The sequence below is a fragment of the Cnephaeus nilssonii genome (genome assembly GCF_951640355.1).
Source record: "Cnephaeus nilssonii genome assembly, chromosome: 2".
Classification (NCBI taxonomy): Eukaryota; Metazoa; Chordata; class Mammalia; order Chiroptera; family Vespertilionidae; genus Cnephaeus; species Cnephaeus nilssonii.
Genome location: NC_137073.1, coordinates 34,126,404 through 34,270,205, shown reverse-complemented (window position 1 = coordinate 34,270,205; position 143,802 = coordinate 34,126,404). Strand labels below are relative to the sequence as shown.

The 143,802-nt window shown below is 46.2% G+C and overlaps 3 protein-coding genes across 3 annotated transcripts in view; 2 read left to right on the top strand and 1 right to left on the bottom strand.

Annotated features, from left to right (window-relative positions):
• The window catches only part of STYXL1 (serine/threonine/tyrosine interacting like 1), a 52,936-nt gene extending 6,301 nt beyond the window's left edge, over window positions 1–46,635 (top strand). The window contains exons 2-9 of the mRNA XM_079792491.1: window positions 4,633–4,736; window positions 10,870–10,931; window positions 15,000–15,135; window positions 20,364–20,512; window positions 30,384–30,529; window positions 38,176–38,273; window positions 39,842–39,954; window positions 46,401–46,635. Coding sequence (XP_079648617.1) covers window positions 4,634–4,736; window positions 10,870–10,931; window positions 15,000–15,135; window positions 20,364–20,512; window positions 30,384–30,529; window positions 38,176–38,273; window positions 39,842–39,954; window positions 46,401–46,532 — 939 coding nt within the window. The 5' untranslated portion in view covers window position 4,633 and the 3' untranslated portion in view covers window positions 46,533–46,635. The remainder of the gene's footprint in view (window positions 1–4,632; window positions 4,737–10,869; window positions 10,932–14,999; window positions 15,136–20,363; window positions 20,513–30,383; window positions 30,530–38,175; window positions 38,274–39,841; window positions 39,955–46,400) is intronic.
• A 1,352-nt stretch (window positions 46,636–47,987) lies between these two features.
• On the top strand, window positions 47,988–55,690 carry TMEM120A (transmembrane protein 120A). The gene is made up of 12 exons (XM_079791654.1): window positions 47,988–48,164; window positions 49,814–49,932; window positions 50,148–50,264; window positions 53,716–53,775; window positions 54,006–54,101; window positions 54,175–54,264; window positions 54,486–54,551; window positions 54,665–54,726; window positions 54,829–54,921; window positions 55,060–55,124; window positions 55,221–55,289; window positions 55,364–55,690. The coding sequence occupies exons 1-12, from the start codon at window positions 48,084–48,086 to the stop codon at window positions 55,475–55,477; spliced, it is 1,032 nt and encodes a 343-aa protein (XP_079647780.1). The 5' UTR covers window positions 47,988–48,083; the 3' UTR covers window positions 55,478–55,690.
• A 143-nt stretch (window positions 55,691–55,833) lies between these two features.
• Window positions 55,834–116,900, bottom strand: POR (cytochrome p450 oxidoreductase). The gene is made up of 16 exons (XM_079791647.1): window positions 116,802–116,900; window positions 88,031–88,222; window positions 68,776–68,824; window positions 64,586–64,714; window positions 62,917–63,066; window positions 62,227–62,351; window positions 61,734–61,823; window positions 61,085–61,183; window positions 59,946–60,062; window positions 59,720–59,838; window positions 57,723–57,904; window positions 57,424–57,573; window positions 56,821–57,091; window positions 56,583–56,728; window positions 56,417–56,502; window positions 55,834–56,323 (listed from the first exon to the last, which is right to left on the bottom strand). The coding sequence occupies exons 2-16, from the start codon at window positions 88,207–88,209 to the stop codon at window positions 56,179–56,181; spliced, it is 2,037 nt and encodes a 678-aa protein (XP_079647773.1). The 5' UTR covers window positions 88,210–88,222; window positions 116,802–116,900; the 3' UTR covers window positions 55,834–56,178.
• Between the last annotated feature and the right edge of the window lie 26,902 nt (window positions 116,901–143,802).

The following is a 143,802-nucleotide window of genomic DNA, read 5'->3' as shown; positions in this document are numbered from 1 at the left end:
GCCACCCAGAAAGTTGTGTGGATTTCCCTGATGGGTCAATTAATAGAAGCTCAGTCTCTCATTCCATCAAACCAGATCTGCAGAAGGTGCTCCCTCAGACCACCCTTCCCACCTGCATGCTTCATCAACCCAGCAAGAACTATCTCCCTAAACTCCCTGAAAGTCTCTTAAGAAGAGCAATGCTGTGCTGAAAGAGTCCAAAGGGGGATGTCTTAAACTTGCCATTTTGACTCCACTGTTGAAAACGACTTTGTAGAAATAATCAGTACAAATGAAATTCACAGTAGCAGAAATCATACTCAGTAAAATCTGTTTGAGGAATCAAATCTTTAATGTAAATTCACATGGAAAAAAGGCATGATTATGGAAAAAATAATCTTGACTAAACAAAATGGAAAGTGAAAAAAATTAGAATTAGTTAGCTGAAATATAGAAAATCAATTAAGGAATAAATCAATGGAATCCATTAAGGAAAATACTTTTGGCAAAATCTCAAAAATAGTTTGATAGTTTTATGTAAAAGTGCAATATCAAAATATTCTTAGAGCTCAAATGGTGGAGCCAGAACATCTTAAACCCTGTAGATTTCAGTGTAGCGTTCAAAGGGATGTTAGCTCTTAGTCCTCCACCCACCCAGGCTAGTGGATCTTCAGCTCATGGGGTTGTGTCATCTCTCAGAACCTGTTGTGAGGTTCAGAAACTGCTCTCATCCCTCCTGCACTTGAGGGGCAGTTCTTGCCTGACCAGGGAGAGTGCTGTCTTTGGGAAGGAGATAAGTCTGAAGAAGATCCCTGTGGCTGAGTGTTTACCTGGATGCCAAGAGACAACCCCTTGAGCTAGTGAATAAAGAGATAGAGGTTGTAATGGGGAAATATACAGTAGGTGGGAGCTTAAGGATGGGGTGTGAGCGATAGACCAGATAGGTTGGAGCCAGTTTTTAGATTGGCTTAACGAAGTGGTTGGACTAGTCCCAAAGCCTGTCCTCTCTCCCCTGTACTCACCACCTCCAGAATGGCCTGCAGACAGGGCTTTCAGAAGCTGAGGACCTGACCCGAGGTGTGGGTGGGGAGGTCCTTCAGAACCTACACATGGAATCCTACAGGTGGAATCTATATGTATGACATCATGTCAAGAAGGCCCCATTGGTGACCACAGTAGTGAACAAGAAGGACAAGGTCCCTGTCCTAACAAGCCATACATTTCAGTGGGAGGAGACTGCTGATAAAGCCAACAAACAATGAGTGATAATGTCAGGTAATGACAAGTGAGGTGAAGACAAACTTATATTTTGAAAAAGATCACCCTGACTGCCATGTGAAGATTAGACTGTAGGGAGAAAGCAAGAAGTCCAATTGGCAAGTATTGTATCATCAGGAGAGGGATAATAATATCTTGGTCTAGAATTTTAACCCCGGAGATGGAAAGAAGTAGATGGATTTGGAATATATTTAGGTAGTAGAGCTAATAGACTAGATGTGAGGGGTGGAGGGAAATAGGAATTAGTGATTTGGACTTATGTAACTAGGTGGATAATGGTGCTATTTATTGAGACTGAGAAGACTAAAAGATAAACATGCATTAGAGGTGTGGGCATGTGTGAATTAAAAGCCCAATATTGGTTATGTTACATTTGATATGCTAATGAGGCATCCAAGTGGAGTCAAGCTCAGTGGAGAAGTCAAGCAGGGATACAGTTTGGGACTCATTGGTATATAGGGGTGAGATGAATCAGCTAGACTCTAGATTTTAGAGTGGTGGTTCTCAACTAGCATTTTTAAAATTAAGCAATAATTTTCAGTTTACTAAATGAAACAGACCTACAACATAGTCTGCATGAATACAAAAGCCATCTATAGCAAGTGACAAGGAAACTGGGTAAAAGGGGGGAAAGCATTGGAAAAAAAGATTCTCTTGAAATAAAAAAAATCAAACCATTATTATAAAGGATGCTACCAAGAACTGTTTATATTTTCCCCATCTCATTGATGGAAGTCGACAAGAACATCTAGCACTTTGTGTTCACATCAAATGTCAGATCAGAGCATCCTAACAAACAAAAAAGAAGCCCTTAATCTCCAAACCATATAACAGTATATCAATAACTAACTCCAGAGTTCAAATTCAAAAGAGGAGAAAATGGCAATTGAAAAGGTGATGTGGCAGTAATCCTGTGAATGGGTTTTTGATATCTCTTCTTCCTGGGGGACATTTGGCAACTCCTGTACTTTTTTGGTTGTTACAGCTGGATTGGGGGAGGTTTGCTACTGGCAACCACTGGGTGGAGTCCAGGGATGCTGCTAAACATCCTATGATGTACAGGTCAGCCCCCACAACAGAAGATTGGCCTCAAATATCAGTACTGCTGAGGTTGAGAAGCCCTTTCCTAGAATGAAAGTATAGATAGAGAAGAAAGGTGACTATGACCAAGGGCATTCTTACGTGAAGATAGAGCCTCCCATAAAGAAGACAGCAGGAACAGAGGTAGGAGGGAAGCCTGGAGAGTATGTGTGTGTGTGTGTGTGGACTTCTGGAAGTGGAGAGTACTGGGGAAGGAGGAATGCTCAAATGGGTTAAACGCAGCTAAGAAACTCCCATCATTTCAGCACATGGAGAAGTGACTAATGGATTAGGTGAGATGGACATTGTGATGACCTTGATAAGAACAGTTTCTGTGGTTTGATAGGGTTAGAAACTCCAGGGAAAAGCTTGTGCCAATAGCCAACACTTACTGAGCATTTATTTCTTCCCTGCTCAGAATACCTTATGTGTATTTTCATTAACCCACACACTACAAATAGGTACTATTATGCTCATTTTATAGAACTATTATGCTAATATTATAATAGTATTATAATATTAGTATTTTATAATATCATTTTACAGAGATGCAAACTGAGTCACACAGAGGCTAATTACCGTAAGGTAGCTCATAATAAATGGCATAGCTAGGATTAGGGGAAAAGCTTGTGCCAATAGCCAACACTTACTGAGCATTTATTTCCTCCCTGCTCAGAATACCTTATGTGTAATTTCATTAACCCACACACTACAAATAGGTACTATTATGCTCATTTTATAGAACTATTATGCTAATATTATAATAGTATTATAATAGTATTTTATAATATCATTTTACAGAGATGCAAACTGAGGCACACAGAGGCTAATTACCGTAAGGTAGCTCATAATAAATGGCATAGCTAGGATTAGGATGTAGAGAGTTTGGAGGTGAGGAAGTGGAGACAGTGATTCAACACCTCCCTTTTGAGAAGTCTTGCTGTAAAGAAGACAAAGATGGGTACAGATGATGTTTTGTGTTAATAGGAATGATCCATGTAGAGGTTGAAATTGATGGAGGGGAGGCTGAGAACAGAAGTTCTTGAGGAGGTGTCAAGGGTTTGGCTCTCCCTGAGCATCATACTATAACTGAAGTGGACCCTAACTGTTTTGATCAAGATTACCTACCTCTGGATTCAACTTCTCAATCAGTTCCTACTGGTGCTGGGCAGCTCCTTGCAGCCTCCACCCCTTGCTAAAAGGAGGCTTCCCTGCAGGGAGCTGCTGCACAGGCCCAGCCCTTCCCCTCCAGTCCTTGGAGCACCAGTCATGCTCAGGAACCAGTATCTTAGCCCTGTAGTCAGGAGCCAGGGCCCAAGTTGGCCAGGCGATTTTGTCAGTACACATCAGCAATTCTCCACCCAACGCTGACCTTCATGATCCTTATCAAAAGGCTCCTCAGGGTCTTCACTCATTACTCTCGCCCTGCTGTTGCCATACCAGTCTCCTTAAACTCTCTCAGGTACTGAATGTTCTTGCCTTCTTTTCCACCCTCTCTTCTTCTGGCTAAGTCTTGCCTAGCCTCCTGTCTCAGCTTAGCAGTCACATCTCAGACAGCCTTTCTCTGATTCCCGCAATTAGGTTAGGTTCTCTCATTAGCTCCTCCTCCAACATGGGACACTGACAGTATAGTGCTTTTCTTACTTGTGTTTTGTATCCAATGTCTGCATTCCATGCTAGAATGTAACCTTCATGAAGGTAGGTCTAGTTTGCCACAGTTATTTTCAGTGCCTGGCATGTAGTAGGTGCTCAGTAATTATACGCTAAAAAACAAATGAACTGTTGACTATTTTATAGCTTGCTTGTTATTCACATAGTTCATATGTTATTATATAGTTCAATATTTTATTCTCTACACACATTTCACTACAAAATTTATTCTTATTTTTATCAGTCTTTACCTGAGGATATTTTTTTCATTGATTATAGAGAGAGGGGAATGGAGAGAGGGGGAGAGGAAAAGGGAGAGAGAGGAGGAGAAGGGAAGAGAGGGAGAGGAGGGGAGAGAGAGAGGTGAGAGGTGAGAGAAAAACATTGATCAGCTGCCTCATGCATGAGCCCTGACTGGATCAAACCCACAACGTTTCAATGTATGGGACCATGCTCGAAACCATGGAGCCACAGCAGCCAGGGCTCACTACAGAATTTTGAGGCTTTCCTGATTATGTTCATGGTTACTTTAATCTTTGCCTGAAGATGCATTAAGAAAGAGTTTAATTCAATATCTTACTTTTTGAATACTCATTTAAAATAGAAAGAGGTAATAAGCTTTACGTTATTGTTTCTTCCCTATAGGATGACTGATTTGGTTCTATGTGAACCAATAGAGCTTTATAACATCTTGAATCAGGTCACAAAACTATCCAGATTGACTGAACCCAACTATCTCTGTTTATTGGGTAAGTACTTAAAAATATTTTGTGGATAGCACTCTTCAAACATTATTTTTGATGAACCAAAAAACTTTTGGGGATAGAGGAATAAATGACTAGAAATCAGACTTATTAGGCATAGTGTAACATGCTGCTACTCATTCACATGACTTGGAAATCATTCCAGATTAAATCTAGATGTTCCTGAGTCCTCTTGTTTTAGTGAAATATAGCAAACATCTAACAGATATATAGCAACAGTGATAAACACCCATGTACTCAGATTTAACATAAATTAAATGTTACAGACACAGATGTACTCCTCTTCTGTTTCCCATCCTGAACCCACTTCTTTCCCTCCCCAAAGATAACTGCTTCTATATTTTTACACTTTTACTGCATATGCAGGCATCCCAAAATAATGTGTTTAAATATTTACACAAATAGTATCATAATGTACAATCATTATGCAACTTACTTTATTTGGCTTAAATTATATTTTTAAGATCCCCCATGTCTAAATGTGAAGATCTAATTTATTTTTATTTTATTTTTATTTTTAAATATATTTTATTGATTTTTTACAGAGAGGAAGAGAGAGGGATAGAGAGTTAGAAACATCGATGAGAGAGAAACATCGATCAGCTGCCTCCTGCACACCCCCTACTGGGGATGTGCCCGCAACCAAGGTACATGCCCTTGACCGGAATCGAACCTGGGACCTTTCAGTCCGCAGGCCGACGCTCTATCCACTGAGCCAAACCGGTTTCAGCCAAGATCTAATTTATTTACTTTGACTGTTAGTTATGATATGGATCTATTCCTAATTGATTGCAATGTGTTGCTTGCATTGTGTGCCTCTAATGGATAGTGCTGCAATGAACAACTTTGTGCATCCCTCCTTATTCATGTGCAGCAGTTTACCTACCTATGGTATAGGCTTAAAGTAAGTCAGTGAACAGGGAAACAAGTAACATAATATTCCTGGGTCCCCATGATCTCCATGTTTACAGGTGACTGTTATACATGCTCAAGTTTGGAACCATGATAAGAGGGAATACTCTGTCTTTACTCTCAAAAGTTGAAATTTGACTTTTAAAGTTACTTTCTTCCATAGAAAATATATTATTCTGAAATAGTTTAATAACATCTCTACCTACCACAAATATTTATTTTTTATTGTGGTAATTTATACATATAAAATTTATCATTTTAAAGTGTACAGTTCAGTGACATTAAAGTACATTCACATTGTTGTGCAACTGTTGCCACTGTCTGGCTCCAGAACTTTTTCATCATCCCAAGTTGAAATTCTGTGTCCATTATTTCATTTTTAAACAAGAATGATTTTCATGGTTAAAGTCATGGCTCCTACCCTCAGTATCTTCTCTTGCTTTCCTACCCAGCTAACTTTAATTTCACTCGTTTCTATTTATTTATATTGTTTAAAATCTTTATTGTTGAGACTATTAAAGATGCCTCTCCCTCCCCCCCCCCCCCCGTTATCCCCTTCACCAGGATCCGGTCCCACCCAGGCCTTCACCACCCTATTGTCTGTATCCATGTTTATTGCATGTAATATTATATTTAAGATCATTTTTTCTTGAATAATTGCATGTAACATTATTATATTTAAGATCATTTTTCTTGAAATGTTAACGTTTATTGCATGTAACATTTTTATATTTAAAATCGTTTTTCTTGAAAAAAATAAATTTTCACTTCTAAAAAAAAGTAGTAGGTACAGATTTTAATCAGTAATATACTCTTGCAATAGGGAGTTTGCAGAGTTTACTGGTGTTTTATTATTTTTAATATTTTTATTGATTTCAGAGAGTAAGGGAGAGGGAGAGAGAGAGAGATAGAAACATCAATGATGAGAATCATTGATTGGCTGCCTCCTGCATGCCCCCCACTGGGGATTGAGCCCACAACCTGGGCATATGCCCTGACTGGGAATCGAATCTGTGACCTCTTGGTTCCTGGGTCAGTGCTCAACTGCTGAGCAACACCCGGCTGGGCGTGACTGGTGTTTTAAAGGGAGAATGAGGGAGTACGGTGTGGGGCAAATAGGGGCTCCATAGAGTCAGGGAAGTAAAAAATCACAAAAAGGGCATGGGGGCCAAAACCGGTTTGGCTCAGTGGATAGAGTGTCGGCCTGCGGACTCAAGGGTCCCAGGTTCGATTCCGGTCAAGGGCATGTACCTTGGTTGCGGGCACATCCCCAGTAGGGGGTGTGCAAGAGGCAGCTGATCTATGTTTCTCTCTCATCGATATTTCTAACTCTCTATCCCTCTCTCTTCCTCTCTGTAAGAAATCAATAAAAAATATATTTAAAAAAAAGGGGGGGGAGATGGGGACTAGTCCAAGTGAAATCCATCTAGGTTTGCTAACTAGCACTCATCAAAGTAAGGCTTCTATCTCCCCAGAGTCTGGGAGACAGGGCCCCTATCTTCAGGTGTTGGGGGAAACAACCAATTAAGTTTTGTGGGAGTCTTGAATTTTCTTAGTCAGATAGTTTAAGGGGGACAGGGGTTATTCTAGGGATGTGACCTTGAGCTGTTTTTAAAGATGTCTTAAAATAGCCCTAGCCGGTTTGGCTCAGTGGATAGAGAATCCGCCTGTGGACTGAAGGGTCCCAGGTTTGATTCCAGTCAAGGACATGAACCTTGGTTGTGGGCACATCCCCAGTAGGAGGCATGCAGGAGGCAGCTGATCGATGTTTCTCATCGATGTTTCTAACTCTCTATCCCTCTCCCTTCCTCTCTGCAAAAAAAATCAATTAAAAAAATGTCTTAAAATAAAGATATCTTCAGATGTCTGAAGTTTTTTTCTCCTCCATTGGTTTATGAGTTCTTTATAATTCTGGGTACAGGTCTTCTGTTAGTTATTTGTGTTACAGATACTTTCTTTATTCTGTGGCTTGCCCTTTTACCTTCTGAATATTGTATTTTGATGAAAAGAGATAGAAGTTCTTAATTTGAAGGATTAAATTTGTCAATATTTTATGGTTAATGCTTTCTTATGTTTTAAAAATAGACTTTGTTTTTTTAGGTTTTATGTTCAGTTTTAGCACAGCAAATTTGAAAAGAAAGTACAGAGAGTTTCTATATATTTCCTGCCCCCAGATAGCCTCCCCAGCTATCAACATCCAGTACCATGACAGTATATATAATTGATGAAGCTACTTTGACCCGTCATTATCATCCAAAGTCCATAGTTTACATTAGGGTTCACTCTTAGTGTTATACATTCTGTGGGGTTGGACAAATATATAATAACATGTATCCATCATTACAGCATTATACAGAAGTGTTTCACTGCTCTTACTAGTACAATTCTCTCTTCCCACTAACCCCTGGAAACCACTGATCATTTTACTGTCTCCACAGTTTTGCCTTTTCAGGAATGTCATATAGTCAGAATCATACAATATGTAGCCTTTTCAGATTGGCTTCTTTCACTTATATATGCATTTAACTTTCCTCTGTCTTTTTATGGCTTGGTAGCAGTTTTCTTTTTAGCATTGCATAATATTTCATTGTCTGGATCTATCATAGTTTATCTACTAGAAGCCTGGTGCACGAAATTCATGCATGGAGGCGGGGGGGGGCGTTCCCTCAGCTCAGCCTGCACCCTCTCCAACTGGGGACCCCTTGGGCCTAAACCAACAGTTGGACATCCCTCTTGCAATCTGGGACAGCTGCCTCCTAACTGCTCACCTGCCTGCCTGCCTGATTGCCCCTAACTGCCTCTGCCTGCCAGCCTGATTGCCCCTAACTGCCCTCCCCTGCTGTCCTGGTTGCCCCCAACTGCCCTCCCTTGCCGGCCTTATTTCACCCCCAATGGCCCTCCCCTGCCAGCCTGATCTCGCCCCCAACTGCCCTCCCCTGCAGGCCTGATCTTGCCCCCAACTGCCCTCCTCTGCTGGCCAAATTGGTTCTGATTGGTCGGTTTCTATGCCAGCGTCAAAAGCTCCACCTCCTTGCCGAAACCGGTTTGGCTCAGTGCATAGAGCGTCGGCCTGCGGACTCAAGGGTCCCAGGTTCGATTCCGGTCAAGGGCATGTACCTTGGTTGCGGGCACATCCCCAGTAGGGGGTGTGCAAGAGGCAGCTGATCGATGTTTCTCTCTCATCGATGTTTCTAACTCTCTATCCCTCTCTCTTCCTCTCTGTAAAAAATCAATAAAATATATTTAAAAAAAAAAAAAAGCTCCACCTCCTAGGCAGCCATTGACTCCCCACAGCACCCAGATTTGGTTCTGATTGGTCGGTGTCTATGCCAGTCAGCGTCAGAACTCTGCCTTCTAGTCAGCCATTGGTTCTCCACAGCACCCACATTTAGTTCTGATTGGTCAGTTCCTATGCTAGTCAGCATCTCGGGCCTATCTCTGGGCCTGATCAGAGAGGTGGGGCTTAATAGCAGGCTCCCCCCCCCCACCCCCCAGAAGCTGAGAGAGAAAGAAAAGCCCAGCTGCTGGTAAAGCTCAGAAAGAGGGAGAGAAAGAGAGAGGAAAGTACTGATCAACAACTGCCACTGAGGCTGCAGATCAGACCCTGCCTTTCTCTCTGGGTCTCAGCCCCCTGGGCAGTCAGTGCTGGGTCACCCCGGCAACCCAGCACTGACTGAAGGACTTACGGTTGGTCAGCCTTCGGTTGTGATTGGTGGTTACAGCCCTTGCCTTTTATATATTAGATATATATTAAGCACATCTTGATTGCATCTAAGTTTTGGCAATTCTGAATAAAACTGCTATAAACATCTATGTGTAGGCTTTTGTGTGAAGAAATACAGGGGTAAAATAAAAGGAATATGATTGCTGATAAGAATATGTTAAGTTTTGCCGAAACCGGTTTGGCTCAATGGATAGAGTGTCGGTCTGCGGACTGAAAGGTCCCAGGTTCGATTCCGGCCAAGGGCATGTACATTGGCTGCGGGCACATCCCTGGTAGGGGGTGTGCAGGAGGCAGCTGGTCGATAATTCTCTCTCATCGATGTTTCTAGCTCTCTATCCCTCTCCCTTCTTCTCTGTAAAAAATCAATAAAATATATTTTAAAAAAAAAAGAATATGTTAAGTTTTGCTAGAAACTGCCAAACTGTCTGCCAAAATGGTCGTTCCATTTTGCCATCCCATCAGCAATGAATGAGAGTATCTGTTGTTCCACATCCTCACCAGCCTTGGGTGTTGTCCATGTTTTGGATTTTTGACATTCTAATAAGTGTGAAGTGGTATTTCAGTGTTGTTTTAATTTTCCATTCCCTTCTGACATATGACATTTAACATCTTTTCATATGCTTATTTGCCATCTGTATAGCTTCTTTGGAAAGATGTCTGTTCATATCTTTTGCCCATTTTTTTTATTGAGGTATTATATGTGTACATATCTTACCATTCCCCCCCACCCCACACCCATACATGCCCAGAGTTTTGCGTCCATTGTTTATGCTTATATGCATGCATACAAGTCCTTCGTTTGATTTCTTATCCCCCCCCACCTCTCCCTAACTTTCCCCCTGTAATTTGAAAGTCTGTTTGTTGCTTTACTGTCTCTGTATCTATCTTTTTGTTCATCAGTTTATAATGTTCTTTATTATCCATAAATGAGTGAGATCATGTGGTATTTTTCTTTCATTGACTGTCTTTTGCCCATTTTTTAATTAGGTTGTTTGTTTTCTTATTGTTGAACATTAGGAACTCTGTATTTTGGATAACAGTCATATGTAGCATTTATGCATAAGGCTTAATTTCTGTTCCATGTTCCCCCAACTTTGAGGAGCATCAATAATGCACCTTGCAGGAGCATTAGAACCTTAGCTCCTAGGTTCTAGGGTCTAAAATCCCATGGGGGCATTTAGAATGCACTCACTCTGGCTTTGATTTCTCCGCTCCTCATTTCTTGGGGGCCTCAGAGAAAACTGCCCCTAAATCAAGATACAGAGTCTCACTACCCCTTAAGGGGATGTGTGGTTGTGATGGGGCAGGTGAGTCTTGGTGTGGGCAGCTCAGAATAGTGGAACAACACCTTGAGTTTTAAGCTGACAGTAGCTATAACTTATCGGCCAAAAAAAAATATGATGATGATGTGAATTTTCTAAGTAGTTTGGTCATGTGCTCTTTTACAAATACAGTTATTAGTTAAATACTCTTCCTTTTCAGATGTGCGTTCCAAACAGGAGTATGATGAAAGCCATGTGATTACAGCCCGTCGAGTGAAGAAGGTATCCTGATATCATCAGAATCTGGGGCAGGCTGGCTGTCTTACAGAAGATGGGAAGAGTGGGAAGTTTTATCGTAGATCCAGGAAGTGGCATCTACTGTTGGACACTTTGGGCAGCAGGGGCAGGACCACCCTTGTGCATCCAACATGAGGGTCTCCCACACTTCTCACGTACTCTCTAGGGTGTCCCTCCCACCACCATGGTCAACAGCTTCATTAAACAAATATTGATTTACTTCCTTTATGTGCCAGGCACTGTTCCAAACCCTGGCGATAGAACAAAATACAAGATGCCCTTAATCCATTGTCTCTACCCTCTTCGAACTTTTGTTCTACTTAGGGAACAGACCATAGGTGAGCCTGTTCCATATACATTTGTCCAATATGGTTTATTCTACTTAAGGAATAAACCATATGTTTACTGTAACTCAAAGATTGAAACCGCTCCCTCCTATTCCATCAGATCCCTTCCCATCTTCCTTTCTCCATCCAGCTATTTAAAAAGACAAAGCCCTTCTTTAGCAGTCACCATGCCTGACTCTGGGAGTGAGGCCCTTTTCTCTAGCTCCACTGGGTATCTTCTTTCTCAAGACTTTGTCATGCCTGGCAGCCTTCACTCAGGATCCATCTCTGATCTCTGCAGTCCTGACCACATTCTCTGACCTTGACTTCTAGGTTCTTTCTTGCCTCCCTGGTTCCTTCTCTGTCTCTTTGGTTCAGCTTCATTTTCTCCTTCTGCTTCATATAAAGAAAACCACTGTGCTATCTTTGGTCTCCTTCAGATCTATTAGTATACTTTCTTGCTCAAAGATCTTACCCAAGCTCCCAGCTTCAAATATGCACGTAGTTGAGCTATCCTGTCAATTTTACTTCTAAAAGTTTATCTCATAAAATTCCCACGGCCACTTTGGGTATTCTAACTCTAGCTCTTTCCCAGATATAACTCGACAGGGAGCATGGGCTCTGGCTCATGTATTTTTCCAGGATAAGCTTGCTGCCTAACATCCTTTCCCAAACCCAATCCATCAATCCATCTTTATCTGTGTGTGTGTGTGTGTGTGTGTGTGTGTGTGTGTGTGGTTTTTTTGTTTGTTTTGTTTTGTTTTGGTGTGTGTGTGTGTGTGTGTGTGTGTGTGTGTGTGTTTCTGTTGTTTTGTTTGTTTGTTTGTTTGCCCTTGGATTTTCAACTCTCTGGCTCCATTCCTCTAGCTCTAAATCCCCTGCGTTTCCTTCTTTGCTTTTTGTAGCCTATTCAGAGCCCCTTCATGATGCATGGCCTTCAGTTTTCAACTCAGCTCTCAAGTCTGCATATCCCTTTGATTCTGGCAGCACCCCCAACTCTGGAAATGAGCCATTCTCTCTGGCTCAGCCCTTCAGAACCCTTAGACAGACTGACACCTCTTGCCTCCCTTCACCAATGTTTTTGCCAGCAGATTGCAGCCTTTAGTGAACTCCCAGCCCCAGCAGGACACAGAGCCTCTCAACCTGATGCACCTCCCTCTCCAGCCTTATCTCCAGCATACTTCTTTCACCTAACATCTCAATAGCATTGCCCTGTTGCGTTTCTTTGGTTCTAAGATGCCCATACCACTAGCCCCTCATATTTTCACATTTCTTAAATTAGAATGTATCCTACAATTGATTTGCCTCAAAAACACATCTATTATTTTCTGCCTGGCACTCCCTCCCTCCCTGCCCCTTTTTGAGGGGGGACTTATTCTCTCCCTGCTCAAACCAGGGGGGGTCTAGTGGTGCTCAGTACAATAGTATCCAAACCCTGGCCACAAATCAGTCAAGGATAAAAACTGAACAGCTTAGAATTAGAATTAAAGAAGGCAGCTCTTTCTATTTTGGTAGTGAAGTTTGGAGGATGGGAGTCTGAGCATCGCTATCGCTGGTGGCCATGACTTGGGCCTCAGGAAAAGTTGTCTGAGAAGGTGAAGTCAGGGTGCAAGAGAAGCAGAGGAGGAGAGTCTGAGAGGGAGGTCTGGGCTTTATAGCCCTGGTTCAGGTTTTACTCGGGACCAGTTGTTCCCTGCCCTACCTGAAGTATTGTTGTATGCCAATAAATCTCTCTTTTTATGTACATTCCTGATTGCAACTGTTCTTAAATTGGTGGTGCATCTTACAACCAATGGTCTCTTAAGATCTAGGAAATAGAATCTATGCGGATTCTGAACATACCACTCTCTCTGAGCACAGAGTAGGGGTATGCTTTGCTCATTATTACATCCTGGATGCTCTCTCTGGTTCCTGACATCAGGTTGGTACTCCATAGCTATTTGTTGACTAAAGGTAATGACTAGAAGCTGTTCCTTCTGCCTCAAACACCCCTCCAGTCCTTGTCCATCTGGCAAATTTCCACTTGCCTCTGCAGCCTCATCTTAAATGCCTCCTACCCTGTGCGCCTTTCTGAGTCCTCCAGACCAACTCAGGCAATTTCCTTAAAAAATTTTTTTTTATGAAACCATGAACCAAGAGGTCACTGGTTCAGTTCCAGGTCAAAGCACATGCCTGGGTTGTAGGCTCAATCTCCAGTAGGGGCATGCAGAAGGTAGCCAATCAATGTTTCTCTCTCATCAATGTTTCTATCTCTCTCCCTCTTCCTTCCTCTCTCTCTAAAAAAATCAATGAAAACATATTTTTAAAGAAATCTCTGTATTCCAGCCTTGACCAGTTTGGCTCAGTGGATAGAGTGCTGACCTGCAGACTGAGGGGTCCCAGGTTCAATTCCAGTCAAGGGCATGTGCCTTGGTTGTGGGCACATCCCCAGTGGGAGGTGTGCAGGAGGCAGCTGATCAATGTTTCTCTCTCATCGATGTTTCTACCTCTCTATCCATCTCCCTTCCTCTCTGTAAAAAATCAAAATATATATTTTTAAAAATCTCTGTATTCCAGAACCTACAGTGTAAGTGCAAAGTAGGTCCTGAACAAATGTTTATTGAATAACTGAATGAATGTCCCGCCACACCTCTCCCTGCTCTCCCATTTGCTCCACTTTTCCCTTTGCTTATGCTTTTTTCCACACCCAGAACCCCCCTTTTCTCATTATCACCTGAATAAATCCTGCTCATAATCTGAGCACCAACGGTCTGATAATTCCTGTAGACAAATATGATTTCTCCCCTTCAAGTTCCAGAGAACTTCCCTGGTCTGTACCTGTCCGGGCCTTATCTCTCTGTCTTGTAGAGTAGATGTGTGCTTGTCCTAGCCCACATGCAGGTCTTCTGTCAGGGCCTATATGTCAACCAGACAGGTCCCAAGGGACAGAGTAAGACTCAGGTTCCCCTGAGTTAGGGGGGACTTTCGGGAAGCATTGAGAACAAATGAGGACTAACCTCCAGGCCGGTGCCTTGCCAGGTCTCTGGAGCTCTGGAATACCCTTTAGGATCTTAGGCAAGTCTTGTTCTGCGAGCTCATTTCCTTGTGGGCAGAAGGCAACCCTTGTTCTTGCCCTTGTGTCCACCATGATAGTGACTCAACCACTTCCTGACTATTCTGCATGACCTCATGGACCTGTTTGCCCATTCCTCATGACCTCATGACCTTCATGACCTCATGACCTCATGGACCTGTTTGCTCATTCCTTCCTTTAACCAAGCCTAATGTGCCAGGCATTGTTTTAGAAATCCAGGATACATCAGTGTTCCTGCTCTCACAAAGCTTATATTTGAGCTTACAGTTGGCCTCATTTTATCTGCTTGCTCATGACTTCTGCTTATTTAAATCTGCTTATGAGGGATTTTGGCTTTGGCCCCTATCAACAACCACTTGCCCCCAGAGACAGGATATGTTAGTTCACTTGGTGAGTCAGTAGGCAAACTGTTCTTTGGCCAGGCACTTATTTCTGGTCCAGTCAGCTGTGGTCAGCTTTTCATAGCAGGGGATGTGGGTGTGGAAGCTCCTTGGAATTTAGTAGACTCTCCAGTCAACGCTCAGTGCTCTGTGCCCTTGTACAGTCAGGAAAACAGGCACAGTCCTACCTCCTGCTCCTCCTGGTGCTGGTGTGCAGGGAATATTTGCTTATCTGAACCCACCTGTCAACAGGCTTCTCTTGTGGTTTCTTTAGAAGGGAGATGAATATCTTATCCCGGAGTCTGTGGATCTAGAGTGTGTGAAGTACTGTGTGGTGTATGATAACAATTCCAGCTGCCTGGACCTAATCCTAAAAGATGACAGTGACAACTCTGGCAGTAGTAAAAACGGTAGGTTTTACACTAGCCATAAGAATAAGTTAACAGTTATTGAATACTTTTGACACATGCCAGGAACCATGTCAGGTGCTCTCCCTGGGTCACCTCATGCAGTCTGCAGTACATCCCCATGAGGATGGCAGTATGAAGAACTGGGAAGAGCTCTGAACCTGCCACCGTTTCAGAGATGCTGGCTGAAGACACGAGGCTCCTGGGTCAAAGACAAAGTCAGAGCAATAGAAGTAACCAGAATGTCTTCATTTTCCTGCACTGGTGCCCAAGTCCCAGTTCTCACAGGGTGACATGAAGACAGCCAGGTACACTTATTCACGTAGTACATTGTATTTTAGAAGAACTCTGAGCTTAGGAGGCCTGAATCTTTTATAATGGGCAGAAGCCTACCCATCATTGGCTCCAGAGGAAAAACAGTCTATCTTCTAAAGCTGTTGGTTATATAAATATCCTTGAAAAGCCACTGCCTTGTTTAAAGGACATGTCAAGATGTGAGAGAACATGGATAATTGTCTCCTAATAGGTAACATCCCCATTTTATAGATGGGGAAATTAGGGCCCAGAAAGGCAAAGTAACTTGCCCAAGATCTCACACCTAGAGAGTTATCTATTGCCATATAGCAAACTACCTCCAAACTCAGTAGCTTGATATATCAAACAGTAATTATCTCATAGTTTCTGTGAGTCCAGAATTCAGGAGCAGCTTAGCTGGCAGGTTCTGGTACAGTGTCAGTCCTGAGGTTTTAGTCAAGGTGTCAGCCAAGTTTGCTGTCGTTGGAAGGTCTGACTAGGCCAGGATGATCTCCATCTGAGATTACTCTCTCACATAACTATAGCCAGGAGGCCTCAGTTTCATTCTGGCTGTTGGTAGGAGACTTTAGTTCCTCACCCCATATACCTCTCCATAGGACTGCTTGCATGGCCTCGTGACATGGCAGCTGGTAAACCTCCCCGCCCCAGAGTGAGTGATCAGAGAGAGAGAGAGAGAGAGAGAGAGAGAGAGAGAGAGAGAGAGAGAGAGAGAAAGGGAAAGCCACATGCCTTTTATGACCTAGTCTTGGGGCTTATACACAGTCGCTTCCACCACATTCTATTCATTAGAGGGAAGTCACTGAGTATAGTCTACCGTCAAGGGGAAGGGAATTAGACTCACCTTTTAAAGGGAGGCATTTGAAAGAATTTGTGGACTTTAAAAAAAACCACACAACACACCTAGTAAGTGGTGGGATCAGGATTCAAACCTAGGTACTTTGGCTCTGTCCAGTCTTTTAAGGCCTGGGTAGTGATGTTGGAAAACAGTGTAAAGTCACTCAAGCCCTGAGCTGGAGCATTAAAATGTGATTCATTCTAATGTGCTTTACTGATGTTCCACAGCAATCTCCATTCAGCCACTGCTTTGGGCTGACCACCCCTGGCCGTTGACATGGGCTCTGCTGTTTGTGGCTCAGTCACTAATATGTGTAGGTGGGTCTATGAGCTGGGGCATTCACACAAATGGTCACTGGGTGGCACTAGGTTTCCACCTTTAATAAAGCCAGTCTTCCCAGGAGGTCCTTAGCCAGGAAATTATCTTCCCCAAACTCTCACAGTCTGCAGTACATTCCTATGAGGGTGGGTCTGGTCTGCTAATCCTAGGATGTAGGCTGGACCCTGAAACCCTAGGGAGCAGTGATCAATAAAAATAACCCTCTCTACATTCTATAACTGACCTCACTGTGCTATGCAGCTCTGTTCTCACTGAGTAGGTAACTACAATCACAAAACAACAGCAAAACAATAAAAACCAAAACCACTCATGCACACACCTTGCCCACTCAAGACAACTTTTCTCCTTTAAAGTGGAATCTTTCAGGTAAATTCAGTCTTTGGGGTAAAAGACCATATCAAGGTTTCTCTCACCACCCCTTTCTCCTTTCCACTGTTAAGCACCCACCTCCCTGACCCTCAAGAAATTCTGGGAAAGATTTCCTTGAGGGGGAACCTTCATCACATCCTTGAAGCAGGTGTTGATCTCTATGTAGTCCTTTTCTGCTGGCCTCTGGAAGAGGTGCAGCTCAGCCTATGGGGCCTTTGGCCATGGGCTGTGCCCAAAATGTCCACGTCTAGCGTAAGTCATGAGTGGTTCCCTCCACCTTGTTAGTGCATGGCGCTGGCTCCTGGGGGACTCAGCCTTGTGCCCTCCTATCCAGGCTTTCCCTGGCCTTCCACACGTGCTCCTCATCCCTGGGCCTGCTGCAGCTTCCAATGTTATGTTAACCACTCCCCACCTCTGCTGTGGGAGTCTCAGAATCCTAGTGGGAAATGGGACACAGCTGGTTTTAGCCCTCTTACCCCCTCCCCCCAGCCAGTATATTTGTACCCCCTCAGCTGAGTGTCTTCTTAGGAATCCAGGAAGTATTTTCCCTTGTCTTAGTCTCTAGGATGCTCTCTCTAAGATCTTTTTAGCATGCAAGGGGCAGCCCCCTTCTTATATGAGCAACATTTTCCTTATGTTAAATCATCCTTCCTTGCACACATGGATTATAGACACCCACAATGGGCTCATGATATGTGTGGGTGGAGCTCCCTGGACCAGGACATTTACACCAACTGTGAAGAGAAGCTTTGGGAATTTTTGGATTTTTTTCTCCTCCCTCAGCAAAGTCTGACTTTCAAAACAATTGTTTGGCTAAGGACCTCAAATAATGTAACTTAAAGGTCAGGCTGAGTGATGACTCCCTTGTACCAGGTGGTTGCCCTCCTCCCCTTGAAGCAGTGGGTGACCCAGTTCAAGATGTGAGAAACCTCATGTCCATGGAGAAGTCAAGATTAATGGGAATAGAAATGAACAAATTAAAAAAAAATTTTTTTGTTAATCCTCACTGGAAGATATTTTTTCCATTGGTTTTTTTTTTTTTTTTTGAAAGAGAATGGAAGGGAGTGGGAGAGAGACACAGAGAGAAACATTAATGTGTGAGAGAGAAACATTAAGGTGAGAGAGACACATCAATTGGTTGCCTCGGGCACATGCCCGACTTACTAGGCTGGAGACTGAGCCTACAACTGAGGTATGTATCCTTGACCCTTCAGTCCACAGGCTGATGCTCCAACCACTGAGCTAAACCAGCTAGGGCAAAATGAAAAACTTTAATGTTTCAAAAACATTAACCCCATTACATCTTTGCTGGATAACCTGGGCCCTGGCTTTCCATCTGAGTCTCTAATTATCCCCTGGAAACTGACCTTCCTCCATCTCTGACCCCATCGTCCCTGTATGTGAATACTCCAGCTGGTTGTGTGATATTAGCAGGGGAGTAGCTGTCTGGTTTAAAGGCAGTAGTGGCTTGGAACTCTCTCCCTAACTCGCCTGGACCCTCTGACCTACCCCATCCTTACTCAGTCTCTTACTCAAGAGGGAGATGGGGCTGTGAGACCCTGGGAGATCCAGGGCTCTCTGGCTTCCAAGTCAGGCCCTCAGGGGTGGGCTTTGACTCCTGTTTTGCCAGCTACAGGTTTTCTCCTGGCCTTGCTATTGTCTGCAGGTTCTTTCCCCAAAAACAGTTTCTCCAGATGGGTCTCAAGCGGCTTTTTTCCTCAGCAGCCCCTGCTGGAATTGGCCTCCTTTCCCTGGACAAAGGATCATTATAGCTGTCAGAGTCCATGCCCATCCCTTTCTCCTTTAGCTAGCTTTCCAGAGTCTACTGCACAGTATTTCTCTTTAGGGGTCAGATCCTGGCCTTGGGATATCTTGGCTTAGTCTTAATTATACAAACTTCCTGTCACATATCTAATTTGCACATAGTCTAATAGTCTACAGATCAATTAAAGCATTTTAGATTAAATTGATGTCAAAACCACAATGAGGCCCTGACCAGTTTGGCTGAGTGGATAGAGTGTCGGCCTGTGGGCTGAAGGGTCCTGGATTTGATTCCAGCTAGGGCACATGCCCCGGTTGCGGGCTCAATCCCCAGTGTGGGGCTTGCAGGAGACAGCTAATCAATGATTCTCTCTCATCATTAATGTTTCTATCTCTCCCTCTCATTTCCTCTCTGAAGTCAATAAAAATATATTTAAAAAAAACAACAAATCACAATGAGATAACACTTCACACCCACTAGGCTGGCTATAATAAAAAAGAATTGTTGTAGAAAATAGGATGTAGAAAAATTTCAACACTCATACACTGCTGATTGGAATGTAAAATGTTGCAGTCACTATGGAAAGTTTGGCACTTTCCTCAAAAGTTAGGTGTAGGGTTATTACATGGTCCAGCAATTTCACTCCTAGATATGTACCTAAGAGAAATGAAAACATGTGCACACAAAAACTTGCTCATGGATGTTCATAGCAGCATTATTTCTAATTTCCAAAAAGTGGAAACAACCTAAACATCCACCAATATTTATTCAAGAATGGATAATGAATAATATTTTGTGTGGTAGAACCACACAATATAATAATATTCAGCTGTAAAAAGGAATGAAGCCGAAACCGGTTTGGCTCAGTGGATAGAGCGTTGGCCTGTGGACTGAAGGGTCCCAGGTTCGATTCCGGTCAAGGGCATGTACCTTGGTTGCAGGCACATCCCCTGTGGGGTGTGTGCAGGAGGCAGCTGATCGATGTTTCTCTCTCATTGATGTTTCTAGCTCTCTATCCCTCTCCTTTCCTCTCTGTAAAAAATCAATAAAACATATTTTTTTTAAAAAAAGGAATGAAGTGCTGACATGTGCCGCAACATAGATGAACTTTGAAAACATTACGCCAAGTGAAAGAAGTCAGACATAATGTATGATTCCATTTATATGAAATGTCCAGAGTAGGTAAATCCATAAAAAAGTTAGATTAGCAGTTGTCTAGAGCTGAGTCTTTGGAGGGAAATGAGGAGTGAACCCCTCTAACTGGTACAGGGTTTCTTGGGTGATGAAAATGTTATAAAATTGTGGTGATGATTATACAACTCTGTGACTAAACTAAAAACCATTGAATTGTACACTAGTTGTACCATGTACAAATAGGTGACCTGTATGGTACACAAAATGCAGCATACAATATATGATACTATATATATTTACAGAAAAAGATTAACTTTCTTGGTGGTAAGTTGCTTTCACATTTAATTGTAACACCCATTTCTATATTTGCTTCAGCCTCCTAGATAATTGCTTTTCAGAATAAAGTGGCCATTGTTGAAGCTTTAGACAAATGGGCAACATGCAGGAGACATTCATTTCTTTGGTCTCCACTCTTAGAACTGTTGGCCAGAGGAGCTGCCATTGCATGTGGCAAAGCCATAGCCCACCTCACCCGCCACCCCGTTCAGATCCTGAGAGGGGGCTATGAGTCCTTCTCAGCCATGTACCACTTCTTCCGGACACAGAAGATCATCTGGATGCCACAGGTAAGGCAGGGTGCTGAGCACAGGCAGGCTCACATGGGAGCATGGCCTTCCCTTGAGGACCATGGGTTGGGGAACAGGGTAGGAGAAAGAGAGACAGACAACATGGAAAAGATGAAAGAAATATTGAATGCTGGGCTTAAGAAATGAACTTGGGGTAGCCAAGCAATCCAGTCCAAGATTATGAATTTATAATTGTCACATTTGGGAAAGAGCCAACGTGGAGTTTAAAAGATGGGGCCTATTCAGAAGGCAGGGAATTCTGGATTGTGGGTTATAGTCAAAGTCAGAAAGGCAGGGATAGGTGTCATGATTCAAGCTGCCTCAACTTTCTTAACTTTGGGGCCCAGAGGATACAAAAGGGTGAGAAAGCAGTCCCTGCCTTTGAGAAGTTCTTATCTAGTAGGGGAGACAAGGGGCACACCAGGTGTATGGAGCCCAGAGGAGAGGCACTACCTTCTGGAGCCAAATGTAGAGGAAGAGGAGCTTGTAAGGAAGAGGGGTGAGGGCATATAAAGCAAGCATTGGATAGCCATGATTGGCAGGCAGGAATCCATCCCTAGGGGGCATTGTTCAGTATCTGGTTATTGAGGAGTCTGACTGCAGTGGAATGCAAACATCTAAGGCTTTCATTCTTTTCAGTAATTGCCTTTAGCTGTGCTCTCATTTTTGCCCTTAGTAACATCTTGGGGAGATTCCATACTTTCTGGCCACTTTCAATTATGAAAAATTACATTTAGTCATAAAACGATTTGAGAAATGTGTATATTAACTGGGTATTTGATGATAGTAAGGAATTATTATTATACAGCGTAGGACAAAAGTAGGTTTACAAGATGCAAATCAAAACAACAATGAGGTACCACCTCACACCTGTCAGAATGGCTATCATTAACAAATCAACAAATGACAAGTGCTAGAGAGGATGTGGAGAAAAATGAACCCTCCTTCATTGTTGGTGGGAATGCAGATCAGTGCAGCCATTGTGGAAAACAGTATAGAGTTTTCTCAAAAATTTAAAAATGGAACTGCCATTTGACCCAGTAATACCACTTTTAGGAGTATATCCTAAGAAAACAGAAAAACCAATCAGAAAGGATATATGCACCCATATGTTCATAGCAGCACAATTGACAATAGCTAAGATTTGGAAACAGCCTAAATGCCCATCAGCAGATGAGTGGATTAGAAAAATATGATACATCTACACAATGGAATACTTTGCTGCTATAAAAAAAGAAGGAATTCTTACCATTTGCAGCAGCATGGATGGAACTAGAGAGCATTATGCTAAGTGAAATAAGCCAGTCAGTGAAAGAAAAATACCATATGATCTCACTCATTTATGGATAATAAAATAACCTGATGAACAAAAAGGTAGATACAGAGGCAGAGAAACATTGAACAGACTGTCAAATTACAGCGGGAAGCCTGGGGGGTGGGTAAGAGATCAACCGAAGGACTTGTATGCATGCATATAAGCATAATCATTGGACGCAAGACACTGGGGGTGCGGTGGGGTGAGGGCATGTGTAGGGGGGTAGGAGAGGCTGGGGGAAGGTCAATGGAAAAAAAGGAGACATATGTACTACTATTTGTAATACTTTAAACAATAATTTAAAAAAAAACAGTAAATACAAGCCAAATTGCACAAACTGAAAAAAAAAAGGTTTACAGTTGTTTGTATGGAAAATAATATTATCCCATCTAATAAAAGAGTAATATGCAAATTAACCACCACTCCGATACACCCACAAGCCCCTGCCCACCAGCCAATCAGGAGTGAGTATGCAAATTAACCCAACCAAGATGGCTGCGGCCACAGAGAGAGCAGGAAGGAGGCTTGGGTTTCCCGGTGATGGAGGAAGCCAAGCTTTCCGCACACCCTGGCCAGCCCAGGCCTCCGCTTAAAGCTACAAAGTTTCAATTATAGAAGATACATAAATCCCAACAGAAATGGCTGCCACCACGGAGCAAGCAGAAGGCTTGGCTCCGCTCCAGGCTACAAAGTTTCAATTGTAGAAGATAAATAAATCCCAGATTCCAGGGCCTCTGCTTGGGTCGCCGGGGGGCGTGGCTGGCCTACAAACCACCACAGGCCCCTCACCCAGGCCACCCCACACCCCAAGGGAACCCCCACCCTGATCTGGAACACCCTTCAGGGCAAACCAGCTGGTCCCCACCCATGCACCAGGCCTCTATCCTATCTAATAAAAGAGTAATATGCAGATTGACCATCACTCCAACACACAAGATGGCTGCCCCCATGTGGTCAAAGATCCTGCCCCCATGTGGACACAAGATGGCCACCACAAGATGGCCAGCAGGGGAGGGCAGTTGGGGGGGACCAGGCCTGCAAGGGAGGGCAGTTGGGAGCTATCAAGCCTGCAGGGCAGGGTAGTTAGGGGTGGTCAGGATGGCAGAGGAGGGAAGTTGGGGGCAAACAGGCTGGCAGGGGAGCGTTTAGACATCAATCAGGTTGGCAGGGGAGCGGTTAGGGGGTGATGAGGCCGATAGGCAGAAGCAGTTAGGGGCAATCAGGAAGGCAGGCAGGTGAGCAGTTGGGAGCCAGCAGTCCTGGATTGTGAGAGGGATGTCCGACTGCCAGTAGGATCGGGCCTAAACGGGCAGTCGGACATCCCTCAAGGGGTCCCAGATTGGAGAGGGTGCAGGCTGGGCTGAGGGACACCCCCCCCCCGTGCACGAATTTCATGCACCAGGCCTCTAGTCCTATCTAATAAAGAGGGAATATGCTAATTGACTCTCACAATATCACAAAGATGGCGGTGACCACAGCCAATAAGGAGGGAATATGCTAATTGACTGTCACACCCTCAAAGATGGCGGCGCCCACAGCCACAAGATGGTGGCACCCAGTCCCCTCAGCCCCGCCGGGGTGCCTGCCTCTAGAGTCCCCCAGTTCCCTCAGCCCCCCAGCTGCCCAGGGCCAGCCTGAGGCACAGGCAAGCCTCAGATGGCGGCTGCCCAGCCGCCCAGGGCTGCCAGAGGTTCAAGTAACCAGGGCCGGCCGAGGCTTGCACTGCTGTCAGTGGCAGCAGCAGAGGTGTAATGGGGCGTCACCTTCCCCTGATTGCTGGGTTGCATCCTGCCCCTGAGGGCTCCTGGACTGTGAGAGGGGGCAGGCCGGGCTGAGGGACACCCCCTCCAATGCATGAATTTTCATGCACTGGGCCTCTAGTAATCAATAAATAATAATACAAGAATAAACTCTTGTTTTGTATACTTACAACTGTAAACTTTTGCCCCACCCTATATTTCTTTAGGTTGTGATGACATTATTATGGTTATATTTTTTAAAATATGAGTTGGTATCTTTTAGACATAATTAAATATTTATGGGTAAAAGAATATGATATCTGAGATTTCCTTCAAAATAATCTGGGATTGGTTGGAAGTCAGTATAGATGAAACAAAATTGGCCATTAGTTGATAATGTTTGCAGAGGGGTGATAGATCTAGGGGATTATTACACTGTTCTTTCTATTTCTGTGTATTTTTGAAATAATTTTTTAAAGGGAATAAGGAAAATCAGTCTAGTACAAGCTAGGCTGGTTTAACATTCCAATCTCAAACCAAATCTCATCTCTTCCCATTCCCAGAACTGGGCAGCCTTGGGTTTGCTGGGGGCTTAGAGTGGGGTTGGCTTCAAGGACATCTCCTCTCTTCCAACCTTCAGGGCCTGGCCCCATTGGTGTTGAGGATCCAGTGTGTGACTGACTGCTGTCGGTGAAGGGAGGTGCCTTCTCACTCTGACTTCACCTGGTTCTATGTGTTGCTGGGGCCTTTGTTGCTGGTTTCCTTGGAGTTTGTTGGGGTCGGGGGCTGTTTATTATTGAAGATTCCTCAGAGAGAGAGCCAGCTGAGATTTTAAGCCAGAAATACCCTTAATTCCCAACCTTTTCCTTCCTTTGGTAGCCCATGACCCCCCGACTGTATCCATCCATACTCCTTCACCCGAATTCCCGAATGAGCCACAGGGACTGTGATCACTACAGCCTCGCCTTGCTGACTTGGCAGTTCCAACCAGCCTGTGCAAAAGGTGGGAACCCATCTCTGAGGTCATACCTGTTCCCAAATCTAGCTCTCCAAAGGACTATCTTCTGTACTTTCTTTTTTTTAAAATTTCTTTATTGATTAAGGTATCACATATTTGTCCTATCTTCTGTACTTTCATGAAGGTAACCACACTACGATTTTCAGCTCAATAGGTGTATAGCCAATTGCCCCATCCTACAGACGCTCCTCCTCACTACTAGAGGAGCACTGCTTACTGGCTTTACAGTGTTCAAAGGCAGTATTTCTCTACAAACAGGACACTGCTGATAACTCATTGCCCCTCCGCTTTTAAAGTTTTATTAAGGTACTAGCGTTCCCGTTGCAGGAAAAATCCTGCAATAGGGTTTCCTGCTGCACTCTACCCCGCCCTGCCTACTCTCCTCTCTTCTCCCCTGCCCCGCCTTCTCTGCCAGCCAGCCTGCTTTTCCCTTCTCCCCTGGCCCCGCCTGGGCTCCTCCCTTCTCCCCTACCCCGCCTTTTCCGCCAGCCCACCTGCTCTCCTTCCTTCTCCCCAGGCCCCGCCTCCGCTCCTCCCTTCTCCCCCGGCCCCGCCTCCACTCCTCCCTTCTCCTCCCCCCCCCCCCGGCTTGCTTGCTTCTCTGCAGCTTTGCTCCCTTCAGCAGCTCTTGGCTTCTTTCTACACTGTCTTGATATGCAAATTAGCCGCCATCTTGGTTGGGGTAATTTGCACACTCATCCTGATTGGTTGGTGGGCGTGGTTTGGCTGGTGGGTGTGGCTTGGGTGTGGCGAAGGTGCAGTCAATTTGCATATTTGTCTATTATTAGGTAGGATAATTGACATAGGAAAAACGGCACATGTTTAAAATGTACAATGTGGTGAGTTTTGACATGTATGTACATCTGTGACCTGCCTTGTATAAACTGAGAAGAGTGGTGGGGTGGTGGCTGATGGTAGCTATCAGGGCCTGGTGTGGAGTTCTACCCTAATTGTTTGTGGTCTACTCTAGAATGTAGGTGCCTACTACTTGTCTCTTCTTGCTCAGTTACTAATTCAGGAGCAAGAGTGAAAGCCCCATCCACTTCCTGCTATTGTTCTGATACACTGTAAAGCAGGGGTGTCCTTAACTGCTCCCAAGGAACTCCTTCTATGAATGGAGATGGAGACACCAAATTTAGGCTCTGAGACTGCCCCTCTACCTTAGACAGAGTGACCTATAATTTCCTGTTTTACATTTGGCGTCCCTTACGTAAGATTTCACCTTGAGTAAAAGAGATCTGTGACTAAAAGGAGTGTGCAGGCCACACTAGAGAGATGATGGTAAGTTACTGAATGTTTTACATTGAGGGGAGGCATGGTCAGACTGTACTTAGATCAACTCTGATTGCAGTGCAGAGAGCATATCAGTGGGAACAGAGTAGATTTGGAGAGACCTTGTAAGAGGTAGGGATGAAGAGTAGAGAATAGATTCAAGAAATACTTAAGAAGTGGCATTAATTAATTTGGAGTCGGGTCGGGGGGGCAGCTGGCATGGCTCAGTGGTTGAGGGTAGACCTATGAACCAGGAGGTTACAGTTTGATTCCCGGGTTGCGGGCTCTATCCCCAGTGGGAGCCATGTAGGGGGCAGCCATTCATGATTATCTCTCATCATTGATGTTTCTCTCCCTTTCCCTTCCTCTCTGAAATCAACAAATATATATTTTAAAAAATATGGAGGGGGGGACGGGAGAGGAGGAGGAGATTAGTATAATGCCCTGATTTAGGTGTGGGTTACAGGGGGCTATGGTGTGGCTCATTGAGGTGGCGGACACAGAAGAAGGAGGCAGTGTGGGAGGAAAGCAGTGGGCTGTTTGGACATGTTAATTTGATGCCTGCTTATTTTTTAAAAATATACTTTTATTGATTTTTAGAGAATGAGGAAGGGAGAGGTAGAGAGAGGGAGAGACATGTATTGGCTGCCTCCTGCCTGTCCCCTACTGGGAATTGAACCCACAACCTGGGCATGTGCCCTGACCGGGAATCAACCAGTAACCTCTCCGTGCATGGGACGATGCTCAACCAAGTGAGCCATACCAGCCAGGGTAGATATCTGTTTGTTTTGCATTTGTTGATGTGGCTATCAAAATTAAGTCATTTAGAATTAACATGTGCTTGCTCTTTACAGCACATAATTTTTTATCCATGTCACACCCTCTTCCCCGGCAGCCTGCACAGGCACAGGAAAGGAAGGAAGCTGGTTTGAAAGCAGCAGATTTGTGATAGATTTGTGATGGGTGTTTAGTGAGATTTTCTAAATGGAACTAGGATTTCATTTGGCTCCAGCAAGCTGAACATCCTGAGTGAGGGAGGTCAGCCTGAGCCCTGGGGATGCTTTGGGTAAATAGCGGGTCTCCCTGCAGGTAAAAGGGTCATGAATCTCTTTTGCAAACTTGAGGATTTGCTCTGTTCTTTGATAGTTTTTTGAGGCTGTCAGCTTGGGAAGGATGTGGGCTCACAGTGGGTACACTGGGAGGGGAGATGTACTGATGCCAGAAGGCTTTGAAATGGACAGTGAAGTAGTCTTAGGTACTTGAGATGCTATTTTTGAGTCAGACTCAGAGCCAGAGGAATTTTTAGAACTGGGGTTGACCTTTGAAGTTACATAGGTCAGCATTTTCCATGAATACTGATGGAAAAATTATGACCTAACAGATATTAGAAACGTCAGTTTACACAATGTTAGTGGAATTATTTTTTTCTCTTTTTTTGAGGTTTTGCCTAGGTTTTATTTTACAAAATATCACAAATACATTTTCAGTTCATGCCAGCAATAACTGTGTAGCCAGTGTTTTATTACAAACATCTAAGCTACAAAAGCTCAGTCCAAGGAACCATTAGGAAAATTTTCACCAGCTCTCTGTTCCCTGGAGGCACACTTTGAGAACAGGCACACTTTGAAAAGCATGTCTTAGACCAGTGGTCGGCAAACTCATTAGTCAACAGAGCCAAATATCAACAGTACAACTATTGAAATTTATTTTGAGAGCCAAATATTTAAAACTTAAACTTCTTCTAACGCCACTTCTTCAAAATAGACTCACCCAGGCCGTGGTATTTTGTGGAAGAGCCACACTCAAGGGGCCAAAGAGCCGCATGTGGCTCGCGAGGCGCAGTTTGCCGACCACCGTCTTAGACTGATGTGCTTTTCTGACTGTTTTCCAACTTGTTTATAAAATTAGTTTTATTATTTAATGATGATTTTTTTCTAACCACGTGATTGGCGCTCTAATAATCTTTCCTTGTAACAATCATATTTTCAATCCTCCAAGCTTTATTGATGTGTAATAGATATATAACATTGTATAAGTTTAAGGTATACAACTTGATGATTTATATATGGATACTAGAGGCCCAGTGCACAAAATTCGTGGTGGGGGTCAGTGTCCCCTCAACCCAGTCTGCAACCTCTCCAATCCAGGACATCCCTCTCACAATCTGGGACCACTGGCTCCTAACTGCTCACCTGCCTGCCTGCCTGCCTGATTGCCCCCAACTGTCCCTCCCACTGGCCTGGTCCCCTCTTACTGACCCCTGCCAGCCTGGTTGCCCCTCACTGCCCCCCCCCTGCCAGCATGGTCGCCCCCAACTGTCCCTCCTGTGGGCTTGGTCGCCCCCACGTAGCCTGCTGCTCAGTCGTTTGGTTGCCCCTCACTAACCCCCTTGCTGGCTTGGTTGCCCCACACAGCCTGCTGCTCAGTTGTTTGGTTGTCCCTCACTAACCCCCCTGTCAGCCTAGTCACCCCACGCAGCCTGTTCGGTCGTCCGTTTGGTTGCGATGGTTGCTTAGGCTTTCATTATTATGGATACTGTGAAATTATTAACATGGTAAGGTTAACACATTCATCACCTAACAAAATCACCTTTTGTGTGTGTGTGGTGAAAACATTTAAAATCTACTCTCTTAGCAATTTTCAAGTATATAATGCAGTATATTAGAACTTCAGGAGTTATTTGCCTTATATCTGGAAGTTTGTACCTTTTCATCAACATCTCCCTATTCTTCCACTCTACCCCAGCCCCTGGCAACCACACCTCTACTCTCTGTTTCTATGAGTTTTGCAGATGTCCACATATAAGTGAGATGATTTGCTTTTTTCTGTCTGACATTTCACTTAGCATAATGCTCTCAAGGCCCATCTATGTTATTGCAAATTAATAGGAATTCCTTCTTTTTTATGACTGGATAATAGTCAATTGTATACATGTGCCACATTTTCCTTATCCACTTACCCATTGATGGACACTTAGGTTGTTTCCATGTTGTAAAATATGGCTATTCTATATAACTAGAGGCCCATTGCACAAAGAGATTCATGCAATAGGCCTTCCTTCCCTTGGCTTCCAGCACTGGTTTTCCTCCGGCACCCAGGAACCAGGCCTTCGCTCCAGCCATAGTCTGCCTTCTTTGTCTTTGCTGCAGACTCTGGAGTCTGCAGGCTTGTCTTCACTGTGGCACTCCGCTCCTGTAGATCCCTTCACCCCCCCGCCCTCCCTCTCATAGCAGGTGTCCTGCCCCACCTGGCCACTCCGCGCCTGGAGCAGCTGGGTGGCTGCCATCTTTGGCCTTCTAATTGGCATACTCACTCTGATTGGCTGTGGGTGTAGCAGAGGTATGGTCAATTTACATGTTTGTCTATTATTAGGTAAGATGCTCAAGTGAGCATCTGGGTGCAGATATCTCTTTGAGGTAGTTATTTTGTTTCCTTTGAATATATACTCAGAAGTGGGATTAGTGGATCATAGGGTAGTTCCATTATAGTTTTTTAGGAACCTCCATACTGTTTCCCATAATGGCTGGAGTTAGTGGATTTCTTTACTGCCAGACTTCTTTGAGCCTTTAATTGCTAATGTATATGGTGAGTTTCTTAGAGAGGAATATGCTTCCCATATGTACTTGGTTCTCTGAACCCTTTTTTCACAGTGCACTGTGAGGGACCAGTGTTTCTTACACTTTGGGGAACGTAGAAATAATCCTTTTCTTTGTTTCTTTGTTTTTCAAAGAAACCAAAATTTTTCTTATAACTTTGGACCTGGAATTCAGTAAGCTTCCATTTAAATGGTGGCCTATTCTTCCTACCTCTCTGTCAAAACTCATCAGAATTCATTTCCTAATGACAGATAGGCTCTGGTGAGGTGGGTTTTTTTTGTTTGTTTGTTTGTTTTGTGTGTGTGTGTGTGTGGGGGGGGTGTTGGTTTTTTAAGTATTTAAGTTCTGGTAGACTCTGAGTATAATAAAAGGGCTGTTCTTTCCAAGCCGGTATGGTTCAGTGGTTGAGCATCTACCCATGAACTAGGAGGTCACAGTTTGATTCCTGGTCAGGGCACATGCCTGGGTTGCATGCTTGATCTTAATAGGAGGCGTGCAGGAGGTAGCCAGTCGATGATTCTCATCATTGATGTTTCTATCTCTCCTTCTCTTGAAATCAATAAAAACATATTTTTTAAAAAATGGCTTTTTTTTAATGCAGTTGTTGGCCACAGGGTATTAGACTCCACGGCCAAATGCAAACATGTGCCAAGGAAGGAAGAAGGATGCTGGTGTTCATATTCAGCATGCTTTAGCATGATGCTATGCTATAGCTCAGTCCTTCTGTTACTACCAGCCCTGTAATTCCTCATGCAAGTTGTTACTTGCCAATCTCTTTGAATGCCCAGATCTCAATTTCATTCACTGTCCTGGATAAACTTTCTAAGCTTGTTTGCTGAGCCATATTTTAAGAAACCAATACCCCCAACTTCAAATGAAAACAATTTCCCTGGGGAATGTTTTTAGTAACCTCTCTTCTTCCCCACCCCAGGAATTGGATGAATTTCAGGCATATCCTGTTGAAATAGTGCCAGGAAGGATCTACCTGGGTGATTTCAGGCAAGCCTGCGATCCTAAAATTCAGAAGGATTTGAAAATCAAAGCACATGTCAATGTCTCCATGGAGACAGGACCATTGTAAGTAGCAATACTATTGATTTTTAAAATGTTAAGTATCATTTGTTTATATACGATTCCTAGTGACATGCATTTAGAAAGTTGAAAGGTCTCTTAGAAGACAGCATATACTGGAGTAGGGTTTTCACTTTTAACTTCATCAAGAATCCAGAGAGGTCAAGTTGACTAGAGTTCTCAAGAGAGACCTGCATGGTAAATAGAAGGGTGAATAAAAAGAAAGGGCTCTGGACATCTGCAGAGAGCCCCCCTGTGTCTTCAGCTGAGTACATAAAGCACATGCATGTGAGGAAATGACTCAAGGCTGGGAGAAAAAACAGTGGAAATTAATGGACAGTACAATCCTCAAAGATTATGTGGGGCCAGGAGTCGTTCGTATTTCAAGTCAGAGTAGACAAAACTCATAATATACAAGGCATCAAATAGAGTACTGAGAAGAGTATTGTCTCAGTAGTGAGGAAAACCTAGCCCCAAATTAGGGATGAAAAATCCAGTGTCTAAAATGAAAAATACTCTAAATGAAATTAATAGCATATTAGACACTACAGAAAAAAAGATTGGTGAATTTGAAGATATAGCAATAGAAAGTATCCAAAATAAAACATAGAAAAGAAAAAGACAAATAAAAAAGGACAGAACTTCAGTGAGATTAACATAGTTTCAAGTGGCCTACTACCATATGTGTAATTAGAATTTCAAAAGGAGAGGAAAGTGGGGAGATGTTTGAAGAAATAATGGCCAACATTTTTCCAAGTTTGATTAAAAAAAAACCACACCTATAAGTTCACAGACCCAAGCATATCAACAGAAAGAAATCCACAGTAGGCACATCCTCTCAAATTGGTTAATATCAATGAAAAAGATAAAATCTTAAAAGTATCTAGATAAAAAGATGCATTACATACCAAGAAACAAGGACAAAGATGGTAGTAGACTTCATATTAGAAACAAAGAAATTGAGAAAACTGAAGTATTGCATGGAAAATGGGAACCTAGAAATATAACCAGTAAAAAATATATTTCAAATATGAAGGGAAAATACTTTTTCCAGGCATGCAAAAGTTAAAACAATTCATCAACAAATAGATGTACACTACAAAAAAATATTACAGGAAGTCTTTTAGGTAAAATGAAAACTATACCAGATGGCAATCTGAATATATACAAAAAGAATCAAGATCACCAGAAATGATCCTATATAAAAGCCTAATATGCAAATTGACCAAATGGTGGAACAACCCATTATTATGATATGCACTGCCCACCAGGGGACAGACACAATGCAGGAGCTGGCCCCATCCCGCAGGCCCCAGGCTAGCCAAGGCAGGTGCCAGCAGGGCCCCCCCTGATCGCCCCACAGATTGGCCCTATTACTAGTCAGGCCTAGGGACCCTACTGTACATGAATTTCATGCACCAGCCCTCTATCTACACTAATAAAATAGGAAGATGCAAATTGACCATACCTTAGCGATGCCCACCAGCCAATGAGGAGTGAGTATGCAAATTAACCCAACGAAGATGGCGGGTTAATTTGCATATGCAGGCCGGGGGCGGGGCAGGACACTTGCATCATCACCATGGTGACGACGCAGGAGTTCCGCACCATTTCAGCAGCTCCGGGGCTCTGGGCAGCATGGGAAGGTGGAAAGGCAGTTCCAGACTGGAGCAGAAAGGCGGTTCTGGCCGGAGCGCAGCCGGTGCCAACAGCCAGGAGAAGGAAGGCCCATTTTTGCATGAATCTTTGTGCATCAGGCCTCTAGTAATTATATAAAATACTTTCCCCTTGTTTGTAAATCTTTTCAAAGCATATTATTTAAAGACAAAATAACAACAATACATTTTGTGTTTATAGCATATGTAGAAGTAATATATATGCCCACAATTTACTAAGGCAGGAAGAGGGAAAATAGAACTATATACTTGTAAGGTTTTTACTCTGTTTACATGAAGTGGTATAATGTTAATTGAAGGTAGACTATAGTAAGTTAAAGATGTATTCTATACACTCTAAAGCAACCACCAAAAAATAGAACAAAATAAAAATAAGAGATATGATTTGTAAGATAACAAAAGAGATAAATGGAGTCATATAAAAATTCAGTAATCACACTAAGTGCAAAAAGTCTAAATATTTCAATTAAAAGGCAGAGGTTGTAGGCTGTCTACAATATACTTTAGCCCTGGTTGGTTTAGCTCAGTGGATAGAGCATTGGCCTGTGGACTGAGGGTTCTGGATTCAATTCTGGTCAAGGGTACATACCTAAGTTGCAGGCTTGATCCCTGGGCCTGGTTGGGGCGCATGCAGGAGACAACCAATCGATGTGTCTCTCTTATATCAATGTTTCTCTTTCTCAGTCTCTCCCCCTCCCTTCCATTCTCTCTTTAAAAAGTCAATAGAAAGAAAAAAGAATCCAAAAATATGAAGATAGTGTAAGGAGCCTCTGGGACAACTTCAAGCGTACCAATATCCGAATTATGGGGGTCCCAGAAGAAGAGAGAGAGCAAGATTCTGAAAACCTATTTGAAAAAATAATGACTGAAAAATTCCCCCACCTGGTGAAAGAAATAGACTTACAAGTCCAGAAAGCACACAGAACCCCAAACAAAAGGAATCCAAAGAGGACCACACCAAGACACATCATAATCAAAATGCCAAGAGCAAAAGACAAAGAGAGAATATTAAAAGCAGCAAGAGAAAAACAGTTAATTACCTACAAGGGAGTACCCATAGGACTATCGGCTGATTTCTCAACAGAAACTATGCAGGCCAGAAGGGAGTGGCAAGAAATATTCAAAGTGATGAATAGCAAGAACCTACAACCAAGATTACTTTACCAGCAAAGCTATCATTCAGAATTGAAGGTCAGATAAAGAGCTTCACAGATAAGAAAAACTAAAGGAGTTCATCAACACCAAACCAGTATTATATGAAATGCTGAAAGGTATTCTTTAAGAAGAGGAAGAAGAAGAAAAAGGTAAAGATAAAAATTATGAACAACAAATACATATCTATCAACAAGTGAATCTAAAAATCAAGTGAATAAAAATCTGATGAACAGAATAAACTGGTGAATATAATAGAATCAGGGGCATAGAAAGGGAGTGGACTGAAAATTCTCAGGGGGAAAAAGGTGTGGGGGGTGTGGGAAGAGACTGGATAAAAATCATACACCTATGGATGAGGACAGTGGGGGGGGAGATAAGGGCAGAGGGTAGGGTGGGAACCGGTTGGAGGGGAGCTATGGGGGGAAAAAAGAGGAACAATTGTAATAATCTGAACAATAAAGATCTATTAAATTAAAAAAAATTTTTTCTCATACAGAAAACTTTAGTGGTGAATTTTACCTAATAGTTAAGGAAGACATAAAGCCAATATTAAATTCTTTTAAATAATAAAGAGAGGAATAATTTTCAGTTTGTTTCATGAGACCAGCATAGCTCTGATTTTATAACCTGACAAAGACATTATAATACAGAAAAAATAAACTAATTTTTTTCATGAACATAGATGTAAAAATCCTAAACAAAATCTTAGCATAGTGGTCAGCAAACTGCGGCTCGTGAGCCACATGCGGCTCTTTGGCCCCTTGAGTTTTTAGCAAAGGCCAGCTTAGGAGTATCCTAATTAAGTTAATAACAATGTACCTACCTATATAGTTTAAGTTTAAAAAATTTGACACTCAAAAAAGAAATTTCAATTGTACTGTTGATATTTGGCTCTGTTGACTAATGAGTTTGCTGACCACTGTCTTAGCACATTACATACATTAATCTATATATATGTAAAAGCCTAATATGTAAAGTGTCCTCTTGGGAGTTTGTGTCCCACCAGGAGTTTGATCTCTCGCTATGATGTGTGCTGACCACCAGGGGGTGATGCAGAATTAAGGAAGGCCTGGCTGGCAGCTGGCAGCCAGGGAAGGGAGGCCCTGGCCAGTTGCTGCTAGGGATCCTACCCATGCAAGAATTTCGTGCACTGGGGCTCTAGTATCCTTATAAAAAGGATAATACATAATGACTAAATTGAGTTTATTCCAAAGATGTTAATTTACCATATCAATAAATAGAGCAAAAATCAGGATTATCTCAACAGGCGCAGTGAAAACATTTGATAATATTCACTATATATTCATGATTTAAAAAACACCTCTTAGCAAACTGGGAATAGAAGAAAACTTCTTTGAGCTAATAAAATAATGACAAAAATCTCTGCAACAACCATCACACTTAATGGTGAAATGTTGCAAGTTTTCCTTCTAAGTCTGGGAAGAAGACAAAAATGCCACTATCACCACTCCTATTTAACATTGTACTGGAGGAGCTAGTTGGTGAAATATGGCAAGAAAAAGAGATAAAATATGAATCAAAGGGACAAAAACTATCATTATTCACAGACAATATAATTGTATACACAGAAAATCCAAAACAACCTGCAGATAAATTATTAGATTTAAGTGAGGTTGCTTGGTACAAGATTAATATACAAATATGAATTGTTTTCTGCATACAAATAAACACAAACTGAAATTTTAAAAAACAGTTTACAAGAGCACAAAAATATTAAACACCTAGGATTATATCTCATAAAGGATGTGTAAGATCTCTACACAGAAAATTATATAGCATTACTGTAAATTATTAAAGATCTGAATAAACAGAGGATGTACTGTCATTATAGATTAGAAGAATCAGTTTTGTAAAGATATTGATTCTTGCCCAAATGATCTGTCAATTCAGTGTAATGCCAATAGAATTCCAACAGGTTTGTGGAAATTGATACAGTAATCCTAAAATGTATAAATTTTATGGAAATGCGAAGGGCAAAAATAGCTGAATATTTGAAGAACAACAAATGGGAAAATTTACTGTACTTGACCAAATATTAAGATTTAAAAAACACAGCAAGTAAGGATGGTGATATTGGTGTAGGATAGAAAAATAAACTAGTGGAGCAGATTAGAGTTCAAACAGACCCATGCATATATGAACACTTAAGGTTTTTTAAAAATTATTTTTGTTAATCCTCACCCAAGGATATTTTTTCTATTGATTTTTAGAGAGAATGGGAGGGAGGCCCTAGTTGGTTTGGCTCAGTGGATAGAGCATTGGACTGCTGACTGAAGGGTCCTGGGTTCGATTCCAGTCAAGGGCACATGCCCAGGTTGCGGGCTAGATCCCCAGTGGGGGCGTGCAGGAGGCAGCCGATCAATGATTCTCTCTCATCATTGATGTTTGTCTCTCTCTCCCTTCTCCCTTCCTCTCTGAAATCAATAAAAATAAATTTAAAAAAGAGAGAGAGGGAGAGAGGGGTAGTGATAGACAGAAATATTGATGTGAAAGAGACACATTGACCAGTTGCCTCCTGCATGCACCCTGTCTAGGGCCAGAATTGAACCGGTGACCATTTAGTCCGTGGGTGACGCTCTAACCACTGAGCAAACAGGCTAGGACTGGACACTTGAATTTTGACAAGGATTTTCTTCTATATGTTTTTCTAAAAGTTTATGGATTTAACCTTCACATGTTTTTATTTTGAAATAATTTTTGTATATGGTGCCAGAAATGGAACAACATTTGTTGTTTTGCATGTGGAGATAATAATTTGTTGAAAATATGATCCTTTTCCTGTTGAATTGCTTTGATACCTTTATTGAAAATCCTTGTCAAAATTAAAAATCTGGATTATTCTTTCTTTCTTCTTTCTTTCTTTCTTTCTTTCTTTCTTTCTTTCTTTCTTTCTTTCTTTCTTTCTTTCTTTCTTTCTTCCTTTTTCAGAGAGAAAGGGAGAGGGATAGAGAGATAGAAACATCAATGATGAGAGAGAATCATTGATCGGCTGCCTCCTGCACACCCCACTCTGGGGATTGAGCCTGCAACCCAGGCATGTGACCTGACCAGGAATTGAACCGTGACCTCCTGGTCCATAGGTAGATAGATGCTCAAGCACTGAGCAGGGCGGTATATGTTTTTCTTTACACCAGTTCCACACTTCTGATTACAGTAGTTTTCTAATAAATCTTGAAATCAAGTAGTGTTAGTCCTCTAATCTTGTTCTTTTTCAAAGTTGTTTTGTTTGCATTTCCATATAAATTTCAAAATCAGCTTGTCAGTTTCTACGAAGAAGCTTGCTAGAATTTTGATTGGGATTGAACTGATATCTTAACAGTGATGAATCTCTTGATCCATGAGCATGGTCTATTTCTCCATTTACTTTGCTCTTTAACTTCTCTCAGAAATATTTTATAGTTTTCAGTGTACATTTCTTGCACATTTTGTGTCAAGATTTTTTTCTAAGCTTTTGGAGTTTTTTTATGTGATTATAAGTGATATTTTAAGATTTTCAATATCTGATTATTTGTTGCTGGTACATAGAAATCCAATTGATTTTTATATATTAACCATGTATTCTTCAACCTTCTCTATCCAGATACCTTCTCCACTGTAAACTCCCCATTCCTCCTCTCATGTATCATGTGAAGGTCTTTTAAAAATGTTTTATTGTTGACACTATTGCAAATATCCCCCATTTCATGTGCAGGTCTTTATCATAGCATCTAGCTAATTGGAGTGTTGCCATTTGTTTATGTGTCTGCCTCCCCCATCAGACTGGAAGCTTCTTGAAGCTGGGAGGGGCCCTATTTGATATTTGTGTCCACTAGGGTCCAGCCTAAGGTCTGGCACACAGTAGGCATTGAGTGAGTGCCTATGAGGAAAGAATGGATGGGTGGGCATGGGTGGGTGGGTGGAAAGGAAGTGAGTGAGGGAGAGAAGGGTGAGAAGGGAAAGATGGATGGATGAATGGATGGTTCATTGTGCTTGTATTTGTCACAGCAAGTGCTCATAACAGAAACTAAACCAAACCAGCCTACTTTCTGAATCTACTGAACTTTCTGCATGCCACAGTGGTCTGTATACTGAATGTCACCAGTAGGCCATAGTCTTCATAAAAAACGTTATGAAGTGCTTACAGCATTCTGGGCATTGGGCCAGGCTCCTTGCAGGCACACTCTCATTAAGCATGTCACTCACCTCATCTCTCCACCATGCTCATAAAACTCTAGCCACTCTGACCTCCCTGTGGTTTCTCAAATACACTACTAGTAAACGTACTGTCTGTCAGGGATTTTGCACTTCCATTCTCCTATACCTGGAACACTCTTTCCTCAGATAACTGCCTGGCTTGTTCTCTCACCTCCTTTAAGCATCTGCTCAAATGTCACCTCCTCAGTAAAGCCTTCCCTGACCACCCTATCTCAAACGCTATTCTCTATCCCTCTTACCTTATTTTCTCCATTTAACATAGCAGGCTCATTCTCCAAAATCATGACGTATTTCCTCCCATCCTCATTTTATTGTTTGCAGCATATTCTAGGAAAGTACCATGTTTGAATAATAATAATAATGTCATATTTACTGAGCACTTACTATTGCCAAGCAGATTGCTAAATGCTGTATATAGATTGATTTAATCCATACTCCACTCCTATGAGGTAGGTGCTATTTTTCTGAGAGGGGTTCAGGTCCTTGCCCACGTTTCCCTGATCTAGCCCAGCATCCCTACCCTATGGTCCTGCTGCTATGAACAAGGGACACTATAGTGGGACTGTGTGTGGTCTGCCTAATTACCTGTGCTTTTCTTCTGTTTAGTTTTGTAGGCAACGCTGACAAGCTTCTGCACATCCAGATAGAAGACTCCTTGGAAGCCATCATTTCCCCCTTTCTGCGCCACCTCTGTCACTTTATTGGTAGGGAGCATTTTCTAACAAGGCAGCAACTGGCCTATGCCCAGGGGCACAGGGAAGGGGCATCTCGTCCACATGCCTATTCCTGACTGGGACTCTCAGTGCTCAGGAGAGAAAGGGCAGCACATGCCCAACCAGGTGTGGACAACCCCAAACAAGGTGCTTCTCCAGGGCCATCAGCAATATGCGCAGCCATGCGTTTACCTCCGAGGCAGTAGGGCCAAATAAGAGCTCCAGACTGGATCGAATACCATATGTTGTGGCCTTCCCTGGACTGGTAGGCCCTTTTGGGCCTGGCTTCACTGCCTCTGTTGGCCTGCCATGAAATGAGGGTGTTGCCCCACCATGGGTGCCTATGTTCATGGAGACCTGCTCTGGTGACTCAGAAGTGACTTGTTCCTGCCCTTTTGTCTGGCTAGCAAGATGAAGTGGAAGGAAGTCTCCAGAGCTTCTGACTTCCCTGATTTTCATTGTTTATGCCCAGTGCCACTCTGTCCTCTCACCACACACAGCAGTGCCTAACAGTGGCTTACCTCATTGAAGGCCGATTTTTCAGTCATTCCCCAGGCTCAGGATTGCCCTAGTTGAGTAAGATACTTGGAGTGAGTGAGGTTGAGTCAGGTCAGAGGCCCCACCCCAGGACTACCTACTTGGCACCAACTCAGCCCCTAGCCTGAGTTGCTGCACAGGGGGCAAAGGATGGCATTTTGGCTCAAACATCTCTTATTTTCACAGAATGTTGCAACTATCACTTAAGTAGCAGTTGAGACAGTCTTGCCACATGTCCCATGGGATGGCAGAGCTCTATGGCACAAAGAGGCCCCCTCTCCAGCCCTGACTTACTGGGTCAGTCCTTAACTGCTTGGTGCCTCAGTTTCCTTATTCATAAGATGAGTCAGTTGGCCTTAGTCATCTCTGAGTCCTGTTCCAGCACTGGAATGGTTATCTTCAGTTCTTGGGGGTTACCAAACCAGCCTAGGATGACAGCTTAGATTTCCTCACCATCCCTCACTGGGCGAGATTCACACAGACTCAGTGTCATTTTTAGGTATGCTTACAGCTGACATTTCTGTGCCAGCACTGGGCTAAGCACAGCACAAAACTTTATGAGGTAGGCAGAATACTGTTATCCCATTTTCCAGATGAGGAAACTGTAGCTAAGAGTAACATGCCCACACCCCTCAATAGTGAGTGGCAAAGCCAGGCTTCACACCAGCAACACTGTCTCTGTCAGTACCATGTGTTCTTAGGGGGTCGATCCTCTCATTCCCACCCAAGGAGGCCAACTGGTAGCAGACCTTCCTGGTCTGAAAGCCTGGAGAGCCAAGAAAATGCCTTTGCATGATAATGCTGAATGCCCAGCTGTGAGTCTCTTGAATTGCCAGTGAGGTCTGAGAATCCCATTTACCAGGTGATGAAACAGTGGCCTAGAGATGTCATGTGACTTACCTAGGACATGGTGTACTTACTGGCTCTGAATCCACTCTTGGACCCACTGGGGCTAGTCATCTTACATCAACTCAGGTCCACAGGGAAGGGGCATCCCCCAAAAACCTTCCTTCCTCTTGCAGATATCCACCTTGAACTTGGCTCTGTCATCCTGATATTCTCCACCCTGGGCATCAGTCGTAGCTGCGCGGCCATCTTGGCCTACCTCATGCACCGGAACGAGCAGACCTTGAAGGTATGCATTCCCTGGCCTAGGCTCTAACTATAGCCTCCTTCATGAGGTGGGGTCTGAGCTGCACCTGGGAGAAACAGTCCCTGGCACTGCCTCAGGACCCTAATTGGGGGATGAGATGGAGAAGGGTCAGGGAGGGGCGCTCCAAGTCCAGGGCTTTACCTAGCACACCACACTCAAGGGCAAGGACCCGGCTGTCTGTGCTGGAGATCTGAGATTGGACACATGGGGCAGGCCCAGGGACTCAGACTGCAAGGCTGCAACTGGCAGTACCTTCTACATGTCCCCTACGGCCATTAGTCTGTCTATTAGGGTTTGTTCATGGTTCTTCAAGAGAGGTGCATTGTTGTTGCTGCTTGGAGTCATAGAATTGCAGTGCTGGCAGGGCTTCAGCAGGTACTCACTCCAACAATTATTTTACCCTTGAGGGGAGCAGAGTCCAGAGAGGAGAAGGAAGTAGGGACCCACCACGACAAACCTCGTGGGAACTGAGGGCTCCTGACTCCCAGGGCATTACTTTCCCACTGCCCACTGCCCTAGGAGATCTCAGGCCTATCCCGAGGGGAGGGCGAGTCTAGTTTGGCACAGCTTATACTTGATTTCAGAGGTCATGGATAGGACCTGACAAGCTCCCACATTTGTCCAGGAGTGTGCTTGGAGGGACAAAGAATGACTGTGGTCAGAGCCCATTGCCAGTGGTTCTGGCTGTTGACTCAGTGTACTCTTTGCAGGTGCAATTGTAGGCCAGAAAGAGTCTTGGATATCCAGCAATTCCACTTCTGGGTATACACCCAAAAGAAGTGAAAGCAGGGACTCAAAGAGATGTTTGTACTGTACACCCATATTCATAGCAGCATTATTCACAATAGACAAAAGGTGGAAGCAAACCAAGAGTTTATTGACAGATGAATGGATAAATAAAATGTGGTCTATTCATATAATAGAATATTATTCAGCCTTAAAAGGGCAGAAAACTCTGACATGCTGCAACAATTGAGGACATTATCCTAAGTGAAATAAGCCCATCATAGAAGACCAAATACTGTATGATTCCACTTATATGAAATAGAGAAGTCAGATTCATAGATCCAGAAAGTAGAATGGTAGATATTGTTTAATGGGCATGGAGTTTTAGTTTGACTATTATGAATAATGCTACTATGAACATAGATGTGCAAAAATCTCTTTGAGACCCTGTTTTCAATTCTTTTGGGTATATATCCAGAAGTAGAATTGCTGGGCCATATGGTAATTCTATTTTTAATTTTTTGAGGAATCTCCATACTGTTTTCCACAGTAGCTATACCATCTTACATTTTAACAGAAGTGCACAAGGGTTTCAATTTCTCTACATCCTCACCAACAGTTGTTTTTTTTAAATAAAAATTTTTAAACTATATTTTTATTTCAGAGAGGAAGGGAGAGGGAGAGAGAGATAGAAACATCAATGATGAGAGAGAATTATTGATCAGCTGCCTTCTGCACGCCCCCTACTGGGGATCGAGCCCACAGCCCAGGCATATGCCCTTGACGGGAATCGAACTCAGGAACCTTCCATCCACAGGCCAACGCTCTATCCACTGAGCCAAACCAGCTAGGGCTGTGTATTGTTGTTATTTTTTAAAGTAGCCATCTTAGTGGGTATTAGGTGGTATGTCATTGTAATTTTGATTTGCATTTTCCTAATGTTTAGTGATACTGATCATATTTTCATATGTTTATTAGCCACTTGTATTTTTCTTTGGAGAAATGTATATTCAAGTTATTTGTCCATCTTTTAAAAAAGAATAGTTTGTTGGTTTTTTTGTTTTTTTGTGTTTTTTTTTAGAGAAAGTAAGGGAGAGGGAGAGAGAAACCTCAATGTGAGAGCAAACACATGCAATATCGATGGCTGCCTGCTGCACACCCCCTACCGGGGGTTGAGCCCACAACACGGGCATGTGCCCTGACCTGGAATCAACCCAGCAAACTCCTGGTGCAAGGGAGGATGCTCAACCACTTGGCCACACCAGGCAGGGCACTTTGCCCATTTTTAAATTGGATTGGTTTTTGTTGTTGAGTTTTAGGAGTTTCTTATATTCTTCATATTAACACTTGGATATATATCTGGATATAAAGCTGGTATATGACTTGCAAATGTTTTCTTTCATTCCGTGGCTTGCCTTTTTACTCTGTTGATTGTTTCTTTTGATGCACAAAAGTTTTTAATTTTTATGTAGTCCAATTTATCTATCACCTGTGTTTTTAGTGTCATATTCAAGAAATAATTGCCAAATCCGGTGTCATAAAGCTTTTCCTACATGTTTTCTTCTAAGGGTTTATAGTTTAGCTCTTACTTTTAGATCTTCGATTATCTTGAGTTCGTTTTTAAAAATATATATTTTGTTGCTTTTTTACAGAGAGGAAGGGAGAGGGATAGAGATTTAGAAACATCGACTGGGGATGTGCCCGCAACCAAGGTACATGCCCTTGACTGGAATCGAACCTGGGACCCTTCAGTCTGTAGGCTGATGCTCTATCCACTGAGCCACACCGGCTTGAGTTCATTTTTGTACATGGTGTAAGATAGGGTCCAGCTTCATTCTTTTGCATGTAGATATCCAGTATTCCCGGCACCATTTGTTAAAAAGGCTGTCCTTTCTCCATTAAATGGTTTTGGCACATTGGTGAAATCACTTGACCATATATCTGAGGGTTTATTTCTGGGCTATTTCACTTCATTGGTCTTAAGTGTCTTTATGCCAGGACTACACTGTTTTGATTATTATCCTATATAATAAAGAGGTACTATGCAAATTGACCATCACTCCAACACACAAGATGGCCACCCCCATGTGGACACAAGATGGCTGTCACAAGATGGCCGGCAGGGGAGGGTAGTTGTGGGTGCTCAGGCCAGCAGGGGAGGGCAGTTGGGAGGGACCAGGCCTACAGGGGAGGACAGTGGGGGGACCCAGGCCTGCAGGGGAGAACAGTTTGGGGAGACCAGGCCTGCAGGGGAGGGCAGTTGGGAGGGACCAGGCCTGCAGTGGAGGGCAGTTGCGGGGGACCAGGCCTGCAGGGGAAGGCAGTTGGGGGCGACCAGGCCAGCAGGGGAGGGCAGTTAGGGGTGACCAGGCCTGCAGGGGAGAGCAGTTGGGGGTGACCAGGAGTGCAGGGGAGGGCAGTTAGGGGTGATCAGGCCAGCAGGGGAGGGCAGTTAGGGGTGACCAGGCCAGCAGGAGAGGGCAGTTAGGGGCAATCGAGCCAGCAAGGGAGTGCAGTTAGGGGCAACCAGGCCGGCAAGGGAGGGAAGTTAGGGGTAATCAGGCTGGCAGGGGAGCAGTTAGGCATTGATCAGGCTGGCAGGGTAGTGGTTAGGGGGTGATCAGGCTGGCAGGCAGAAGCGGTTAGGGGCAATCAGGCAGGCAGGCAGGCGAGCAGTTGGGAGCCAGCAGTCCTGGATTGGGCCTAAACAGGCAGTTGGACATCCCTCGAGGGGTCCCAGATTGGAGAGGGATCAGGACACACACCAGGCCTGCAGGGGAGGGCAGTTGGGGGTGACCAGGCCTGCAGGGGAGGGCAGTTAGGGGTGACCAGGCTGGCAAGGGAGGGAAATTAGGGGCAATCGGGCCGGCAGGGGAGCAGTTAGGCATCAATCAGGCTGGCAGCGGAGTGTCCCCCAACTGCCCTCCCCTGCAGTCCTGGTCCCCCCAAACTGTCCTCCCCTGCAGGCCTGGGTCCCCCAACTACCCTCCCCTGTCGGCCATCTTGTGACAGCCATCTTGTGTCCACATGGGGGTGGCCATCTTGTGTGTTGGAGTGATGGTCAATTTGCATATTACCTCTTTATTATATAGGGGGTGATCAGGCTGGCAGGCAGAAGCGGTTAGGGGCAATCAGGAAGGCAGGCAGGCGAGCAGTTGGGAGCCAGCAGTCCTGGATTGTGAGAGGGATGTCCGGGATCGGGCCTAAACAGGCAGTCGGACATCCCTCGAGAGGTCCCAGATTGGAGAGGGTACAGGCTGGGCTGAGGGACACCCCCCCTCCGTGCACGAATTTCGTGCACCGGGCCTCTAGTAATATTATAATAACTTTGAAGATTTGAAATCAGCAAGTGTGTGTCCTCCAACTTTGTTTTTCTTTTTACATGATTATTTTGGCTATTCAGTGATCCCTTGAGATTCCATATGATTTATAGGATGTATTTTTCTATTTCTGCAAAAAAAATGCTGTTGGATTTTTGATAGAGATTGCATTAAATGTATAGATCACTTCAGGTAGTATTAACATCTTATCAATATTAAGTCTTCCAACCCATGTAAATTAGATATCTTTTCATTTATTTATGTCTCTTTCATCAACATTTTGTAGTTTTTCACCTCCTTGCTTAAGTTTATTCCTAAGTATTATTTTTGATGCTATTATAGATAAAATTAGAGGCCCAGTGCACGAATTCGTGCACAGATGGGGTCCGGCCGGTCTGGTCCCAATCAGGGTGGATTGGGGTGGGCCTGCTGGAAGGAGGAGACAGTGGGAGGTTGGCCGGTGGCCCACCCTGACCAGGCCTGATCAGGTCCAGGCTGGCTGGGGGGAGGGGCCAAGGGTGATTGGCCAATGGGCCCTGCCCCTGATTGGGATGGGTGGGGGGCGCAATTGGGGGTGGGGCTGGCCGTGGGGATGGGCTGTGGGCAGTGGGCCAGCCGGCTCTGCCCCTGATTGGGGTGGGGGGGCTGATCAGGGGTCAGTGTCTGGGGGAGGGGCTCTGGGAGGTTGGCAGGCCAGCCCCAACCCTGATTGGTGTGTGTGGGGTGATCGGGGCGGAGCTGGATGCGGGGAGGGAACACTAGCTGAATCGGGATGGAGGAGGCCGATTGGGGACCAGTGGCCTGGGGGAGGGGCCATGGGTGGTTGGCCAGCCGGCCCTGCCCCTGATCAGAGTGCGGGAGCCGATTGGGGGCGGAGCTGGGGAGAGGGGCCGCAGGCCAATAGGGGTGGTGGGGGCCCTTTGGGGGTGGGGCCAGGTGGGGGGGAAGGGCCACGGGGGGCGGTGTTGGCCTCCGCCCTGCCCTCAATCAGGGTGGGAGAGGCCAGGGACGAGGCTGGCTGGGGGTGCCGCAGGAGGTTGGCCAACTGGCCACCCCCCCATCTGCTCATTCGCTGGCTGCAGTGGGCGTCATAGCGACTGGTTGTTCTGGTGGTTACGGCATTCCGGTCACTGGCTTTTTATATATATATAGAAGATTGTTTTCTTAATTTCCCTTTTGGAATGTTCATTATTAATGTATAGATATGCAACTGTTTTTTTGTTGTTCTTGACAGTATTACAGATGTCCCACAACTGATTTTGAGTGTTGATTTTATATCCTGTAAATATGCTAAATTCATTTATTCTAACAAGTGTGTGTGTGTGTGTGTGTGTGTGTGTGTGTTATCTTTAAGGTATTTTACACATAAGAACATGTCAGCTACAAAAAGAGATCATTTTACTACTTCCTTTCCAATTTGGATGACTTTTATTTATTTCTTCTTGTTCTTGTTTCTCCTAATTGCTCTGGCTAGGACTTCCAGTACAACATTGAATAGAAGTGGTGAAAACAGGCATCCTTGCTTTATCCTGATCAAAGAAAGGAAAAGCAATCTTTCATCATTGAGTATGATGTTATCTGTGGGCTTTTCATATATGACCTTTATTATGTTAGGGTAGTTTTCTTTTATTCCTAGTTTGTTGAGGCACCACTTTTGTCTTTTTCTTCTTCCTCTGTTCTCAATCCAGATCATACCAGCTTGTCACTTGACTTCCAGTAATAACCATTCCTACACTTTAGTGTGGACACCTGAAAGAAGGCAGCTTTGATTTTCCTTCTTCAGAGAATTAGCCCACAGTTCTCGTCCCCTTTCCCTTAATTTATCCACTTACAACACAAACCTCTGTTGAGGCTGCACCGCGTGCCAGGCATGGGCACGATGCTTTCTTGTTCACAGGAGGTTTCATGTATGTTGCCTCAACCTTCACAGGAGCCTCTGAAATAAGAATGATTCCTGTCTCTACATTCAGAAGCAGAGATGCAGAGGGGCTTGCCAGCTCTGACTCCTTTGCCCTAATGCTGTGGTCGGCAAACTGCAGCTCGTGAGCCACATGCAGCTCTTTGACCCTTGAGTGTGGCTCTTCCACACAATACCACGGCCTGGGCGAGTCTATATTGAAGAAGTGGCATGAAGAAGTTTAAGTTTAAAAAATTTGGCTCTCAAAAGAAATTTCAATCGTTGTACTGTTGATATTTGGCTCTGTTGACTAACAAGTTTGCCGACCACTGCCCTAATGTATTAACCCTTGTTATTTGTGTCCAGCCCTTAAGCCATGTTGCTGGCCCATGGGCAAATGCCTCCTGTCCCTCCTGAGCTGGCTGTAATCTAAGTGGGAGGAGCCCAGGTCCAATTCTGAAGTCTTTCTCTCCTTATGTTCACAGAAGTCCTGGGAATACGTCAAGAAGTGCAAAAACAACGTGCGTCCAAACCGGGCCTTAGTGGCTCAGCTATCACAATGGGAGACGATTGTGCTCGGAGGCTTTGTCACCGATATCTCAGTTCCACTCTGCTGATCTCTGTGGCCCAGCTATGGGTCCTGAAGAACTTTGCTTGGGAGCTTCTTGTGGGGAGTGGGCTGGGATGTGTAACCAGGTTGGTGTGGAAAAAGGCCTTTGCTACCGGAGCCTCTTGTCAGCTTCCTGCATTGATTCTTCCCAAGCTCCTTGTTCATGCTACAGAGCAGTTACTCTGCTCAAACTCAGCAAGCACCCTGATCCCCCCGTCTTCCTGGACCACCCCCACTGCACTCCTGAGGCTGCCTCTGGAAGAGCATCTGGCTGCCAGAGCAGCCCCATGTGCCCCCCACAACTTGGACCCTTTGAAGGCTGCCTGGGGGGAGCTCTAGGGGTTCCCTCTGCCAGTGGTAGATCATAGGGGTATCACAATACCCACCCATGGGCACAGATTCTCCAGTCCTAGAGATGCAAGCCCAAACTCCGCAACTGAGAGGCTCCTGGCCTAAGGGTACACTTTTGTCTCATCTCCAGTCCCAGCGTGCCCCACCACTCCATCACTTGTACCAATTTCCTTGCCTTCCTCCCACTCATTTCTGCCTACCTGTGTTCACCAAGAAGAGATTCCTAGTCCTCTCATCTTCCACACCCAGGCTTCTATAAATTCCTCAGGTCATAAAAGGAGTTTTCTTCAGAATGCACTTCTGAGCACTCATAGCACCCATAGAACAAGCCTGGAGTCAGGACAGGGCACAGACAAGGGGACTGATGAGGAATTTAGGATGTCCACCAATTGTTCATTCAGCAAATATTCCCTGCCACCTGGGCAGGGCTGGGGACATAGAGGTGAATGCCATCTCACCTCTGCAGAAGGTTGGAGGTCCCACCTACCCCCAGCAAGCCTAAGCCCTGGAGTGAGGTAAGGGCTTTTCTGGCCACGCAGGCTTTAGTTAGGTTCTTAGCTGGAACACATCCTGGGTTGGCTGCAGTGATGCCTCTGTCGTTAGGGTCCTTGTGGTAGGCAGGGCAGAGCCTTTGGGAAGTTTTTGGCAGGGACATGGTGGGGATTAGCCTTGTTTTAGGAAGGGCAGTCTGTAGCTGTGTGAAGGGACAGTAGCGGTGAGCCTGGAGGCAGAGACAGGAGGCCGCTGTAAACATCCAAGCGAGGTCAGAGGTTCAGAATTCCCTCCTCGCTGAGCCGCAACTTCCCAAGAACGAAAGTCTTTGAAGCAGGTGGCACCTCTGTGGGCTTTGGATTACTTCCAGCATGACGGGCCGGGGCACTGCTGGCTACACCACGCGGTTGGCACAACTAGCGGAGCCCAGCGAGGGACCGCTGCAGCCCCAGACCTCGTCCAGGTCCCGAGTCGCTGGGCAAACGGCTCTGGGAGCACTTGGCTCCGCCCAGGCCCCGCCCCGGACCGGGATTGGCTCAGGAGGGGGCGGGGCTAGTGCGTTCGCGGCTCCAGGCCCTGTTCCCATTGGTGGGAGCCGCGGCGCGAGCCCGGAAGCGGACGGGGGCGGAGGCGGTGGACGCTGAGGCACCTCGGCCGGCCCGGGTTGCAGCGGCGTCCTCTAGCCTCCCCTCGGCTGGCGCGGGGCCTGGCAGCCATGCATCCCACGCCCCCGGGCCCGCTGGGCGACTGCCTGCGGGACTGGGAGGAGCTGCAGCAGGACTTCCAGAGCATCCAGGTGAGCGACCATGCGGGCGGGCGCCCATTGGCCCCGAGCCCTGTCTCTCTGGCTGGGGGTCATTGGTCGGGCCGCGGTATGTCTGGCCGCGGGGAACAGCGGTCAGGAGTTGGGGACCCTGGCGTCGTTCCTGAGGGCGGCGAGGCCCGGGATCCCGGGGTCCCGCCTGGACTCTCCTCTCGGCCTCATGTCAGTGTCCGACGGAGGCACACTTCGCCCGCACGGCCGCGGAGACCCCGGCGGACCCCACTGCGCCCGTGGGACCTAGGGCCTCCCGCGAGGGCCTCGGAAAGAGACCCAGACCCCAACCTCGCTTTTTTACAGAAGAATGGCCGCTCGAGTCAGAGCTGGCCGGGCCCAGTGTTGGGCCAGTCGCTCAGCAAACATGCGGTGGGCGCCGCCCGACCGGAGCCGCGAGTAGTGCCGTCCCGCCCCTTAGGGAGCACATCTGGACCGAGTGCACCCGGGGTGCACCCCGGGAGGCAGTCGGGCTTGGGCCAGGGCAGTGGTGTTTAGGTGAAGTCCCGGGCCTGGATGGGGGGGGGGCCGATGCAGGGTGAAGGACAGTGGCTGCTGCAGGGTCGGGGGAGAAGTGGGTGGACCAGACCCTTCAGGCATCTCAGGGGCCTGGCCGGGATTGGAGTCTCTGAGACCAGTGGGAAGCCGCTGGAGGAACTGGCTGGCTCTGGCTTGTATTGGCCGCTCTGCTGTTTTGTGGAGAGTCCAGGGAGGAAGAAGGAGAGGTGGGGCTGGGTGTGGGCAGAGGTGGAACATGCTGGGTTCTGAGGGGGCGTGGTGGCAAGAGAAACAATACTCAGACAGGGTAGAGCTCAGGAAAGCTGTGTTTTTGATTAGGACTTTACCTCTCCTGTACTGATTCCAGTCCCTTCCTGCTCACATTGAAGCCTAGCTGCACCCCTGACCAGCCATACCTGCTGCCATTAGTGCTTCTTCCTAGAGTCCTAAGTATAGCCGACCTAGTCTCCCAGCCTGATCACCACTGTCTTGGCCTCAGCCCCTGCCTGACCTTCCTCACATTGCCCCTTGCCCAATCTCCAGGCTGCTGCTTCTCTAGACTCACCCACCAGGGCAAAGTGCTCCAGGAGGCTTTGGGCCAAAGGTACTGGGGGAGGTGTATGGGACTGGTCTTATAGTAGGAAGACCAAGGACTGAAGCTTGATGACCTTTAACCTGGGAGGAAGATGAAGGGAGTGCCAGAGCAGAGGCATCTTGCACATTCCCAGCTCCACCTGCACATGCGGCTGGATAGGCAGGAGCATTGGCCAAGGCCAGGGGTGGCTTCAGGTAGCCTGTTTGGTCCAGAAGGTGGACCTGTGGGCTTAGAATTCAGACTCAGGGTGGGACAGAGAGGGGTGGAAACAACTAGTAGATGAGCTTAGACTAAAAAAACCTTCAGGGAGAGGGGTGCCATGGGTGCTTCTGGGCTTGCAGAAAGAACCCTATCTCCTTGCCTGCCTTGGAGAGAGAGCAACCTTAGGGAGGTCCCTGGGGGCACAGCTGGCTGCCTCATCTCCTGCTGAGACCCTCCCAAGGAGCCCTGGAGGAATCTGTGCCCCAGCCCCTGCCCAGCAGGCTCTGGCTCAATGACCCTCCAACCAGTCTGACCCTTCTCTCATCCTGGTCCTCAGGAGACCCACCGGCTGTACCGGCTGAAGCTGGAAGAGCTGATCAAACTGCAGAACAGTTGTACCAGCTCCATCAGTCGGCAGAAGAAGAAGCTCCAGGAGCTGGCCCTCGTCCTAAAGAAGTTAGGACCCCCCCTCCCCCAGGGCCCTCCATGGCTCCTCAGTCTTGGTGTCTTGGTTTGGGTGTGGGTGTCTCACCTGGTGGGGTGGAGGGCTGGCGCTGACTCTGGGGGTGTTTGGCACAGCTCCTCCCTCTCTGAGCCATGGTAGCCCTCCTGCCCCACAGGTGTTAGTGTGATACTCTTGCTCTGACTGGCTTCTGTGGTCCCACCTGCAGATGCAAACCCTCCCTCCCAGTGGGGGTCCAGGAGGCTTCGAAAGAGCTGGAGAACCAGATCAAGGAGCGCCAAGGCCTCTTCTTCGATATGGAAGCCTATTTGCCCAAGAAGAATGGGTGAGACCCTGCCCCCAAATTCAGTTCACAGCCACTCCTGGCAGCTAGGCCTGAAGTGCACTCTTCCTCTGCTTGATCGTTTAGTCAGCAGATGTTCCCTGGGCCCACTCTGGGCTGAGCAGTGAAGCATCCTCAGGGGAGCAGTCTATCTCAGGGGAGACAGCTGAGTGACAGCTCACTGTGATTGGGTACTTTGGGGTGGACCTATAGTGAACAGGGGAGTAAGGGAGGCCCCTAATCCAGCCCAGGAGGTCAGAGAGAGCCTCCTGGAGTAGCTGAGGCCTGAGTGGAGTTGAGCCTGGCCAACTCAGGAAGGCAGTAATAGCAGTGGGAGGTGAGAGGTCCTGATGAGACCGCAGGGGAGCCAGGCTGCAGAGCCCACTTTGGGCCCAGTAAGCAGGGGAGTGACAGGTCAAGTAAGTATGCACTTCCACAACTGAGAAGGATGAGTAGGTACAATGCAGAATCCTAGGCTGAGTGAAAAAAATTCCAGCAGAGATGGCAGGTAGCCAGACAGCTGGGGGAGAGCATGTCCCAGAGGGCAAGGTAAGAAGGAGTGACCAGCCTCAGATCAGATAGCCTCAGGGGTCAAACGTAGTAATGAAGGGGAAATACTTCCTGGAGGTCATGGTGACCTTGGAGAGAACCACTTCACAGGACGGTGTGGGTGGAAGTTGATATTGGGAATGACAGAAGAGCTGAGGAGACAGCCAAGTTTAGGTTACACTTCAGAAGCTTGGCTGTGAATGGAAAGAGGAACTAGTACCTAGAACTTAGTGTGAGGGTTGGGGCTGGGGTGCAGCTTTTGCTTGAGCATATGTGTAACTTTGAACATAGGTAAGGTGACCAGATTTTAACATTGGTAAAGCGGGACACCATTGACCGGGGGGTGGGGTGGGGGGGTCTTTTTTTTTTAATATATATATTTTATTGGCCCTGACCGGTTTGGCTCAGTGGATAGAGCATCGGCCTGTGAACTGAAAGGTCCCAGGTTCAATTCCAGTCAAGGGCATGTACCTTGGTTGTGGGCACATCCCCAGTAGGGGGTGTGCAGGAGGCGGCTGATTGATGTTTCTAACTCTCTATCCCTCCCTCTCTCTTCCTCTCTGTAAAAAACCAATAAAATATATTTAAATAAATAAATAAATAAATAAATAAATAAATAAATAAATTTTATTGATTTTTTACAGAGAGGAAGAGAGAGGGATAGAGAGTTAGAAACATCCATGAGAGAGAAACATCGATCAGCTGCCTCTTGCACACCCCCTACTGGGGATGTGCCCGCAACCAAGGTACATGCCCTTGACCGGAATCGAACCTGGGACCCTTGAGTCCGAAGGCCGACGCTCTATCCACTGAGCCAAACCGGTTTCGGCCCGGGGGTGGCGGGGGCAGTTCTTGATTAAAAATTTGGTCTATATTGTAATTGCTTTTGTTTTTTTTATAAAAGGGAATTCACTTCTTAGATCATCGTTGAATTTGCATCCTCTTTTCTTACTCATTATGTTAAAAATCTAAAAAAAATAATTTAAAATTATATTATAAATTATTATATACATATTGCTTAAAAACACAGTAAGTAGGTACATAATTACATGAACATATTTTATTGTTAGTTTATAAATTAAATTAATTGTTATAAAGTAACTATATTTAAAAAATTATTTTAATCCTATATTTCTTTCTAAATAATAACAATACTAACTTGTATTATTTTTCCTCTGAATTTGCCGTAACGTAAGTCGTAAGTGTCACTTTCAAGGCCGGCGCTAGACTTTTTGCCGCCACTATAAAATATAAATAATACGAGTACTGTCTGCTAAATTCAAGAAAATTTATGTAGTTATGAAATAAATAAATAATTTACCTAAATTATCTGAATAGCTGATTTATAATGACATCACTTGTTTAACTAGCTTACTAGCACGCAGTACGATGTGTATCGTCTGAGAGACAGTTACAAAATGTTTTCGTCGTTGCCAATCCCAAAAAATGCCATTGTTCATTAAGTTCAAACAATGGTGGTCAAATTCTAACAACTGATCAACAATGCGAACTTTGATAAGCAGTTCTCGATAGTCAGTTCTCAACAATTATTTGTTATTATTAAAGTTTAACATTATAAAATTAACAAAAATAATATAAAACTCATATCCTGGCTAAATAGCCACATGGCCGCCGAAAACCGTATATTCCCTTCCCGTTCTCCCGCCGTTCCCTAGCTTGTCGTGCATTCTTTCCAAAAATCGGGACTTTTTTAAAACACCGCGGGACAAATTGTTAAAAAGCGGGACGTCTGGTCGCCTTAGACATAGGACAAATGAGTATACCTACCTGCTGACAGGTGGGCCAGCAGAGGGAGAGACCCAGAAAAGGAACACCAAGTGATGGAGGAAAACTCGTGGGAAGATGGAGAGGGCTGGACACGGGCCCCTGTTGTTTGGGGATGAGAGGAGGTGCAGAGATAAGCGTGACAGTGCAGGCAGGAGAGGTGTCAGATGCCAGGAAGGAGAAAGGATGGGATGGGGAGCCAGTGGTGGTCCTGAGAGGCAGCCTTGTCTAAGTGTCCACTATGCCCCTTAATTTCTTCACAGCCTTGGGCAAGTCCCTTAACCACTCTGAGCCCATCCATATGGCTTGAGTGTGAACAAGAGCCCATGTGTGTTAGTTGCTTAGTACATGACTGTGACTCTCTGAGAGAATCTTGAGGTTTCTCTGGCAGAGAAGGACAAGACAAGCTTAGCTGATGGGTGTGATGGTAGTGCCAGGAACTGGGAGTTACAAGTTGGCAAGAAAGTGGTTGACATGTGAAGGAGGGCTTGGGGACTTAGCTGGCTCAGGAAAGAGGAGCAGGGTCAACAGTGCCTGGGAGCCTCTGTGTGGGGAGGGTCCATGTGGTGAAAAGGGCTGGGCGGCTGGGCACTCTGATCAGAATTATAACCAGTGTTGCCGAGGAGGCCATTCTTGGTTGGGAGGTGGTCCTGGAGTGGTTGTGAGTGTGGGTTGCTGCAGTGGACTTGGGGCTGCAGGTTCTCGAAAGTAGCAGGAACTGTAGGGTAGGTGCTAGATGGTGATCCTGCACCCAGACGTTGAGTCCACTGCCCAGACCCACAGGAGCGATCTGAGATGTGGGCCAGGCTTTCATGGGGTGGAAGAGCCAGGCTGCTCTTGAGGACCCACGGTGGGGGGCGCTGGGGGAGCGTAGGTGACGAGGACAAAGGAGGGAGGGAAAGTTGTTTACCTTGAAGCAGGATGTAGGAGTAGGCAGAAACAAAGGCTGCGCATCAGTGTTTCCTGGTCTACAGCATCCCAAGGTCAGCGCCCTAAGCCAAGGCCATGGGAAGGCTGAGTGGGGGTGGTGATCCAGCTATTGGTCTGGCACACTCCAGGGCTCGGCTTTTTGGCTGCCTTCATTTGGGGCCTCTTCTTACTCCATCTCCCCCTTCCCTAGGTTGTACCTGAGCCTGGTTCTGGGCAACGTCAACGTGACACTCCTGAGCAAGCAGGCTAAGTAATTGGTTATTGTAGGCTGGTTCTCAGCCCAGCTCTCCACCCTTCTGGGGCCTTTCCACTGCTCCAACTGCCCTGGCCAAGCCTTGGGGTTCAGGGGCTACTTCCTCATGCTGGCCCATGCCATGCATGCAGGTGTGTCTGGAGCAGGTGCCTCCCTTCTCAGGCAGAGGTGAGGGTGGGTCCCACCAGCATCCCAGCCTGTCCCATGTGTGTGTGTGCCCACCCCAGGTTTGCCTACAAAGATGAGTACGAGAAGTTCAAGCTCTACCTCACCATCATCCTCATCCTCATCTCCTTCACCTGTCGCTTCCTCCTCAACTCCAGGTGGGTGTCCTACTGCTCGGGGCCAGACCTTGTTTTCTCCTGGCTCCAGCACAAACCGTGTTTCTCTCTGCAGGGTAACAGACGCTGCCTTCAACTTCCTGCTGGTCTGGTATTACTGCACACTGACCATCCGAGAGAGCATCCTTATCAACAATGGTTCAAGGTGGGTGGGCAAGGGCCTGACCCCAGCTCCTGGGAGGTTGGGGGGGGGGGGGAGGGGCTACTGGAGCTACCCTAGAAAGTGGAGTGGTGGTGCCACGGCCCTCTGAGAAGCAGGGACTGGGCTGGGGTGTTGGTTTCTTCCCACCTCAGACAGCTCCCTGTCCCCGAGCACCAATCCTGGGGGCTAAGGGTTACAGAAGTGACAGCAGCTTCCTGATACAGGATCAAAGGCTGGTGGGTTTTCCATCATTATGTGTCCACGTTCCTGTCGGGAGTCATGCTGACATGGTGAGTGGCCCAGCTTGGCTCTCGGGGCCTTGGCAGTGGGGGAAGTGGGGGAGCCAGGACAGGAAGACTCGGCATCCCCAAGCTCCCACCCTTCCCTCTGCTTTTTGCCTTAGGCCCGACGGCCTCATGTATCAGAAGTTCCGGAACCAATTCCTGTCCTTCTCCATGTACCAGAGTGAGTGTCTCAGGTCCTTGCTCAGCTCAGGACTTGCCCAGAGAGAGGGGCGGGGGAAAGGACTTGGGCTCCAGCTCAATCCTGATGCCCTCCACCCTCCAGGCTTCGTGCAGTTCCTGCAGTATTACTATCAGAGCGGCTGTCTGTACCGCCTTCGGGCCCTGGGTGAGAGGCACACCATGGATCTCACTGTGGGTGAGTCGGGTGTGGCCCTCCATTGGACCATGACCAGGAAGCTGGGAAGGGGAAGTCCTTTCCTCTCCGCCTGGGTCTGAGTGATAGTGTCTGTCTCTGTCACTGGTTACTCTATGCCCTGCCCCTTCTCCCTCACAGAGGGCTTCCAGTCCTGGATGTGGCGGGGCCTCACCTTCCTGCTGCCCTTTCTTTTCTTTGGACATGTAAGTTGTATCTGTGTCCCCTTCCATCTGGCTGTCCAGCCCCTGCTCTGGCTCAAACAGGGACTGTGTTCTATGTGAAACCCCCCTCCTTCCCAGTTCTGGCAGCTTTTTAACGCGGTGACATTGTTCAGCTTGGCCCGGGATCCTGAGTGCAAGGAGTGGCAGGTGAGCCAGGGACCCTGGGAAGCACGCTGGGAGGACTGTGGTTCTGCCTGTCCTAATCCTGATTCCTCTCCCAGGTGCTTATGTGCGGCCTGCCCTTCCTCATCCTCTTCCTTGGCAATTTCTTCACCACCCTGCGGGTCGTTCACCAGAAATTCCACAGTCAGCGGCACAGGAGCAAGACAGACTGAGGCTGGGTCTTCTGCCCACTGGCCCGGAAGGGCCTTCTGTACCCCATGTGTTGTTTTAGGAGGTGGGACTCCCTCGTCCAGAAGGTCTTTCTGCTCTCTGGGTTCTGTGGGCTCTGTGGGCCCCAAAGGCTATGCTGGAGAAGATGTGGACCTGTGTCCCAGCCTGTGGCAAGCTGGGGCCAGTGGCCTTAATAAAGGAAGAGAGGCACAGAGGTGGCACGAGGTGTGTGGTCTCCTGGTGGTTCTCTGTGCTGCCACAGCACGGGTTCTTGGGACTCCTGAGCTGCTCTCTCTGGTGTCTCAATTAAGTAGACCTAGGTGGAGGCCCCAGATCTGTTTGAGGAACATCAGGCAAATACAGAAAACAACTTTATTCCAAGGGCCAGAGGTTATTTAAAATTATTTACATTCATTGAAAATCACGTGGAGGGGCCAAGCCCCTGCTCAGCTGAGAGAAGAGCCCCTTCTGTACAGCCACTGGAGGCCTGAGGTGTTCACAAAGTGAGGACCTGGTCACCTGTGGCCATATGCCCTTAGGCAGGGGCCTCAGAGGGCACATCTTGGGCTCAGAGCAGTCTTTGTCACTGAGTCTGCATCCTGGGACGCGGCCCAGCAGAACCCATCCAGGAAGCTGCAGAAGGGGAGGAAAGTGATTATATGGGGAAGCCAAGTCTATAGGGCGTGAGGGCAGAGCGGGACTCTTAGCTCCACACATCCAGGGAGTATCGGCCCTTGGTCATCAGTTTCTTGATGTAGTCCACGGCCTGGGTGTGTTCCATGGACCCCAGCTCAGACACGATGTCGTAGAAGGTGTTCTGCACATCCCTCGCCATGTTCCGAGCATCCCTGTGGGGGGGAAGGTGGCATTGGGGGCTGGGCAAGGAGTGTCCCCATGGGCAGACAGAGCCTCAATCTTCCCACTCCTCTCCCCTCACTCACCCACAGACATAGATGTGGGCGCCCCCCTCATGGATCAGCTTCCACAGGTGCTCCTTGTCCCTCTTTAGTAAGTGCTGGACGTAGACCTGAGGGCAGAGGGTGGTGCCCGTGAGGAGGCCAGTCTCACAGCCCTCCACCCTGCCAGAGGCATCGGCCCCTTCCTCACCTTGTGGGGCTGTTCCCGGGAGAATGCCACATTGAGCTGGGTGAGGGAGCCCTCCTTGTGGAACTGGGCCAGCTCTTCACGATACAGGTAGTCCTCGTCAGAGCGGCGGCAGCCATAATAGAGCAGCGTCTCACCCACCTCCTTACCTGGAGGGGAGAGTGCCCAGGGTGGGCATGGAATCTGTCCCATCCCTGCCCCTCCCCACTCCCCTCACATCCACCTGGGCCCACATACTCACCCTGCTGCTGCAGCCAGGCCCGCTCCTGAATGAAGCCTATGAAGGGGGCAACCCCAGTGCCAGGGCCTATCATGATGACAGGTGTGGTGGCCTTGAAGGGCAGGCGGAACTGGGACTTGCGCACAAACATGGGCACCAGGGCCTTGCAGCCGTTCTCCCCTGCGGGCTCCTTGGCCCGAAGCCAGCTGGTGGCCACACCCTTGTTGATTCGGCCAGACTTGGTTTCATATTCCACAACCACAGCACAGATGTGCACAGAGTTGGAGTGGACCTGGCGGAGGGCAGGGGTGAGATCAACAGTGGTGCCCGAGGCCCCATCCTGCCACCAGCCCTGTCACCGGAGCTGCCTTAAGGCTTCTCCATACCCTTCATGGTGCCCAACCCCCAAAAGCCCTTTTCCAGTAGCTTTCCTGACTGGCTCTTGCCACCAGGGCTGGAAGCAGTGTGCAATCTTACAGCCAGCCTACTGGGTATTCTGCCCAGTGAATGGAATTCTGCCCAGTGAACCCAGGAGCTTGGGTCAGAGCTGGAGCCGCGCTCGGGGCTCCCAGGCCCTCAGAGAAGCCAATGCTATGCTTTCTGTAAGTCGCCAGCCTTTCCCACCTTGGAGGAAGAAGCGATGGAGTAGTAGCGGGCCTGCAGCCGAGGCAGCAGCTCACACAGGTGGTCGATGGGGGGCCGCAGGGATGGGTAGTCCTGCAGGATGGCCAGGATGTGCCTCCGAGCCTCCACCACCCAGCTCAGGTACAGCTCCTGGGGAAGACAGAACTTGGGGTGAGCCACGGGTGAGGGGACACAGTGGTTCCAGGGGACAGGGCTGAATTTGGACCCAAACCCCTTGACGAGTGGCTTGGTGGAGGTGGTGGCAGTTTGGGTGCTGGGGGTGAAAGCAGCAGACTTACCTTGCCCTCGCCCGAGGAGGAGGCCATCTTGCGCAGGTGTTCCTGCTCTGAGGGCTCCGAGGCGTACTGGGCCAGCTCATAGAGCACGTTGGTGCGTGGCGGGTTGGTGATGTCCAGGTAGTAGGTGAGGGCTGTGCGGTAGGAGGTGGGGCAGGGGAACGGATGCTTCTTGTTGGATTCCTCTGCAGGGATAGAGAAGGAGGATTTGGTGTGAGGGGGGTGCCATGGGGTTGGGGTGGGGGAAGCCGAAGGCTGCTCTGCAGGAAGCAAGCGGCCCAGCTGTCACTGGAAGCAGGGCCAGCTCTTTGCGGGCCTTGGGGCTGAGCCTCAGGCTTTCAGACAGCCTCAAACTTCAGGCCAGACAGGTAGGCCTCAGAGGCGGGACCTTGCCACTCCAGGAGAGTCCATTCCTAAGCGGCTCAGAGAGAGGGCTGCAGAGGCAGGGCTCGCCCAGTGTGTGCCTGCCTGCGGGCTGAGCCCAGTCTACTGTGGGGGCCCCAGGCTCATGACTGTTGAGATGCCAACACTGCGGCTTTCAGCTGTGAAGGCAGGGCCCCTCCAGGTCAGTTTTTATGCTTGGATACAGCTGGAGGTCTACACGGCACATCGCTGAGCTCTTGGTGCAGCGTCCGTACACTCCAGGTGCAGCCCCTGGTGCAGGCCCCACTGCCAGCCTGGCTGCAGCCTTCTCTGCCACCAGTCAGCAGGCCAGCTTTACTGACCTCCTCCCTCCAGACTAGGGCAGTGCCAGCCTGGGAGCTGCCAAGAAGCATCTCCCCCTCTTAGAGGCATGACTGTGGGGGCTGTTTATATAAAGCCTATGCAGACGAGCCTCTGCCGAGGACACAGGGCCTGGCCCAGGAAGGGCTCAGCATTTAAGGGTTTGGGTCTATTTTTTGGAAGGGTTTGAACTTCTTACTGCAGTATAGCCTACATGAAGCATACAAGTTATATGTGCATAGCATAATTAATTTTCACAACATCCTTGTGTATCTAGCACCCAGATAAAGAAGCTGGGTGTTCCCAGCACCCCAGAGCCCTCTGTACTGAGCCCAGAAACAGGGCTCAGGCTTCACACTGCAGGAAATGCTGTGTGAGTGCACCTTTCCTAAAGCTACACATCTGCCGTGGGGAGTTCTGAGCCTCCGCACCTCTTTCTGAGCAGTTCTCAGCAATGAAGTGTCCCCTGCAGGGGTTCAGATTCTCCTGGGGGGAGAGTGAGCACACCACACCCTCCCCAGCAAGGTGCCACCTCCGATGGCACAGGGACATGACATCCCCACGGAACGAGAGAGACAGACCCAGTGCGTGTCCACTGTGCCTCCACTGCTGTCATGACTAATTATAATATAAATCAGCCCCCGTTCCTGGTGAGAAGGAGCAGCCAGGCTAGGAGACCGAGGACGAGAGTGAGTGGGGCAGCACCAGGTAGAGCTGGGCCCCAGGTGGATGGTCAGTGGGGGTACCAAGGGGTCAGAGCACGAGGCCAGAGGTAGGCCTTTGAAACCTTGGGGGAAATCCTATACCATACTTAGTGCCTCTTGCACTCTGAGCACCCTGCATGGACCTGGAGGGCTGTTAGCGTTGCTGACTCTGATCCCCAAGTTTACAGGTGAGAAGATGCAGGCTCTGAAACAGGGAGAGGGCAGCCCTAGGTCATCAGTAGCCAGTAATGGTGGAGCCAGGCCTAGGGAACAGGGCCCTTGCCAGTAGTCCCCTCTTTAGGCCTCCCTTCTTCTCTCCCTCCCTCCCGCCCTTACGCCCTCCCTCATAGGGCTATGCCGGTGAAGGGATGGAGGGAACCCCAAGGTAGAGGACTAGACCCCATAGCTACTTTTGCTCCCTGCCCCCCAAGTTTGCTACAGAACCGATAACTGTGGGTACCAGGGCTTCAGGCCTAAGCAGCTCAACCTACGGGCCTTGCCAAGGGACTTATTCCTGTCAGCCACCTCAGGCCCAGGCAGGCAAGGGGGAGTGGCCTTGATTCCAGAACTCACCATCAAGATTGTTCAGGGACATGACAACATCCAGGTCAGCACCCAGGATCTCGCCGATCTGGTTGACCAGGGCAGAGTCATTGGCTGGGTAAACAGCTACATGGTCACCCGATTCATACCTGGGGGGAGATAGACGTAAGGCTCAGGAGGAGGGTGGAAGGCCTCTGTACCCAAATCAGGAGGCCCCGAGTGAAGGTGTGGGAGAGGGAGTGGCAGTAGCTGGTACCTGATTTTGGAATCTGAGATGTCTAATTCCAGGTGCATAAGGTGTCGCTCAGTTCCCTGGTTCAGCTTCCGGTTGGTGGTGACGACAGCCAAGAATGGATTCTTGGCATCAAAGGGGCTGGGTGGGGAAGAGAGCAGCTCAGTGATTGGCCAGGTCTTCAATCTGAATCTCCCTGCCCCAAAGGGACCCTTCTGGTTTCACAGAACTCAGAGCTGGCACCAAGGGCCACGAGGAAACCTCTCCAAGTATGTAAAGGGCTCTCCCAGCCCGATCCCAAGCAGTGCTCTTGACAACTCCACAAAGTAGGTGGAGCTTGGTTATCAATGTCTCCATTTACAGATATGGACACTGAGGCTGGGAAACCCTCCATACTCTGAACCCATTGGTGAGTTGAGTGCAAAGGAGGACTAGGCCCATGAAGGTAGGTAGCTCCCCAAGGCAGAGGTGCTTGGGTCCCTGAATGACTGTGTGGAGCAGAGCTGCTTCACCCAACGTGCCTGGGCCTACAACAGGAACAGGAGGTGAACTTTTACTCTGTACAGTCACTGCAATATTAGAACTTCCTGTTATAGTGGGACTCCAGCCGGGCTGATTAAGCAGAGCTGCTGGTCTTGAATCCTGGTGGTACAAGCAGGATTTTCCTGGGCAGCTCCAGCAGGAATCTGGGCAGCACCCGGTGTAAGGCAAATCAAGGGCCCACGTGAGGAACTTTATGTTTTTGGACAAAAACTTGAGGGATAATTTAAGGAGTGTGCCCTTTTGCCAAAGTTCAACCTAGAACTTATTTCCTGGTTCAGGAACTGGTATGTACCTCCCACCCCAATATATTTACAGAGCAAAATGCCAGCAAATAATGTACAAACAGCAAATGCCAGTCTCTCAGAGGCTGTGCCCTGGCCTGAGGGACCACTGGGTGGGGAGGGGTCCTGAGGGCCCTAAACATGGAGCAGCCTCCCCTCTCTGCTCTGGGCCTCATGCCCTCACTCATGCCCACCTCTGGAACAGGGTGGAGATAAGGACACTCCACAGGATGGGGTCTGCAGGGATACACAAACTACCCGCTGTTTCCTGTCCCCAGGCGCCTGAGATGGGTGTGCCAAGAGCCACAGGGCCTGGCCCGAACCACGCTCTCCACTCACGGTTTCTGGTTCTCGTAGCTCTTCAGACGGCCCATCTCACCCACATACACCTTGGCCATGTCTATGTCTGTGTGAACCACAAGCTCGTACTGGCGAATGCTGGAAAGGGAAGACCAAGTGTGAGGCTGGGAGCTGGTGGCCGGTAGGAGGCTCGGGGATCAGTCCCAAGATAGGAGGGAGGCTGAGTCAGGGAGTGACACTGTCAGGAGATGGTACATGAGGGTCCAGATTGGACACAAGAGGTGGGAGGGAGCAGCATAGAGCTGGGGAAGGGCTGGTGCAGCCTGGGGTTCAGCAGCTTCCAAGGGGTTCTGTGAGAAGGGAAGGCAGGCCATCACTTCAGGCAAAGCCCAGCACCTTAGCCTGGGACTCTGCACCCTCCTGTACCTGACAGAGCTTTCACCAGCCTTTCATTCTCGAGTCCCACCAACAACAACCAGGCCAGATCTCCCACCCTCAGGATGCACTTGCCCTCACCCTCACCCTCATCCCTACCCCAGCCTCACCCTCACCCTCACTCCCAGTCCCAGCCTCACTCTCACCCTCACCCTCACCCTCACCCCCACGCTCACCCTCACTCTACCCCCACCCTTACCCCCACCCCCACCCTCACCCTCATCCCCAGCCCAATCTATGGGCACACACTCACCTGGACTCCTCTCCAGTGGCTTCCACCCCAAAGTGCTCACACACAGCTGGCCAAAACTGCTCTCGCCATGTGATGAAATCCTCCTCCAGGCTGGGGAGAGGAGGTAATGAGCCAGGCCCCAGGCCACCCAATTGTGGCAATGGGTTGGCTTCCCCAAAGGTCTGGACTCCGCAGCACCCCCAAAAGCTCATTTCAAGCTGGCCCGCCCAGTGATGTAACCCATGGCATCAGGAAGTATGTCGAGTATCTGTGCTAACCATGGGTGGTTTCTCTCTGAGCTGGGCAGCCAGGAGGATGGGGAAAAGCAAAGAAAGCCTGTGTGGGGCTGAGGGTGGCGGCTCCCTTCCCTGTGTGTCTCGGAGTTCCAGCAGACCCCATGGCTTTGCACTCCCCTGTGCCACAGCCAACCCCTAACCCCGAGGGTTCCTGACATCTGGGGTGGGAGGCTCTGGGGAGGGGGGCCAGCATGCAAGGCTGGGTCTGGGGCACTCACTTCCCGTCATCGTCGCCCATCCCCAGCTCAAAGATCCGCTGGGCACCAAGCTGCTCTAGCCGCTTATCCACATACTTGCCCATGGCATTGAAGTGCTCATAGGTCTTGTTCCCAAGGCCAAACACCTGTGTGGACAGAGGGGCGGGTCTGAGGCCCAGCCAGCAGTCAGGAGTGGTTTCCCTACAGCGCTGGCCAAGCTGCTAGGCAGCACTGTGAGGTGGGCCACCTTTGGCCCTGGAAGTGGTTTTGTCTTGATGACCTGCAGACCAGGGCCCCCTCCACAGTCAGCCTCTAAGCCTCAACCCTGGGTGCCCAGCAGGGGCAATTCACCCACCCCCCAGGCTCTCCTTGTCCAGCCAAATCCTGGTCATCCCACCACACCTTTCTTGTCTTTAGTCTCCAGCAACAAATGCTCCCTGGAGCAAAGCAGGGCTGGGGACATGGGAGCAGAAGCTCTCTTAGTGCTGGAGTCCAGGGTGGAAGAGGGGTTCCATCGCCCCATGAGCAGCCTTCCCTGAGACTCAAGCTACCTGCCAGCCTCCCCCACCCTGTCCTCACACTTTGGCCTGCCCTCCATGATCAGAATGAGGCGAGACCTCTTAGACACAGGGGTCCAAAGGTCGGGGGAGGTACCACAATCTGCCACCTGGGAGCCCAGGGAGCCACTGGAGGAAAGATGGGGTGACTCACCGCATACTTGACTCCAGAGAGGTCCACATCTGTCTCCTGAAGCCAGTCATAGAAGTCCTGAGCATTGTCAGTAGGGTCACCCTCGCCGTAGGTGGCCATACAGAACACTGCCAGGGAGTTCTCTATTTCTGGCAGGCTGCCCAGGTCGGCCTGGAGAGACAAGGGCAGGGCCCAGGCCCAGCGACCATGACTCAGCCTGCTTGAGGTCAGGTCTGTACCTGATGGGGTTCAGACAAGCGAGTCCAGGGGTCAAGTGGAGGGGCTACACTTACAGAGGAAAGGGTGTTGACAGGCACAAACAGGCTGGGTTCCAGGCACCAGCTGGCACTCAGAAGGTGGTTCCCTGTGTATCAGCCCTGGCCACCACAGAGATCCTCACTGTCCCTCAAAGTCCCTGGAGCACGGCAGGGCCTAGGCTCTCACTAATTCCTAGCCAACTGTTCTCTGACTCCAAACCCAGGTCTGGAGACAGACAGATGCCTGTCCCCAAGACCGAAGGCAGCATGGAGAGGGTGGAGGGCGGTTTGGTTTGGGAGATGGAGTGGCAGGAGCAGGAAGCAGCTGGCACTCAGAAGAGAGTGGTCCTGAGGGAAAGGACATTTGTTGTACTGTTGGAGCTGCATGAGCAGCCGGGCAATGAGTAGCAATGACCCCACCAGGGGAGAAGCCAGAAGGCAACTCCTCGAGGATTCTTCTCAGGACCAGTGGCTCACGCCAGCCTCCTTCCCTCCTGGGTACCTAAGGCTTGGCTTCCCCTTCCCTGTCCACTGCTTCCACCTGGGGCAGGTGGCTTGGCTGTCATTAGCTCTCCTGACCAGAAACATGCAAGAGGGCTGCTTGAAGTTTCTTACATTTTGAAGAGCTGCACCCATGAGAGGGGCAGAACAAGGGCAAAGGAGCCAATCCAGGAGGAGAATGAGCAAGGTGAGCCTCCTCCACAGCCCTCAGAGACAGGCTGGAGTCAGACGGGGCAGCTGAGGCTGGAGTCAGGGCTGAGTTCTGCAGACAGTACTGTGGTGGCCCGAAGGAGTGACAGGGAGGGGGGAGGGGAGGGGAGGGACCCGGCAGCTCCAAACAGAGCCTTTCCATTTTCAGGTTCTCCTGGTCCCTCTCCAAGCTGCACTCTTCCCTCGGGTCCCGTCCCTGCTCCTGCTCCGGCCCGAACACAGGAGTTTATGGCCCAGCAGAAAGGTTCCCAGAGATGGCTGTCTAACATTCCTCATCTGTAGATGAGGCAAGGAAGGCCCACAGGGGCAAGGGCTCGCCCAGGGGATTAGAGCCCAGATTCCCCCTCAGTTGGCTCCCTTGCCATGTCAGTGTGGGGGGTAGGGTGGGGTGTTCAGATGGAAAATTCCTCTCCTGACCTGCTTTCATTTTTAAATGGGCTTTTATCATCTGTACATTGTATTGAGGGTTCACAAGTCAAGTCTCCTTCCATCACCATTTATCCCCACGTACTCTCTTATACCCCCGACCCTCCTCATGTGTTCTTAATGTCCTTAAAACTAGGGCCACCTGGCTGTTAGTACAAATGGTAGGAGACATCCATTCCTGTCTGTCCCTTTGGTCAACTCAACCCTTAAAGCATCTCCACGAGCCAGAGATGCCGTCCTTAAATTAATGCTGCTGGAAGAGCTGGGAGGAAGGACACGGCGTGGTGAGAGCTCACCAAGTCATACTCCTCGGGGTCTGCTGACATGCCCCGCATTCCGTAGCGGTGGGCGTCCTTGGACAAGCGGTTGGCGAACTCCTCGGCAGTCCCCGTCTGGGAGCCATAGAACACGATGACGTTCCTGCCCTGGGGATGCCAGATACTCAGGGTCAGTGAAGGGCCACGCAGCAAAGGCTTCCCCAGACTCCAGGTGACCACAGGGGCAGGCCAGGTAGGTGGGGCACCTCAAGGACACCCTGCTTCCTTGCTGCTTCAAGTCCTTTCTAAGTCATTCTGGGGCTAGGATCTCACTGCCACAGCTCCCAGGTGGATGAGGGCAAAGGCCACCCAGCTGACTCCCGTCATCAAGGTAATCTCACACAGCTACTAAAGATCACACTTTGGACAGATTTTTAAATGACATGCAGAAAAACACAACATAGTGTTCAGTAAAAAAGGATGACTAGACAGTATGTATAGTATAATCCAATTTTGTTATATATCCACACCCATATATATGTGTATGTGTGTATATATGTATATGTTTTGTTTATATACATACATACACAAAAGAAAAAGACTGGCAAGAAATATACCAAGAGCTAAATGGGGAATTATGGGTGGGTTTTCTGGATGAATATAAAAGTAACACATACTTATGAAAATGTAGACAACAGGGAAAAGTACCATATGGATTGGGTCACACACTCTTCATCCCACCCTCCTGCTGTGCCTTCTACAGCAGCTACTGAAAAAGCCCCATCTCTATTCCCAGATTTCCTGCAGCCAGGGATGCAGCAAACTAGGCGCAGCCAACAGGATGGGCTTTCTGAGATCTGGAAGGTGAAGTGAGGCACAGGGCCCCTTCTGGTCCCCTATGTAGACATGAGGTTTCTCTGCAGTGGTATCCAGAGCCCAACCCCTACAGTGGTCTCTGGTTTTTGTACCTAGCCCCAATTGATACAGGTAAAAAGGACAAAATAAAACATATGGGTTACAATTGGTTTCAAGTGTTCTCATGCTTTGTACATTTCCTGAATTTTCTACAAATCATTTAAAAAGGTATTTTAAAATAATCACTATAAAAACTACTAAATAAAGTAGAAAATGCTTCTGATATCAGGTTAAGGGAACCAAACAGGATATAAATAGTAGCTAAATATTTATGATAGCATCAAAACATATAAAGTACTTAGAAATAAACCTTGTAAGATTCCAGACAGTGGCGGCAAAGGGACCTAGCAGTCATTACACTCTGCACTCTCACGCAATTGCAGAAACGTTAGTTTCACTTAAGAATGACCTTAATGAAACAGTAAGAATTACTAATTGTATTAAGTCTCATCCTTTGAGTGCATGTAATTTTATTTTTTAATATTTTTATTCATTTCAGAGAGGAAGGGAGAGGGAGAGAGAGATAGAAACATCAAGGATGAGTGAGAATCATTGATTGCCTGTCTCCTATATGCCCCACATTGGGGAACAAGCCCACAACCTGGGCATGAGTATCCAACTGTGACCTCCTGGTTCAAAGGTTGATGCTCAACCACTGAGCCACACTGGCTGGGCAGGTATGGGTTTTTTGGGGGGACGATGAAAATGTTCTAAAATTGAATGTGGTGATAGTTTGCACAACTCTGTGAATATACTAAAAATACACTAAAATACTTTAAATGGGTGAATTGTATGGAATGTCAATTTTATCACAATAAAACTGTTACCCAAAAGAAATAAATACATCTGAAATAAGAGCCAGGAAAACTGAAAAATAGAAGGGATGGAAAGGGGCGGAGAAGTGCCTGGCACTACCAGATAGTAAAACAAGTATAAAACTTCAATAATTAAAACAGTTTGATAGAGTACATACTCAGACAGCTAGATCAAAGTATAAAAATAGGGAAATATGGAAACAGACCCAAAAACCCATGGGAATTATGTGTATGATAAAACCAATGGAGAAATGACAGATTCTATTACAAGGAATTTCGACTCTGTAAAAAAACCCAGTAGCCGTAGCTGGTATGGCTCAGTAGGTTGAGTGTCATCCTATGCATAGAAAGGTTACCGGTTTGATTCCCAGTCAGGGCATATGCCCAGGTTGCAGGTTCAGTCTCTGGCCGGGGTGTGTGTAGGAGGCAACTTATAAGTTTCTCTCTCACACACGGATGTTTCTCTCTCACACTCTCCCTTTTCTTTCCCTCTCCATTCCTCTCTCTCTAAAATCAATTAAAAAATATATTAAAAGAAAAACAGTAGTATTGGATCCATACCTTACATTTTGTGCCAGGATATAAAGTCCCAGTGGACTGAATTTTAAATATGAAAAATGAAATCATAAAAGTACTAGAAGAAAACATGAAAGAATTCCTTTATCTCTTTAGAGTGAGGAAGGTCTTTCAAATGATGACTCAAAGTCCCTAAGTAATAGAAATAAGAATAAAGTGGACTATGTAACTTTTACAAACACACACACACACACACACACACACACACACACACACACACACACACGATAAGTCAAGTCAAAGGCAACTATTAACTGGGAAAAACATTTTTACCTCATATCACAGACAAGAGGTAAATCTCCCTAAGAATTTTAAGCAATTCCTCAAAAAAGATCAATCTCACCAGAAAAATGGGCAAAATATTTGAACAGATAATCTATAAAAACAGAAAAAAATGAATACCACTGTAACATGAAAATCTGCTTAACCTCACTCATAAGAAAAATGCAAGTTACAACTATACAGAGATAGCTATTTTTTAAACCTAGAAAACTGGCAAAACCCCAAACTTTGATAACAAATTCTTGATGGCAAAGCTGAGAGGAACAGGTTTTCTCACACATTGCTAATGAGAGTGCCCTAGTGTGACCTTTATGGGGGGCAATTTGGCAGCTTCCATCACAATTACAAATGAATATACCAGCACCTTTGATTCAATAATTCCACTTCTGGGATTTTATTGCATTTGCAAATATGCAAATTGATCTACATAGTCACAGCAGCATTGTTTATAAGACCTTAAGATTAGAAATATTTCAAGTGCCCATCAACAGGGTATTGTTTAAAGAAATAAGAGTATAGTCACATAATGGAATCATGCAGCTACAATAAAGAATGAGGAAGGTGTGCTTGTATTGCTATGGAAGGATCTCCAAGATATATCATTAAATTAGTATGGTCTATAACAATGTATATACTATGCCATTCTTTTATTTTAAGAAAGTGTAATATAAAATAAGAATCTCTGTGTTTTTGTCTGTGCACAAAGAAGCTCTAGAAGGTTCCATAAAATACTAAGAATAATGATGATGGGACCAGAGAGAGAGTTTCCACTGAATAGTTTGTTTTGGATTTTAACCATGTGATTGCTGTACCTTTCCATTCAATTAAAAATTTAGATAAATGGTGCAGCCGGTGTGGCTCAGTGGTTGAGTGTTGACCTATGAACCAGAAGGTCATGGTTTGATTCAGGTCAGGGCACATGTCCGGGTTGCAGGCTCAGTCCCCAGCAGGGGCGTGTAGGAGGCAGCCGATCAATGATTCTCTCTCATCATTGATGTTTCTATCTCCCTCTCCCTTCCTCTCTGAATCAATAAAAACATAACTTTAAAAAAAATTTAGCCCTAGCTGGTTTGGCTCAGTGGATAGAGCGTCAGTCTGTGGACTGAAGGTCCCAGGTTTGATTCTGGCCAAGGGCACATGCCTGGGGTTACCAGCTCGATCCCCATTAGGGGGCATGCAGAAGGCAGCCAAGCAATGATTCTCTTTCATCATTGATGTTTCTATCTCTCTCTCCCTCTCCCTTCCTCTCTGAAATCAATAAAAATATATTTAAAAATATTTAGATAAATGAAAACAAAGATAAAACTGTACCTGTGCCATGAACACAGCTATGTGAGGTTTATATCTGCTCATGGTCAGAGCCTGGACTGGGAGGGAAGAGACAGCAGGGCATCCTGAGTTGGAGGGACCGTTTGTTCTTATAGTTGTTCAAGATAACAAAGTAAATGGTCCCAGCAAAAGCAGAACAGCTTTGGAGCTTCGGGGCTTTGGGTAAGAGAAGAACATACTTGTAAGAGAGCTGGGCCTGGGTTCCCACCACTCTCTCCGGTCCAGGGCAGCTGGCCTCCTGCTGCACTCCCCTAAGCATTCGCCAGGGCCAAGACTTGTTGGCAAGGGCACAAACACAGAAAGCAAACTCACCGTCTTCTTCATCTTTTCCACGAAGCTGCTGTCTTTGACAGAGGAGGTCCTGAAAAACAAGTGTCAGATAAGTATGGGATACATGTGGCAGTATCGAGAAGCACTGTCAGTGAGCATGCCAGCAGCCACCTCTGGTCCAATGCGGGGCTTCCAGGCCTCCTCCATAAATCCAACACCTGGCAGAGCCAGGAGCCCCACCCCCACACAGATGAGAACAAAGAACAGTCAAGGACTTCACTTCCCCATCCCTCAGCATCCACAGCCAGTGATCCCCACGGCCTTTTCTTACCTCCAATCCCTAACTCACACAACACCCAGGAGTCTTCTGAATATGGGTTTTACTGTTCCGCTGCCTGCTTCACTCTCAAACCCTCAATGGCTCCCATGACCCACAGGATAAGGGTACACAAGTCCCTTCAGAATCTGTCCCCAGCCTTGCCCGATTCTCCCACTACACACCAGCCTCTCCATGATAGCCCTCTGAATTCTGCCAAGTCATCACCTCCACTCAGAGCATCTTCATTACTCTTCCTCACCAATAGATCCCTGCTCCACCTCAAGGCCCCGCCTAAGTACAACTCCCCTGTCATCCTGGCACTTTCTAGAGCCCTGAACTAGGCCCTGTCCCCTCAGAGAGCAGCATTACCGCTGGGTACATCACAGCCTCAGGATCCTCTGTCCACTCTCTACCTCCTGGCTGCCAGGCTCCTGCCCCTCCCTGTTTCCTGTCCTTTTTCTTCTCTATTCCCTGCCCCTTAGGCCTCTAGGGCCATCTAAAAAAGCCACGTGAGCCTCTCTAGGGACTTTTAGACCTAAGGTGGGAAAACAGGAGCTATTTGAAAAATACGAATATCTGACAAAGGACTTGGGTTGAGAATATAAGAAATCCCTATAAATCAATCAGAAACAATATATAATCCAACAGAAAAATTGTCAAAAGACTTAACAGGCACTTTCTTAGAGAGAGTACCTAAACAGCCAAAACTCATGGAAAGGTGCCCAACATTCATGTCCAGGTCGCGTGGTGGAGCACTTCCAGGGGAGGGCAATATGGCACAACTCCTTTGTTAGGCTGTTTGGCAGTATCTCCTATAACCAGAAATTCACTCTTCAGGATGCACCCATCAGAGGGCATTTGTACCGATGCACCAAGAGGAATGCCAGGAATGTTCCTGGCAGCATTAGACATGCGAATCCCCATAGGGAAAAACCCTATTGTCCATCAGCATAATAAACAAACTGTGGTGTACTCACACAATGGAACATTCTCCATTTCAGCAACGAAACAGATGATCACTACACAAACTAACATGAATGAATCTCATAAACATGATGTTGAGTGAAATAAGCCAGACAGAAAAGAGTATACATGTATGATTTCACTATATAAAGTCTCCAAACAGACAAAACTAAAACGTGGGGACAGTGGGCAGGAGACGGCAGGGGGACTCCTGGGGTGCTGGTAATGGGCAAAATATTTGATCCGGAGGTGATTACCACGTATTCACATGGCGAGAATCACCGATCTATCTGTATGTACCTTTCTGCAGATATTATACTTCAATAAAAAGTTTATACTTATTCTTGGACAGGCATGGGAGGCAACGAGGTGGAGGAGGCCGGGCAGGGGCTCTGGAGTCAGGCACCCCTGGGTGCCATTCTTAGCCTGCCAACTCGCAGCTGAGTGAACTTGAACCAGAATTAATTGTTCCTCAATTAAAAAATGAGAATAACAAAACACTTCAAAGGTTTCTGCAAAGATCAAATCAAGAAAAAGTATATAAAGAAGAGCATCTAGCATGAGGCAGGCTCCATGATTGATGGCTGTCACTGGGGAGTTCTAGGCACTTGCCTGGCCACCTCCCCTGCCAGACCACAGTCAACAGCAGAGTCTCTGGGCAGCCAGAGGGCACCACCAAGTCCCTGCACAAAAGCTGAGGTACAGAGTGACAGTGGGTGTGTGCAGGGTGTTGAGTAGTCCCAGTTTTTCAGAAGTTAGCTGCTGGCTGGCCTCCACACTAATGCCACTTACTTATTTAACAAATCTTTTTTAATGAGTAGCCAAGATTATTCCAATTCCCAATTCAGACAAGTCCAGCTACGCAGCTGTGTTTTTCATAAAACATGGATGGGTCATGAATGGGATCAAAGCAGGGCAGAAGGGACTGGATGAGGTATGAAGGGGCCCAAAGTGGGATGTGTCTCAGGTTGGATGAGCTGGGATCAGAAGTGAGACGGGGCTGGCCTTGGGGAGGGCGCAGAGCCTCCACCTTCCCCCTTCCCTGTTAGGGCTTTCTGGAGGCTGCCTAGAGCAGCGGCTCCCTTCTGCCTTCAGCCTGCCAGCCGAGGGTCCACATGCTGGTCAGCAAGGCTGGCCAGCGGTGAGGATGCAATTGCAGACGGCCAAGCACTTTGCCCCTGCGGTGACGTGTTAGAAATGCAGGGTCTCAGGGAAGGTGCTGTGAGATCACAATTGAAGAAGCTCCTTCCACAAAGAAGGCTCATCCGCAGCCCCAGTACAGGGGGTGCCGAATGCCCACTTAATAGACAGTCGACAGAGGCTCAACAGCAGCCCGGTCCTCTGGCCAGTAAGTGGCCCAGCCTGATTCCAAGGTCTCTGCTCTTTCCCCTACATCCTCCAGCACATGGAAGAGGGTAGAAAAGAGCGGAATTCCAGCAGGCGCACACATGCATGTCACAACAGCGTAAAAGTGATGTCCCTCAGGAGGAGATGCCTGAAGTCCATGGAAAAACTTACTAAGTGAAATTTCTTTTAAGAATGCCTCAGCAAAGCTGTTTAGACACATAATTTTGTAAACATAAAGATGGAAGTTTCCTGTTTAAGCCCCCACTGGGTTTTTCACTAGGTTAGTAGGTCCAGGACTATTAGGGCCTACTAAACTATTTAGAATGAAATAGTAGGCTACTTTCAGGGCCTTCGTGGCAAATAATGTTACATGTGGGCCCTGTGGGAGGCAAGGTCCCAGTGCCTGATTTGGCCACTCCAGCTTCTCCCTCTGTCCTGGAGGCCCTGTCAGTGCAGCAGCCCCTCCAGGAGCCAGGAGGAAGGCAGCTGGGGACCAGCCACCTGCTTGGCTTTCCCACCCTGTGATGGCCTAGCCTCCTAGGAACTCAGAGAGGCCCTCCCCCCAGCTCCCCACTATCCTAGCACCCCCAGGCAGACATCCCAACATGAGCAGGGCCATGGCAAGAGCATGAATGGAGGCCCTCAGGCCTGCCTCTTTTCTTTCCCAACTCCCAGCTCCAACCTACACTCCAAAGGGGTCTTGTGTATGGACATCTTTCCTACATGTCCAACTTCTACCCATGCCCAGCCATCAACATCCACATGCTCACTACCCCTCTAGTTTCTGTGCAGCCTAAATAGAACACTAAATGTCTGTCTCCGCACTAACATGGCATGCTCCCCAAGACACACTGTTAGCTGAAGAAAGCAAGGTGCACAACAATGTGAATTCTATGCTGTGTTCCCTTTGAACGCCGAATCATGATAATATATTACTTACTAAACATAAATTTAAACAGATGGTTAAGAAAACTATCAGCAACCTAGACAAACGTTTCTGATGAAATATGAGAAAAAACATACAAAACTAAATGCAGTTTCCATTTATATGAAATGTGCAAAAGAGGCAAATCCATAGAGACAGAGTGGTCCCAGGGGCTGGGGGAGAAGGAGGGCAAGATTGCTTAATGGAAACAGTGGTGCCCTTTGAGGTGATGAAAATGTTTTTTAATTAGATAGTGACGATGGTTGAACAACACTGTGACTATACTAAAAGCCCCAAGATTGCACACTTTACTAGTAAAATGGTTAATATGGTGAATTTTAACTCAGTTTAAAAATGAAAACAAACTAAATGCATTTAGTTGACACTTAAAAAGGGCTAGGCTTGAGTTTTTGGAATATTCATTTATATGCAACTCTTTCTGTTTCTCAACCACTGCCAGTCCCTAGGTGGGGACGAACATGGCAGAAGCCCTGGCAGAAATGTAGAATGACACTCAGAGCCAGTGGGAACACAAGCTATGGTGTGACAGCAAGGTAACAAACACACCTTCATTTACACGCAGCCTCTCTCAGGTTATAATGTATGACTGGCAGGAGGAAAACAAGAATTTGTGTCCTTAAAAAATGGAGTGTACACTATTAACTATTCACAGAAAAAGGACCTGGAGAGAATATACCAGCATCTTGACAGAGAATATTGAAAGGTTAGGATAATAGGTAAGATGGTTTCTATAATTTTCCAATTTTTTGATTTTCACATTATTTTTATAACTAAATATACATTTTAAAGTTTTAAAAAATGGGGGACAACTCACAAGTCTAAAAATAGGGGAGAGGCCACAATCAGCACAATCCCTGGCAGTCAGCACACATTTGATCAGCTTCTGGGGCGGTCAGTCCTGAGTCCTCTGCCCAGCAGAATGTTGGCAGAGGTGGCCTGACATCAGCTGAAAAGCCAAACCCTACTTCTTCTCAAAAGGAAGAGGCTCCCACAGAAGCTACAACCTGAAGAAGGTGGATTTGATGCCTTGCTGAAGAAAGGGACAAGAAGCACCCCCACTGCCCAGTGAATGCTGGGCTGCTCCTCCATCGGCAGGTGGCACGTGCCAGCTGGGGTGGGCAGGGCACTGTGCCAGCACCAAGGGCAAGAGACTAAACAAGGCAGCCTCTTTCTTACAAGGGAGAAACATGGGCCCTGAGGATAATCATGGAGGGATGGGAGAGGCCTCACATCAGGAGCAGAGACTCGGTTCAAATCCTGGTTCTGCCACCAAATGAGCCTGTGACAAGTCACGGCCTCTCAAGGCCTGAAGTTCCTCTTATTGAAAATACTGCATCTGGCTCTGCAGCCTCCCAGTGCCTTGCACAGCACCTGGGACTTGGTTAGTTCTCAGGGATAGAGGGTGTGCTCAGTAGAATGAGGTGGTTTGGGTCACTGATTTCTAAGGCTCACAGATGGATCAGACGGCCCAGACCACAGGGCTTTGGAGGGAGCAGGCACTATGCCTGGAGAAACCAGGAAGGGCCTCTTGGAAGAGCTGAGCTCTAGTCTCAGAGACAAAAGGGCTCCCAAGAGAGAGAGCCATGGGAACCGGCAGCCGAAGGGCTCCTAGATGAGGCCCATGTAGCCGGGGGAGCTCAGCTACAGCCCTGACAGTGCGTAGTGGGTGGGGAGGAGGGCCTCAGTGTGGCCTCCTGATGCAGTTTCACAGGGCGGGAGTCACAGGCTGGAAGCTCTGGGAGCGGAGAGGGGAGCCCTCTAGGCCGGTCTGGCTGGGAACGTCAGAGGCAGGCAAGATGGCTAGCCCTGCCTCTCCCGGAAGAAGGGTTCTCCCAAGAAGCATGAGCACTTCTGAAGGCCAGCCTGGTCCCTTACTAGCTTCAACACCCAGAGAAAGGAAGAACACTCCCACCCTCTCCCCTCGTCTCCAGGGATGGCTTCCAGAGATTAGGAAAACCCGAGGGAACTGAAGAAGACCCCATGCCTCTAGCCCGTGCCCCAACAGGGCTGTTTCCTGATGTTCTCACTAGTTACACCTGACCTGCAGGGGCACAGCAGAACCTGTCTCCACACCCGAGTGCCCTTGACTGGCTTTACCCCGCCTGACAGCTCCACATAGGAATTTGCACGTGGAACCTGATCTTTCACAGGCGCAGGAGTCAGTGACTGGGACCTTCCTGGTTTCCAGTCCGTATCCTGCCCTTCAGAAGCAGGACAATGTAGCCTACAAATCCGGGACTGACGGGACCAACAGTGCCCCTGCCCACTCCAACTATACTGGTCAACTCTACACAGCACCCTCCTCATGCCTCCGGGGCATCCCTGCCCAAAAAGAAGTTCCAACTACTAGAGCAGGGGTCGCCAACCTTTTGGACCTCACGGACCAGCAGTGGTCCGCGGACCACCGATTGGCGACCGCTGCCCTAGAGTATAGGTGTCAAGTGTCCCTCAGTCAGAGGGCCATAGACACAGTCTGCTGCCAGGGACAGTTTGGGACTGACCTCAGGGTGGGCTCGTCCTGCGGAGATGAGTACATGCACCCCATGGTTTCTCACTCCCAGCTCCAGGACTTAAGGAAGAAAGCAGGCTGTAGCTCTCTCCTGGACACAGGCCAGGAGCCAGCAGTTAGGAAGTCGGGTTCTGTCCATCCTCTACAGAGGGCTGGGCCTATAAACTTTGAAAGTGCTCCTGGACACCCCAAAGTCCTCCCTCTGGAATCTCGGCTGAGCCCCTGCGTGCATCCGTCCCCATAAGCCTGAGAACACTGGAACATCTGGCAGTTCCAGCAGGGAGGAACCAGGACTCTGGGCTGAAATCTCCCGTGATCCCCTGCGTTTGGGCACACCCCCCTCCTCCTTCGGTATGGACTGAGGGAAGGAGAAAACCTTCCCAACCCCAATCCTCGGGTCTCCTTGGAAACTGTTTATATCAGAGCCCTTTCTCTCCACAGCCTCCTCCTTTCCTTTCCAATTGAAAAAAATAAAATAAAAGGAACTCATGGAGGCTGAATAAAGCTCTTCTAGACACTAGAAGGCAGTTGTGCAGGTTGCTATGGCAGGGCCGTCTCTCCATAAAGGAAGCTGCATTGATCCCGCTGCCCCGGTGCCTCAGGATCATATTAAATTAGATCTGGTTCCCGTCTTCCGCCCCACAAAAGAACTGAGGGCAACAGAGCCTAAAACACTAGTCTTAGTCTGTCACCTGGAGCATGTGCGCTGTGAAACCAGCACATTTTACCCTCCCATAGCGCGGTGGGGGACTACCTGGCAAGGTGGTCACTGCATTCGCTGCTGAGATGGTTCGCCTAAAGGAGCGCCCCTTCAAAGAACCCAAGTGTAAACACCCCAACGCAAGAGGCCACAGCTGGCCCAGGCTATGAGCCCAGAGACCACGCAGCTCCAGAATGGAGCACAAAAGGTTCCAATTAGGGCTCTCCACTCCTAAATTGGGAGCAGGAGTCTCTGGTTCAGGCTTCAGAAGTCAACTGGAGCCCTCTGTGTGGGAACGACGAAAGGGGGGTGGACAAAAGCACTGAGTCACTTGGACAGAGATGAACCAAGACGTCCCAGTGTGATTCATTTGTTTTCAGTCCCACGGAACGCTCAGGATTTCTGAAAACTGCAACTCAAATTTAATTTTCTGCACAGCCAAACTGATTTCTTCTGGGACTTTCTCCTGCCCTTGGCGACACATAGGGCAGATGCTTTTGAACAGCTCCCTCCCACTGCCAGTGTGTGACGGCAAGTTCTCCAAGCCCCAAGGTAGCAGGTCCCCTAGTCAGAGAGAGGCTGAGAGCTGAGACACGACACACGATGGTGCAGGGCTGTGCGCAGGCTGGCTGGCACAGAACAAGCTTAGACTTTGAGGCTTCTACCATGGGAAGTGGCTCCACCAAGAGGGCCCAGATTTCTCTACCATGGGTAGTCCTTGGGGCAGAAAGCTATTAGTTTGAAAAAGCTGACTTTTGTGAAAACAAAGTGGTTTTCTGGAGCTTAAATAAAAAACACCATAGCTCTCTCAACTGATGGGACCAGAATGGAAACCAGCACTGATGGGAAAGCAGTGTGGAAGGTGCCTCCTGGGAGAGCGGCCTTCAGCAGGTTGGCGGTTAAAGCAGGTGTGGGAGGCCATGGGTCAAAGACAAAAAAAGCAAATGGGATCTCTACTTACTGAGTGCCTGCTGCATGCCAGCTAGTATTCAAGGAGCTTTATATATATATATATATATACATATATACACACACACACACACACACACACACACACACACACACACTAGCGGCCTGATGCACAAAAATTCGTGCAAGAGTAGGCCTTCCTTCCCCCGGCTGCTGGCACTGGCTTCTCTCTGGCATGCGGGACCCAGGCTGGCTTCCCTCAGGCCACCCGCAGGCACCCAGGACTTGGACTGGCTTCCCTTGGGCCCCAGCTTTGTCAGGAAGGGCATCTGGAATGACATCTGGTCTAATTAGCATATTACCCTTTTATTATTATAGATATTTTTCACTGAATCCTCTAAGCTTGTGAAGTGGGCAAGGATTCCTATCCACATTTGACACCTGAGGAGAGTGAGGCTCGGGGGTGAAGCGGTAACTCAACTCCAAGCACCATGGTCCAGCATCAGGGTTCATGTCTGCTCTCACTGAGCGTGGCTGTGCCTACCCTCCCCAACCTGTCTGTCAAGGCACACAAGTCCCAGGTGTGTCACTGGGCACATTCAGAAAGCACACTTCACAGCCCTCCCAGGCATCCTAGGTCCTTGTCATTTGGGTGCTCTAAGACACAAGGGGGCTGTTGTTTCCCTCACGGACCCCCTCATGGACAGCCTTCAACATGTATCCACCAAGATAAGGACTCCTTAACCTGCCAAGGCCTGGCTGCCTGCCCTCCCAACACTGCAGGGCGTTCTTTGGCCTCTCTCTTCTGAACCTTAAAGACCACTGGGCAGTGACTTGGCCAGTCAGGTGTTAGGCAGGGCTGCTGCTATTGTGCAGGAGAGTGAAGAGTGAGACTGAGGTCCAAGGAGCTGCTCAGGGATATTCAGCTGCTTGTCAGTGACAGAGAAAAACAAAATGGCCCTGCCATCATCTGCAATCAAAGGGGGAAGGGCAAGAAAGCAGGGTAGCTGGGGAACAGCGATGAAGCCAGCATGGGGAGTTAGCAGAAGTGAGCGCAAAGGTGTGGAAACAAAACCCCTGAGGCACCAGCACCAAGTGCCCTGATGATGCCCAGTAAGGCCAACAGATCCACCTGTGTTCAGTTCTGCATCACTTTCGTAGACAATGCGCCATCGAAGTTGCGGACACTAGCGAGCATGGCAAAACCAGCCCATCTCATCAGAGAACAGGAAAGAAGGAAAGGCAGGTGAAGTCCCTTAGTGGTCAGGTAGCGGAGGAAAACCCTGGCCAGTGCTTACGGGGGCAGGGCGAACATCCTGAGCCCGTTTCCTCACCATGTCCACAGACAATCGGTAAACTCATTTCTGTTTCTATTTTCATGTTTGGCAGAGCCAAGAAACTCTCTATAGAAAGTTAGATGTGGAAAGAACTCTAGCTCACTTTCCACCTGTCGACACTCAAAAAGACAAAGCTGAATAGAAACGATGCCAGCAGCCTTGACTCCTGGCGTTCCTGGACCTTCTGTCCAGAGTAAGTCCCCAGACACAACTCACAGGAACATGAGCTCTTTTGTGGCTTTTCACAAGCAACCCCCTGTGGGATGCAATCAGCAAAATCCAGACTGTGGGAAACTCTGAAACAAATGATCTGGGTTCTTCAAAAATGCTTCAAGGGAAAAAATGGATAGAAGCCCCTGAATTGAGAGACTTCCTGTCATAGTAAGAAGTAGCCGGGCACAAAAGGCTGTAGCTACATTATACCATTTGTGTGACGTGTGGGAAAAGGCAAAACTACAGGGACCAAAATAAGACCAGTGGTTGCTGAGGTAGAGAAGGGTGGGTACTGACTGCAAAGGGACCTGTGGGGAGCTTTTGGGGATGATGGAATATTCTGTATATTGGTTGTAACACTGATTACACACCTGCATACATCTCAGGATTCATCAAACTGTACACTTAAATAGTGAATTTTACTTAATTTTTCTTAAAAGGTAAATTTATTGCATGTTGACTGCCCCTGCCCCCAAAAGCCTTATAAGATTTATTAATCAATTGCAATGTATGGGTCTTGTTTAGATCCTAATTTTTTTTTAAAAGCTTAAAAAGATTTATCAGTCAATCAAGGAACTAGGAACAAATGCTGATTGAGTAACTATACTGGAGCTTACTGTTGACTTTCAGGAGTATGACATTAAGTTCTGTTTTAAAAGGTGTGTCCTGCCCTAGCCAGTTTGGCTCAGTGGATAGAGCGCCAGCCTGTGGGCCGAAGGGTCCCAGGTTCAATTTCGGTCAAGAACACATGCTTGGGTTGTTGTGGGCTCAGTCCAACATGCAGGAAGCAGGCAATCAATGATTCCCTCTCATCATTGATGTTTCTATCTCCCTCTTCCTCTCCCTTCCTCTGAAATCAATAAAAATATATCAAAAAAAGAAAAGGGCATACTTAAATTTTAGAAGACTAAAATATATGCATATTTCCATACAATTTCATAAGAAATATTTCCAATTTCCTATCCTATATAATAAAGATGTAATATGCAAATTGACCATCACTTCAACACACAAGATGGCCGCCCCCATGTGGTCAAAGATGGCCGCCACAAGACGGCTGGCAGGGAAGGGCAGTTGGGGGCAATCAGGCCTGCAGGGGAGGGCAGTTAGGAATGACTGGGCCGGCAGGGGAGGGCAGTTGGGGGTAACCAGGTCAGCAGGGGAGGGCAGTTGGGGGTGACCAGGTCAGCAGGGGAGGGCAGTTGGGGGTGACCAGGCCTGCAGGGGAGGGCAGTTGGTGGGGGGACCAGCCCTGCAGGGGAGGGCAATTGGGGGGAACCAGGCCTGCAGGGGAGGGCAGTTAGGGGTGACTGGGCTGGCAGAGGAGGGCAGTTGGGGGCGACCAGGCCTGCAGGGGAGGGTAGTTGGGGGTGACCAGGCTGGCAAGGGAGGGCAGTTAGGGGTGACTGGGCTGGCAGAGGAGGGCAGTTGGGGGGGACCAGGCCTGCAGGGGAGGGCAGTTAGGGGTGACTGGGCTGGCAGAGGAGGGCAGTTGGGGGGGACCAGGCCTGTAGGGGAGGGCAGTTGGGGGAACCAGGCCAGCAGGGGAGGGCAGTTAGGGGTGACCAGGCCTGCAGGGGAGGTCAGTTGGGGGTGACCAAGCCTGCAGGGGAGGGCAGTTGGGGATGACCAGGCCAGCAGGGGAGGGCAATTAGGGGCGACCAGGCTGGCAAGGGAGGGCAGTTAGGGGTGACCCAGGCCAGCAGGGGAGGGCAGTTAGGGGTGGCCAGGCTGGCAGGAGAGGGCAGTTAGGGGCAATCAGGCCAGCAGGGGAACAGTTAGGCGTCGATCAGGCTCGCAGGGGAGTAGTTAGGGGCAATCAGGTAGGCAGGCAGGCGAGCAGTTGGGAGCCAGCAGTCTTGGATTGTGAGAGGGATGTCCCAGATTGGAGAGGGTGCAGGCTGAGCTGAGGGACACACCCCTCCCCCGTGCACAAATTTCATGCACCAGGCCTCTAGTAAAATAATAATTTCTTTATTCATCATTTCTATGAATTATATGATTAATTATAAAATTGTATGATTGATTTAAGAGAATCCAGGAGCAGTGGAGGTGAAAGAAACAAGATTGGTGGGGAGATGATCATTGCTTTGGTTTTTATTTGAAATGTTCCATAATAAAAAGCTTCTTTTTCTTTAAAGCACTCTTAGGTGCCAGAAGTGAAGCAGAGGTGGGGGGTCAGGATTTGGGGTGCACTACGGTGCTTCTCAGAGCAGCGAGCACAGCATCTGGGGCCTTGGGCCCGCTGGATGAGGGCTGGCTGCCACCTATCTCATGCTCATCTCTACAAGTTGGTCCTGAGGACCAGAGAGAGGAGTGGTAAGTGGTCTAACCCTGCTAACCACAGCTCTCAATCAGTCTTGAAAAAAAATTTTTTTTACTTCACTGTCTTCCTTTTAACAGCCTTGATCTATTTTCTCCAGTTGCCTCTTATCCCCAAAATCTCCTAAATTTGGGCTTTGCTAACATCCCTTGCCCCATCAGCTTACTCCCAGAGGAATCCTCGCCCTCCATGTCAAGCCTCTCCCGCTCCTTCCCAAACTTGCTTCTGAGCCTGTGTGCCTTGTCAGCCTCATTTTCAACTGTCCCTCCTGGCTTCTCCACACCCAGCCAGGCCCCCACAGCCCATCAGCTGTGCCTTCACGTTACTTGTTCCTTGGAACTCTCTTCTCAGGCCTTATCATCTCACTGGACCACTTCCTGAAAGGCCCTTTTCTGAAATTGGGGTCTGGTCATTTCACTGTTCCACTGAACACTCCAATCAGGCTCCAGCCTGCCATTTCCACACCCCCATTCCCCCTTATCCTGAACACACACCCTCACCATCCCACCAAACGGAGCACTGCCTTTCTAACACATCATGTGGTCCTTCTCTCTCGACCTCAGGTGGACCACCATAGCCTGACAAACTCCCACTCTACTTACAGACTCAACTCACATGTCACCTCCTCTTTAAAAAAAAAAAAATGTATTTTATTGATTTTTTTTACAGAGAGGAAAGGAGAGGAATAGAGAGCCAGAGACATTGATCAGCTGCCTCCTGCATACCCCCCAATGGGGATGTGCCCGCAACCAAGGTACATGCCCTTGACTGGAATCGAACCCGAGACCCCCCCAGTCTGCAGGCTGACACTATCCACTGAGCCAAACCAGCCAGGGCTCACCTCCTCTTGAAAGCCTTCCACAACCTCAAGTCAAAGCCTGTCCCTGGTCCTGGGTGTCCCTGGCTCTTCACACATGTGTTTTCCAGCACAGCCCACTCCAGATGGATCTATTCTTGTGACTGCCCTTCCCAAAGGACTGGAAGGCAGGGACTTTGTTTTAGCCATCTGTCTGTCCCAAAGACTTAACACACAGTCTCATAGAAACGTTTGTCTGACTTGATGGATCCCAGATTTCAACATCACCTCCTGCCCCATGCTGCCCCTTTCTACCAGAGGCTGGGTAGCTACCATGTGCTCCCCCTGTGTTACTGTCAACATTCTAGTCCCACAGTGTTGCTCTTGAGGTAGAACCCTGCCCAGGGGAAAAGTTAGAGCAAAGTCTACTATGACAGGTGTATTAAACCTTTTCCCATCCTTATCCTGGAGGGCAAAGACTGTCTCCAGTACCCTCCTGGACTGATGTTGAGTTGTTCAGAGAGCAAGCTCCAGGCTCCAGAAGTGTCCACAGGTGGTATCTTTGTCAGCCAGCCACTCATGGACAATGGCAGCAGAGGGCATCTGGGATCCTGAGGTTCTGAAAGCCAAATCTAGAATGTGATGAGGGCCCCGGAGGCCAGCACACCTGGAGAGATTCACTTGAGCACACAGAGCCTCCTCCTGGATCCCCTGTACCTACAAGTCCAGGGTCTGGGGACTGTAGATATGTGTCTTAATGTCCCCATGCTATTCAATGTGCTTGCTGGTCAGACATAGTTGGTCCCATTGATTTTGGTCCCATTGGTTTGGTTTTTAAAAATATTCATGGCCAAAGGTTTAGACACAGTGTCCCAGGTTGCTAAGGCCTTAAAAGACCTTAAAACACCAACCAGAAGCCACCAGAAATCATAGTGGGAATTCATGGCATAGCCCCAGGCCACACACAGTCCCCACACTAAGCCCTATCACACCCCACTGGCCTGCTAAGGTAAGGGAAGCTCTGGGCTGTGGCAGAAATCACCGGTGCTCAATGAAAATAAGTAGCCAGGGACCATAATGTAGGGTTTATAGTGGAAGGTCCAGGCTTGTGGACAGTTGAATCAGCTAAGTAATCTCTCTGAGTCTGTTTTCCCATCTTTGAAATGGAATATATCCAAGGGACTGAAGGCAGCATGCAAAGTGTGAGAAACATGGGTTGTGAAGTTTGCAGATCTGGGTTTAAAAGCCAACTCTGCTACTTATAAGTTAGGTGGCCTTGAGCAAACTCCTCAATCACCCACATCTTAGTTTCCTCATCTGCAAAATCTATATATAAAACAGGCTCGCCGAAACCGGTTTGGCTCAGTGGATAGAGCGTCGGCCTGCGGACTCAAGGGTCCCAGGTTTGATTCCGGTCAGGGGCATGTACCTTGGTTGCGGGCACATCCCCAGTACGGGGTGTGCAAGAGGCAGCTGATCGATGTTTCTCTCTCATCGATGTTTCTAACTCTCTATCCCTCTCTCTTCCTCTCTGTAAAAAATCAATAAAATATATTTTAAAAATAAAATAAAATAAAACAGGCTAAGTGACCAGCCGACTGGCCGGTAGGTATGACGTGCACTGACCACCAGAGAGCAGACGCTCTCGCACTTCGGGACCCCTCGGGGGATGTCGGACTGACGGTTTCGGCCCAATCCCCTGTTTCGGCCCAATCCCCGCAGGCCAGGCCAAGGGAGGGACCCTGCCAGAGGGACCCTGCTCACTCTGCAGACACCCCAGGTGCAGCCGGCCGGGGAGGGGTCGCGGGAGGTTGGTTCCAGGGCATGGCCAGCCCGTATTACCCAGCCCCACCCCACCGGCCACCTTTTAATTAATTTCCTTTCAATGTGCACAAATCTGTGTACTGGGCCTCTAGTGAGATTATAATGCCTTCTTGGAAGGTCTCCTGTAAGACTGGAGATACCAATAATAAGGAAAAAATAATAACATGACACTATGAGGCTCATCATGCACCAGAACTGGGCAAGAAGCTCTACAATGGATTAAGTCATTTAATTGTTACAATCCTATGAGGAAAGTACTATTATTATCTTCAATTTACAGTTGAGGATATGGCCTTCAAAAGATTAAGTAACGGCAAATGTCACATGGCTACTATGTGGTAGTCAGGATTCAAACCTTAGTTACCCAACTATAAGGGCCCAGAACTTAGCCACTGTACTATAAATGTTTCCCTTTATAAAATCCCTGGCCATAGTAAATATTCAACATGATATAATGAGGGGGGGGACACTACATATATAAGGTTAAAATTTTATGACCAAGAAGAGGGAACTATAGTTTCAGCATCCTGGCAAAGAGAAACAATAAGAATCTACAAAATACAAGCGTTCCCACAGTCTATGACAGGCGTCCTCAAACTACGGCCCGTGGGCCACATGCGGGTGTTTTTGCTGTTTTGTTTTTTTACTTCAAAATAAGATATGTGCAGTGTGCATAGGAATTTGTTCATAGTTTTTTTTAAACTATAGTCCGGCCCTCCAACGGTCTGAGGGACAGTGAACTGGCCCCCTGTTTAAAAAGTTTGAGGACCCCTGCTCTAGGAGTTTTATTGCAAGTCCATCTTGCAAGGTAAGAGAAGTGACAGGGAGAACAGCAGTTCCATGTGCTCCCATGGAACATCCATATCCACTCATTGTAGGTGTGGGGGGTACACCTCCATTTTACAGATGAGGAAACGCAGGGCTACTGTAAGCTGGGAACTGGATGCTGGTCCCCTTATCTTGAGTATCACATTTTCCCCACCAAAAATACGCTGCTATACCAGAAATGCACCTGAATCAGCCCCAGTTGGAACAGGCTGAATTGCGGCTCACCTACCCATCCTCCTGTCCTTCCTCTGGTCTTCTGATGTCAAAGCCCTCTCAGCCTCCGGATGCGTCACCACCTTTTAGGACATTTGCAATACCACTTCCCACAGCACATTTTCTGGTCTCTCCACCAGGGGGAATACCTTTCTTAGAGTTCTGGCAGCCAGAGTCTCCCTCTCCCCCCAACATCCTCTTCATCGGTGGCCTTTCTCTGAGGCTGCCCACCCGGTCTAGCACACAGTTCTGTTGCAGAGGCCCTGATTAGATAATGCACATGAAAGCGCTTCATAAACCACTTGTTAAAAGTCCTTTTCAACATCCTCACTTCTCAACTTCTATAATGTAAATGCCACCTCTTATTCTTATAGCACCTAGCTAGGGCTTGGTGCAAAATACATTCTGACACAAACACTAAGCAGCTACCATGGAATAATGCTAGGTGACCATCATAAACATTATCCCATTTAATACTTACAAGAGCCCCGTGAGATCGGGGTTAGTGTTTCCATTTGGCAGATGAAGAAACTGAGGCAGAGTGAGGTTAAGGGTCTTGCCCAGGATCTGCAAGCTTGATAAACATGGGGACTTCATCTATTTTATTCATGGTTATTTAGGACTTAGTAGGGCCTCAGTAAATATTTGCTAAATTTTTTAAAATGTAAAAGTAATGTGGTACATCTATACAATGGACTACGCTGTGGTAAAAAAGAAAGACCTCTTACCATTTGCAACAGCATGGATGGAACTGGAGAGCATTATGCTAAGCGAAATAAGCCAGTCAGAGAAAGATAAATATCACATGATCTCACTCATTCATGGAAAATAATGAACAACATAAACTGATGAACAAAAACAAATCCAGAGACAGAGAAGCATCTTTCAGACTGTCAAACCTCAGAGGGAAGGTAGGGGAGGGTGGGGGTAAGAGGGAGAGATCAACCAAAGGACTTGTATGCATCCATATAAGCCTAACCAATGGCCACAGACACCAGGAGGGTGAGGGCATGAATGGGGGGTTGGGGGGCAATGGGGAGATAAGGACACATATGTAATACCTTAATCAATAAAATAAAAGTAAAGTAAAGTAAAGTAAAATTAATGCCCTGTTAATGGTAAAGTAGGTCCTTATGTAACGTTGTTTCATTCAACATAATTTTAATAATAATGAATGCCCTAGGAACTTAACTCTTGCTTTTATCAAGCCTGTGGCAAAACTGGTTTCATTATCCTATCAACAATATTAAGTGAGGATTTAATAAATTGTATTCCCTGAATATCTGCTTTAAAGCTGGAGTACTATAACTTTTCTGGGAGAGAAAACTGTTACCAAAAGTGGAATAGGGAGTTAGGACTTGACAGAAACCTGAATGTTCACCCTGCCCAACCCTTGGAGTTCTGACCTGAGCATAGCCCCATCTTCTGTACCTGCGACTTGTTCCTTGGATTCCCCAAGGAGCTGTGCCCTGGGGTTCTCTCAGCACAGAGCCTGGCCTGGCAGACCCACTCACACCTGCCTGAAAGAACATGACCTGGTGCAGGAATGATATGGAACTCAATCTTGAGGAGATCGTGGTGCACCTCATTTTTTCATACCTAGTAACCAACTTTACTCTTACTTCCTTAATATTTTTCTTTAAACTAAGTCACCTTTTTAATTAAACTTTATTAAAAGGAAGTTTTATGGAAGGCTAAAAAAAAATTAAAAAGAAAACAGTGTTAGTAAAGTCAGGCTGGATACTGCCTGTGTGTGATATTGTAACATTAAAAAATGCAGCCCGGCCAGCGTGGTTCAGTGGTCAAGCATCAACCCATGAACCAGGAGGTCACAGTTTGATTCCTGGTCAGGGCACATGCCTGGGTTGCGGGCTCAAACCCCAGGAGGGGCCATGCAGGAGGCAGCCAATCAATGATTCTCTCTCATCACTGATATTTCTATCCCTCTCTCCCTCTCCCTTCCTCTCTGAAATCAATAAAAATGTATTTTTAAAAAAATACATATTCATCTTCATCCTGTTTCTGGCACAGAGCTCCTAAAACCCTTAGAATTTCCTAAGTGATAAGAGCGATAAAAGTATCTTCTGTTATTTGTAACAAGCCCCTTTCAACCACACCTGAGTTTATAATGAAGTGACTTTTGGAAAGCCCTTAAGGATGGGGCTAGTAGCCAAGGGAACCAACCCTGAGATTTACTTTCAGCCTCGTCACCTGACCTCTGGGGAGGGGAGAGGGACTGGAGATTGAACTAATCCCCAGTGGCCAGTGATTTAATCAATCATGCCTACATAATGGAGCCTCCATAAAAACCCAAAAGAATAAGGTTTGCAGAGCCTCAGGGTTGCTGAATGGGTGAAAGTGCTAGAGAGTGGAGCACCTGGAGAGGGCATAGAAGCTCTGTGACCTTTCCCCATCGCTTGACCTACTCACCTTTTCCATCTACTGTTCCTGAGTTATATACTTTTATAATAAACTGGTAACCTAGTAAGAAAACTGCTTCCCTGAATTCTGTGAATCACTCTAGCAAATTAATCCACCCTGAGGAGGGAACCTCTGGTTTATAGCTGGTTGGTCAGAAGCACAGGTGACAAACTGGACTTTCGATTGGCATCCGAAGGGGGCAGGGAGTCATATGGGACCGAGCCTTTAACCTGTGGGATCTGACTAACTCTAGACAGTTGGTATGAGGAGAGTTTGAGAACTGCTTGGTGCAGGGAGTGTTGAGAGTTGAGGGGAAAAAATAGTTTTCCTCTGATAGTGTCACTCTCCAAAACTCTAAGCTGGTGATAGCCCTCTTCACTTACAAAAAGAAATTAGCAACTGTTAGATTTAAGGACATATTAGCACCAAACTGCAACTTTCTTCTTGTCAGTAGTGAAAAGAATTGAATTTAAATTCTAAAAGGAGTCATCACCTTGCTTTATGGTCCTGTGTCAACAGCACCTCTATGATCCCATCTGTTTACAAAATGGAAATGTAATAGGCAGCCAGACAGACATGAGCAGAACATGGACGATGGGCCAGGTACAAAAGGTCACCTATCAAGGGACAAAATTGGGAAAACAAGGACCTCGTCCCCAGGGTAACCTTTCCTCACCTAGCATATCGCCAGTCATGTGCTTGGTTTGAACTCCTGACCTTTCATATCAGCGAGTCATGTGGTTTAGACCCCTGACTTTTCTTCCCTAGAGATAACATCTAGGCCTCAGTTGTATTTCAGCTCTAGGCCCAGAGAAGCAGCAAAACCAGACAATTGACACCATGGCTGCCTCAGACAGCTGCATTGACTAATCACCCCCTGTCCTGGCTCCAACCAATCCGCCCATGACCCTGAAAGAGCACACCTGGAAAGATAATGAATATTCTATTGAGACCCTTCCCTGAGAGTTCCCCTAAGATTCCCACCTGCAAGAGAGAGAATATCCTCAATGCAAAGTACCCAGCAGGAGTAGCTCATTCTGGGCTAACCCCCTGAACCTGTCTCCAGGACCCCCTTTACTCTGACTTCCCAGTGAGCTAAAGCAGCTCCCCACACCCCCAACTTAGGTCTCTTCTATGCCCTTCCTTATTTCACTGTCCCAAGTGTGTTTTTGCTGTAGCCAATAAATTCTTGCTTGCTTTGCTGCATTTTGTCTCTTGTCTGAAATCTTTCCTTCAAGAAGACAAGAAACAAGGTCTCATCATCTTGCAGGTAAACAGAAAGATCACAGGCTGGGAAGGTGCCAGTTCCAGCTCTGCCTTGTGCAGATGATCCCGGGCAGCATCTGTAACATCACTGAGTCTCAGGTTACCTATTGGTAAAATGGTGCCTTCTACTCTGAATGGTCCCTGTGAAGTTCAAATAAGACAGACATAACTCTAAAGTGCTGTGTAAACATGAAAAAAAGATTTGAAGCACAGTCTACCAATAAGGCAAAAGCCAAGACTCATCCCCAGATGCCTCAGGGAACCTGTGTCGCTCTCAGCTGGCTCACTCCTGACCGAGGCCCAAGTACAGAATGCTGCTTGGGCCAGAAACATCCCAGAGCTCTAGAATGCTGAGGAAGAGAGATTCCGACAGCATCACTTACATGGCTTGAATTTTGGTGAACTCAGGGATTTCGTCTTTTTTCTTTCTGAAGAAGAACCAGTAGGTCAGGAGACCCACAATGAGTGAAAACAGAATCATGTCCGTCATGCTGAAAAGAGACACTTCCTCAGCCACAGTCTCAGATCCGGCGGCGCTGGTATCTGTGTTGGAGTCGCCCATGTTGATCACGAAACTGTGGGAAGAGAGAAATAACAGACTTCAGCAGGGAGGAGCAGGGTCCACCTGAGGCCTGCTGGGGGGACCCCTGACAGCTTCAGCCTGGGCCTCATGCCCATGGGCTGCAGCAACAGGCCAAGCATCCGGGTAGGAGCTGCTGGCTCCTGGGGAATAACCTCTGAGCCCTTGGTATATGTTGCCCGGTAAGAGTTTCTCTGTATACACAGATAGTTTAGGCAGCAGTGTCATTTAAGGTGAATACCTGGGACTCTGAATCACATTGTATCAGTCTGACCTCTGGAGTGCTGGAGATAAAGATTAGAGACACTGACACTCCATGCCAAAAAGACTGACCAAAAAACCATGAAAAAAAGACACACACACCAAAAAACAAAACCTGGACACCAAGGATCAAGTGAGCTTCCCCAGCTGGTGATATATACTTCATATGCATTGCCACACACAATTGCTGGGGGAATTAAGAGCTGTCCGTGTCACTCCTAAGAGAAGACAACTGGAAGCTACAAAGACAGATTTCCTGGTTTCTCCACCCTATGAAGCCTTTTCCTTCGCTGACTTTAGTCTGTACCCTTCTGCCATAATAAACCATAACTGGGAGTAAAACAGCTTTTCTGAGTTCTGTGAGTCCTGGTGAATCACTAAACCAGAGGATGGTCATGGGGAACCTATTAATACATCAACCCTCTTAGTTTCCTTGAAAGATGCTCAACTGGTTCTTCCACCACTGAAACCTGACATATAGGTAGATGTTATATGAGTCAACAAAGACCAAAGTAAGAGTACCAGAAACCTCAGCAGCCCACTTCTGCCACCTACCAATGAGGCTAGGCTCAGCTCTGGAATTGCATCATTCCATTTTGCAATCACTGCTTTTACCAACTGGGTTGCTTTCACCACAAGCATGGCTTCCAGACTTAGTTAGAAATGCCTGTCATATCTCAGCAACTCAGGCAATAGGAGATTGCTACATATCTGACTTCCGTTAGCTGCCACTGCCTCCAGGAAACCACCGGGCTGGCCCTGAGCAACTAGAGCACCCTAGCAACTGAGGGCTCCTGGCATCAGCCCTTCCCTTCTGCAACCTGTTGGGAATAGGTTATTCAGAATGGGCCCTCAAACTTCATTCTTTGCTTTATTAATCTGAGATGCTTTCTAATGTCTGAGCTCCTGAGATAAACTCAACTCATCCCTTTTGATATCTTATGTTAAAGGACAAACTCAACTCCAGTGCCCACAGAGAGGACTGTTTATGTTTAAGTATTAACTTATAAACACAATCAATATTTATTCAGTGTTAGTCATCTTTTTATCCAACTGAGTCGTGTTATCTGTCATGCCCAAAGCCTTCTGCCAAGCTCTCACAAAACCATGGAGAGAGGACCTGCTGGGATGGATTCTGGGAGGACCACAAAATCATGAGGCAGCAGACACTCAGAGCTCTGGTGAAACCAGCAGGGGGTTCTGGTCAGGACTAATGTGCTGCCATGGGAAAGCCCCCACTTGGCATGCCTCACAAAGCAGTAGTCAATGGACTTCTGCTTCCTGTCCTCCTGCCCTTCTAACTCATGCCACCCAGCCCCCCTTCTTTACCAAGGGGTAACTAAAGCTAAAACTGTTGATAGGTATGTAAGTTGACTGTACAACTCAGAAGAGAAAGCTCATCCCTGGTAGGTGGTTTCAAAGCAATGGTGCATTGGAGGGCTAGGAAGACTGCACGTCGGCACTCTCACAATCCCATTATTTTAATAACGTTTGGGTTCAATCCACCCAGACCACTGCAAGAAACTCCCAACAAGCCCTTCTCCACACAGTAGCCGGAGGGATCCTTTGGAAAAAGTAAGTCAGATCTTGTCACTTCCCTAATCAAAACTCTTAAATGGCTTCATACTTAGTACAAAATCTGAAGCTTTCACCAATGAGCATTGTATGATCTGGCCCGTGCTTAACACTCCCACCACGTTTCTTACTACTCTGCCCTTTCCTCACACTTCACCAGTCACACTGGCCTCCATGCTACTCCCCAAGCCCCCTTATGTCTCAAGGCCTATGCACATCTTAACATGTTGCCCAGGGTTCTCTCTCTTCATTCAAGTCTCAACTATAACCACCTGAGAGAGACTTTGCCTCGCTATCATATCTGGTCCCTCTTCCTTCCCTTGCCCCCTCACAGGACAGATCACTACTTGACACATTTTTTTCCACTGGCCATCTCCCTGAAAACAGGCTTAGCCCACAAGGGCAGGGACTGCACTTTGTTCACAGCCTGACAGATAATGAGCACCTAGTATCAACTTGTAAATAAATAAAGGAAGGATTCTAGAGTAGCTGGGTTGGCAATACAGATTACGGAGTGGTTTTATAATCTGAAAAGCACAATACAGATGCGTCATTAGAACACAGTTTGTGAAGTTATGTCCACTCTTCTTCACTCTTGCTGTCTCTAATACCTGCACTTACTGATTCTTGCAATATCTCAGGCCTCTCTGTCTTAGTTCCGAGTAAGACCACCAGAAATTTCTGCCCCCAACATTGAAAATAAGTAGGCACTCCCACTGCAAATGTAACTGACTCCCTGTAGCAGGTAGGGATGGGGCTCAGGCCCCGAAGCCCCCCCATCAGTACACTGGCCACTGTCAGCACACAGATGTGGGGTCTCGACAAAACTGAGAATGTCCCCAGCAGCTCTGACTCTGAAGTTTGAAACTTCAGACAGACAAGAGCTACAGAGGAGCGCTGGAAAACACCTGGCGAACATTTATCTGAGGCTGATCTGCAATGCGGAATTGGAGGATCCAAATGGGTAAGCACCTTGCCAAGTGGCAAAACTACGGCTTCCCAGGGAAGGGCTATGTTTAGTACGCATCCGAGAAGAAAGGCATGTTGAACACATATCTCTTCCTTGCTCTGCTGTGAACTCCTGAGGGAAGAATAGACTCATGGGCACCTCTGAATCTGGCACATGGTGGGAAGGAAGGGCTGGCAGGCTGGCAAGAAGGAAGGCACTTGGGGAAAAAATCTTGGCCCCACACTTCCTACACTAGGACACAGAGCATCGTTCCTGGGGTCTGAAGCTGTGAATAAGCTGTTAAACCATTATTATGATCTACTTAAACCATTATTTTCACACGGAAGCACACACATCTCCAGCCTGCATCTTTGTATCCCTGCTCCAGAGTCTTTTTGTGCCTGAAATGTTCTTCTTCTAGTTGTTTCTTACTCAGTCTTCAGACCTCAGCATAAATGTCACTTCTACGGGTCACACTTTCCTAGCAAATTACTTGACACATAATCCAGTGCTCAATAACTACCCATGGAATGAGCGAAGGCAGTCAATAAATACATTATGCCACAGAATGTAAAATTTACATCAATCGTTAACTTGAAGATTATAGATTTAAATGAAATTTGGCAATGGGACAGAGGCTCCCAAACTCTCTCAATTCACGGAATCCCTGGTATCTCAGTAAAATTTTGGGGGTATTCTAGGCCCAAATCAATACCTAATAGTTCCATATGGGAAGTAGTCAGGTCTAAACAACCACTAAAAACCTTTTGCAAAGATACAAAGTTATCAAAAGAAATGTAGATCTAACATTGAAACTGAACTATCCCAAGACAGTTCTAACGTGGACAGATGTGGGCTTTCACTAATGTGGACTTCCACTGCACTGGAAAATTAGGCACCTCTGGAGGTTTACTGTCGTGCCTCAGCAGTCTGGGAACAAAGACCCTATGACAGTCACTCCCCTCTGCTGTGTGACATATTTTGATGGGAAATTTTTGGATGTCCTGCCTGACAAGTGTCCTCCATTTCAGTGTGACAGGGTGACCATAAGACTATCTGAGGTCCCCGCAGGCACTCCAAGGAGACTTTGGAAGCCCTGTGTGATCTTTCTGCCCTGTGAGTAATTTCTTTTTTCCACGGGGTCAAAGGTAAGATTTGTCAGCAACAGAAGAAAAGAGGGAGGGAGGGAGGGAGGGAGGGAAGGAGAGAGAGAGAGAGAGAGAGAGAGAGAGAGAGAGAGAGAGAGAGAGAGAGAAATGGACATGAGAAAATAGAAAGAGTAACTTATTAACCAGACCAGAGTCTTGCCACACCCCTGCCACCAACTGGCTGAGCCTCTGTAAATCTCTTAAGGGCAGTAGGTTTTGAAGTCCCCATCTGTAAAATTAGGCACAGAAAAGGGGGTATATGGAAAGACCACCCCAAAGAGAACAGATCTGACTTGATATTTTATTATAAATTATGTCTACACATAAGTTTTTTATTATAAAAGACAGAAAAGGGCAGAGATAGACAGACACTATTCCTCCTGAATTTAAATAGCCAGCCAGTTTCCACTAATGGTGTGGGCCAAGGTTAGCAACTACACAGTCCCAGCACCAGCCAGCAGGCAGCCCACCACAATGCAGAAGAGATGAACAGATCACTGACCTCTGTGTTCTAACGGCACATCTGTATTGTGCTTTTCAGATTATAAAGCCACTCCGTAATATGTATTGCCAACCCAGCTACTCTAGAATCCTTCCTTTATTTATTTATTTACAGTCAGGGGCAATGGTGGACCTTCACCAGCTTCTGAAAGAACAAACAAGGTAAGAACAGAAGGTCCCTTTCCCCATCCAACTGTTTACAATATCAAAGAGTAAAATCACCTTCCATGAAGCATTGTGGCTTTCATTTACTATATTCAACTTCTGGTCAGTAAACAAGACTGGTCAACCAACCCGGCACTGACATCAGAGTGAGCCCATCACCTGATGCAGCAAGAAGGAAGTGAGCAAGCAATTTAGTCGTCCCCTTCAGCATGCAAATCACCCAGCAGCAAACAGTCACTGTTACCCGGAGGCAGCCCAGATGAGTCTGGCATCCACCCCCCAGCTGCAGTGAGAACAGTCTGCCCAGGCCCAAAATCTCTGCCAAGGTTTAGTGCCTTTAAGGTGAGGGAAAATCCTCAAGGAAATAAAGACTGCTCTTGCCTAAAACTCATCCTCCAGAAACTGAGAGGTGCTCAGGGTACCTTTCCCAAGGCAGCCTGCTAAAGAGCAGTGCTCAAAAGGGCATTTGGAATAGATTCCTCTCTAGCCAGTGTCCATAAAGTTCATCATCCAAACTGAGATGTGGTTGGTGTGGATTTCTTTGGGTTTATCCTCTTTGGGATTTTCTCAGCTTCTTGAATTTGTAGATTTGAGGACTTTTCAGCCATTATTTCTTCAAATACTTTTTCAGCCCACCCTCTTTCTCCTCTCTTTCTGGGACTATGATGACATAAATGTTTATTAGTCCCATAAGCTCCTGAGGCTCTGTTCAGTTTTTTTAAAAATATTTTTTAGTTGATTTTAGTGAGAGGGAGAGAGAGAAACATCAATGATGAGAGATGATCATAGATTGGCTGCCTCCTGCACGTCCCCTATTGGGGATTGAGTCTGCAACCCTGGCATGTGCTCTGACCGGGAATTGAACCATGACCTCCTGGTTCATGGGCCGATGCTCAACCACTGAGCCACACCTGCTGGACTCTTCAATTTTATCAGTCTAGTCTATCTGTTGTTCAGATTGGCAATTTCTACTGTTCTATCTTCAAGTTCACTGATGATTTCCTCTGTCTTCTCCATTCTATGGTGGAGCCATCCATTGAGGTTTTTTATTTTTCAGTATTGTATTTTTCAGTTCTAGGATGTCTGTTTGGGTCTTCTTTATATCTTGTATGATTCCAACATCTGTATCACATTGATGTTGGCATCTGTTGATTGTCTTTTCCCAGACAAGTTGAGAACTTCATAGTTCTTAGTATGGTAAGTGATTTCTTTTGTTTTAATCCTCACCCGACAACATGCTTATTGATTTTAGAGAGATGGAGAGAGAAACATTGATCGGTTGCCTTCCCACATGGGTCCTGACTGGGGACTGAAACTGCAACCTAGGTATGTGCCTACCTGGGAATCAAACTCACAACCTTTCAGTGTACAGGGCCATCCTGTAACCAACTGACGCACACTGGCCAGGGCTAGTGAGTGATTTTTTATTGTATCCTCTCTTTTTATTTAAATCCTCTTTTTCAGGCCTCCTCTGCCACCACACTGGTGGGGGATGGAGAGCACCAATTCACTGCTGTCATTCATAGGCATAGCCCAACAGTTGCAATGCCATGGGGAAGCCTGGGGTTGGGGGTGGGGGTGGGGGGTGGGGAGAGAATAGAGGTCTGAGGACAAAGAAAGTAAGATGGTCCAAAACAGTCAAAGAAGTTATACTAGCATCTGAGCTGGGTCATGAAAAATGAAACAGTCCACAAATCAGATAAGGGAGATAAGAGAAATCCCCGACAGAATTAGCATGTATCAAGGCCTAACCATGAAAGAAAAATAGCTACAGAATTTGGTGTAATTCAAGTGTAGTACAATGGGATGCATTTATATGTGTGGATGTAAGGGTGGTAAGAGATGAAGTCTTTTAAATGAGACTGAGACCAGGACCCAGGAGCCCTCTATGTGTCTAAAGTCTTTGGGTCCTGGGTAGACAGTGATGATAGGGAAAGGGTGTGACATGATTAGAAAGAACTATGCCATAGGATGGTATTGCTATACACTGGTGCTTGCACCACGTCATGATATCAGTAAGTCACAGAGCCTTGACCAAGGCAGTCTAGACGAGAACATGTTCAGGCCAATGCTCCAGAGCAGATGCTCAAATGCCTCTAACAACCTTTCCCCTACATAACAGCTTATGAGTGTGATCTGGAGACACATGACTGGTATTGTGAAAGCTGGATCTGTGAAAGCATGACTTGGCGAGAACCAGACAGAAGAGCCAGCATCACTCAGCACAAATTGAGCTGACAATTTGTGGAACCGGAACTGCAGCTGGTCGTGGAGAGCCTTGCAGGCTTGTTTCAATCAGTCTTTCTGGAGCCTTGGCCACTTAGCCTGAACACCATGTGGGGTGAACCCACAGATCCCTTAAGCCCTTGGCAACATACTCCAGAGCCTTTTGTGGATATAACTTAGTAATATTACTAAAAGTCAGCACAGGGCAATTTATGGGCACAGGATACTTCAGAGGAGTTCTGTGAGAGAATAGAAAATATATATTGGTCTCTGTCTCTGGTTCCTGGAACAGCTCCTAAAACCCTTGGAATTTCCTGAGTGATAGAAGTATCTTTTGTTCTAATGAGCAGCTCCTGGATGTCTCCTGGATGAGGCCTGGTCACCAGAAAGACACAGTCATGATTAGAAGCTGGGGATTTTCAGCCCCAACCCTCAATCTCCAGAAAATGGAGTTAATAATTGATGATGCCTATGTGATGAAGCCTCCATAAAATTCCAATAGTATGGAGTTTGAGACCTCCAGGTCAGTGAACACATCCACATCCTGAGGTGACATACTCCCACTTCCACAGGACAGAAGCTCCTGCACTCAGGACCCCCTCACACCTTGCCCTATGAACCTCTTCAGCTGGCTGTACATCTACACCCTTTATTATGTCCTTCAATAAACTGGTTAAAGTAAGTAACTGTTTTCCTGAGTTCTGTGAGCCACTCTAGCAAATTAACTGAACCCAAGGAGGAGGTCATTAGAACCCCCATTGATAGCCTTCGGTCACTAGCACTTAGACTTGCAACTGGCATCTGACAGGGTGGTCTTATGGGATCTGATGATATATCTGCAGGTAGACAATGTCAGAATTGAGTTAAATTGTAGGACTCCCAGCTGTTGTCACAGAAAATGAGGGTTGCGATTGTGGTAGTAGTGTGAGAGTAAAGGAAAGACTCAGGAGGGAAGACTGGGTTTTTCTAACACAACTTCATCCTCCTGACCATCCCTTTGTCTCAATTAAGTTTGAATACAAATAAGGCAAAGAGAAACACAAATTTGAGACTTGCCTTAATTTACTCAGGTTCTGGTAAGACCAGTTCTGAAGGCTGCTTCTGCCTCTAGTACATCAGCAGGAATAAGGGGTGACAGTCTGACAAGAACCCTTAGAGAGCAATCAGACCCGACATCCCTCCTCCCCCCACAACACACACGCAGCAAGCCTGTGGCACAGACAATGATGCACCCTCCCCGTTTTACAGAAATGAGAATGAGATGGGCCAAGGTCCATATGACCTCCCAAAGTGAATGTGCACTAAGGGCTCATTAATAGAGGTACAGATGACCCCACATGTAGCATCAAGGACAAACTGGAACACAACCAGAAAGAGTTCCCAAGATGGGGCAGTCCCAAAACATGTCACGTGAGAAACAGTAAAGAACGGGAAAGTTTACTATTCTAAGGAAAAGTAGAGTCAGAGGCAGCTGATACCTTCTTTGGGTAGTCAGAAAACAGAGAAAGGAGAGGCCCCAAAGTGCAGAAGTGGGGCCTGGCGATGGAGGGAAGAGGTGTATACACTCTGTAAGAAGAGCTTTCTGACAAAGGTGCCTGGAAAAAGAACAAACTGCTGGGAGGCATGGCCCCCTATCTTAGCAGATGTGCCAACAGAAGGCTGGGTGATCTGAGTTTAATGACAGAGAGAGTACCTGCCATCCTAGGGGCCTGGGACACAGCCCCACCAAATTAATGTTCATTAAATGGAACTGGCCGATTGGTAACAATGTTGAGGGAAACCCCAAGGCTCTGACCTTTAATACTTAAATGCTGACTCCTGGATCTCTTGCATTGAACACTCTGAATGAATTCTCTTCTCTCTCTCTCTCTCTCTCTCTCTCTCTCTCTCTCTCTCTCTTTCAGTTTACATTAAATAAGAGCTATGGAAAGCAAGGACACAATGACAGACATTCCACAGTGATCTGTGATCCCATAGCATATCCTAATGCCCCAGGAAAGAGGCTTAGGATAGATCTCTGAAAATGAAAATGGCAGGAAGGGTGAAGTACTAACTCTTTTATTTAAAAAACTGGTCCCATATGTTTTTGCTCAGTTAAGGAAACCACCAACAAAACGAAAAGACAAGCAACTGAATGGGAGAACATATTCCCCTGATAAGGGATTAATATCCAAAATTTATAGGAACTTATAAAACTCAACACAAAAAAACCCAATTAAAAAATGAGCAAAGGACCTGAATAGACACTTTTCCAAAGAGGTCATACAGACGACCAATAGACATGAAAAGATGCTCAATGTTACCAACCATCAGAGAAATGCAAATTAAAACCACAATGAGATATCACCTTACACCTGTCAGAATGGCTACCATCAACAACAAGTGTTGTTTAGGATGGAGAAAAGGGATCCTTTGTGCACTGTTGGGGGGGGAATACAAACTGGTACAGCCACTGTGGAAAGCAGTATGGAGTTACCTCAAAAAATTAAAAATGGAACTGCCTTATGACCCAGTGATTCCACTTCTGGGAATTTATCCAAAGAAACCCAAAACACTAATTCGAAAGAATATATGCACCCTATGTTCACTGCAATGTTATTTACAATAGCCAAGATTAGGAAGCAGCCCAAGTGTCCATCAGTAGATGAGTGGATAAAATAGCTAGGGTACATTTACTAGTACACAGTGGAATACTACTCAGCTGTAAGAAAAGAAGAAGAAGAAAATTTTACCCTTTGCAACATTGTGGGTGGATCTGGAGAACATTATGCTAAGTGAAATAAGCCAGTCAGAGAAAGACAAGTACCATATGATTTCACTATATGTAGAATTTAATGAACAAACTAAACTACCTTGCAAAACAGAGACAGACTCATAGATAGAGAGCAGGCTGACAGCTCTCAGGGTGGGGGTTGGCAGGAAGCAGGGAGGGACTGAGCAAAAAAAGAAAAACAAGACAAAGCACTCATGGATACAGACAACAGTGTGGTGACTGGGGGCTGGGGGGAGGGAGGTGGGTGGAAGTGGTAGAGGGTATAGGAGGATAAATGATGATGGAAATAAAATAAAACTTAATTTAATTTAAAAAAAAACTGGTCCTAACAAGTCTGCTTCACACAGAGTTGTCTCAGCGTTATCAAGGAGCTTCTTACCGGGTAAATGGCCTGGCTCCCCCCAGCACACCATTATCATGTCCTAATTATGTCTTTAAAACCCAACTCCAGGCCCTGGCTGAGTAGCTCAGTTGGTTAATAAAGCGTTCTCTCAGTATACCAAGGTTGCAGGTTTGATCCCTGGTCCAGGCACATACAAGAAACAACCAAAGAATGCATAAATAAGTGGAACAACAAATCCATATATCTTTCTCTCTCTCCCTCTTCCTCCCCCCCCCACACCTCAAAATTAATAAATAAAAAAGACACAACTCGGGCTGCACAGATGCTGCTCCCTAATGGTACTTTCACTGCTCCTTCTGGCTCCAAGGGGGAGGACTCGGTATCTGCAAACAGTGACAGAGAGGAAAAGGAATGCAGGACTCAGGCACCTCAACAACCATTTGTGCCAGAATTTCCAGACTCTTCCTGCACAGCCACCACTTCCCAGCCTTGTCTCACCCTGCTCAAATATTTCATTAAAAGCCAGGCCAGCCCTAGTCTGTTTGGCTCAGTGGATAGAGCATTGACCTGTGGACTAAAGGGTCCCAGGTATGATTCCGGCCAAGGGCACATGCCCAGGTTGCAGGCTCAATCCCCAGTGGGGGGGCGTGCAGGAGGCATCCGATCAATGATTCTCTCTCGCCCTAACCGGTTTGGCTCAGTGGATAGAGTGTCAGCCTGCAGACTCAAGGGTCTCAGGTTCGATTCCAGTCAAGGGCATGTACCTTGGTTGCGGGCACATCCCCAGTGGGGAGTGTGCAAGAGGCAGCTGAATCGATGTTTCTAACTCTCTATCCCTCTCCTTTCCTCTCTGTAAAAAATCAATAAAAAATATATATTTTTAAAAATGATTCTCGCTCATCATTGATGTTTCTATCAGTCTCTCCCTCTCTCTTCCTCTCTGAATTCAATAAATTAAAAAAAAAAAAAAAGCCAGGCCAGAAGCTGAGCACCCACATAGTGTTTCTCTCTAGTATTTTCTTTCTTTTTTTCCCATACATAAATATATTATACACACACATATACATGCACTCATACATAAAACAAAGAAAATGGCCCTAGCCAGTTTGGCTCAGTGGATAGAGCGTCGGCCTACGGACTGAAGGGTCCTAGGTTCGATTCGGTCAAGGGCACATGCCCGGGTTGCGGGCTCGATCCCCAGTGTGGGTTGTGCAGGAGGCAGCCAATCAATGATTCTCTCTCATCATTGATGTTCTATCTCTCTCTTCCTCTTCCTTCCTCTCTGAAATCAATTTTTTAAAAAATACTTTTAAAAAAGGGAACTTTAAAACAAAGAAAATGTATTCTGTGTTATAAGCATTTTTTTTCATGCTGCTAGAGGACGCTTTATGAGGATATTTCCTTTGGCTGTCCAATAGTCCACTGATTTGATGTACCATTATTTACTTAATTACTTCCCTATTCTTCATTCATTGAAATATTTTTGATCACATAAATATATATGGGCATGAGAGAGAAAAGCACAGCTCTGTTGTGCAAAAGTTCACAATCTGGTCAAGGAAACACAGAAAACACTGCAGTCAAATGTGAGAAATGCAATAAAATCACAGTGCTGTGAGGATAGAGAAGTAAGTAACCTGTCCCAGGAAAATGGGGGAATACTCCACAAATGGGCAATTTTAGCAGGGTTGTTTCCAATTCCTCACTTTGTTAAATAAGAGTAGCAGTGGTTGCCCATTATAAGCAAGCATGGGGCCTGGCACTTCTTGGGTGTATGTATGTTACTATGTCAGCCACCTCCCACTGAAATTAATATTATGGCCTAAAATGATGAGCTCAATGCTCAGATCAGTTTAAATGGTTTGTGTGATGTGGTAAGTTGTAGAGACTGAATTAAAATATGTGTCTACAAAAATAAATAAATAAATAAATAAATAAATAAATAAATAAATAAATAAAATGTATGTCTACTTCTGAAGTCCATTCTGATTTCCTCCCTAAATAATATTAATAAAAGCATCTTTAAATAAAAAAGATTTTCTCTCTAAAAAAATTCCTTAAATTCTCAACTAGATTTGAATTTATAGAACTCTTGTGAGATACGTTGTCTACATATAGGATCAATCTCTAGCCAAGCTGATAAGAAAAAAGAGGGGGGGGGACATAAATTACTAACATAGGGAATAAAAGAGGGGACATCATTAGATTCTAGAGACATTACTATGGTAACATGGGAAATTATGAACAACATTATGCTAACATTTGATAACTTAGATGAAATGGATAAATTTCTTTTTTTTTAATTTCTTTATTGATTAAGGTATCACATATTTGTCCTCATCCCCCCATTCCCATCCCACACCCCTCCCCACACATGCCCCCACCCCCCTGTTGTCCTTAACCACTGGTTAGGCTCATATGCTTGCACACAAGTCCTTTGGTTGATCTCTCCCCTTTACCCCCACTCTTCCCTACCCTCCCTCTGAGGCCCAACAGTCTGATCCATGCCTCCTTGTTTCTGGGTCTGTTCTTGTTCATCAGTCTATGTTGTTCATTATTTCCTCTAGATGAGTGAGATCATGTGCTATTAGAAATACACTTATAAGAACTGAAAATGAGACAAGCAATAATGGTTATGGTGACAGGCAAATGAATCGGTCTGTAGTGAGTTTCTTTCTGGGCCAACAGTTCTTTTGAGACCCAATTTCAATGTCCAACAGTTCCTTATGTGTACATGTCAGCACTGACATTACAGTTCTGGATGGTGGACAAATGGTGGTAATGCAGGTCCGACTCTCTCTGGTTTGGTCCTGGGCAACCTGCAGTGATGCACAGCTGCTAACTGCTAGTATGGGAAGGACAAATTTCTTTATAAGCACACACTTTCAGAGCTCACCCAAGAAAAATAGGTAACCTGAGAAGATTAAAATAATCCAAATTCCATTGTTAAAACACTTCACCAAAAATGAATACCAGGAGCAGATAGCACTGGTAAATTCTATTAAACATTTAAGGAAGAAATAATACCAACTATATATAACACCTGTCAGAAATAGATTTTCCAACTCATTTTATGAGGCCTGTATTACCCTGATACCAAAACCAGACAAAGGTAGTACCAAAAAGAAAACAAAAAACAACAACTACAAACCAACATACCTTAAAACATAGATGCAAAAATCTAAAATATTAGCAAATTTAAAAAGATACTACAACTTATAAAAAAAGATACTACATTATGATCAAATGGAGTTTACTACAGGAATAAAGGTTGGTTTGATATTCAAAAACAATGTAATTTACTCAAATAGGCTTAAAAAAACCATATGATCATCTTAATAGATGGAGAAATAGTATCTAACAAATTTCAACATCCATTCATGATGAAAACACCGGGTAGACTGGGAATAATAGAGAACTACTTCAACCTGATAGAGTCATGGACATGTTATTACAATAACAGTACTCACTTAATTGGGTTATTGTGAGGGTTAAGTAAGCTGAATTTGTAAAGGTTTAGAGCAGTACCTAGCCCAGAGTAGGTAATAAATGTAGCTGTTACTACTAAAAGTTCTGAATAAGAAATAAACAAGAACCAAAAATTAAGTAGCTGCAGCTATGCTATGAATACAAACGACCTACTGCTACATGCAATAATACGATGAATCTCAACAGATGTAATACTGAATGAGAGAAGTCAAACATGAAAAAGTACCAACCATTTATAGTTTAACTTCAAGAATAGACAAAAGTAATCTATGATGATAGATATCAGAATAGTGGTTATCTTTGGAGCAAGGGTCATGAGTAGGGGACAAAAGGGAAGCTTCTGGCATGCTGGACAATGTGTATCTTGACCTGGTACTTCCAGGGTAGTTACAGGGGGAGCTGATCTATGTAAAAATTCGTGAAGCTGTACATTGAAGGTTTGTGAAACTTACTATACACAAGTTACTGCAAAATAAGTAAGCGTCTAAAATACAATAGCATATATGCTATGGCCCCAATGATGAAAATATTTATGTATGTGTATGCAAAAGATGATATATAAAAGGATCATCACAAAAATATTACATCAGGGGTGAGAGTTTATTTTCCCCCCACTTTATGTTTAATGTATTATTTACAGCTTTTTTAAAAAAATAATAAGCATGTGTTATTTACCTAATCAGAAAAATATTCTTAAAGCTATTTTCTTAGGGGAAAAAACCACACACACCCTGGCCCCCAGGTCCAGGGATTCTCTTCTTGTAATGTGCCTCTCACTGGGCCAGTGACATGTTCACTGCAGCACTGCTATGTTTTCAATCCAAATTACAGAATGCTGTGCAGTAGTTAAAAATAATTAGATGAAATTAATGGCACATTAGACTGCCAAAACACATTAAATAAAAAAAGAAAGTCATATCCTCATTATGAAGCAATTCGTGAAATAAAAGGAAAATTACATATTTCTCCAGAAAATGATCCGAGAGGATAGGTACAATATAATGGTGATTTCCTGAATATCTAGAATATGATTGGGGTGGTGGGTATCTAAAGAGAGCTTTGCTTTGTCTGTCCTTTTATAATGAGACATCTGATATTCATGTGCTACTTTGGAAACTAAAAATAAATATATGGGAGCTGGATTGCATACTGAAGAAGGAAGTTACAAATATGGAAAGAGAATGAGAAATGAACACTGTGGTGTTGGACTGAAATTGGAGGTATCCATGTGCACAATGTTTTTTTTTTAAATATATTAAGATAGATCTAGACATATGTATATGATTATGTGTATTTCCTAGTTTTGTCTGCTGAGAAGGCCTAGACTTACTCAGGAACAAGGAGCCATCTTGGTTTCTAAGCCATTCTCCATCTAAAGGAACCAGGGCTCCTTGGAAAAAATGGCTGACTCCAGAACTAGGGAAGGAAAAGTAGTGAATAAACCTGAAGCATTTTGCTGTGCTAAAGAATAGGGAAGGGCTTGAGTAATGACAGGACATGTCCAAAGGACATAGAAATCTATGAGGATGGGGGGGGGGGGGTTGACTCACTGGCCAAATCTGGGACGATTTGAACATAAAGAACATAGTGACAGATTATAACCCATAGGATTAAAAAAATAACCTATGAGTCAATACTGAGATAAATATATAGATGAATAAACACATGGGCAAAAAGAGAAAGTTCTTCATTACAGAAGAATGCCAGCTAATAAATGTAGAAGAAATGAAAGACAGAAAACCACTAATCAGCAACCACCATAGTTATAACTATCTCAGACAAGAATTATGAATGCTAGCCCTAGCCGGTTTGGCTCGGTGGATAGAAGGGTCTCAGGTTCGATTCTGGTCAAGGGCACATGCCCAGGTGGCAGGCTTGATCCCCATTGGGGGGCGTGCAGGAGGCAGCCAATCAATGATTCTTTCTCATCATTGATGTTTCTATCTTTCTCTCCCTCTTCTTTCCTCACTGAAATCAATAAAAAAAAATGTTAAAAAATAGAATTATGAATGCTAAAACTTGTGGGTAAAAGTTTGATGAGAAACTGATTGATTACATAGGGGAAAATAGAATTTCATAATGGAGAACCTGGCTGACACCACCATAAGCAAGTGATCAAAATTAACAGCTCCAATATTGGGGAAAAGTGACATCACCTGCCACCTGATATGATGTTCCTGTGTTCCTAAGTACACAATACCATTTCTGTGATATCCTGCCAAAAATACATAACCTTAATCTTATCATGAAGAAACATCAGACAAATCCAAACTGAGGAATATTCTACAAAGAAATGGCATGACTTTTTCAAAAATGTCAAGGTCATAAAAGACAGAAAAAGACTGAGGAATCAGTCTACATCAAAGAAAACTAAAAAGTGATTACAGTTAAATGAAATCTTGGACCAGGAAAAAAATTGTTTTTCTTTTGTTATAAGACATTAGTGGCAAAATTTGAAAAAAAAACCTCTATGATTAGACAATATAGTATTTTCAATGTTCATTTCCTGATACTGATTATTATACTATGATTATGTAAGAAAATGACCTTGATTTTTAGAAAATAAACAACAAAGTACTTAGGAATAAATGAGCACCATATCTCAAGTAGGTCAAGAAAAAATGTTTAAAAACATGTATAGACAGAGAAAATGATAAAGCAAACACAGAATAATGTTAATACTTTGGAATTTTAATTGAAGAGTATTCAAGAATTCTTTGAATTATTTTGGCAACTTCTCTGTAAATCTGAAACAATTTCAGAATAAAGAGCCAAGAATAATATCTGCCTACTGAAGAGATATGCTACATTAAAAAAACAAAGTTAAAGAAAATGCAATCCAAACACCTACTATTTGTTTATGTTCTACCCGTTTTTTTACGTGTATACTATAAAATATATTTATTTTTAACATTTTTTAGTGCATACTACATATAATTTTTAAAATTTATTTTCAATTTTCCAGATTTTTAAAAATTGAATTTATTGGGGTGACATCGGTTAATAAAGTTATATAGGTTTTGCCCTGTGGTGTGACTCAGCTGGAGCATCATTCCATACACCAAAAGGTCACGGGTTCAATTCCCAGGTAGAGCACATACCAAGGTTGCAGGTTCAATCCCTGGTCAGGGTGCATACTGGAAGCAACCAATCCATGTTTATCTCCCACATTGATGTTTCTCTCCTTCTCCCTTCCTCTCTCTCTAATACCAATGAAAACATATCCTTGGGTGAGGATTCAAAAAATTAAATAGGGTTCAGGTGTATAATTCTATAATACATCATCTCTGTACACTGTATTGTGTGTTCACCACCCCAAGTATTCTACATATAATTTTGTTTTGCTTTTTTCATTTATTAAATTGTAAACATTGTAAATTCTCAAATGTTATTCCAGTCTATAAATATAATCATTTTTTCCAATGTAACAAATAATGCCGTGATAAACATGATGAATATTTTTTCAAGATAAATCTTCATGCACCTCTAATTATTTCCTTAAAAATAGTTTCTGAGCTTATCTTAGAAATATTTCTGAATCAACAGAAATAAGTATTTTTAATGCTCTTGATTTGCTGTCAAATAATTTTCCAAAAAGCAATTCATTTTCAACATTTCTCTGCAGCTCTCCCTCTATAAGACCCATTGCTAACCAGGAGAGAAGGGAGCAACTCTAAAAAGCACTGTGCTCACAAAAGCCTCTGAGGCAACCAATCCCAATCATGTGTCACACGGATGTTAGTTTCTCTCCCCCTTCCTGTTTCTCCTTTCCAGTCTCTCTGAAAAGCAATGGAAAAAATATCATTGGCTGAGGATTAACTAACACACACACACACACACACACACACACACACACACACACCCCGCATAGCTTAGAACTCAGAACTCTTGCTAAACCCCAGTGCCCCTCTATCCCCATTTTTCTACCATCATTAGACAACATCAGCTCAATCTCTGCAATCTTCCACTGGCCAGAACGGAAAAACTATGGCATTTAATCCAACTTCACCTGTTTGCTGTGGCGTAAACAGTAGCCAGTACTTGTTCCAAACCATTTTAACGGGGTTATTAAAAACTCACAACAACATAAACCAGTCAGTAATAAACAGATGCCATGGTGATAGAGGACTGTACTGTAGTGTCTATAAAAGCATCCACAATGAATACACCCCATCTACAAGACTGTGCATCAGCATAAACCAGTGGCTAATGACAGTTTCATATTGCCCTGACCATGTTCTCTTAGTGAGTAGGAAGATAAACTCCTCTGAAGCTGGCCTGACATTATACCATGCTGTCACCTGGGACAGGTACACTAGGTCACTCAAGGTGCTCCTGACACTGACAGTGTAATGCTCCCTCTGACAGACGCTATGAGGAAAGCTGTGTACCCGGCTACAGCGGGCTGTGGGGACACAGCTGAGTTATAAGAACCACAGCGCCACTGCATCTGCAATGGCTTCCTGTTAGAAAAGACGCCTACCACATCAAATAGCACACCTGTGCGAGGGGAAATGAGGTCACAAGACTAGGAAAAGGTGTCCTCCTCTAAGCATCAACCCATACCCAAGTGCCTTAATGCATACTTATGCAATGTCCAGTGTAGGCAAGGTGACTGCTCTGCACTTGGCCTCCATAAAGGGTCTAGGTAGTTCAAGCAGCTTTTTCCTTGGGACTTCACCACCTCAGCATATAACTTCTAGGTTTTCTGTGATGGGGAGAAGACTATGGGAGGAATCAGACCCAGGTCTTAAATGCTCCAGGCCAGAAGTGACACATATTACTCCCTCTCAGAGGTTACTAGCCAAAGCTAACCTCAAGAGGGATAAGAAATGTGGGGGAGCACAGAAATATGCAGTGAGCAGTAAGTGTGTCTGCCACAGGTGTGTAGAGCTTGTTCAACGTGTTGGGGAGCCAGCAGCAGAACTACTAGGAGTCTAGCTGCTCAAGGATTCATGACCTATAAACTGGACTTCTTAAAATACAGATATAATTCACTTACCATAAAAGTCACCATTCTAAAGTGTATAATTTAATGGTATATTCACCCACTGTGCAACCATCACTGCTAATCCCAGAATAGTTTCATCACCCCAAAAAGAAATCTCATTCCCATTCCGGGCTTTCCTTCCCTTTTTTGCTCTGGAAATCATGGAAGAACCTCTATATTATGTATCCTTAACCCTAGGTCCCATTCTCCCCACCCCCATCATTTTCTATTTGTCTCATCTATTTTTATTCCTAAATAAATACTAATTGTAACAATAATTAATATGATTAGGCACTTAAACTATTACATTCTACTATTTCATTTCATACTAATTGTAACAATAATTAATATGATTAGGCACTTAAACTATTACATTCTACTATTTCATTTCATCCTTACAGGCCTTCTGACGTATAGGAACCATAATTATCTCAAAGATTAAAGTCTGTGTCCAAAGTCAGGGAATTGATATGTGGGAGAAGCAGGATTCAAACCAGGCTAACTGGCAATAGAACCACTCTGTCATCCACTTGCATGCCCTTCTAAACCTTTTTAGAACAAGGCAAAGTTACAGATAGAAGTTGCTTCCTTAATGACCTGGGATTCGTTTTGCAGTTGGCATCCTGGTTGTACCATCAGGTGACAATATTACTCAAAATTAAATACACCCTAGAGGCATGGTAGAAGCTGGTGTGTGGCTGGAGCTATCCTGTATTTCCGTTCCCCTAGTGATCAAGAAGCCTGGCATAACATGGTGCTCAATACATATATTTACCCAATTACTGAATCAATAAAATCTCCCAAACCAGAGTTATCACTCCACACACAATGATACAGAATGCTGGCTCTTTAGCCATGAGCATCTGAACAGAACCGGTGCTTCCTTCTGAGAACTCTTGGTTCTGCTTAAAGCCACCCACTAAGGGGCAAGAAGCCAAGCCAGGCTTTTCAATTTTCATAGCAAAACGGCAGGACACTACTCATAAGATGTGCTTAAAAACCTCAGGACCTCCACTGTGGACTGTCTGTCTCCTACCTCTGGCAAAGGGTCTCTCTGTACTCACTTTCCCGGATTCTCCTGCTTTACCCCTGATGATAAAATACATCACTCTGAGTCTATTCTCTTGCTCCCATCCCCTATATCTGCCCTTACTATTATACTAGAGCCTAAAGTTCTCTGCCCTTACCCAAGATGGGTCCCAGAAAGGGCTACTTACCTGTGAGTCATGCTCTACTCTTCTTTGGAATATTCCCTCCACCCCTGCACTTAAGCCATCATCATCCTGTTGATCTTGTAAACACATATACAGTCCCAGCATCTCAAAGAGGGCCTAGTACACATGAAGTGCTCTGCAAACGCCTGCTCAATCACAATAGCTTCCCTTGACTGATTTTTGGTACAATCACCTGCCTCTCAGAGTCCTTCTCTCAATGGTTTTGCTGAAAAGAGTGTGGGCCTTGACATTCAACAAACTTAAAAGCCAGGTGAGCCATGAAAGAACATGGGCTTTACAGGTAAACAGACTTTGCTTCACACCCCAAATATGCCATCTACAAACAATGGGGGCCCTTTACTTACGACCTTACTTATCACTCAATCTCAGTCCCCTTGTTGACCATCTTCACAGTTATGATCATCACATTGGACATAAAACATCCAACCCAGGACCTGACTTACAACATACATTCAAAGGTTAAACTAGATCCCTTTTATTCATTTCATTAGAATTTTTAAAATAAACAAATTTATTCATGTTTTTGGCATCCAGGTAGCTGACCTAGAAATATCTAAATAGACGTAGACTACTGTGGGGTGGGGACTCAAGTTCTTTCTCTTCTTACTGATTATTGAATTAAATTTTTAATAAACTATCAATTGCTGGAAGAACTTAAAACATTTACAATTTTACACCTACATGGAAAACTAAAATCCTATAAAAAGTTCAGGTGGCACCTTAGAATAATCTTGAAAAATACAGATAAGACTCAATATTAACAGTCAATATGCAGAAGAAAGCTTAGCAGTATACTTGGGAGAGAGAAAGCATAATCAGTCATTTATCCATTTATTCCTTCATTCACCCAGTTAGTATTTAGTGAATGACTACCTTTACACCTGGCATTGCTGCATGCACTGGCTCATACTCATGGAAATGATGAGAAGTTCCCTGTACTCACTGAATTCACAGTCTACTCCAAGCATATTGCCATTAGGCAGAGGGAGATTTAGACTCGTTTTATTATAAGCTACGCCCATATCCTTTATGGAAGTAGATGGAAAGGGAAGAAAAACACAAAACAATAAGACAGTGAGGGCAACTGTAAATTCAAAGGAGGGGTGATAAAAACAGGGCTGTGAGCCCTGGCTGGTGTTGCTACGTGGTTAGAGCATCGGCCTGCACACCAAAGGGTCACAGGTTCAATTCCTGGTCAAGGGCACAAAACTGGTCCAGGCACATGCAGGAGGCAACCAAGTAATGTGTCTCTTTCTCTCATCAATGTTTCTCTCTCTCCCTCTCTCCTTTCCTCCCTCCCTCCCTCCCTTCCAGAAAAATCAATGGAAAAAATATCCTTGGGTGAGGATTAAAAACAAAAAAAAAAAATAGGGCTGTGAGATCAATCTAGCAATGGTACCATGGGCAGGTCTTCAGAGTGGGGAAGGAATTACAGACTCAGAAGGCCACTTATGGGTCTAGCACAACCAGGAAATAACAAGGGGCTACAATAAGGCTATGGCAGTGGAAAGAGAGTCAAAGACAAAAACAATGAAAGGACAGCAAGGTGGTGGAAATCCAGAACGAAGACAGGAAAAAGGGACAGATGTCATTTGTCCTTAGAGCTTTAGAGACCTGGAAGATGGTGAGGTCACTAATTGGGATGAGATCTTGCTGGTGGGGTTTCCAGGTAGGCCATGGGCCATGGGCTTTTTCATCTCTGTTGTCATGCTAAATGACCTTTTAGAGTTTGCAAGTTACATTACATAAGGAACTTCATCCAACAGGTCCACATAACACTGCAAAGGTTCTGAAACCAACAAATGCTCTTCCTTACAAGACCACAAATCCCTGACTCTATGCCTGGAATGTGTCCCCACCTAAACGCCTCCCCCCCTCCCCAAGCACAATTGGCTAATATATTCTCCTGTATATTCAAGAACCATCATCCCTCTTTGCAGTGTTAGAAACTGACCCTAAATGACCTAAGATACAAAATGAGCCAATCTGGGTTTAGAGAAGGTGAACACGAGTTCATGTGTTCCTACCGTCCTCAAACCTTTGTACAGATCCAGCCTACTCAACGCAATGATGATGTGTGCTTGTGAGGATCGAAGTACTGCAAGATCATGGTGCTCTTACATAAGCCCCAAAGGAAGAGGGAATGTGGAAGGCTGAGCTTGGCAAACCAGGTGGGGTGGGCAGGACCACAGGAAAAGGCACTAAAGATAAAGCTACAGGGAGATTAAAAAATGACTAAACAATTCATAAATGTCACCTGGAAGTAAATTATATAAGTCCCACATCAGAGGGCACACGCCACAGAATCCATTTCCCCCTGTTATTACAACCAGGTAGACAAAAGCCAACTACTTCCATTCTATTTTTCTACCACAGGATGTCTCTTAAAGAATCCAATTCTCTGAGAAACAGTCCACAGCTGATGGCGCCACAGTCTGACCCAACATTATATTCTAGTCTTTAAACTGATTAATTTCTGGGAGCATCTGTACATTCTCTAAGCTGTGCACAGACACTGTGCAAAGGATATTAGAATGCCTCACCATCCAGCACCACAATTACAAGATAATTCTTATATTTCTCCCCAACATAGTCATCTTTACAAGTAAAATAAATAAGCCCCCCACATCAGCAATTTTCTCCATAAGCCACTCAGAAGGTCCCCCAGGTGCTTTGTTGAAAACATACCCAAGCATTAACCAAGCTGCCACACCAACCAGCATCAGGCATAACAGAGGCTGATGAACCTGGCTCCAATAGACCCAACCAACAGGAGCCACTAATCTTCAAAGAGCCATAGTTTGCCCTGGCCGGTGTGGCTCAGTTGGTTGAGCATCATCCCATGCACCAAAGGGTCGCCAGTTCGATTTCTGATCAGTGCACATGCCTGGATTGCTGGCTTGATTAAAGGAGGGATGATAAAATCAATGTAGGTAGGGGGCATGCAGGAAGCAGCCGAAGGATGCTATCAATGTTTCTCTCTCCCCACCCTCTTCCTCTCTCTCTAAAATCAATAAAAACATATTTTTAAAAATTCAAAGAGCCATGGTTTGCCCATGGGAATCCTCTGCCACCTTCACACACACACACACACACACACACACACACACACAAACACACACACCAACAGGTTATACAATTAATGTAACCACCTCATGTGGGGAGGGGGTGGAGAAGGAAAAAAACCTTTTAGGACGTGGAGCTCTAAAATGGTATGATACAGATTCAGGCAGAGTTAGATTCCCAAATGATGAAGTCACTCAGAGAGAAAGATATTGGGCAAGAAGAAAGTCTGAATATTCAATACAGGAAAACACTTCTGTGCCAGTCACATCAATGGCCTATTTAAAGACCTTCCCATCCCAGCCACCTTCCCTGTTCACAGCCACCTTCAGGTAAGCCCTAATCACTCCAACCCTCATGCAAACTACACCTTACATGCCCCAGAGGGGGTGTGCCTTGGTGGGTTCCCTACCTACCCTCCAAGACCCAACTCAAATGTCACCTCTTCTATGGGGCCTTGCAAGACTCCCCCCACATAAGGACAGCTCATCCTGAGTGCTCCCCAGCACACACCAGGCTCAGCACCAAGGATAAGCACCTCATATGCATTTATCTCGAGAATGAACTGAAGGCTCTGCCATAATTGTTTACTTTATGTTTGTTCCCCTTCCCGGCAGAGTTCGCAAGTGCCTAAACCAGGCACTAAACATAGAAGCTTAGACCCAGAAGACCAAATATGTGTTTTGTAAGTGTCATTCCACAGGACAGAAACACTGCCAAGGGAGCATTACTGCAGAAATATGTATAAACATCTCTTGAGCTGTTCCAGGGAAGAAGGGGAAATAGTCCTTCATTCACCCACTTCATTGATGAAGAAAGTAAGGCCTGGTGTGGGCCACTCCTTGTATAAACTGCTAAGCTGACTGACCCAGGAGCTTCTCCCTACCTACCCAATAAGTCTAAGTTTCTGTCAAATGCCAGATAACAGAACTGTCCAGAAAAATGAATTTTGTTCTGTAGCCTATATAATAAGAATAATAAAGAACTGCCATCATCTATCAGATATTCATTTAAGTTTCTTACACTATAATTAAATGTACAGTGAAACATACAAGAAAGACATGCTTATTGTGCTTTGCGGTATTGCAAGTGAGGACGAATAATCATGTTATTAAGTACTTATATGTATTAGGAGATTCTCCTTCCATCAAAGCAAACAAACAAAAAACCAATCCTCTTAGTCAGAAAATGAGATACAGCACAAAAAGAGGAGTGAGGACCCTGGAAAAAAAATGGCCCTGGATGAGGCCTCAGCTTCACCCTCACAGCCTTGAGCAAATGATTTCATTGCTGAGATCCCTCCCCAGCTATGAAGTGGGCAAGGAAACACCAGCTTTTGGAGTCATCAGAAGAACTTAAAGTATATACATGTGTATGTCTGTATGTGCACACACAGTGGGCATACATGATATAAATTTCGTACAGTCTGGCACAAATTTTTCTGAAATAAAGCTTCTCTTTTATTTGCAACTGGCCTTAGAATTATGAATTTTTAAATGATGAGTCTCTGTTGGTGGGAACATAACAAGGTATCATTTTTGGAGGGGAATTTGACAATATCTACTGACATTTAAAGTCACACCATTCTACAAACACTCTCTCTCTCTTTCTGTCTCTTTTGCATTATTTTTCTCCATAGGGGGGAAAAAGTCTCAGTGTAAGGCTATGAAGGACATTCACTGTCTATATTGCATATTTTTATGACAGTCTTTTTTATAATGAGCACTTAAGATTTTTTGTAAACAGAAAAAAATACATTTTTATAAAAAGTAATTTCTCCATTTAATTTCTTCTGATTTTGTTTTTTTAATATACTTTTATTGTTATTATTATTAAAATATTTTTATTGATTTCAGAGAGGAAGAGAGAGGGAGAGAGACAGAAACATCAATGATGAGAGAGAATCATTGATCGGCTGCCTCCTGCACTCCCCACACTGGATATCAAGCCCACAACCTGGGCATGTGCCCTGACCGAGAATTGAACTGTGACCTCCTGGTTCAGAGGTCAACGCTCAACCACTGAGCCATGCCAGCTGGGCTGATTTTAATTTTTAAATGAATCTCACATATAATAAAAAGTTAAATCCCAAATTATTTATCACCATTTGAAAAACCATGTGTGTTATTTGTCTCCCCCCCACCCTGCCCTCTCCACACACACACACACACACACACACACACACACACACTAGACAATCAGATCTATGGGGGACTTGTCTGTTTTGGTCACTGCTATACCCATGACATTTCAAAAATTGCCTGGTACATAGTCAATAATTATTAACTGAACACACTTAAAAGCTCACATTGTTCCAGCTCCTCCACTTCTAAGAGTTCATTATACAAAAATATTTGCCCAATTGCACAAGATAAAGAACAAGACACTCATCGAGAATTCATAATAGCAAAAAGCTACAAACCACATAAATTTTTTTCAATAATACTGCTTTACTAGAATATTCTGTCATTTTTAAAAGAATGAGGCTTTACCCTGGTAGGTGTAGCTCAGTGGTTGAGCATCGACCTATGAACCAGGAGGTCATGCGTTGTGGGCTGGATCCCCAGTAAGGGGCATGCTGGAGGAAGCCAATTGATGATTCTCTCTCATCATTGATGTTTCTCTCTCTCCCTCCCCCGGCTCTGAAATCAATAAAGATTTTTAAAAAAGAAAAAAGAATGAGGCTTTAAAAAAGGATGAGTTGGTTCTCTACATAGTGATATAGAAAGATCTCATGTTAAGTAATAAAAAGCAAGCCTCAGAACAGTATGACTAGTTATATCTAAGTTTTTGTTTAAAATTAAAATAGTAAAAAGGTTCTGTTGTTTTAAGTTAAAAACAGATAATAAATGTTTTTTATATGCGAAGAAAAATATCTGGAGAATATATACTACACCACTAGCAGTGATTTTTTTTTTTTTGTCTCAGTGAAAGGCTACGTGGGATGTTCACTATAGTGCATATTTCTGTAATAGTTTTTAAAATAATGAGGACTTAATATTTTTGTAAACAGAAAAATAGTTATATGGAAAGTCATTTCTCCATTTTACTGTTTTCTGGTGGTAACTTTCAAATGTATCAGACATACAAATTAAATCCCAAAGCACTAAACTGAGGTCCATGGGTTTGCCAAAAGAAACAGTGCTAGGGCCACAGCTGGAACTCAGGTTCCCTGACTCCCAATCCAGTGCTCTGCTCCTTCCTAAATCACAGGAAGCAGAGATATTGCAGGGACAGCTGGGCTCTCTGGAACTATTAAAGGTCTTACAACTATACAGAAGCTTCCATCAGGGAAAAAATAAGAAGTTGCTTAAGAGCTAAATTCTTATTAACTTAAAATGTTCCATGCGATTAGCAAGTAAATGTTCAGGATTGGTCAAGAAGTTCTGATTTCAAAGTCTATTTCCCAAGTACACTCGGACTTACTCAGGTCCTGATTTCAAAGAGGATCAAGGCAGGTCCTAAAACTTCAGGTTTCTCAGGCAACTGACATCTGTGGCTGATTATAAACTCACTAGAGGCCCGGTGCACAAAATTCGTGCACTTGGGGGAGGGGGTGTCCCTCAGCCCAGATGTCCCACTGACGGCTTAGGTCCACTCCCTGCAGGGAGCGGGCCTAAGTCGTCAGTCGGACATCCGTAGCACTGCCACAGAGGCAGAAGAGGTTCCCGCCACTGCCGCTGCGCTCGCCAGCCATGAGCCCAGCTTCTGGCAGAACGGCACACCTCCCTGTGGGAGCGCACCAACCATCAGGGGGCAGCTCCTGCACTGAGCGTCTGCCCCCTGGTGGTCAGTGTGCATCATAGCGACCAGTCGTTCTGCTGTTCGATTTGCATATTAGCCTTTTATTATATAGGGTACCACCCAGGGGTAGTTACCTGCCTGATTCCTGTTGGCTGCAGTCAATGCTGCTAGCTCTAGGTGCTGAAGTATAACCCTGAGGTTCCTTTTATCTAAAACCTACCCACCTTTTTTTTTAACGTGCTAAACATGAAGAATTTTAGAATTAAGACCACTCTGACGTTTTCAACACCACAACACAACTGGAAATACTCCATTCTCTGAAATGCAGATCTGTTTTTTAGACTCTTGAGATAATGATTAAGCTATGTGCCCAATGAAACAGCTTTCTACATCAGGAGTATGAGAAGTATGAGAAGCTCAAGAACTGACCACTCTCTCAAAAGGAAAATAAGAACTCCTTAGAGCAGTGGTTCTCAACCTTTCTAATGCCACGACCCTTTAATACAGTTCCTCATGTTGTGGTGACCCCCAACCATAAAATTATTTTCGTTGCTACTTCATAACTGTAATTTTGCTACTGTTAATGAATCGTAATGTAAATATCTGTTTTCCGATGGTCTTAGGCTCTACAGGTTGAGAACCGCTAGCAGGGTCGCCTAAGACCATCGGAAAACACAGATACTTACATTACAATTCATAACAGTAGCAAAATTACAGTTATGAAGTAGCAACGAAAATAATTTTATGGTTGGGGGTCACCACAACATGAGGAACTGTATTAAAGGGTCGCGGCATTAGAAAGGTTGAGAACCACTGCCTTAGAGGGACACAAAGACAAGATGGTGATTCCTTCTGGGTTTTCTCCTTTACTGAGACTTTTGGACTGTTTCCCTGATCAAGCCAACCCCACAACCATTCAAAGGGGGTTTGTGTAGGCAGAACTTGTGCGCAGTTAATGAATCAATGGCTTCTCCCCAAACAACGGGAATTATAGGACTGCACAGTGAGGACAATGAATCCCAGAAGGTTAGTTAATTGTTCAGCTTAAAGGAATTTAAGTTCTCAGTGTCACCCTCCCTCCAAGACCCTCTTTGGATCCACAGAACCTCAAACCTGTGGTGGCAGCAGGGTGGGCTGTATGTATCACTGTCTGTGCTACTGAGAAGGAAACAGAGGCTCAAGAAGTTAAGCGTCCTGCCAAGGGTCCAAGATTCAGACCCAGGACCATTCACTCCCACTCCTGCCTTGTCTCCCTTGGTGCCAGCACTACTCTCTAGCTTGGCCAAGCTCAGAGGGAAGGCTGCACTTTGGAGGTCCAACAGAGGAGGCAGTCACGTCCATTTCAAGGGCCCCAATCTCCTCAGTACTGGTCACCAACTTACACAATGGTGACCAGTCTTAAGAAATAAAAAGCAAAATGCAAGGTCAAGTTCCCGTCGCCCAGGAGACCTTGACCTCTTACCCAATAGCTCCCAAGAGCTAAGTAAGGGTGTCAAGGCTGCCCAGCAGAGCCCGGCAAATATCTGTCGCCGCGGCTGCCAAGGCACCTACCTGCGACAGGCGCTCCTCCCCCCCAGGGATGCCTGGGCCTCGACCACACGCGAAGTGATTCCCAGGGGAGGCCAGGCTGCCCTGCTCCCTTGACTGAGCCCACCTGATGCTGCTGGGTCGGATTCGGGCCCCATTCGCACTCATAGGGCGCCTCCTACGTGAGTTACCCCCAAAACTGCCGCCTGGAGAGCCATCGTACCGACGGGGAAACTGAGGCTTGGAAAGGAGAAGTGGCTTAGCCCGAGGGTTAGCGCGGGCCCTGGAACCGGCGCCCTCTGACGCCGAGACCCGAGGGGCTGGGCTGGCATCCTCGGTTGTGGAAAAGATGACCCTCGAGCCTCCGCAAGGGGGTCAGTTCGAGGCGAAGGTCCACCCGGGATGAGCCGAGATGGGAGCCGCGCTTTCCGAGCCAGCGTCGGGTGAGACACTCAGCGACCCGGCCCAGCGCCACCGGCCCGGGCGGTCGCGGCGACCACAAGGCATCGGACGGCGGAGCTACGGCACCCCGAGCCCTGGCGCCTGTATTTTACCAACCAGGAGCCCTGGATTTCCCGCACTCACCTCTGGCTATCCCGCAGCACTCCCGAATCTGAGCCGGACCAGGCCCGCACCACTGAGGTGCTACCACCGCCCGCTCCTAACGCGGGGGTGGGGGCGTGGCCCTCGTGGCCCCGCCCCGCCCCACAGGGCCGCGCGCTCCCGGGCCAGGTTTCCCCCCTGCGGATCCGTGTTCTTGGTACGGGCCGCCGGGCCACGCCCCCTCCGCGTTCGGGCCGGGCATCCGGGCACGAGAGCTGGCACGTGGTTCTGTGGTGGGCCGGACTCCCGAGCGGACCGCTTCTCCTGTCCCCCTAGTTGCGTCCCCTGGGCCGCTGCCCACCCTCTCGTGGGTCACCACGGGGCCATGGCTGTGCACCGCGGTGTCCAGCCTGCTGTAGGTCGCGCTTGGAAGGTGTTCGCCGCTTTTTCTGCCCCGCGGCCCTGTTTCCTGACCCAGGCTACGTGCACCGGGGGTCCGGGTCCCTCCTGCCCGACCTCAGAGTTGGAACGCTGGCCTGCTTGGGTCGGGGGCGGGAAGTCACCAGGCAGGGGCAAGGTCTGGAGGGACCAGAGGTTGGCGCCTCGGGTTGGAAAAGCCTGGCTGTCTTGGTCCCGGGTAAGACTCCCCACTCTACCCTCTACTGCGGTTCCTAAATTATAGGTGTCCAGGTACCCTCTGACGTCGTAGGGCTCCTTGGGACAGCTTACGTTATAGGTGTCCATGTAAGAATGTCCAAACCTCATTTATTTGAGCCAAACAGAATATCCTGGAAGCAAGACTCATCAGACTGAAAAACAACAACAACAAAACACTAAGAAAAACAACAGTTTGGAACTTCTTTTATGTATTTAGAATTAAGGAGGGAATGTAAGGAAGAGTGCATGAAGGTGGGAAAAAGCAAGGCGGCGATCTGATTACAGCAGCGATTTTCAACCTTTCCCATTCATCTCATGGCACACATAAACTACTTACTAAAATTCTTCAGCACACCAAAAAACACATTTTTTGCCGATCTGACAAAAAAAAAATAGGTATGATTCATTCACACCAGATGGCTATTGTGTTGGTTGTTATTTTTTTATTTGACAGTCTAAGGTCAGTTCCCCTGACTAAGTAGGTATTGCATGTTTTAAAAATTCTTGCAGCACACCAGTATGCCACAGCACGCCAGTTGAAAATCACTGGATAGTGAACAAGATTATGTGCTCTCTTGAGGGTGGCCATTGCTTTAGAACAAGCATGTCAAATTCAAAGGGGCCAAATAAACAAGGTTTAAGTTTATGTGGGCCACAAAAAAACAAAAGCTTCAATTTTCATAGAAACGTAGATTTATTTCAATAGAGACATACTGAATACAAAGGGCTGAAGTAAATGAGTACTAGATGCACCAGTTAATAATGCAGATTTCATAATCAAAGAAAACACAACTATTTTAAGAGAAACATCAAAAATGCTTTATTCAAAGTAATGTCCATCACTAGCTACACATTTCTCCCATCTTTCAGGTAATTTGTGAATACCGTCCCAACAGAACTTTTCTTGTTTTGAGGCAAACCTTTCAGAGACCCAATTTTCCACTTCTTCACACGTTTTAAAGTGCTGCTCAGAAAGTGCATGTGCCATCAAACGGAACAAATGGTAATATGAAGGAGCAAGGTCTGGTGAATATGGCGAGTGGGTTAATACTTCCCAGGCAAGATCTTTTAACATGTCTTTAACTGGTTTTGAAGTGTTGTGATGGTGCATCATCATGAAGCAAAACTACTTGGCCATGTCTTCTGGCCCATTCTGGTCGTTTTACGATCAAAGCGTGGTTCAAATTGATTATTTGTTGTCGATAGCGATCAGTATTAACGGTTTTACCTGGTTTTAGAAGCTCATAATACACCACATCTTCCTGATCCCACCAAAAATACGGAGCATTGTCTTCTTTCCAAAGCAGTTTGGCCTTGCAGTCAATGTTGATGGTTGACCTGGATCAACCCTTGATTTTGTGCATTTGGGATTCTCAAAATAAATCCACTTTCATCGCCAGTCACAATTCGATGCAAAAAAGACTTTCATGCCGTTGAAGCAACATTGTACTGATGACTTTTCGGTTTTCCATTTGTCTTTCGTTCGCTTGATGTGGCACCCATTTTGCTTCCTTTAAAATCTTTCCCATTGCTTGTAAACGATCGGAAATTGTTTGCTGAGCAACGTTTAATCTTTCTGCAAGTTGTTTTTGAGTTTGACATGCATCTTCATCCAATAATGCTTGTAATTGTTGGTTTTCAAACTTTTTCGGTTGACCTGGACGTTTTTTTTGTCTTTCAAATCGAAATCATCACTTTTAAAGCGTTTAAACCAGCGTTCACAAGTATCTTGAGATGGAGCATGTTCACCATAAGCTTCCCGAAGTATACGATAACTTTTTCTTCAAAATAAAGTAATGAATTAAAATTTCCCACAAGTGCTCTTTTTTTGGCATGAAATTCGACATTTTTAAGTGTAAAAAATATCTATGGTGTTAACACCTTCAGAAAATTTGACATATGAAGTTTTGAAGCTTGTTGTCAATACAACAAAATAGCATATACATATCAAATCGCATATATATCAACATATGTGTAACTCCACCTATTGAAAAAAATCTGCATTCTTAACCAGTACACCTGGTAATTGTTAACATAAAATAATAGAACATTTTAATAAAAAATAATATTTTTTCTTGAACATTAACTTACCAGACACTGAATAACTGCACAAATTAATAAGCATAATGCAAACCTATTTTTTTTGTTCTCCAAAAGTGAAATATTGCCTGTGTGCACGCTAAACAAATCAGTTCAAGACTAATGACGTGGCCATCGGCTGCTAAAATATTCACTGCTAGTATTAGTGGAGAGAAATGGTGTGCCTGCGCATAAGGCGCCTAAGGGAAATGAATGCAACATGATTATAGTAATCAGTCATTAGCGAACGTTGTAGTTCATTATTAATAACTAGAGGCCTGGTGCATAAAAATGTGTGCACTGGGCGGGGCAGGGTGGGGGGTGGCCCTTAGCCCAGCCTGTGCCCTCTCAGAGTTCGCCCTCTCACAGTTCGGGACCCCTTGCTCCTTACTGCCCACCTGCTCGCTGCTCCTTAGCGCTGCCACTGCTGCAGAGGCAGGAGAGGCTCCCTCCAGTCTCTGCACTCCCCAGCAGCAAGCAGCTTCCGGCTGAGCAGTGCTCCCCTGTGGGAGCACACTGACCACCAGGGGGCAGCTCCTGCATTGAGCATCTGCCCCTGGTGGTCAGTACGCATCATAGCCACCAGTTGGTCTGCCATTCAGTCAATTTGCATATTAGGCTTTTATTATATAGGATAATGTATAACAGGATATTGTAAAGATTAAGTTATGAAATTTTTATTAAAACGTTTCTTACATATTGGCTGGGTTGCAAAAATATTCATTGTGGGCCTCAAGTTTGACATGCTTGCTTTAGAAGGAGAGGTTTGAAAGGGGACATTTCAGTGCTCTGTTCATCTAGATGCACAAAAACAATGGACAGGATTTGCTTACAGCAAAGAAAAGCCTTTAACCAAGAAGTTATAAATGCCTTGGGCTTGACCATGATCTGCCCAGTTAGGAATTTAGGATCAGATCATCTTGTGAGGTTACTTTCTATAGAACCTCTTTTTCATTCATATAAGGTTTTGAGGATTAGGTGATATAACTCCTGAAGGATTTAGCTCAGTGCGATAGTAAGTTCTCTAGAAATATGCCATTGCTATCATTATTACTACAGGCTGCACTGGAAATTTCTTTTGGAACAGTGGGCAACTCATTTCATTCAGAGCTGATTCTCTTTCTTTGAAAACAGGACCAACCAACTGACAACCAAATACTTTGAAAATAGTCAAGTCCTATATAGAGGGAATTATTATGTTGGCCCATTTCAGGCTTCCTGTAACCAGGAACCAGTCCCTCCAACAGGTTTGATGAATATAATAGCCTTCAGGATGGGGCACACCCTGTCCAACTAAGAGACTAAACATGTAACTCCTATACTATTTCCTCAAGAGAGTAGTGGGGAAATTCATCACCCAGATCTCTGATACTCCCACCTTTTCAACACCTTGTTGACCATCTCCTCTGAGTGTCCCAGTGAGGTCTCAAACTTTGTGGATCCTTGCACCTGCTCTGTGAAGTCAGACTTATTCATAACACAGAGTGCTGCCTCTCTCTAACAATAGCATCCCTGAGTCAGGAAATAGGATTCTTCTGTTGCTTTTTCCCATTGAACCAGTAATTGAATCCTATGGATTCTATCTCCAGGACCTCCCCACCTCACCTTTTCTGCTGTCCCAGCCCTAATTCAGTCCTACCTGAAGGGTTGGCCTTTCAACTGGATAACCTCAGCAGTAATTGACTGCATGCCACCTCCAGTTTCTTCTACACCCACTGCTAGGAAAACTTCCTCATACACGTACTACTGTGCTCACTGTCCCCATACACGTACTACTGTGCTTCTTGTCCCTGTACCCTTCTTTCTCAGAACACACTCTCACTAGCCAGTTTCGGGGGGAGGGGAGAGTAGGTAGATACACATCTCACACTAATAAATTCATGATGGATAAAATATTTAAATGATTAAAGAGAGCAAGAAGAAAAATGAAAAGTCCTGCAAGAAACCATGGGAGAATTAGTGTTAATCTACAAAAGGCTCTTCTGAGTTATGACACAAACCCCATATATGTATATGACCTCTCTGGAAAGAAAAAAAAAAAAAAAAAGGTAACATGGTTGTTTCCAGAGGTGAATTGGGAAGGGGAAGGGGAGTGTCACTGTTTGCCCTTAGTATCTTTCATTTTGTGCCTTATGAATATTTTACTTATTCTGAGTCAAATACATAAATATGTTTTTTAACACCCAAATAAGCTTATCTCTGGCCAAAGAACCAACACTTTTTAGCAGCTTCCAATACCTAAATAATGACTATACAGTTATTTTTCTTAACTTAAAATTGTATATGTATGTGTGAGGTTATAGACATTATCTCTTGCCAGCTCACCTTTGTTTCTTCTCATCTTCACTGCCTAGAAAGAATCACTTACTGCCTTATTTAGCCCTTCTTCTGTCCTTATTTCCATACTGGTAAGTGTTTTTGTGGCTGGCTGTTGTCCTACATTTTAGGTGTTATCTCTTGAATCCTACTAATGACGGGTTGGATCATGTCACACAGCCCGCCTTACCTCCACCCTCCTCCCCCCAAACATTTCAACATAATTATTTATATACCTACTTTACTTCCCCTGTTAGTCATCTTTTTAAGTGATGTAAGCCTGGGACCATCCCCTGCCAGCAGTGTCATGCTATGTTATACAATGAAGCCATCAGCATCCTTGCCCTTCCCTTTGTGCCCCACCTCTGCCTTCCAACTTCAGTTGTCTGAATTCTGGACATTTTCATTATTGAGCTTGATAACATTTACATTCTACATATGTGTTCTTTGCTTTGTCTGTCATTTGGGTTAAAAGTCAACTCAGCAAGCATTGACATTGTTCTAACGTTGTTCAGGGTGTGTGTGCTCAGCCAAGTCTAACACCCCTGTGATTACAGGTCTCTTCTTGTACAGCTGTCCACTTCCTGGAGGTTCATTTTTTTTCTGGCACGATTTAAAAGAAGCAGATCCTCAGTCTCTCTTTGGATTTGGTATATCAAGCTTTCTCTAGAGACTTCCTCCAGGGTTTTTAGACTGCTTCCTTCCCCTATCTAGATTAGCTACTGTCAAGGATCGAGGCTGAATTCCTATCTGGGTCTCAGTTCTCACATCAGGTTCACAATCAAAGTCTGTGGAATGAATGGATTTCCTTAGTCTGGAACATAAGAGCATTCAAAATCTGTCCCCAACCTGTCTTTCCATCTTAATCTTCATAACTTGCTTCCACAAACTTTACACTACAGCAAAATTGGATGGATTCTCATACATGGTATGCATTTTGATTCTTCAGAGCTATCAGGAATGTTGCTCTTTTCCATGTCTATATGTCTGTATCTTACCAGTTCTTCTCCCTCCGCACCCCCCCCCCATCCCCAGAAAGCTGTCCTGATCCCTCCAGAAGTGATGGCACCTTCGCTTCTGTCCAGCCACGTGGCCCAGAGTATTTTCTACTTTAAATCATGTCTCCAAAGTTTTGGTCTTTGGTCCTTCCAGGGCAGGTCTGTGTTAGAGGCCTACTCTCTCTCTCTACCCCAAAGTCCTGCCCAATGGGATAAGAGGAAGCTAAGGGATGGGCTATGGTCATTGCAGAACAAGGACTTTGTGGCCGATCCAAGGTTTTGGGGGGCTTTGTTGGTTTTGGGAGGCTATCTTCACTGAAATGGAAGAAGGTTTGTCCAGGCATAGGTGCAGGTGCCACTAAGGGAGAGATGGGGGACCACCAGGAGAGTGGGTCTTTCTCTGATGCACACAATCCATTTCCACACCCACACTGTCCCCCCATAAGTTTTTCTGAATGCAAACAACCAGAAAACTCAAGACACCTACAACAGACAAAAAGCTCAGGGACTGGGGGGCAAGAAACTGGCTCCTAAAGCAATGCTTCTTTTCCCAGGAGAAGCTTTTAAACATGTACTATCCCATGAAGCTAAGGGAGGCATTAACCTGTATCAGTATCTTTTGATGGCCTTGAAACCTTTCCCTGTTCTATAGAACCAAACATTTCCTGAGCGCTTACAGTGGCTGCCACTTGCTATAGGATGGAGGTGAGGGGTTAACTAGTGAGCACCAACTAGACCCTAAGCACTGTGTTAAACATTCTACAACACGCATTACTACAAATCTCTCAAAAATATTTGCTATTATCCCCACTTGATAGATGAGTAAATAGAGACTCAGAGAGGTAAAGGAATTTTTCCCAAGGTCCCCGAGATCCCACAACTATTAAGTGTTTACATTGTGATAGGGCCTTGTGCCCATCGGTGATCTTGTCAAGCATGTCCAAACCCTTCACACTTCACTGCAGCCCTGGGAACTGATCTTCCTCAGTGATGGGTCTGGCTCCCTTGGGGCACCCACCCAGCCCCTGGGGTCTTTGTTCAGCTCTCAATTTGGAGTGGTACCACTCCTCACACTAGTGTAGGCTCCCCACACTCCATTGGCTGAGGGCTCCGCCCTCAGTCTCTCAGGGCTCCTGTTCCAGTCAGCCTGACTCTTCCCTGCTCCCTCTGACTCTGACTTCCTCTTTTATGGGCACACAGAGTTTTAAAGAACCTTTAAGATCATGCTATACAACCCCCTACCTTGAGTGGGAACTCATTCCGAGCAGGCCTAAAAGGAGCTGACCTGTCCTTTAGGAAGAAGAAAAAGAGGATTCCAGATCAGCCCAGAGAAGTTGGGTTGACATTCCCACAGAGGAAGGTGGTTGATAAACTGATGTACCCCTCCTTTACTTCTCAGAAATGACAAGTGTCAAACCAGCTCTCTGACATAGTGTCAGAAAGGCAACTCCAAGCCCTTTGAATTAATCATTGCCCTGTCCCTTTCTCTTGGGAGGTTTCGGTGACAGTGCAGGACAAATGAGTTTGCAGATTTCCTGATCCCCCAGGGCTGTGATGACACTACAACAGGGGTGGGACAGTCACCAAAGCACAGAACCACGGAACCTCCATCTGGATTATGCCTTGTCTGCTAACCACATTCATGGTCTTGCCCAAGTCTCTTTATTTCCCTCCTTAGATAAGATACCAGTTTTCTTATTTGCAAAGTAGGGGAAAATCCTGTCCCTGCCACTTCCATGTCTTCTGGAGCTCATGATAATGACCAAAGGATGAGTATGTGATAGCAGGGTAGAAGGCAGGTCCATACCCAGGTGAACATTATTGTCCAAGAGGAAAGGGGGAAGGAGCATGAAGACACACCTCCATACCGCTAAGTCCCTGGCCAAACTGCACACCTGACCTTGTGCCTAGGAGGACCCTGAACTTCCTGAAGCTCTTTGATGAGCACTTGGTCTTGCCCCCATTCTACAAATGAGGAAACTGAGGCAGAAAAATGAAGCAGCCCCATCTAGTTGGCACTCCAAAGTTTGTCCTTTTTCTACAAATGGGATGCTACTCTGCCCAAACCTCTTTTACAAAAGACCTCAGTCATCCTAGTTCTTGTCTGATGTCAAGGACAGCTGGCTTAGCCTGCCCCAACCTTCTAGCTCAGGCCTCCTGTCTGGTCATGAGCCAGATCTTTATAAAACAGAGCAGAGCCCTGGCCAGTGTAGTTCAGTTGGTTGTAGCGTTGTCCTGTACACTGAAGGGTGACAGGTTCAATTCCCAGTCAGGGCACATACCTAGGTTGCTGGTTTGATCCCCAGTTGGGGTTCATAAGGGAGGCAACTGATCAATGTTTCTCTCTCCTTCCCTTCCTCTCTCTAAAATCAATGGAAAACATATCCTCAGGTAAGGATTTAAAAATCCTATATAATAAAAGGCTAATATGCAAATCGACCAAATGGCGGAACAACAGGTCGCTATGATGCACACTGACCACCAGGGGGAAGACGCTCAATGCAGGAGCTGCCCCCTGGTGGTCAGTGTGCTCCCATGGGGGAGCACCACTCAGCCAGAAGCTGGGCTCACAGCTGGCGAGGGCAGCGGCGGTGGTGGGAGCCTCTCCCGCCTCCGCAGCAGCCCTAAGGATGTCCGACTGACAGCTCCTGGACTGTGAGAGGGCTCAGGCCGGGCTGAGGTATCCCCCCAAGTGCACAAATTTTGTGCACCAGGCCTCTAGTAAATAAATAAAAACGGAGTAGAGGCCCTGGCCGCTGGGCTTTTAAGTCAGGTGTGGGTGGCCCTGCTGGCTGTAGAGTGAGCTGACCAACTGGGTGCTGATGTGGCTATGCTGTCTGTAGGTAGTGATATGGGAACTAGATAAATTGCTCCCAGGGAACAGCTGAGAAGAAGAGAAGGCAGAGGCAGCTGTGGCACTGCAACCTGAGGGCTTCCAGAAAAGACCATGCGAGTACAGGAGATAGCAGAGGCCCTGGGTGACTCCAAAGGCAATCACTGCGCTACCTGCATCAGAATCAGCATGGGGCCTGTTAAAGCTGCCAACTAGGGCATCTCTACTCCCAGCTACTGGATCAGAATCTCTGGAGGTAAGGCAGAAATTGAAATTTTAAATAAGCTGCATTTTTATCCACACTGGAATATAAGAATCAGTGCTTTATTGGGTTAACTTGGCCATAACTGTAGGACGAGGGAGTCTACAGTACAGTTCAGATCAATCCAAACAGGAAAGCAGATAAAGAGGAGGGCGTGGATGCTGTGAAGGGTGAAACCCAGATGATGACCAGCCTGGCTCCCTAAGGTGCTAAGCAAATTTCTCCAGATCAGCCACCCTGCCAACCCCACACTGAGAGGTCCCTCTAACCACAGCCAAACCTCAATGGTTTCAAAGAGGCTGTCCTGAAGTGAAAGAACAAACAGCCTTTGGCAACAGCAGATCAGGTTTCCAATCTTGGTACGGCCAAGGCCCAGACAGCTGTGTGACCTTGTACGGTCCTGTGGGCCCTTGTAACAAGGTCTCCAGAATTAAAAAGGTTAATGTGTATGAAGTGGCCAAGTATGCAGTGGTTCTCAGGGACCAAAATTCCTTCTTCTTTCCTACTCCTTACTCCCCCCCCCCCCCAACCCCTTCTCTTTGTTCCTTTCTGTGTTATACAACCAAAGTTTAAATCCTTCCTGGGTTTGTGGGCAAGGAGCTAGGCCAAGTTACAGAGCAAATGGGAGGGTGTCCTGGTAAGGGGAACTTTGAGAGTCACACCCTCCCTCCCTCCTTCCTCCCCCTCCACATTCTTTTCCAGGTGTTGCTAGGCTGGGACCTTTGCCTCTCATCCAAAAGCAAAGAGCCCTTATGTTCCCCAAATTGCCTTGTTGCTGCTGGCGGTTGCCATGGCAACCAGAGCCCACTGACAACCATTGTGAAAAGACCTCTGAGGAGGAGCCTGCTTGGTATCCCTTAATGTTTAGTTCAAACACACTGAGAGCATCTACTATGCGCCTGTGCTGAGCAGTCACTTAGCAGAAATGGAAGCAGGTTAGAGCTGGTCCCTGGTCTTGAGGACCTGACAGTCTCCTGGCCAACTCATGTTCAAGCACCTATTGGTCTAGTTCAGCGTTCCTTAAAGTGGGATCCCCAAACCAGTAGCATGAGCATCACCTGGGAATTTGTTAGAAAGCCCAGATTTCAGGCCCCTTTCCCAAGTTTACTGAACCGGAAATTCTGGGAGAGTGGGGGTCCTGAAATCTATGTTTTAACAAAAGCTCTCTAGGAGGTGCTGATGCAGGCTGAAGTTTGAGGACCACAGATGTAACTAAAAACCTCACACATTCCCAAAAGATGGGTACTATGGCTCCCATATTATAGATGAGGAAACTGAGCCTCTGTCCTGCTCTGGTGTGGAGACTAGCTGACAGTTTACAAAGAGGTTAGACTCTCAGATGCCTCAAATTCTACCTCTGTAGCACCTGGATGATGAGATAATGAGATATTTTTCCTGGGTCCTGCCTAGAGACACCTAGGCCCATGAAGCTATCTTGCACTGTATCTAGCAGGGGCTAAACTGGGACTGAGATGAGGCTTTCCCAGCTCATCCTGTACCTCTGAGCATAGTGACATAAGCAGGGTGAAATGAGAGCCTCACAATGGAGCAGAGAAGACAACCACCAGCCCCAAACAAGGAGACACTGAGCTGACATATGCCCCACCCCCAGGCAAGGCCATCCCAGCTTCTAAGCCCCTTCCTGCCCAAACCCCAATCCTGTGACCGGGTCTCCTGGGGTCACGCACCTACAGGCTAGGTTGGTCTCTTTCCAAGCTTCTGCCCCCACAGACTCTGAGGTTCCCATCTTACACAGCATCTGCCTGAACACCCCTTCCTCACATTTGGAATCACCTAGTTGGCAACTAATGACTTACAATCTTTTGCACATATCCCATGACGGCACTCACTGTTTTTGGGGGCAACCCATCCATCTATGAGATCTCTGACTGGCTTAAATTTCCCTTTGAATGTAATTTTTACTGTTTAAAATGGGAGTTAGTCTAATGCTGCTTAACAGAGATTACAGGCTTATTTTTTTAAGTGTGATATTAAGTAAGAATACCTATTCCAATCATATCCAATGACTCTACCACCCACCTTTGTAGATAAACAAAGCAGGTAAAACATACCAACCCATTACCTTGAGGATTGTAGGAACAGGACCCTGGGTGGCAGGACAGGTGGAAATGGAGGACAAAATAGCTGACTTGGAACCTCCATCCTGCCACTTACTGAGAGACTCTGTTGGAACCTCCATCCTGCCACTTACTCACTGAGAGACTCTGGCAGGACTGAAGTCAGGTAATGCATTTTGGGGCCTCTTTTTGTTTGTTTGTTTGTTTGTTTGTTTGTTTTCTGTGAGGCCTCTTCCAAAAAAATAAAAGAATGTAGGATCACAAATATAATTATCCAGAAGTTGTTTCATTCTGTTAGATAAAGTCACAGATGGATTGTTTGTAATGAGAAAAGTTAAAACTCACTCCATAGTGTTTTCAGTTACAATTTTCTTATATATTATTGTTTTTAGAAAATGGGGGACCCTAGAGCTTAAGCCACTTAATGGAAATCTGAATCTTAAGCTTCATGGAAATCTGCCTCAGACCCTGGACAAGTCATCCCCTTCTCTGGGTCTCAGTTTCTCATCTGTAAAATGAGGGTGAACAGGCCCAATTTCTGAGGTTAATTTAAGGATCAAACAAACTAAATGAAGGGGAAAGTATCTGTTGAGATCTGATTGTATTTTCTGATATTTAAAGATGAATGCTTGGCATTTGGGTATGAGGGAAACAGGTGGAACGTTCCTAAGACGAGGGGAAGAGGGCCTGGTGGCCATCCTAGCTTAGCATTCTGCATGTGGGAGACCTCAGCAAAAGCTCAGTGAGACAGCTAGTGAAATGGGCAGACTAGCTCTCTAGACAATGGACAATGGAATGACCCCTTGTCACCAATCACTATTTTTTGTTTTCAGGATTATTTTTCACAAGATTCTTTCCAAAGCAGCCATCAATTCATTTCTGGGGGAGGAGTTTTGCCCACATTTGGGCTCAGAGAGACTTTTCACCCAGAGGCAGCTTTCTGGGGCCTACAAAAAAACCCTTTACTTCTGGGGGGGTCATGTCCGACAAGGAAGAAAACCTGATCAGGCCTCCCATGCAGATCCATGGGGATGATAACAGGATTATATTAATCATTTTCACAACATTGCCTCTGCCAAGAGAAAAAAAGGTGATGCTGTAGCTCAGGAAATTCAAACAACTCTGGCCTCATTCCCCAGAACATGTTGTACAAGAGGGATTAGTGTTTCACCTGAGAAGGAAGGAGCCCTATAAATTTCCTTCTTGTCTGGGCTGCCCAGCTTGCACCTGGCTATCCACACTCTTGGGTTGAAGAGGGTGTCGAGGTTAGCCTCCTCCCCTTTTTGTTTTGCTTTTTGTTGTTGTTATTATTAATTCTCACCCGAGGACGTTTTTTCCATTGCCTTTTTAGGGAGTGGAAGGGAGGGAGGGAAAGGGAGAGAGAAACATCCATGTGAGAGAGACATATCAATTGGTTGCCTTCCACATGTGCCCCAGTTGGGGCATGGGATCAAACCTGCAATCGAGGTACATGCCCTTGACTGGGACACAAACCGGAGACCCTTTGGTGTATGGGCCAATGCTCTAACCACTGAGAATGCCGGCCAGGGCCTCCTCCCCTTTTTAAAGTCTCCAAAGACAACGTAATTCCTGACCTAAGCCAGATGCATTGAAGTCTCCAGTTCCAGATGCTGCTGATACCTACCCCAGAGAATATAGGAGCCTCCCAGGCTGCAAGTGGACCCCCATCCATCTCTGTAGGCCTATTTGCAGAGAGACCCGGTCTCCCCCAGGTCTTCTAGAGCAGTGGCTTCCAAACTTGATTAAGCAGAGGAATCCCCAAGCACCATGCCAGGGAGCCCCATTCAGGAAGCCAGGGGCCAGGAATCTGTGAACATTTTCACAAGCATTTTTACCCTGTAGGTAGTCCAGGAAGCGCAGAGCTAGAGATATTAGGGTGGTTCTTCAGGGACTCAGCCCCACGCCCTGCAGCTGGGCCCCCACTGCCCACCCAGGCCCCCTGGAATTGTGCAGCAGGCACTGCCCTTGACAGGCCAGCCCTGTGCTTTCCTAGCTGTGTGGCCTTGGGCACTCTACTCCACTTCTCTTGGCCAAAAATGCTTGCCTGGCCTGCCTCCAGGGAAGAGAAGATGACCATGAAGAAGATCTGTGTCCCATAAGACCCCGGGAAATTACCCAGAGTCGCCAATTCTTGGCTTAAGGACTTAGGGCGGCAGGATGAGATGAGGGTGAGAGTAGGTCAAGTGGGAGATGGAAGAGTGAGGCGCACTAAGTCAAACTTCAAGCAGAGATGCTCAGCACAGAGAAAGTTTCAAGATCATCACATGCAACCTCCTTCCTCATTTTACAGATGAGAAAACTCAGTCCAGAGAGGTTGAAAAACTTGCCCTGTCGATGTCATGGCTTGGACTAGAGCCCTCCGTTCAGCATCCCTATCCAGGACTTTCCTTACTACACCACCAGGCCCAGGTCCCACGCCAGTCCTTCCCCTCCTCCTTCCCCCAGAATAGGATGGGATGAAAGGCACAGCAGAGCCTTGCCAGCTACTGCACCTCCTCACTGAGGTTGGCTTCCACCATCCTGGCCCAGCCCGCCTTAGGTCTCAGTTCCAGTTGACATGATCAGTACAGTACAGGCATAAAGTTTTCTTCCCTCCTTGCCCCAAACCATGCTTTCCTCATAAGGGTAAGGAGGGTTGGGGCAGCTGGACTGCCCCTCCTAGAGCCCAGCCTCTGGCCCCTACCTCTCTATCCTGCCCTGTCCCCATGCTGAGGAGGCACCCACCTGGGAAGATGGGAATGTGGGTGCCCCTGGAAGGGATGATCAGCTGGGTCAGATCTTGTGAGAGGGCCGTCCTGCCTTCCCAGGACTTGAGCCCCATGGTGGCCTCTTATGGGTCAGAGGGGCGTGGTCTGGGGGATTAGGGGTGTAGCCCAGGGTATCTGTATCTGAAAAATATCCCCACCCTGAGTGCTCCTACCAGGCACTGAAGGCAGCAGGCTGAGGCTAGAGCTGGTTTCAGAACAGTCTCTGTCTTGGTCAAAACCTTCACCCCTCACAAAACAGCACAGAAGCCCCATCCATCCATACCCTGGCTTTCCATGGGGCTAAGAGCAGGGCCCAGGGAAGTGAGGCCCATTTGGGACACATGATCTCCCCAGCTCCCTGCAGTCCTCTCTTGGGGGGCTTAGATTCCTGCATCAGGAGCCAGACAGATATGGCAGCTCCCACCTAACTTTGGGACCTTGAACCAATTATGACACCCCTGAGCCTCAGTTTCTTCATCTCTAAGAGAAATAATTATAATACTTCATAGGATTGGCACTGGGTCTGTCATGTAGGTACTCAATCACTATTTGAATGAATGAATGAATGAATGCGTGAATGAATGAGTGAATGAATGAACAAATGAACAAACAGAAAGGTGACTAGGATGGTGAGGGATATGGAAACCAGACCAAATATACCATAGCAACCTTATTTCTTAAATAGCTCACCTTGCCTGATCCAGACATAACTAAGGGCTCTCCTCTTTTCCTACCTCCATCTATGAATGTTTCACCACTTTGCTCTCACTGTCAGGGTGTGATTTCCTCTCAGTCCTGCTGGTTGACTCCCAATGGACCCTGCGCCCAGATGATCTCCTCAATGGCAACTGGCTTAAGAGTGACACATGACTGGTTTCTGGCCAATAAAACAGGAGGGAAGGTCTGCTGAGAGGCTGCAGAGAAGGGGTTCTTGACTCCCCAGAGAAACAGACACTAGAAGAAATAGCCCCTTTCTGCCTCTTGATATTGTCATGTTGCATTGTGATTCCTAGAACTTGTACAGTGTTTGTGACCAAGAGGGAAACTGGCCTGAGGACAACGACAGCGATGAGGACTGTAGAGCAGAGGATTCCTAAACCATTGGTCACACGATGCCGGCCACGCACCATGCCTCTGGACTTCTTTCCCTAGAAGATAATGAATGTTCACATTTGTTAAGCCAATTAGAGTTGGGGTTTTGTTACTTGAAGCTGAATGTATTCTACATAATCTTCTCCCCAGACCTTTCTTGCATCACTCCCCATCAGCAGTCAGCAGAACCCCCACTCATATGCCCAACCCTGGGCTGTGTTCTTAGGACCCCAAGATTATCAGGCACTATACCTGTCCTGGGAAACCTCATAGTTTTGAAGGGAGGGACTGGCAGGTAATTAGATGGTTACAAGCTTGTGAATGGAGGCTGAGGATGTCTGGGGAGGGACAGACTAAACTGTCCTGGGAAATTTGAGAAAGGTTCTGGGAGTTGGCATTTGTGGTAGGAATCTTATAGACAGACAAAAAGAATGTGTTTCAGGCAGAGCTATCAGGGTCAATGAAGATGTGCAGTTTGTTTAGAGAACATCTGATGGGGTTCATTTAGGCCCATTGGGGAGGAGGGGAGTGGTAAGCAACAGGTACATTTTATTTTATTATTTTTAATTTAATAAATCTTTATTGTTTAGATTATTACAATTGTTCCTCCTCCCCCCCCCCCCAATAGCTCCCCTCCACCCGGTTCCCACCCCACCCTCTGCCCTTACCTCCCCCCGACTGTCCTCATTCATAGGTGTATGATTTTTGTCCAGTCTCTTCCCGCACCCCCCACACCCCTTCCCCCCTGAGAATTATCAGTCCATTCCCTTTCTATGCCCCTGATTCTATTATATTCACCAGTTTATTCTGTTCCTCAGATTTTTAATTCACTTGATTTTTAGATTCACTTGTTGATAGATATGTATTTGTTGTTCATAATTTTTATCTTTACTTTTTTCTTCTTCCTCTTCTTAAAGAATACCTTTCAGCATTTCATATAATACTGGTTTGGTGGTGATGAACTCCTTTAGCTTTTTCTTATCTGTGAAGCTCTTTATCTGACCTTTAATTCTGAATGATAACTTTGCTGGGTAGAATAATCTTGGTTGTAGGTTCTTGCTATTCATCACTTTGAATATTTCTTGCCACTCCCATCTGGCCTGTATAGTTTCTGTTGAGAAATCAGCTGACAATCGTATGGGTGCTCCCTTGTAGGTAATTAACTGTTTTTCTCTTGCTGCTTTTAATATTCTCTCTTTGTCTTTTGCTCTTGGCATTTTAATTATGATGTGTCTTGGTATGGTCCTCTTTGGATTCCTTTTGTTTGGGATTCTGTGTGCTTCCTGGACTTGTAAGTCTATTTCTTTCACCAGGTGGGGGAAGTTTTCTGTCATTATTTCTTCAAATAGGTTTTCAGTATCTTGTTCTCTCTCTTCTTCTGGCACCCCCATAATTCAGATGTTGGTATGCTTGAAGTTGTCCCAGAGGCTTCTTACACTATCTTCAAATTTTTGGATTCTTTTTTCTTTTTGCTTTTCCAGTTGAGTGTATTTTGCTTCTTTGTATTTCAAATCTTTGACTTGATTCTTGTGTTCCTTTAGTCTGCTGTTAGGTCTCTGTATAATATTTTTTATTTCAGTCAGTTTAATTTCTAGTTGGTCCTTTTTCATATCCTCAAGGATCTCGCTAAATTTATCGGCCTTTTCTAGGAAATTCTTGAAAAACCTTATAACCGTGGTTTTGAACTCTATATCCAGTCATTTGTTTTTCTCCATTTCTTTCATTTGTGATCTGTTTCTTTGTCTCCGCATTTTCGCTGCTTCCCTGAGTTGGTAGGGTAGCTTTGTGTGCTAGGTTTCCTATATTGCCCAGTGGGTCGGCCTCCCCAGTTACCTGAGGTGGACACTCTTGGTGCACTTCTTTGTGGACTCTGTGTACAGCCTTGTTGTAGTTAAGTCTTGATTGTTGTTGGTATCACTGGGAGGAATTGACTTCCAGGCCAGTTGGCTGTAAGGATTAGCTGTGTCTACGCCGGGAGAACTTCTGTGCTGGAGACAACCTTATGAGACAAGACTTGCAAAATTGCAAAAGCCTCTGTGCTCAGCTTGGATGGGGCGGAGTCTCAGGGCTGAGCAGACAGTCTTGGCTTCCCATCAGCCCTGCCCTATGAGGCCCCTGGGTCTCAGTGTCCCTTGGTAATCGCTGCAAGCACCTCCGAGAGAAAGCCGCCCTTGAGTTTCGCCCGCTGACAGACAGTCCAGTTTCTCCCCCAATGAATCTGGATTCCCATATTCTCGCCCGGAACTGGAGTTCAGCACAGTCAGGAGCTTCCGGTTCCCTCCAGCTGGAGAAAGCCAGCGGCACACTCAGCAGTCAGTCCTCTCTTCGCGCACTTGCGCACGCACCTCCAGACCCCTGCCCTCCGCGGCTCCCCCGAGTCTTCATGTGCCTTTCTCTCTACCTGACAGTCCAGATTCCCCCCATATGAGCCTGGGTACACAGAGTCTCGCCCGGAACTGGGGTTCAGTGCAGTCAGAACTGGGAGTCAGTGCAGTCAGGAGCTTCCTTCTCCCTCCCACCAGAGAAAGCCAGCCAGGCACTCAGCCGCCCTTCCTCTCTGCGTGTGTGTCTCCATACCTCAGCCCTTTGCAGCTCCTCTGATTCTCTGTGAGCTTTTCTCTTTCCTTCTAGTTGTAGAATTTCCTCTCAGCCAGCTTTCCTGTGGTTCTGGATGATGTCCGTTCTGTCTTTTAGTTGTAGTTTTGAAATTATTGTGCGAGGCAGCAGTTTAGGTGCTTACCTATGCCACCATCTTGGTTTTCCTCTGCCAACAGGTCCATTTTAGATCAGAAGAACCTAAGTGTTCAGGAGAGAAGTGACAAGGATCTCACCTGGGTAGGGCCAGTGGTGAGAACTGGTGAAAGAGGCATTGTAGAGGCCCAATACTAGGCCTCAGAGACTGAGGGAGACAGTGAGCATGAAGGAGGAGGGCAAGGATTAGGCTAGGTACCTGGTATATAAGGGAGGGCTGGTGGCTATGTAAGTCTTGGAGCAGGAGACTGGTTTAGCCAGATGTCTGACTATAGGACAAAGGCATAATGGCCACCATAATGAGAAGGTATCTTTATTATTTAAAAATATTTTTTATTGGTTTCAGAGAGGAAGGGAGAGGGAGAGAGAGATAGAAATATCAATGATGAGAGAGAATCATTGATTGGCTGCCTCCTGCACATCCCCACTGGGGATCGAGCCCACAACCTGGCCATGTGCGCTGACCAGGAATCAAACCATGACCTCCTATTTCATAGGTCAACACTCAACCACTGAGCCACACCCGATGGGCTGAGAAGGTATCTTTAGACTGAAAATGATGCAATGCAAGCAACTCTATAGAATATAATATTTATTATAGGGTGAGTTACTTACAGAAAGATTGGGTCAGAGCAGACAGACAACCTAGCAGTCCTCAAAGATTATTCCTCACTAACAGACCCTTGTTACAGTATTTTTATAGTATAGTTCACTTACTAATGATTGACAAGACAAAGAATACAGTACAAACCAGAGGCCATACTTTTGGGGGGTCTTGTGATAGATGGTTGTTTATGATCAATCACTAGGCAATTACTAACAAACATATTTATGGCTACTTTTGTTGTTAATCCTCACCTGAGGATATTTTTCCATTTGTTTTTAGAGAGAGTGGAAGGGAGTGAGAGAGACCCAGAGAGCGAGAAACATGGATGTGAGAGAGACACATTGAGATGTGTGTCTCTCTCAATGTGTCTCTCTCACATCCATGTTTCTCGCTCTCTGGGTCTCTCTCCCTCCCTTCCACTCTCTCTAAAAACAAGCCCCGACCAGGGCCAGGGATTGAGCCTGCAACTGAATTACCTTGACCAGAATAAAACCTGGGGCCCTTTGGTCTACAGGCCGATGCTCTATCCACTGAGCCAAATTGGCTAGTGCTGGCTACTTTTTATTTTTTCTGTAAGGCGACAAGGACAGTGGGTTACGCCTGCCATCCCAGTGGGGTTACCTACAGCCCCTCCTCTCCCCAGTGCCCTGGCTGGGACAATCATTTGCAGAGTTATCATCATCCCAGTGAGGGGATCCACGTGGACCCCGACTCCCAACTCATGGACAGGCAAATGCAGGGAGCGAACCTCTAGAAGTCCACCTGGCCCAAACTGGTCAAGCCCCTCCTGCTCCTGAAAGTGCTCTGCTTGTCTCAGGGTCCTTATAGTGTGGGTGCTCATGTGCGAGGTGGCTCCAACTGCCCACCCAGGGCCATATGGTTCTCAGCCTGGGATTCGCACACCTGCCCACCTGCCCAGGGACTGCTGCTAAGAAGTCCCAGCCAGCCCTAGGAACTCATTTCCAGGAAGGAGACCCTGTGCTGGTCAGTCCCACTGCGTTTGCCACGTGCATCAGCACCCACCCCACAGAACAGCCTCATCATCCAGAGAAAAAGGAAAAGCAAAGTGCTGAGGGTCTTGCCCGCGGTTCCCAAGTGTAAGCTGTGCACATGGAACCCAAATGCCAGACAGCCGGGCGTGCCAGGAATGTCAGGCTACAAATCATTCTTAGTACTCACTGTTCTGAGCACTGAGTGTAGAAATAGCCACTTCCTCTATGCCCCAGTGCCAAAGGTGCAGCATGGCAGCTGCATCTGTGGTGCCAGCAGGTCCAGCACCTGCAGGGCAGGGGCTGGCTACTTTTTAATGGAACACAGACACTCATCAACTGGAAGGCTTTGAGATGCTTGCTAAGGACAATGAGGTTGGTCAAAAGTCACAGCATGAAAGATACCTGCGACACAGAGATGATCTTCATTCTGTTGTATAATACCCTCCCACAGAGTATCAGGACTGGCCTATGTGACCGCTACAGAATACACAGAAATGATGATAGGTGACTCCCAAAACCAGGTCATAAAAGTCATGGAAACATCTACCTTAGTCTCTTGGATCTGGGAGAGCCAGCTGGCATGAGGGAATATGTGGTGAGCTGTTACGACCATGGCATACTCTGCCCCACGTTGGGTGCCATATGTGCCGAGCCAGCTCAGCCAGGTGGTGAAGGATTGAGAAAATACAGACAAGAGAAAAAAGCTGGGTCTGGGTGGGACCCTGTCCTCTCTGATGGAGAGCTAGCGACAGCACCACAGCTTGAAAGCTGTGTCTTTATTTTATAGCCTGATTCTATGAGGCAAAGTAAGGGCATGGTCAAGATGTTTACAACATTCTCCTGGGTTTTGAATCTACTCAATTATATGCACTTGAACTCTATCAAGCCCACATCACTCAGCCATGTGGGACCACATGTTTGGACCATAGGGTCAAGCTTACAACTATAGCCTTTGGCTCTAATTGTGCTAGGAGGGCTTTGCCCTCCAAGCTAGGACTTGCATGTGGCTTTGCCATGAGAGGACCGTGCCCTCTCATTAGTCCGAGGCTTGAACCTGTCCAAACACTGTGGCCGCTTTCCACAGGAATACTCAAGCAGCTTCATGGAGAGGCCCATGTGGTACAGGACTAGAACCTTCTGCCAATAGTCAGCAAGGCATTGGGCTTTGCCCCCACCCCCCACCCCACCCCAATCTTGAGAGTGAGCAATCATGCAAACAGATCCTCTGGCCCCAGTCAAGCCTTTAGATGACTACAGCCCCAGCTGACATCTTGGCTGTAACCTCAAGAGAGGTCTTGACCAACTCAGCTAAGCTGCTCCCAAATTTTTAACCCACAAAAACTTTGAGACAATAAATATTTGTTATGTTAAGCTGCCCGATATGGGGGTAATTTATTATGCAGCAATAGATAACTAAAACAAAGACCTAGGCCTCTAAGATCTTATTGTCCTACCTGCCCTTCCTAGGATGAGGGAATATTATTCTTATCACTTTGGCCCCAGGAATAGCCTCTCCCCTCCCGGATGAGGCCCCACCACCCATGCCCACTGCAGAGCCCATGAACGCAGGTGAAGGAACCTTGTAGAAAACTGCTCTAAGTAGATTTAACAAATAAAAATACAGGATGTCCAGTTAAATGTGACTTTTAGAAAAACAGCAAATAATTTATTTATATATGTATACCAAATATTACACAGGACATGCCTATACTGAAAAAGTATTCATTATTTATCTGGAACTCAATTTAACTGGGCATCCTCTATTTTACCTGGAACCCAAATGCCAGACTTTTACTAAGTCTTTTACTAAGACTCTGGAGTCACTGCTGTTTCCACATCCACCTGGGAGTAGCCTTGGTCCCCATAAATCTTCTCTTCAGTTAAAAATATACCCACAAAATTTTTTAAAAATAAAGGATAATAAAGTAATATTATGAAAAAATAAGAATATACCCTCAAGGGGCTCTAACTCACTGCCAAACACCCTGCTGAATCCTAAGGCCCTGAAGACTAGGGCACGATCCCTGCTCTCACGGAGCTGTCAAGTAGGGGAAGGAGATGTGCAACAAAATAAATTACAAGGTTTGTAAAGTGCTGGGCATCAGGGAGGCACTCAGCCTCAGCTATCAGCAACAGAAAACCCAACCAAAAAGGCTTAAATAAAGGTTTTATTTCTCACACAAAACAAGAAGTTCGAAGTATGTCTTCCACTGGCTTTGGCTCAGTAGGTCAATAGGGTCAAAGCCAAGACTTCTGCAATTTCCTGGCTTTTCCCTCATGACGGCAAGGTGACTGTCACAGCTCCAGCCATCATTTCTGTGTTCAAGACTGAATAAAGAGTGGAAGGCAAAGGTTTTCCAACCCTGCCTTCTGCAGTCGATTTGTTCGTGTTTTATTGGTCAGAACTGAGTCCCGTGGCCACCTTTAATTGCAAGGGAGGCTGGAAAAATGGACCATAGGATTATATGATTGGATTAAACCAGCCCAATACATTGCTGAGTAAGGGAGACGAGGGGAAGGGTATTGGGCAGGCCCAGTTATGTCTGCCAGGTGCTCCAACAGAAATTCATACGAAGTGCTTTGCAAACGCATGCTCTACCTGAGGGATGGTGGTCAGGTGAGGCTTCATGGAGGAGGTAGCTTTTGAGCTCAGGCTTGTGGAATCACCTGGCATTTGCCAAGAGGAAAAGGGACAAGGAAATTCCAGGCAGGGAGGACAGTGCTAACAACTGCATATTGACCAGGGGATGGGTGGAGATATCAGTGAGGCCAGTTCATGAAGGGCCTTGGTGGCCATGCTAAGCAGTTTGTGCTTAACCGGTGGAGAGCATTTTTCTCTCACCTCACTCAGCTTACAGCAGCATTGGACACATTTGACCACCCTCCTTTCTTGCTTTCTGCCATGTACAACCCTCTGATGTTCCCTTCCTGTGCTCCTGCTCAGGGTCCTTTGCAAACTCCTGCTCCTCTACATGGCCACCAGAGTTTTGTGTTTAACCCCCCACTGAACCATGCTCCTTTCTCCCATGGCACCTGCCACAGTGGTAATTAGATGTTTATCTGTGTGGCTATTGGACTACATACTGTCTCTCCCTCTGCTAGCTTGTAAGCTGATTCTGTGTACCAGTCCCTGACACACAGCAGACCCTTATAAAAATCTGTTGAATGAACTGATGAATAATGGTAACATGTGTGTATGGAGTGTGGGAATTGAAGGGGTATGAGCTGGGAAGATGTGTGGGTTGTCTCCTTTTGTTCCAGTCACTCAGTTGGTTATGATAGGAGGGGGACAGAAATTGGGGATGAGATGCAGGCAGGTTCGATAGGGGAGACCAGATAGGATTCTGCTCCCAGGTCTTTGGTTCTGCCTCTGAGGACCACCAACTAGAACAGAGTGAGACCCCATGAGGGAAAAAGAGATTTAATTCCAACTGATGTGTCTCATGTCTGGGTATCCCACTTCCTCCTTGCAAGGAGAGGATGGTAACACTAACCCCCCCCCCCCAACAACACACACACACACACACACACACACACACACACACACACACACCACGCCAGCTGGGGGAAAGGCAGCAGAGAGAGTGACACCATTGTTTTTTTTGTTGTTTTTTTTATTGATTGATTTTTTTTTAGAGAGAGGAAGGGAGAGGGATAGAGAGCTAGAAACATCGATGAGAGAGAAACATCGACCAGCTGCCTCCTGCACACCCTCCACCGGGGATGTGCCCGCAACCAATGTACATGCCCTTGACCGGAATCGAACCTGGGACCCTTCAGTCCGCAGGCCGACGCTCTATCCACTGAGCCAAGCCGGTTTCGGCGACACCATTGTTTTTGAGTGGACCCACTTCCTGTGTACATGGCTCCCTCACTGCACCTGCTGATTCAGGATGGGCTCTACATTCCAGCTCTTGGCAGGAACATCCTTAGAGATCCAGCAATTATCAGGAAAGCCCTGAATAAGGGACCAGGGACCAGAGAAGGACAGCATCTTGCAGCTGTACTTGCCCTGGAACAGTTATCCAGACCCTCAAGTGGTAAGGTCTGTTGATCCCACTGCCTCCATCTCCTACCCACCCTTTTAGGGCCCTCAAGGGACACAGCCTGCCAAGGATGAGACTCAGATCCAGGGTGGTAAGGGAGGAGAGGAGACAGGCAGGCTCTGCAGTGGTTTCAGTGATCACCAACCGGTGGTCCGCAGACCACTGGTGGTCCATGAGGTCCGAAAAGTTGGCGACCTCTGGATTAGATAATAGAAAAGAGACAGAAGCCTAGCTAGCATTTGGGAGAAATGTCTATGAATGAGGCCTGGGTAGACTCATTCATATAATTTTGAGAGTTAATGGTCTTCTGGACTCTACAGCTCATCAAGTTAGCCCTCTGTGGTACCCTTCCTCTGCTCACTCAGTGGCAGAACCCCCACCTCCCAGGGCAGGCTGTTCATTTTCAGACAGGCCCCACTCTGCTACTGCATGTGCCCATGAGGTTCCCAGAGAAGCCGGCTGAGGTGGGCAGCATGATCTCCATCTTGCAGCGGAGTGAACTGGATTGGGAGGCCAAGGCCACATAGTAAAGCAGGCTCCTGACACTCAGGCCAGGGCTCCCTCCCTCTCCAATGCTCGGCCTTTCCTATCAGTCCCTACCAACACCCTGGCTCAGTGCTCCAGTTCTCCCTGTGCTGTGCTGAAATCTATCCCTTTGCCTTCCACAGCCACCTGAGGGGCATGTGGACCTTTCCCCAAAAACTTTTTCCTTGTCTCTTTGTCTGTGTTCCCATCTGGTCACAGCTCCTGTCCACTCAATGGAAAAGCATTGCTGCGCTCTCACTGCAGGGGAGGGTGGGGACGGGAGGAGCCAGGGACTCCCAACAGGGGCTCAGAAGACTGGGCATTGGCCTCCCCAGGCCTGCCTGTGGGCCTGTCACCAGACTGGGACCCGGCAGGAGTGGGTCTGCCTCGAGCCGGCCTGGTAGTGTGTGGGTTCTTGACTTTGTGCAGGAAAGATTTTACAATAGGAGTCCAGGTGATTTTGAGAGTAGGTTTATTAACTCTGGGGACAGTCACAGACGGAAGGGCTTAGGGTAGAAGAAGCAACAGGAGAGAGACTAGATGGAGCTCTGCTTTGGCTCCCTAAAGATGTTAAAGGAAAGAAGTGAGCCATGGCGGGGCTGCTGTCAGCTCACTGGGAAGTCGGAGAAAAGGGGCCTTGGAGTCCGGTTTAGGGGGTTAGTCCAGGATGAGCTGCCGCTGCCCCCTGCTCTCATGGTTACAAATTTCATGGGGACCCTTAGAGATTAGGAGAGAAAAACAAAGATGCAAGCCTGAGAGGGAAGAAAAGTGTGGACTTGCTCCAGAGAGAGCCTGTGCTGACATCCTTTGTTTTGATTATTTTTATCTCTCTTCCTCAGGGGCTGGAATCTTAGGGGAGGGTTTCAGCAGAAAGTTCGTCAGTTTCCCAGGTGTGTTTTTTTAATATTCTGATGAATCAAAATGAGGGCATAGGGGAGTTTGGGATCATTCTCTGGTCAGCTTCACTGCTTTACTTTTATCTTGGGTCTGCTTTCTGGCTGTAATTGTTTTTTGTGTTGCTAGTTCCCCTGACTTTACCTGTCCTTGGATTTGGCTGGTACAAATGGCACTAATTGGGGCTCTGTTATCTATTTCTCTGACAAAGTGATTTAAGTTATTTATTCTCTCGTTAGGAAGGAGAGGTATAAATCATTTGCTCTCAAGTGTCCTTAGGGAAGATAAGTTCTTGCGATTCACTAGCTCAGCAATTTTCAATCTTTTTCATCTCATAGCATACATCAACTAATTACTAAAATTCTGTGCCACACCAAAAAATATACTTTTTGCCAATCTAACAACAACAACAAAAAATAGGTATAATGTTGATTCATTCACACCAGATAGCTATTGTTGTGTTCACTGTTGTCATTTTTTGGTTTGACAATCTAAGGGAAAAGAGGTCATTGCCCATGACTAAATAGTCAGGTATTGCATGTTTTAAAAATTCTTGCAGCACACCAGTTGAAAATCACTGCATTAGCTATCTGTGAATTAAATTGTTTGGCCTTATTTAATTCTTATTCTTGGGGGGAGGGGTAGAGAGAAAGAGGAAGGGAGAAAGAGAAACATCTATTTGTTGTTCCAATTATTTATGCATTCATTGGTTGGACCTGGCTGTACCCCAGCAGCCGGGCACGGTGGTCAGGGGCCAGAACTGCGGTGTTCTGCCACCTGGCTTCAATCCTCGCTTAACCATATTACCTTCGATAACAGATTTTGCTTCTCTGTTTTGCTGTATAAATAGGCCGATGATAGTAGTTCCTACTTCACAGGATTGTTGCAATGATTAAATGAGTCATTTACCCAACAAATAGTTATTGAGTGCCTGCTATGTGCCGGGACAGGGAGAACCAGAACTGTTCTAGGCACTGGGATTAAGGCTCTGATCTCATGGGACTCCAATTCGGTCAAAGTATACTGATGGCCTGCTGAGTGCCAGAAGCCAGACATCTGGTGACATCTGGCCATTGTCTACAGCCTTTGGATGCCACCAGCCAACAAAGGGGTGCATTTGGAGCAAGACAGGTGGGCCAAAGTGAAGTCTGGGTCTTTCCTACATGCCTCAATGACTCTCCCATCAACGCTCATCTGCTAGGAAAGGCCGCGGCAGGCTGCTAGGGAGAACAAAGCCAGATCTCACCCCTCCTTTTCTCACTCTTTCCTAGCTCTGAACTTTGCCTTTGAGGACAGGCCAGGCTCGCTAAGGCTGGAGAGCTTGAACTGTTACCTAATGCCACGGGGCTCCTCCCAGGGCCGGCAGCAACCTGAGCTCCAGCCCCCTTCTCCCTTTGTCCCCCACCTCCTTCCTGCAACCTGACTCCAGCCAGACCGTGGTTCTCAGGAAAGCAGAACCTTTCCCAGGTACAGAAGCCACCAGGAAGGCCTGGCACCCTTGGAAAGCGAGGGGCCCAGGGCCTGCAGGGAGGCCCAGGCTTCTTCCATCATCACTAGCATTGACTCCAGAGACAAATTCAGCCTAAACATTCCAGGGGGCTTGTGGGACACCAGGACACCGAGAGGGACTGAGCCACCTTGGCTGGAGAGGTGTGGGTGGAGGCCACCGCAGGCCAGGGCAGGGCCAGAGCAGCCTGCACCCCAGCAAAAAGTCTCTGGGGGAATGGGATGCTGCTGGTGTGTGGGATTTGCCTTCACTCCCTGTGCAGCCTCAGGAAAGGCTTCGTTCCCTTCAGGACCAGAGGGGTTCAAAGGGCCTTTCCAGCACATTCATTAGTGACTCTAGGCCAAACCAGCTTGTGAAGGGCTTTTCCACAGGAGAAACTTCCAATATGCAGTCCCTGTACCATGTCATCTGCTTCTTCAAGCTTATCCACCTGCTCCCATGTTAAACCCACACACAGCAATGCATCCACTCGTAACCTCCCCAGGCTGCCAGTCTCGTATACACACTCAACACTCCTCCGTCCAATCCAGGGCGACTGCAGGGGGGAAGGCTGATGGGGGTGCTGTTTTTGGAACCTCCTGCCCTCTTCCCCCAGGTCCCAGGAGAGGTTCTGCTCCCTCCTCCCCTTCCTCTTTGCA

Coding starts and splice junctions, on each gene's coding strand:
- TMEM120A (XM_079791654.1), top strand. CDS start 48,084: ATGCATCCCACGCCCCCGGGCCCGCTGGGCGACTGCCTGCGGGACTGG. Junction 54,552..54,664: donor TCGGGAGTCATGCTGACATG/GTGAGTGGCCCA, acceptor TTTTTGCCTTAG/GCCCGACGGCCTCATGTATC. Junction 54,727..54,828: donor GTCCTTCTCCATGTACCAGA/GTGAGTGTCTCA, acceptor TCCACCCTCCAG/GCTTCGTGCAGTTCCTGCAG.
- POR (XM_079791647.1), bottom strand. CDS start 88,209: ATGGGCGACTCCAACACAGATACCAGCGCCGCCGGATCTGAGACTGTG. Junction 68,825..88,030: donor TTCACCAAAATTCAAGCCAT/GTAAGTGATGCT, acceptor CTTGTTTTTCAG/GACCTCCTCTGTCAAAGACA. Junction 61,184..61,733: donor GCCACTGGAGAGGAGTCCAG/GTGAGTGTGTGC, acceptor TTCCCTTTCCAG/CATTCGCCAGTACGAGCTTG.